Raw genomic sequence first — 122,401 nt, forward strand, 5'->3', positions numbered from 1 at the left:
TAAGATCACCATGCAGAACGTTAAGTATCAGCTGAAGTAAAGAACACTAACATTAGAGTCATGCTATTATCTTGCAGTCTAGTGAATAAATCTGGTTTTGGCAAATGCCAGCATTTTTGCTTGTGCTCAGTTGCACAGAAATGAATTTCAAGCTGCTTTTGGATTCAGAAGAAGGTTCAGACAACTGTACGAGTTCCATAATGTAATAGAAAATCTGGTCTGAAGAAGTGGTTTTTGAAGCAGCAACAAAAGTCTATTTTTATAACTATAATTTTGGAATTATACTCTCTATTATACTGTCTATTCTGATTTTGTTAGACATTTTAAAAATATTATAGAGACCCCAACATCTTACACAGGAGATGTAGTCATGTTTGGGTATAAAAGAATCTAAGGTTGATATAATATTGGTTTAATCTAAGAGTGTTATAATAATTCAATAACTACAATAACTGTAATCAAAAAGAAATATAGAAGTACTACAAAAGGATTTGCCTTATGGGGAACCACCAAGAAACCAAATGAAATGTAAATTAACCTTTGTTATGAGAAACATCTCACCCAATGACCCCATCAAACATAAATCGTACATCTGGTACTGAAATGTAAATAATCCTTTCATAAACAGTTTGTCTGAATGTCTGAATTTCAAAGCCTCAAATTAGACTTTTCAAAGCTAATTTAGTGGAAAAAATTACAAGGTGTTGAAATAATATTCGTTTTGTATTTGTTGTTTTAACTTATAAGCCTGACGTGACAGGTGGTGTCTAAGATGCATAGGAAGTGGCTTTTAGGGCAGAGACTGTCAGACAGGAAGTGGGCTCATACTAAGCCCGCTACATGACTACACATGAGAGATAATCTTGCAACTTGAGCCTTCGCCATTTTATCCATGAGCGTGATTAAGTATGTAGACTGTAGACCTGATCAGTTAAATGTAATGGATATGCATTCTGCATGATGAGCAGTAAGGCTGCACTGCAGACAGGAAGTGATGCAAGTGATAACGCTGCATTACGGTACACGGTTCCTGGGAGATCACCTCACTATGTCACTGCTGGGCAGAAACATTAAGTCTTTTTCCTGTTAACACTAACGTTTAGATGTTAAAGGCTGAAGCAAGATAATTACGTGGAAACGTATTTTTATAAGCACTTCAGTCTGAATGCACAAGAACTGGTCTGACAGTCTAAAATAAAATCAACCATGTAAATGATCTGAATTGTAAAGTGCATTATAAAGCAGACATGAGTTTGCTTATTCATGATAACTGTACACGTATGGCTGTCTAGGCTAAGCTTAACCAGGGTTCAAATTAAATTAAAAGGTCATGATATTCTGCACCAAAGACTGAGCACATTTACATGCATAGTCTAGCTGAATAATTTAGCAATCTGTATAATAATAAAACAACTCTAAATTTAATTAGTTGTCTAATATCTGATACAGGTAGTAAGAAAAGTCAGATTCACAGTGGACATCGTCTCAAAGCAACTTTACAGATTCCAAGGCCAAAACCCCCTGATGAGCAAACCTAGGGCAATGATATAGTTCCTTACTTCCCATAAAAGAATTATTTATTTTTAATAGCATCTCTACATTTTTTAAAATCAAATAGCTCATAATATTCGTAATGATGAGAACCATTTTGTTTGACTATAATATTCTGCATTATATACCTGTTAGGTATTTAAATGATAATCTGATAATGTCGCTATCATTGATATATAAATAATTTTAGGTCTTATCTGTAATAAAGCTTTGTTTAGTTATATTTTACATCAATATCGATACTGCTACAATTTAGTTTAGTAGTACAAATGAATTAATACTTTTACTTATTTTTAATCCATCACGTCGTGAATTCTACTGTTTGATTGTAAGAGCAAGTATTTACATTTACTATATTAAACGACATTTTTATCCAAAGCAGCTCACAGATTCAGGGGCCCAATAGTGGCAACTTGGCTGTGCTGTTAATTCTTAGACTTTAATTTTTAGGGCAAACAGTTTACATGGCCACTTGAATTATTTTCCCTGTGTATAAATCTTTTTATGATTAGTTACAGAGTACACAAGTGTTGTTAGAGTCTGATTTTATTTTTTATTGAAATGCATTTTGTCAGATTGCACAACTGTTTCTTCTCATAAATCAGAGTATTGTGTCAGTGTAGATCTGAGCTAAATGGAATGCACAGGTATCCACACCCTTAGTTACCCATAAAAGGTGTAAACACTTATTTACATTTTGTTACTTTTTGTTGCTGGGCAAAATGATGATATGTATTACATGACAATGACAATATAAATGCAGCATGTTAAAGAATTTTAGATTTTTAACCACACCCTCTAACATACACTTGGTCCTAAGTCAGATTTCTTTTTTAATACACAATGTGTTCATTATTGAACATTATTATTTGAGAGCCAAGCACATGCATTAATATATTCATCTAAATAAAAGGCTTATAGTATTGAAGTGCCAGCTGTACCTCCATAAAAAAACTGCTCATTTCTGCTAACTGTTTTTACATTTTTAGTATAATCAATTTCCTCTTATTGATCCTCATTAGGACTACACTTCTACAATTCTACACTTGAAAGCTTACAGAAAAAGATTCACTTAAACACTTAAAATGTTATGAACACTCACCTTGTACAGCGTGGATGTAAACCTTCAGGCCTGTCCTGAGCTGTGGGTCCTCGATTCTCTCCACCTGTTTCAGTACCTTGTTGAGTGTTTTCTGCAGGCTTTCATAGCGCTTCACTTCAGCTCGGATTGCACTCGAATTTGTCACCTTAGTTGTGTTAATCATGTTCATTTAGGTGAGTCAGCCTGAAATGGACAAATGTATCCCTGCAACCCATTGGCACATTTAGCCCCCCTCTTCCGTGCTCCTAACATGCACAGATGCAGAAAGCCATTTATCAAAAGCATGCAGGACAGGCAGAGAAGTATTTCAGCGTGCATGAATTTCCTTTACGCACATCTGAGTTCACTTCCTGATTTCAAAAAGCTTTGCCTTCTTATGTACTGCTCACTCACAAACAGGACTTTGCGGTGTTTAACTGAAAGGAAAAAGGCCTCGAGGGTTTTTCAAAACAGTTGCCCCAGGCAAGCAAATTTACCCAGGTCTGATCACGTATAGTTCATTAAATTACAGACCTTATTTTGAGGAGATTGGGAAAATAATACAAATTCAAAATGCAACCTCCCAAAATGTGTAATTTGTCCTAAATTATATTAACATTTTGTGATTCTACAGGGGTTCTGGGATAAAAAAAAGATAGCTATATACTTTGCAGTCTATGTATGATGATCCTTATAAATCCTTCAGTATAAAAAAATACTCAAACCAAAAGCAGATGATAAGAACATCTTCCTACATCCTCCACTAATCTAAACAACATGGCAAAAAGTATGAACTGAGTTTAGGTGTCTGGGTCACACCTATTCCTAATGTGTATAAAAAGGGGTCAGGAAAGGCCAAAATCATCTCCTTTTATATCATTACTGTGCCCATGTGCACAAAATGGGGTCCATAAAGACATGATTTAATGAGTTTGTTGTGGAGGAACTTCACTGTCCTGACCTCAACGCCACCACACTGAACACCATTTGTATGAATTGGAATGATAATTGCAAGCCAGTCTTAAATCAGTGCTTAAACTTACAAACGCTGTTATTACTGAAGAGGCATACTTTTGTAAAGACACACTTCGAAATCTTGTAGAAAGCCATTTCAGTTGTGTGGATGCTATTATAGCAGAAACTTATGTTTGTGTGTGAGAGGGATTCATATTAATTTCATATTATTTAATTCAAATTAATATTTATTAACTCATATTAGATCAGAATCTCCCAGTAATCCTAGTCCCAGTTGATCTACACTGTATAACAATATCAAATAATGTAATTTTTATTTTTTTAAGAGTTTCTAAGCTTGTGCAAACTTTATCCCCTCCATAAAAAGTGGAATTTTAATGCATCTGGCATATGTTTAAAAAAGCTTGTTTATAATAACTTTAGCATCATGAACTAGCCTATTATTCCTAAAATGTGAATGAAGAAAATTAGGGTAGAAAAGATGTGTGGATGTACAGTATATGTAGAGAGTTTAAAATGGTACCTCAGTTTTCAGCACTTCTCCAGGTTGTTATAAAATTAGTAAAATACTTTTGACTTTCCGGAAAAGTAATACTATGACTTTGATATTGTAAAATTACAGTGTACTAGTTTTTACTCAAATATTACAACTTAATTTTTCTATAATAATTTCTATAATTATTTTCACCAATTGCTTCATCAAACTTCATCAAAAGTCACTGTGTGGTTATCCTTTTTCTTGCTTCAAGGAGGAGGGAAAAAACCCTAAAAGAAAACCACACAGTCACTAGGAGAACATGCAAATGGATTGAATGGGTATTACTAGTATTGTACTAGTGGTGGAGCATTCACAAAGTTCATTGTGTGTCTCACCATGCATGATACAATTCTCTGGAGGGGTTCTCGGTGTAAACAAGAAAATTAAAACAGGGAAATTGTCAGTGATTTGACTTAGTCTAGTTCAAGTAGACAACAGTTTAAGAACACAAATCTGCTGAAACCCTGTTAGAACCAAAGGTGTTTGTTTTGTTTTTTTTGCAGGAAATGAAAAAGAGTGTTAGTTAGTAAGTACATGTCAGCTTAAGTGCTTAGTAAAGAGGTGATGAGGGTTTTTAATCGTCTTTTGAAGACAGCGAGAGACTCAGATGTTCGGACAGACAGGAAGTTCGTTCCACCACTTGGGTGCCAGTACAGAGAAGAACCTTGATGCTTGTCTTCCTCGAGTCCTGGGTGGAGGATCAAGTCGAGCGAGACTAGTGGCTCGGAGGTTGCGCGGTACAGAGCGGGCTTTGATTAGACCTTAAAGGTAACTTGGGGCTGGTCCATTTTTGGCTTTGTAGGTGAGCATCAGTGTTTTAAACTACAGGAAGCCAGTGAAGAGAACGCAGCAGTGGGGTGATGTTTAGGTTGGTTAAAAACCAGGTGAGCAGCTTCATTTTGAATGAGCTGCAAGGGTTTGATAGTGGACATAGGAGCACCTGCCAGGAGGGAGTTGCAGTAGTCCAGCCATGAGATTACAAGTGACTGCACAAGAATCTGAATGGCTTCCATGGAAAGAAATGGGCAAATCTTCCTGATGTAGATGAGGAATCGGCACGCTCTCGTCATGCTGGCTACATAAGGAGAGAAGGTCAGTTGGTCATCCAGGACAACACCAAGGCTCCTTACGTTATCAGACGGCCTGATTTGGGAGTCATCGAGAGAGATGACCAGGTCCTGGGTTGGAAATTGATCTCCAGGAATAAGTAACAGCTCAGTCTTACTGGGATTAAGTTTTAGATGATGAGCTGACACTAAGGAATTCTAACTTTCAACTTTTCACTAAGATTGTTATTCTGGTTTCATGATTTGTAACAAAATACGGTCAATTTTGAGAGAACTGCAAAACAAGCATGTTCACTAGTAGTCTTTGGCTTCCACTGAATGTCTTTTTGATAGAAAACAGCGATTCCAAATGCAATTCTAACACATTTGCACAACTGCGTAAGCAAAATTCATAAACTATCACACCTGAAAACCAATATTTGTGGTTTATTATTTTTATTTTATTTTACTTTTGTTTTCCACACACGCAGCTTTAAGTTTACCCACAATGCTTTGTGGCGGATGGGCGCTAGTAAGAGTGGACTATCTCGGTAGTCGGATGTGTGTCGATGATCTGTGGCTTCGCTCCTCCGCAGGATTGACTGAGCTCCGTTAGCCTGGTGACTGCTGCTGATAATTGGCACAGATTCGCCTACAGTCGGTTGGTAGCAGCGGGCAGAAGAACACTTTCAAGCGGGTGGTTCAACATGGTGTGTGGAGGATTTACCTGCTCGAAAAATGCCCTCTGTTCTCTCAACGTTGTTTACATGGTGAGTCATGAGCGCCTGGCTAACCTGATTAGCTCACAGACTTTGGCCTAGCTAATATTATTCTAGCTTTGTTTATCGGTTATTTTTTATTATAGAAAGGAGTTTAAATGTGAGTTTATAAAGGAAATGAAATGTTTAGTTTTTTTAACGAGAAACAACAACAAAACAGCGAGGGCGCTAGTTAGCATGAGCTTTATATTAGCATTGTGGGTTTAGATAAACTGAGCACCACCAAGTCCATGAGATGAACCCGGCTGCTTCTTGTGTGGGTCCTCAGTGGTGTAGGTCCTCAGTGGTGTAGGTCCTCAGTGGTGTAGGTGCTCAGTGGTGTAGGTCCTCAGTGGTGTAGGTGCTCAGTGGTGTGACTATATTTGCTATATTTCTGTTTTCACCCATAAATCTCATTTTTGATTGGTCAGACTCCGTTCGCCTACTAATCAGCCAGGCCAATCTAGCTCTGACTGCTACGCAATAAATATTCAACGTGGCTACACAAAGGGTTTCAACAAACACTCACTGCTCATGTCACCAGCTGTCAACAGTACGTGGACACTCCTTCTAATGATTCATTCCAGGTGTTAAAGTTACACCTTACACCCACAATATATTAGATTCATCATATGCTGAGACAGCAAGCCAAACTGTCTTGAACCCTGACCTCCCCAAGCTGCTATTTAAAGCACAGATCACTTTAAATTCTATAGATAGATAGATTAGAGAGATAGATAGAATAGATAGATAGATAGATAGATAGATAGAGAGAGAGAGAGAGAGAGAGAGAGAGAGAGAGAGAGAGAGAGAGAGAGATAAGATAGAGGTATGATTAGATAGATAGATAGATAGATAGATAGATAGATAGATAGATAGATAGATAGATAGATAGATAGGTGAGAGAGGGTGAGAGAGAGAGAGATAGATAGATAAGATAGAGGTATGATTAGATAGATAGATAGATAGATTAGAGAGAGAGTGAGAGAGAGAGAGAGAGAGAGAGTGAGAGTGAGAGTGAGAGAGAGAGAGAGAGAGAGAGAGATAGAGATAGATAGATAGATAGATAGATAGATAGATAGAATATAGATAGATAGATAGATAGATAGAAGAGAGAGATAGAGAGATAGATAGATAGATAGATTAGATAGATTAGAGATAGATAGATAGATAGATAGATAGATAGATAGATAGATAGATTAGATAGAGAGATAGAATAGATAGATAGAGAGATAGAATAGATAGATAGATAGATTAGATAGAGAGATTAGAGATAGATAGATAGATAGATAGATAGATTAGATAGAGATAGATAGATTAGATAGAGATAGAATAGATAGATAGATAGAATAGATAGAATAGATAGATAGATAGAGAGATAGAATAGATAGATAGAGAGATAGAATAGATAGATAGATAGATTAGATAGAGAGATTAGAGATAGATAGATAGATAGATAGATAGATAGATAGATAGATAGATTAGATAGAGATAGATAGATTAGATAGAGATAGAATAGATAGATAGATAGATTAGATAGAGAGATTATAGATAGATAGATAGATAGATAGAGAGATAGAGAGATAGATAGATAGATAGATAGATAGATAGATAGATTAGATAGAGAGATTATAGATAGAGAGAGAGAGAGAGAGAGAGAGAGAGAGAGAGAGAGAGAGAGATAGATTAGAGAGAGAGATAGATAGATAGACTGATTGATTCAACTTTGTCATTGCTCAGTGCAGGTACAAGGCAACGAAATGTAGTTAGCATCTACCAGAAGTGCAAATAGTAGCATTGTGCAAAAAACAGAGAATATCAGTAACATATATCTATGATTAATATGAATATAAAGTTATAACTATAGCTATTTACATATATGGAATTATATCTATGTACATAGTATGATTACATAATAGCAATAATAACAATGAGCATACGAATAAAAATGGGTATGTGTTATAATAAAACAGTAATAATAATAAAGGATTAGTTAGGTATACATTATAATAGTAATAATAATAAAGATTAGTTAGGTATACATTATAATAATAACAGTAATAATAATAAAAGATGTGTAAATAATAACTATAACTATGTAAGGATAGTGAAAAATAACTAGAACTATACATATGACAGTTTTGTAAAGCGCAGGTGCAATTGATAAATAATAATTATAACAGTCCAGTGTGCAGTCCAGGGTGATGGTAAAGTGCAGGAATACATAAATATATTAATGTGCAATAATATTAATAATGATAATTAGAGATGCATGAGTACCGATACTGGTATCGGGTATTTGCCCGATACCGCGCTCATTAACTTACTCGTACTCGCAAACGAGGCTCCGATACTAAACATCCGATACCGTGTACCTAGTGCACGTTGCTGCGTTATGCCTGGTTCACACTACACGATTTTTGCCCTGATTTGCGCTCGGCGACCGGATCAAGTTTTCTAGCATGTCAGATATCTGATCCAATAGGTATTGGTATCGGTATCGGCAAGTACAAAAATACATGTACTTGTACTCGGTTGGGAAAAAATTGTATTGATGCATCCCTAATACGTTACTATGTTAATACTCATTTCTCATATTTCTTGTAATTTTTAGCTTTTGTGCTGTACCGAGTTTTTATATTTTTTGTACTTTTAAAAATATATTTTAATGTTTTATCCTATGTTTATTTTATTATTGCTGCTGAGCTCACTGTGATCTACCAAACAAAGTCTCGTTGTATAACTACAAGGACAATAAAGTCTATCTTATCTTATGCTTCCAACTTTGTGGCATTGTTTGGTGAAGACATTTTCCAGTTCCAGCATGATTGTGTACCTGTGCTCAAAATAAAGTCCATGAAGACATGGTTTGATGAGTTTGATGTGTAGAAAATTAAGTGGTCTGCCTACATTTACACTTACATTTTCAGCATTTAGCACATGACTTTATCCACATTTTGTACACATTGCTCAAGGGCCCAACAGTGGCACCCTGACAGATGTGGGTCTTGAACCAGGGACCTTCCAGTTACTAGTCCTGTACTTTAACCGCTGACCTACCACTGCCCTCACCTCAGAACCCTGACCTCAACCCTTTAACACTGTTGTGATGAATCGGAACATTGATTGCAACATAGGTGCCTGCCTTTACGAATACTGTATTGCCCAAATGGGCACAAATTCCCACAGACACAGTTTAAACAATTTCTGTAAAGCCTGTCTAGAGGAGTGGAGGCCTTAATGGATCCAAAGAGGGTGTTTTGGACTCGTGGTTTTGTACTAGGTTGTCCAACAAGCTTATGGTCTTATGTCCACATACTTTTGACCATGTATTGTAAGAGCACTTTTTGAATACTGACTGTAGCCTCTCTATAGTTTTAAGCACCACCCATGTCCAGTATTTAATTTTATTGATGTTGTATTATATTATGTTGAATCTTTTCTTATTAAAAACTATTTCTGTGTACAGTGTTGTAAGACATACAGGCCTATTTAAAAAAAAAAACAGATCTCACCTCAGCAATACCATTTCACTACCACCCCAGTGTTCACCCAGAACAGTGCCTTCCAATGTTGCCCCTTTACCATTGAATGATTCCTTGCAGAACAGTACAGTGCACATCCAGTACTATTTGTACCATACCCAGCATGCTGTTGTCCATTTCCAATTGCACAAGTGTACTTGTAAGAGGGTAAAGTTTGCTGTGATGGCATGCTCCACCAGATGCTGAGAGCTAATAGACCGTGCTAACTGTAAACAATACCTATAGCCCCACTTTAGCTGTTGTTGTACTGAGGTTGTTTTTCTAGTCCTGCTTTTTGCAAACAATCGCATTTAGGTGTTAAGTATTGTGTTTGTATTGTCTTACTCCTGTGGTGATTCTGTTTGACCAATCAACGTCTTCAACCCTGTATGTCATAATTAAGACTGATAGTTGACAAAATATGAAAAATATGAAATATTTATCATAATGTGTCATGTTAGTATGTCAAGTGTATGTGTGTGTAACAAGTTTTTATACTATTTCTGTGTCCCTCTCTTTGACTGTCTTGCCTCGTCTCTATCAGCTGGTTGGGCTGCTGCTGATTGCTGTAGCAGCATGGGGAAAGGGCTTTGGGATTGTGTCCAGCATCCACATCATCGGAGGCGTGATCGCCGTGGGCTTCTTCCTGCTGCTGATTGCCATTGTGGGCCTCATCGGCGCTGTGCATCATCATCAAGTCATGCTTTTCTTTGTATCCTTATGAACATCTGTTCAGCATGGTTTCCACAACCTTTTGTTAGTACTGCATACACATGACTGGAGTTCTGTCTGTGTACATAGTAAGAGGAGACTTATACTGGATTTTGCATATGAACTGATCATCTTTTTAGAAATTATACAGTTTTTTATACCTATCGACACCCTTGAGCTGTTATGCAAAATAATGAAGGTTGCTGAGAATTTTGAAGCAGCTCAGCCAAATTTACTGGGCAAAGCTTTTTCAGGTGGTACAGTGTGCTTTCAGTTCTCCCTTCCTACTTTATCCCCAAACTGGTCTTTAAACTGGAATTATTTGCTGGAGGCATATCTGCAGCCCATTTCACATATACAGGTCACTCTACTGCCTCTATTTTTTACTTCTTTTCTTTTGGCTGCTCCCAGATATTTTTAGGGATCACCTAAGCAGATTTTCTGGTCTGTATACTGGATTTGGCTCACTTTTTTTTACACCAGATGCCCCCCCCCCCCCTCCTAATGCAGTTCTCTTTATTTTATCCAGGCTTGGGACAAATGCATCTTCCAATAGCTAGACAGTTTGGCAAAACCTCTTTTTGCTGAGCTAGAGATTAATGATTGTGGGTTAGTGGACATTTAACATGTTCACCCTTGGGAAGAAATACTAACCAGTTTTACTGCAGTAAAAAACTACTGTGTAATACATAAGTAAAAGGTACAACTATAAGAATACTGTACAGATTTACTATTTGCTGTTTTTTGCAGTAATGCCGGGGTTTGAAAAAAACGCCTTCTCCTAAACAAGCCCAGAACTGATCCTGGGTACCGACCTGAGTATTTGAACCAAGTGTAATTTTCCTTGACTTATATTTGCTCTAGTACATGGTCATCCTGATCATCGTGTTCCTCTTTCAGTTTGGTGTGTCCTGCTCATGCTTGGCAATGAACCAGGGCCAGCAGGTAGGTTTTCTTGGTAACGGCTCGTAGCTTAACATTAAAAATGTATGAGAAATAGTTTATATATGAACAATGTCGTTGCTGGTGCTTTACAGCAAGCATTGCTGAATTCCTCCTGGAGGATTATGAGCAATGACACCAAGATGGATTTAGAGAACAAGCTGGACTGCTGTGGCCTGTTTAACACCACTATGAACCACAAAGACTTCGACGAAGACTTTGCTATCTGTCGTGCTGTAAGATTTTTCTCTCTCACTATACATACACTATATGGACACAATTATTGGGACACTTTTTATTTTTTTCTCCAGTTAATATCAAATAGATTAAGTATAAAAATGATCATGGTGAATAAATGTAAGACATATATTTGTGATTAGGGTAAAAAAAAAAGCTTATAATTAAGAATGTCTTTGTTGTGTGGGAGGGGGTCTGGCTTTGACGACCAATAGTGTTCAAAAGAATGCGTCCTACCTAGCAACAGGGACAGTCCCGCCTTTTTTTTCACTGAGAGCGCACTGACCCCCCAGTGGCCAGGCTGTTCGGCTCATAGCACCACTCAGATTCGAACCTTACATCTTCATCAGCAGTAAGTGGGCTAGCTTAATTTACCACTCCACCACCCGAGTGTCACAACACCGAATTAAAGATTAGGTTTCAGAAATTTGTATTTCTAATAAAGTTTTTTTTTCTTTTATGGAAAATTAATTTAACTAAATACAAATAATAATAAATCATATTCAAAAACCTGCCAGTAATGCTGCCAGTGAGACCAGTTTGCTGGCAGGCAACCATTACAAACTTGTAAAGTGCTGATGGTTTTCTCCTGTCCAACCACAGCCTTGTACCAAGCACAACGGGTGCACAACGTGTGGTGACAAGATGCTACAGCATGCCTCCGAGGCCCTGAGGATTCTGGGTGGTGTGGGTCTTTTCTTCAGTTTTACTGAGGTAAGTTATTCTGCACTGCAGAGCTGCTGCTAATGTGTTTTCATTATTTTATTAATAGTGTGTTTAGATTAATAACTCATTAACGCTGTAACATACATACATGAGTCGTATGTCATATATACATTATCTGTCTATTGATAGATGGATGGTTGTATTTGAGTGCAGTATTTTTGCTTTCAAAATGCGAAGCTCAAAGGCTGCTGCTCAAAATGGGTCACTTGTGAGGAAGATTCACACGTCACCATAGAAAGAATCTTATTTAGTTTATGAATATTTTCCAAATGTGACACAATACTGATAATTCTGAAAAGATTTTGATGACTAAATATACATATACATTTAACAATCGGGCGGCACGGTGGCTAAGTGGGTAGCACTGTTGCCTCACAGCAAGAGGGTCCTGGGTTCAATCCCCAGGTGGGGCGGTCCAGGTCCTTTCTGTGTGGAGTTTGCATGTTTGTGTGGGTTTCCTCCGGGTTCTTCAGTTTCCTCCCACAGTCCAAAGACATGCAAGTGAGGTAAATTGGAGACACTAAATTGTCCATGACTGTGTTCGATATGTGAACTGATGAATCTTGTGTAATGAGTAACTACCGTTCCTGTCATGAATGTAACCAAAAATGTCAAACATGACGTTAAAATCCTAATAAACAAACAGACAAACAAGTAAAAATTTTAAGATACAAATAATAATTAAAATCAATAATTGTGGTTTGTGACGCTCCACATTAGAAATAGCACTTATAGACTAATATCTAGACTAAAGCTCTGAGGGTTCCTGTTTCAGATCCGCTTACTAAGTGTTCTATTCTGTTTTCACTTCGTTTAATCTGTTTTTTTTAGCTAACACACAAAGCTAAACACAGATATTTTAATGCACTAGAAATAGAAATCTCTGTAAGATTTCACCATGAACGTCTTGTGATGAGTGTTTGTCATTTTTCTTCAGTTTGGCTCGTTCCTGACCCCTTGTGGTTGTATTCCCTAATTGCAATAACATTTAATAGGGTCAAAAATTAAATTGCTAATGAGAGGACATTTTTCGTGATTGGCTTAAGGTAAAAAAAAAAATCATCATTAAAGATCAAATGTGTGATGTGTGAAGTCAAACGTGGTGTAAAGTATTTGCTGATTTTTTTCTGTTTTTGCCTGTCTCTGATTTATGTCAGATCTCCTAAAATGTAATACAACTAAGTTTAAAACTAAGTTTCATTTGTTATATAAAAAAAATCTAGCACCAATGGTAATAAAAGTAAATTCTTCCCTTCTTAATTACTGCAGAAGACTCCACTGAACCAGTGTGAGACGTTGTCTTCAAATATAGATCATAGCCAGATATTGAACTTTGAAAGAAGTGTGTCACATTATATCTTGCATAAAGCTCAGAAGCATCCTACAATAAGACCATCATACCGAAAGTTAAACATGGTGGTGGCGGTGTGATGATTCATAGGTGCCTAAATAGACGCCATAAATAACTGAATCATGATTTCTGCTTTCTCCCAGAAAATGATAAAGAAGAATGTCTGATCATCAGTCATTGATCTAAGGTTGAAGTTTAATTGGATATGGCAACAAGACTGATCTGAAGCAAGTCTTATCTCTGTCTGACTTATAAAAGCTGCTAAATTCAGGCTACTTTTTCAGTCTAATAGGATTGTTTAGCATGAGTAACATCAAAAAATTTAAATAAATGTTTGCTTGTCTGAAATTATGTAATGGTATTTACACCCTTAACAAATACAGATACTGCTTATTGCTAGTAGCTACATATTTAATTACCCACATTGACTGTGCACAAAAAGATAGCATTAGATAGCATTTTTCCTGAGATGTGCAAAGGTCAAATTAAAAAAAACCTAGACTAATAAGAACAAACTCTGCCTTAGTTCCTGAAAGTGTTATGTAACCAGTAACAAACTATTAAAAAAAATAACATGTTTTTGTTGATATTTTTTCGTAAATATTTTTTTCATGTCACTACAAGGGTCACATGCTTTTAATGATTGATTGTCTCTTTTTTTTTTGCAGATTTTGGGAGTTTTGCTGGCCATGCGCTACAGGAACCAGAAAGACCCGCGAGCAAATCCCAGTGCATTCTTATAGTCTTAAACCCCTCAGTGCAGCAGCGTAGACAAACGAGTCCAATTTGAACAGAATACACCTAGAGACACTCAGGCATCAACTGCTTGGAATATGAGGTTTCACACATCATTACAGAGCCTGAGAGCTGCAGAATTACATAAATAAACACATCCCCAGTGTAGAATCAGTTCATTTTTAGTCTGCCTAGCATAGGGTTTAAATTCAGACGTGCAGAGCCTGGACGTCTCATGGATGATAGGATGAAGCTTGATATTTAGAATTTGATTGCCAATTTCAGGTCACAACCTACAACAAACCCCATCCTTGATTTGAGAAACACGTCCTGGAATGTGTGCGCTGATACCTGCATGCTCAGTTGTGTAGCGCCCTGCACTTTCACAGTATAGCTGCAGTCTTTATGTGCTCCCTATAGTTTCTCTAGTACTCTGTAAATGACTACACGTACTATCTCGGCGTTTAGTGTCGATAAAGCAGGCAGTTTATGGATTTTGTTATAAATGAGTTAGTCTAGGTCGGCCTCAAGGAATAGTGTTTTGTAGTACAACATCCATGCAGATGTTATAGCTGTGGTGATCTGTTCTGATAGGGATGTGCTAATGTACCCTGCGTTCACAACAGCAGCCGTTTCTCATCTCGATTCACCCAAAATTTAATAGCAAGCCAGCATAGACATTCTGAGGAAAGAAAAGGTTTTGATTATTGAGGGCACTCTCCTGATTCGTTTTCATGGATGACTGCCTCACACAAAACTAAAGCCAGTTCATAGTAATTATATTTCTTTAAACAATCAGTGTGAGATTAGATCTGTGCTGGTTTAAAGATCAAGTACTCTTTCATAAATTTCCACTTGTTTTGGTTTGTAGGCCGGTGTGCTCCTAAACCCCCTGAAGCACTTGAGAATAAGGCAGCACTGGTTAATCACAGTTCTTCTGTTTGTTTGGTAAACGCTTGCTCTTGGTTAAGTAACATTTTACAGTTGCAGAATTGTGGAAAAGCAAATGCGTTGGATCGTGTCTGTTCCTGACTCCAGTTCACAGCTGATTATGTGACTTTTATAAGTGCCACCTTGTGCATGATCTCTCTTACCATAGATGTTTTTTGTGTTCATTGTGTTTGCAAATTGATATGCTTATTTGTACTAGATAAGCCAGTTTTGATTGCCAGAAAGCAAAATATCTGGTCATTGCAGACAAATTACGACATTGTATAGTAGTTGGGTTACTCTGCAAAAAATTCCCAAATAAATACCACCTACTACTGAACCATTAGTGGTGCACTAATTTGTAATTTTCCACTAACCAAGTTATATCCTGGTCAGATTCGTAGCAAGTCTGATTTTACTGATACACCATCAAAGATAATTTCCAACCAGTTTTTTTTTTTATGCAAGTATTTGAAGCAGTAAATTACAGCAAACTGTCTCTGTCACCTAGACAAATACCAGATATGAACCAATCTTGTCTTGCCAAAAAGACACGTCTCACAATAGGAAAAATAAGGCCACCATATTCAGATCCAGTTTTTTAAAACTACTCATCTCTTCTCCTGATGTTGCTGGAAATCGGCAGCTGTAATTAAAAATGGCTCTTGGCTTCTTTTTCACACCTTGCTGCTGTTTGTGTGAACACAGGGTTGCAACTACGACTTCATTTTTATGGTCACGCAACTGAGCCATGCGATACCAGCAAACTGCAGCCCTCATGTTGTATATATGTTTCATTGACGGGTTGCTTTGCTTGTAGCTTTTACTAGTTTATTTCCGAGAATTGTCCCTGGCTGAGGTACAACCCGCACTGGAACTAACACTTATTTTTTATTTAATTTTATTTTTTTACTAGTCGCTAATATTGTGTTTTTGCAATGTGATTACCATGCTTGTTTTCTCGTGCTACGACTTCTACATTCTAGTTCTTTCCGTGCCATGGCTTAAATATGTAAATTTCAATATAATTATTCAGTCGTCTCCTTTTATTTTTGTCTGTGAATCTTGTCTTGCCAAACTGTATTTACCAGATCGCACTGCTTCTTACGCCTTGCTTTCTTTGTACATGCAGAAAAAGTGCAATGCAAGTTACATGCAAGTATTAATATTAAGCTCATGTTTGGCTTTGTATTGTTTATGGTTAGAAAAGGCTGTGTAATGGCAGATATATTAAATGCATTATTGTTCCTTAAAATCATTTATAATCAATGTGGCTTTGCAAATTTGTAGTGAGGGGTGACAGAGGGTAGCACTACACCCCTCACCTCACAGCAAGAAGATCCAGGGTTTGATTCCCAGGTGGAGCGATCCAGGTTCTTTTCTGTTTGAGTTTGCCTGTTCTCCTCGGTCTGTATGGGTTTCCTCCAGAAGCTCCAGTTTCCTCCCACAGTCCAAACACATGTTAGATATATTGGAAATTCAAAATAGTCTGTGACTCTGTTTGACACTGAACTTGAACTGATGAATCTTGTTTAACCTGTAGCTACCTGTTCTGTCATGTTAAAATCCTAAGCAATAAATACATTTTTATCAGTAGGAAATCAGTTGGGTAATATAGTACAGTTGTTTAATTATCTGATATATGCACAGTGATGTTACTGGTCTAGATTTCCCTGGACATGGTTTTGAGGAAGAATAATGCATTGTTTCCTAGCTCTGGCTTTATATACTTTTCCATTATTTAAATAGCCAAATGTGATTTTTTTTTTTTTTTTTTTCTATTTTAGTAAACATTTGTATATACTGTATACTAGATAATCATGTCATTGTTTAGTTTTAATGTTAACAGATTCAGTCCAGGTGAACTTAATTTCCGAGCATGTACAGATTTGCTTGTCTGGATTCAACACATTTATTTACAGTAACTAGGATGCACTGAATTCTTGCCCTGCGTATTGATCTGTGTATATGTGCGTGCTGAAGCTCCATATAGTGCTAGTACCATAGAGACTTTCTGATGAGATATTGTAGACGTTCGTCTTTATTCCAAACGTTGCCGTGGCCAATTCCTATATTTATTTATTGACATTATAAGCTGGCCGCACCATCATTTTTAAAACCTGTATGCACCTGTGCCTCGTTTTCCTGGACCCCTTCTGTATTTTTAACCTAATTTTTCCAATTAAAACATCTTGGAGCAAATTGAATGTGTGCTTGTTTTAATGCTTGTATACAAGTGAATCTGACTTCTAAATTCAGATCAGTTACAGATTGGCTCTGCTGTGTGCTTTGCTTTAACTCTACATTCCAAACACTTGGAAATAAAATTTTACTCTAAATGGCCTGTAATAAATTAGAAGAAATAGAACGGAACAGGTTTGCTATGAATTAGTAGGTACTAGAGCCCATGTGTAACTGTCCACAACTGTAAATAAGGCTTTTACCACGGGCCTGGAGGTTGCCAAGTAATGAAGAAACCCCTGCTCCTGCTTTTTCTTTTTCCAGGTTCACTTGTGTGGCAGCCTTTAAACCCATGTTGAAAAAAAGCTCACTTTACTGTACACCTTACTGTAGTGTCCCATGTTTTATGATTGAAATCCCAAGACTGTCAACACATTCATGTCTTTTATATGTGTATGTAAACTGATTTCAGCTCTGTTAGGTTCTAATAATGTTACTGAGGCCCTCAGGTGCAGTTCTTTTCCTCTGTGATGACTGTACCTGATGAAGCAGGCTGAGGTCATATAAAACACAGAGATGCAGCTGTTTAAGATTCTGCATGCAGAGTGAGTTTCACAAACAGGAAGAGCGATTTCTCTCGCTGCTGCAACTGGATAAGCCAACCTCACTAAAGGTGTAAGTAATTAGATGAACCGGTATTGTGTGTCGCTTGGGTAAATGAAGATGGAGCGGTTCGGTTGTGTGATTGTTGCTGCCTGTGTGTCTGTGGGTTTTTTTCAGGTGCTGTGTGTGTGCGCGTGTATATAAAGTATTATACCATTAATGACAAGGATTGGTACAAACCTTATAAAGTACAGAATTAATGATCACAACTGCACTATTGAAACAGGACAGCACAGGACAACCTGGAGGGCCAAAACAGGAGAACTGGAAATTTAGAATAATCTTTTCATGTGCAAAATTAAACAAGTCCAAGATTTCTACCTGCAAAAAATCAGAAACAAAACCCAGTATTTTTTCACCTTCCACAAAATGGAAACATGAAGATTTTACTGGGGACAAATAGAGAGACAGTAGAGTTAGCAGCCCAGTTTCTTTGTCACTGCTATCAATAAGACAGAAGATCTGAACTTGTAGCTTTTCCTATCCAGTGTTAGATTTGTTTTTGTAGATTTTTATGATCGTATTTGATTTACATGTAAAGCTGGACTAAATACCCAATGTAAATGTATTACAGGGTGGTCAGGTGGCACCACTGTAAATTATGCTAGGCCATTAATGCTGGATTCCAGGCTCTGAATCCCCAGTGGTGCTATCGGTCGGCCGGGTGTCTGTGTACAGGAATGATTGGTGTTACTGCATGAAATTCAATTCAAAGTGACAATAAAATTAAATGAAAATGCTTTGACAGTTTAGGTTTCTCCTGTCATTCCAATAAAGCTTTTTGAATTTAAAGGGAGGTGGGAACTACAAAACCAGCTGTTGCAAAATGTGCAGAATGTGGATTGATGCTGTCTTGCTGAAAAGCAGAATTGCCTCTAAACAATATGTGGTATAGATGAGAAGGCCTGACATTGCAATTCACTCAAAACGTGTTTAGTGGGATTTAGTTTAGGGCTCGTCGCAGGTCAAAGGAATTCCTCCACACCAAATTCATTAAACCATGTCTTTATGAACCTCACGTCATTCACCAGAACAGAGTCATGCTGAATATTAAACAGCCTTTCCTAAAAATGTTCCCACAATGTTAAAAACAGTCATTTATTTTGTAGAATTGATTTTATACACTTATATAACACATCCTAAAATTATTCTGACTTCTTTGACACGATGAGAACCATCCTGGCACAATTTACATTCAGTGGTCGCAGTTAGTGAGGATGAAAATCAATGTGGCTCGATGTGTTAGGGTCAGTTTTATGTATCTGGGACCTGAAATTACTGGGTGTCAATAATTAGTGTTTCTGCTCTTGCTGATTACACTGACCTTATGACCCAACTCAGCGTACCTCATTATAGCATAAATGGATCAATTGAATGATCTGCAGTGTTTCATTTACTGTTTTATTTCTCTTTAGTACATCCATATGTGAACATCTTAAAGTCCAAACTGAGATTCAAGTGTCAGGATAATCTTTAAAATAGAATTTAGTTGTTCAGTATTCTGAATAAAATAACTTTGCATGAAGTTATGTCTAAAACATTTGAAATAATTAGCTTTAAAATATAAAGTAAAATTATTTTGGACCAAACAAAAATACCTTTATTCTGGAATGCTTAAATGAAAAGTGTGGGCAGGATATTTTAGCATAAAGAAAATGTAAAGTTGTATTTGTGGTGCAGTGACAATACCAAGCTCAGGATCATTTTGAGTAATTCATTTCATTTATTTTTATTAACAGCTTTATCCTGGTCAGGGTTGTGGCAGGTTTGGTTCCAAGAGGTGGTGCAAGGTGAGTAATGAGCTGGACAGGGAACCAATCTATTGCATTATTTCTTATAAGTAGAATAATGTAGACATGCATTTTGTGGTATATAAATTACTTTTACTTACTCACTCACTTTCTTAACCACTTATCCAATCAAGGTCTCGGGGGGTGCTGGAGCCTATCCCAGCTTATTAATGGGTGCAAGGCACACAGTAACACCATGGACGGGTGACCCTGGACCTGACTGCATGTTTTTGGACTGCGGGAGAACACCAGAGCTGATACGAGGAGAACATGCAAACTCCACACAGAAAGGACCCGGACCGCCCCCACCTGGGGATCGAACCAAGGATCTTTTTGCTGTGAGGCGACAGTGCTACCCACCGAGCAGCCCCCTAAATTACTTTTAGTTTTATAAAAAAAAAAAAGGTGGTAGTGTAGCGGATAAGGTACAAGGTCCCTGACCAAGGCCCTTAACCCTTACTTGCTTGGATTGTACATGGTCAGAATGGTACAAGATAAAAGCATCTGCTAAATGTAAAAATACAATTGTGAGTTACATTAAGATTACTGTAAATTTGGATTGTTATCACTTCAAAAGTTTTCTCCTACAGAATGGAATGCAGCAAAGCATCCCAAACTACTGCTCTATAACACTAAACATAATGCCTTTACTGTAAAATGCTGTGCATGCTTCTTAGTGATTTATTAATCAGTTTTAACATTTAACATCATTGCAAATGAAGCTTTGCTTGCTGATTTCCTCTTTTTTACCCTCCAGTGACACTCATTTTGCTTAGTCTCTTTCATATAGCTGAGTCATGAACGCTGCTTTTAGCTTAACTGCTAAAGACGTCAGCATTTCTTTAGATGTTTTTTTTTTTTTAATGTGTAATTTCCTGCATTAGCTGACCCCCAGGCTATTAAGAAATTTCAACAGGATGAGCATTCCTTGTTAGATTCACAATTGTTCATTTGCAGGTCTAGATGTTTACATATATCTTTGTAAACTGCCAAAGTTTTTTTTGGATCAGGGTACAGGCTTTCTGTGGGAACATTAGGTTGACTAGCTGTGTTAAGTCTAGCTGCGTTTAAATCGAAGCATTTAGGTAAATTGGTTGTTTTGATGTGATGTGAAGGACTTGGCTCCCTAAATGAATGGGTGGGGTGCTTGGGAGGTGCAGCGGTAAACTACGCTAGCCCACTACCACAGGGTTCAAATCCCCAACAGTGCTATCGGTTACAGACAATACTGGCTATGTCTGGGGAAGGTGCTGTAAAATATTTCACTTATGTTCACTTTGTAAAATATGTTTTGTTCAGTGATACAGAATCAATTATTATGTCAAATGGGCGGCACGGTGGGTGGCACTGTCGCAGGAAGGTCCTGGGTGCAATTCCCAGGTGGGTCCAGGTCCTTTCAGTGTGGAGTTTGCATGTTCTCCCCGTGTCTGCGTGGGTTTCCTATGGGAACTCTGGTTTTGTCCCACTGTCCAAGACATGCAAGTGAGGTGAACTGGAGATACAGAATTGTCCATGACTGTGATTGACATAAAGATTTGAACTGATGAATCTTGTCATGAATGTAACCAAAGACTGTAAAACATGACGTTCAAATCCTAATAAATAAACAAATAAATGATGGATGGATGGATGGATGGATGGATGGATGGATGGATGGATGGATGGATGGATGGATGGATGGATGGATGGATGGATGGATAAGATAGATAGATAGATAGATAGATAGATAGATAGATAGATAGATAGATAGATAGATAGATAGATAGATAGATAGATAGATAGATAGATAGATAGATAGATAGATAGATAGATAGATAGATAGATAGATAGATAGATAGATAGATAGATAGATAGATAGATAGATAGATAGATAGATAGATAGATAGATAGATAGATAGATAGATAGATAGATAGATAGATAGATAGATAGATAGATACTTTATTCATCCCGACGGAAATTAAGGCCTCAGTAGCAAGTTACATAAATCAAAAAGTCAAAAGTAATAGTACACACTACAGAGATTCACATTATACAAACAAGTATCTGTATAACCACAACAACACTCAGACAACACACTACACCAAACAGGACCTGAGGATGCAGATGGAAATGTTATTTCGGTTAACACTACAAGGCTGGTATATATTATAAGTTACAATGGCTGTAAAATATAAATTATAAAGTAAAGTAAATTATAAAATGAATTATAAAGTAAATTGTCAAGTGGAATTATAAAGTGAGCCACAGTGCAGATATAGGAAAATGTAAGAACATATACGAAAATGTGCCGAATAATGTAATGTACAAAAGGTGCAGATGTGCCTGTCTGTGCAAGTGCACACACGAGTGCCCACCCACATACATAGATTGATTGTACATGTACATGTGCCACAATTCTGTTACATTCAGTCCTCAGTTCCCCCCCCCCCCCCCCCCCCTGTAGTCTGTTACTAAACACACTTCTCTGTCTCAGAAATGTTGTGTGCAGTGGATGGTTTTGGTTGTCCATGAGTCAGAGTCCTTTTCTCTGTTACAGTGCTTTCCATCATGGACAACCAAAACCATATCATGTCAAATATGTATTAACAGATAAAAATGGGTGCAAATACTTCTACACACTGCTTCATGCCTGTCCAGACAATTCTTAACCCCTATTTGTTTGTTTGTTTGTTAGGGTTTTAACGTCATGTTTTACACTTTTGGTTACATTCATGACAGGAACGGTTGTTACTCATTACACAAGGTTCATTACTTCACACAAGGTTATACTGAACACAGTCATGGACAATTGAGTGTCTCCAGTTCACCTCACTTGCACGTCTTTGGACTGTGGGAGGAAACCGGCGCACCCGGAGGAAACCCACGCAGACACGGGGAGAACATGCAAACTCCACACAGAAAGGACCCGGACCGCCCCACCTGGGGATCGAACCCAGGACCTTCTTGCTGTGAGGCGTGCTGCCCTAACCCCTATTTTAATTTCAAGTTGTATTTCCCGCTTTTGATCATCACGTGACTGTGGCGTCAGGAGGAAAGATCAGCACCTCGGACAGCAGCGCCTGTCCAAAAGCCCGCACCGAAATCAGCGCCATTAGTCCGTCAGGACGTGACTCCAACATGTGAATGAATGAATGAATTTCTTGGGCTCGGCTGGCAGCACACCTTGTCCTACTGGACTGACTCGTTTTATGCAAAGCCGTCCATTTCTAAAAGGAGAGCGGAAGGAGAAGCGGGCTGTCATGATCCTCTGCTGAACAAATAGGCGGCCTGGACCAACCATCACATCACAGCTCGGATCTGCTCTGCCCTGCCAGGAAGAAAAACACCACCCGCCTGATGCTGGGGCTTCATGTTTGGGCTCCATCTTGCTTTGTAGGAATCGTGGAGCACTGTCGGTTGGGGTGCTGATGGATATGGACATCAAAACGGAAGCGAAGGGTTTGGATTTTTTGCTTTTGTTGCAGGATCGGGTCATTTTTAAAATGCCAACTGGATGCTTCCTGTGTGTTGTGGTGGTCGGATGGGAGGTGGCGTCAAAACATGTCCACAAGCATCGATGAGAAGAAAAAGCTGAAGGAATTGTTATGATCAAGTAACAGCGATGCCAGGGATGAACAATAAAAAGAGACGTGAATGATAGGGATCGAGCTGTGTCCACTTCTGTCCACGTCTGTACTACACGCACTGTTTATTGTAGTAGGCTGATTGTACAGTGACTGTGCCAACCAGACGTGCGCTTTTTGTTTTTGTTGAAAATCCATTTTTTACGGCTTTGATATCATCTCTTTTGACGCTTGTTTTTAGCTGGACAGACGCTTTTGGAGACACCTGAATGGATGTTGTGCTGGGACGTGGCTACGCCGCCTGTGTTATTCAGACATAAACATTTAAAATTGAGCGTCGGCCGCGTCGGGCAGAAAATCGCTCATCAGACCGCAAATAAAAGCTTCTGACGGGTTGTTTTTGGGAGACCTGCTGTGATCCTGCACGGCTGGGATTGCAAAAGCTTTATTTATTTGTATACCCTGAGTAACATGTAGGCTAATTGCAATAAAAGGCCTGCAAGGGACGACAAGACCCGACCATCACCTCCTCTAGCACCAATACCAGTAACAGCCTAATTATAGCAGCCTATCGGTAGTGGGCTTATAATAAAATAAACAGTCAATTATAATAATATACAGTAAACAATATAAACCATAATAATAATAATAATAATAAACGGTGCGTTCCGTTTCACTTTTGCCTTCCAGTACGCGCATGTAGTGAAAGATGTTCAAGAACCGGATCCGCATGTTTTTCAACGAGCTGAAGCTCCTGGTGTTCATGCGGTCCGGTCCTCGGCAGCCCGGCGCAGATACAAGCACAGGCAGCATGAGAGGCCTGGGTGCGATGGGCGGCTGCGGCTGGCGAGCTTTCTCCCACTGCTCCGGACACACAGACCCGGACGCCGAGGAATACTACGGCAGCGAGGCGGGGGCCAGGCGGAGCACGGCCGCGGCTCTGGAGGAACGAGATGTGCGGCTACAGGCGGCGGACACGATTTCGCTCAGCAGCGGGTCCCGCACCCCCCAGTGTCGCATCTGCTTCCAGGGACCCGAGCAGGTAGGAACGCACAGAACACCCACCAAACCATACAGCTGGATATAATGTTATATTGCTGTTAGACTGCTGTAGATTGCTTTTGAGATGGTTACTTTATAAAGCACATGTAAACAGGTTATTAACGTTTGTTAAATGTAAACATCCTCTTAGGCAGAAGACAAGGACTAAATACTTGTTTGTGCCCAGTATTGCCATATTGTTTTGGCAATATTAAAACCATACTGGTTAACCATTAACTTGATGTGGCATTATTTTTATCAAATGATTTAAAAGTTATTGTACTTATTGTTGTTTACTAAAACGTTTAATCACTAAACACTTGAACGCTAAGACTAGGACTACCTAATTCTTGTACAATATTGTATCGAAAAGTGGTTCAAGTCCCATCAGCACCACTACTATACAAGAGTCTAAGTATAGTGATATGCCAAATATTGTGACATTTCTGGCAAAATATTACAACCACTTGTGAGTTTCTAATGTGAGATCTTATCCATTGATATAGTGCAGGCATCTTAACCAGACAGCAGAGTACTTCATCAATCCCCTTTTCCCTTCAATAAAGGGTACCCGAACAGCCAGTAGCTCAGATTTGAACTTGGATCTCATTGGTAGAGAGCTAGGTAACCTGAGTATTTGGAGGAAATCCAGACAGACAGACAGAAAATACACAAAAAAATCAAAGGTGAGGCTCAAACCCTGATCCCCAGGATACATGTTGCTGTGTGGCACCCACTCTACCAGTTTTACCACTGTACCACCACTGTGTAATTTGTTGATTCAACTAAAAGGCTAATTGTCTTTGTTTTGCCTTCATGTTGCAATAAATATTTTGATGTCATATTCCGGAACCCTTTTTAACCGTAAATGTTGGTAATGGATCATTAGTAATAGGTTAACAATGGCTCTGTACCATTTTAAAAACAATACTGTGATAGTAAGATTCATTGCTACCAAAGGACATGAAGGCTACAGTGTCTGATACAGACCAACGAATGAGCTAATGTGGCTCAAATTGCAAATCTGTATAATCCTGATGATGAGGTGAATGTACCACAATGCATAGTGCATCAAACCCTTCTGTCTATGAGGCACTGATACCCTGTACACCCAGCAGTGATACCCTGTATACCCAGCCGTGATACCCTGTACACCCAGCCGTGATACCCTGTACACCCAGCCGTGATACCCTGTATACCCAGCCGTGATACCATGTATGTGGACCCCTGTTTGTAAACTAGTTGGGCCTCCCATTTCAAAACACAAAAATCATTAGTATGAAGTTACACCACCTCCAATTTTATGGCTTTAACAGCCCCCTCTTCTGGTAAGGCTTTTCACAAGATTTTGAAACATGTACAGGAATTTGTGCCCATTCAGTCGAAAAAACAACTCTGACATTAGACAATGATGTTGGATGAGAATGCTTGACAATCAATGTTCAAATTAGTTCTCTGTGCAGGCCACTGAAGTTCCTCCACACCAAACTTGTCTAATCATATCTTTATGGCCTTCTTTTATGGCCACTTTTGGCCTTCCCTAAACTGTTGCTACAAATTAGATATAGATGTTTTAAAGACCTCTAATATAAAGAATTTTGCTAGTTTTTGGTGGTCGCAGTGTATTTCAATATATCTAGTATAATAAGATATTTCATGTGAGGTGACTGAAGATAAGCCTGCATTATCTTGGCCAAAAGCAATTTCACATCATGTGAACGCCATGATTCATCAAAACACACAGAAACATACAGCATAAGCGCCTCTGGTTGGCCAGCACGCTCGCAGGCAATACACCGATTGGCCGAAGGACTTTTTACATAATCAACCCTCTGTTATATCAATATTTCAGACCCCGGTGTTGTTGGTCAGATTCATTCTGTAAAGCTTGGAGCCTATTACATTTGAAATCATTTAAAAAACAGCATGTGATCTGGCAGCTCAGGTTGTTTTTCTTCTTCACTCTTGCTGGCATGGTGAGTCAGACAAAGGCTGGACTGACAGGACTGCATGCAACAGTAAAGGCTCTTTTGTTTGTATGTAAGGACAGCAGCCTGTCTGAGTTTGGCGTCTGCCCAGACTGGAGCACAACATCCCTAGGGCTGAATTAACATCTACAGTGATGAATTAACACCAGTCGTGCTGAGTGGGGACATGAACACTGCAGGGCTGCAGGAGTGAATTCACCCTAATTTGTCGTGGCTGTAACCTTTTAATCCCAGCTGTCTGTAACAGGATTAGCAGATTGGATTGGCTGATTCTGTGCAGTTCAGGGTTTTAAAGATGCCCAGTAGCAAATAAACAAATCTAAACTGTAAATTCCTATCCATCTTAAGTCAATTTGTGAAAAATAGTGAAACGTGTGGGAAATGTTCAAATCTTTTTCAATCTGGCAAAGCCAGTGAACATTACAACCTTGTTTTTGTGGATGACTCAATCATGTTTGTGTTACAGTCACAGATTTGTCACAGTGATTAGATTCTTATAATTAGATTTTAGCAACCCTGTAAGCTGAAAGTTTGAATATCTTTTGATCACAGCCTTTGTATTTTTGATCTGATCCAGCAGTACAATCTTACCAGATTCACACGCAGTCAAGCATTTAAAAATTAATCAGTCAGTTTTATCACTGCTTTATTCTTTTCAGGGTTGCGGTAGGTACGATTCACTGGGCAAAAGGTAGAAAATGTCCTGGACTGGTCGCCAGTTCGTCGCAGGGCAAACACACATACACACACACACACACACACACACACACACACACACACACACACACACACACACACACATTCCCACCTAAGGGCATTTTTAGTAGCTCTAATTAGCCTGACTTCATGTCTTTGGACCCAGAGGAAACCCACACAGGCATGAGGTCTTCTCTCTGTAAGGTTACAGTGCCTGACCACTCATAATAACTATTATTATCATTATTATTATTGTAGTAGTAGTAGTAGTAGTAGTAGTAGTAGTAGTAGCTTAGCTTGGCATCTAAAAGCTTGGCATCTATCACATAACATTTACCAGGGGTGCAGGCCTTCCAAACTTGAGCTTATACAACCATATTGGGCAGATCAATCTGTTCCAATGAGGGAGCCAACCTCACCCTTTAATACAAATAATGTCACAGATGCCAATATTGGCTAGTGTCAGCCTGACTGATGGGGTGACAGGAACGCCTCCCCTCCCACCTAGATTGCAGAGCCTTTTATACAATCTGCCCAGAAACAGCTATGATATTGACAAGGCATAAACTTGTTTTTTTAAATATCATTTCGATTTAAAAAAAAGTTAAGCTAAAAATCCATCTTGTTTACTTCCCCAGCAGCATTTTTAAATCCATCGCTTATCTCAACAAACATGTGCTGGATCTGGTTAAATAACTCAGACTCTACCAGAGTTCAGAGGAATTCTAGAACGTGAGAGTGACTTAACAAGAAAAGCAATAAATATGTGGTTCATCCCAAATCTTTAACAGTTTGATCTTTTATTTTTGCATTTTCTCCTTTTTTCTCTCGATTTAGTGTAGCCAGTTAGTCTACCGCGCATGGGGATCACGATTGCATTTGAGGAGGGCAATCACCTGCTCCATGCCCCTTCTGATGCGTGCGCACTCCCTCAACCCCTTTTCCCACCCAGCAGGCTCGAGGGACAATTTTGTCTGCTGCAGGCACTGCCAATTGTGCCCACTTGATGGCACCCAGCTGACAAGTAGCAGAGCTGAAATTTGAACCGGGGTGTTCAGAATCTCAGCGCTGGTGTGCTAGTGGAATATCCCGCTGTGCCACCTGGTCACCTTTAATATTTTTTATCTTTTATTTTGCATATGCACATGTATTCAAGTTTAATTTTCTTTATTCAGTTCATCACTAAATCTGTACTATATGCTTCTGTACTTGTGGTGGGTAATAAGACCCTGCATGACCTATTGGTGTTCCAGTTCATCCTGATAGTGTTGGATGGGGTTGAGGTTAGCCCAGTCAAGGCCAGGCCAGCCAAGATCTTACATACCAAAAGAGCCAAACAAATTCTTTCAGCACAGCAGCAATGCTATCCTGGAGCAGGACAAGCCAAGCTGCTGCCACAAATTGTTCTCCAGGATGACAGTGTATGCTGTAATATCATTAATATCCTTTTGTTGAAACAACACCATTTAAGAAGCTGCAGACTATCATTTGTACTGTTTAATTAGCACTGTGTATTTATAGGTAGTGTTCTTGTTTACATGGGACAAACCATGATTCATTTGCCATACATTATGCATTTTCTAAAACACACATTACTCTGGAATTAAACAATATGTTTTTTTTATTATTTAAGGCATAAACTTCGGGGTTTTGGAGTCCATTTCACTAATTCCACGCAAAAATATGTGCACACATGAGTGATTCAGCTTTATTTGTCTGGCAAATGCCTCCCTCCACACCACCTCCTGTATTGTTTAATTGTAAAAGCACCAATTATGCATCAGTTTACGAGTAACACATTTTAACATGATGAGTCTTACAATTACAAACATTTGTACATTAATTATTGGTGGATTAAAAAACAAAGTAAATAGGAGAACCTAATAAATAGCCAGGGGTCTGTTTATCATGTGACTTTTTTCTATTGTAACAAAATCTCATCAAAATCTCAAAATCTAATTTCAGCCGTCTGATGTCTCTAAAGTCTATAAAGCTTTATAAAACAGGTCCTGCATCCATAATCTTCACTAAATCACAACTGAATTATCTAGCTATGTCACAGCAGGTGAAAGTCTGGTCCCTGCTGTGTGTCAAATTATCTCTGCAAACATGATTATCTGATGAATGGGACTGTTTGGAATATCAGTCCCCATTAGCTAACTGTCAGACACGTCAAAGTCCATAGAAGAAAAGCCCCAGAGTAATAACAGATTCATTTTAATTTACTTACACACATAAAATGCTGCTTCTCATCAATTAAAACTGAAAATTGTGACTGGTATTATTAAAGGTGCATGGACTAGGATTTATTTAGCAGTTATGAACTAAAGCAAAAGCTACACAGACATTCAGCTTTCTCCTGTTGGCAGATAGAAGGTTTCTCCAATTTTGACGGGTAGCGCCCATTTTGTTTACATTTGTTTTATTCAGTTCATTTCCATTTATCTCCAAACATAAAATACATAAGTCGTACTGATCTGCAATGATTGTGTTTTATCATATTTAATGGGTGGTAGGGCCGTACCTAATGGTACCCTAATGTACCCTAATGGTCTAGTAGTGGATAAAACCCATGGTATGACACTGCGTGATCTTAAGAAAGCGGGTGGCTGAGATATGCAGAGTTTTGCATTTTATTATCTTATTATAGTTCTATAAACAGGTACAAAACACATGCAGATTTTAATGGTTCTCGGGCGGCACGGTGGCTCAGTGGGTAGCACTGTCGCCTCACATCAAGTAGGTCCTGGGTTCGATCCCAAGGTGGGGTGGTCCAGGTCCTTTCTGTGGGGAGTTTGCATGTTTTTCCCGTGTCTGTGTGGGTTTCCTCCAGGAGCTCCGATTTCCTCCCACAGTCCCACAGTCCAAAGACGTGCAAGTGAGGTGAATTGGAGATACAACTTGTCCATGACTGTGTTTGACATTAAAACTTGTGTAATGATGAGCCCTGTGTAATGAGTAACTACCCGTCCTGTCATGAATGTAACCAAAGTGTAAAAAATGACGTTAAAATTCCAATATAGCAAACAAACAAACAATGGTTTTCATTGTCATGGTATTTGTCCCCTTTTTTTGTCATTTTCTGTGCACCTAAGGTAAAACAAGTTCTTACCCGCTCATTCTCTTTGCCCACCTTTACTCTAAAAGCCAGTGCCAGACCACATCCCAGCTGCCATGACACATTTCTCGAGAATGTCACTGTCTGCTGTGACATTAACACATCACTCATAATTTTTTTTGGCCATGTACTGAAGAACTGGATGGTACATATTGTCACTTACTGTGAATTTTACATGCTGTTCCATTTCTAATAATCACTCTATGTATTTTAGTCTCATCAGCTCTTGTTGAGGACTGTGTGGGCTTTTTATTTCTCTGATATCTGGCAGTGGTTACTCACTCCATTTGGAAAATGAAATCTGACCTCAGGGCTTGAGCATAACCTAGTCACGCTAAAAGCCAGAACAGAGTAAATCTGAAAGGGAGGATGATTCAGCGCACTTGTAAACAACTGATAGGGAATGAATACAGATGAGCAGAGAGACTGGGAGAACTGACTAGACTGTTTTACTCTTTATAACAGTCATGCAGATTTCTCAGAGTTATTCTAGAATCTTCCTTGATGCTAAAAGATTCTTAATGTTCTGTTGTGATTTAAACCAGGCAGGAGCTTGTTTGTCTAAGGAACGTTTAAGGTTTTCAATGACATTTAATGGTCAGAGTCAACAGAACTAGAGCAGGATCACAACTAAGATACTAGGAAAGCATTCGAGTAGTTTCAGTTTAACTGCTGCTAATTCTGTGTAATGATACTTCTAAAATCCACACTGAAATAAAATCATGTTTATTACTATTAAAAGAGAATAGAGCTGTTTGTCATCAAGACTTAGAAATGCATGTTTGAGATTGGCTGTTAGAGAATACACTATATAGCCAAACATATTTGGACACCTGACCATGAGCTTGTTGGACATCCCATTTTAAAAACCTCTGACCTCTGTGTGATCTTTTTAGCTATAACAACAGCTGGCCTCTCACAAGATTTTAAAGTATTTCTGTTGGAATTTGTGCCCATTTAGTCAAAAGAGCGTTTGTATGGCTGGGCCCTGATGTTGGTTAAGAAAGTCACAGTTGATGTTCCAGTTCAGGGCTTTGTGTGGCCACAGGAGTTTTTTTTAAAACCAAGCTTTTTTAATGTCTTTATAGAGCTTGTTTTTACAAGTCACAGTAATGCTTGTTGTGACTGAAACACATTAATTTAGTAATTAAAAGGGGTGTCCCAATACTTTTATCCATATAGTGTGGATAAAAATAAATAGAAATAACAGGCAGGAGAACATAATAAGTAATTATGCATGTGCATATACATATACCTAATAGTAATCTATACCAATAAAATGAAATACTCCAGTGTGATGTGGAGGAACCTCAGTGGCCTGCAGACCCCTGACCTGAACTTCATTGAACGCTACATATATGAAACCAAAATTGCCAGCCAGCACCTCTCATCTAGTATCAGTGCCTGGTTTCAGAAATGCACTTTTGACCAAATAGGTGCAAATTCCCACAGACTCTCTTGTGGAAAGCAGGTGACATTCCTAATTTTTGAGAATCCATGATCCGTACTGTAATGACTGTGACTCCATCTGATTGGTGCAGTCAAACTAGCTTCATATATCAGAACAGAGAAAATTTACCAGCTGGGGTCAATCATCATATATAATAAGAAATTAGGAGGTTACAAAGTTAATTACTTACAGAACTTACTAATTGTGCTGTATGTGTATTCTGTTACTACCTGAACCTGATTACGTTTCTTCTTCCCTGTGTTCTCACTAAGCTGGAAACACAAATAAATCTGTAGCTCAGGCTAAAAATTTAGCAGCGATTGTTTAAGCATTTTACATTCTCGTCACATCTCAAATTTCCTCACGCGCCGGGGTTCGGCACAGTGCCGCACAGTTAACAGATCAATGATTTTAATGCCCACAAATTGCTTTCTCTTGCACTCTTGTGCTTGTCAGTAGTGGGAGTTTGTTTTCTACACGGCCATATGTCCTCCACCTATAGTCTTTTCTTAACTTTATGATCCTTATATAAAAAATAAAAATAATAATCTGTCACTCCATATTCATATTTATTTCATGTACAATACATGGCCAAAGGTATGTGGACACTCCCTGTACTGATTGAGTTTAGGGGTTCCAGCCACACATTGTGCTTACAGGTGTAAAAATCAATGATATAAAACAATTAACATGCTTTTCAACTTTGTGGCGACAGTTTTAATTATAAATGAAAATGGCATGACTTCAAACCCACTGAACACTGAATTGGAACATTGATTACAGGCCAGGACTTCCTCATCCAGCATCAGTGTTTGACCTCATAAATGCTTGTTTGACTTGAATGGACCCACATTCCCACAGTAACACTAGTGTCTATTCACACAGAAATCATTTGGGAAGTCTTTCTAGAAGAGTAAATGTTGTCATTGCTTCAAGGCCAGGATTCCAATGAAAGCCTGAAGCTTTAAACCTGAGTGTGAGTCCTAGGCCATTCTTGAGTAACCACATGTTACTCTTTGTGCTTTATATCCAACTAGAACACAGCACTGGCACACCCACATTTCAGGATAAAAAACTGTTGAGTGCATGTCACCAAATCTGTGTGACTGGGCTGACAAACATAATGAAACTCTGGGAAATTTGGGAACTAGCAGATAAAATAAATGGACATTCAGTATAAAACATACCCACTTGTGAGTTACTACTTATATGCCTAACTTGAGTCAGGGACCCGTCCATGTCACTGGAATTCATTTACATCTACATTTTTGGCATTTAGCAGGCACTTTTATCTAAAGTGACTTACACTTTATATGTGACATTATATGTTGTCTAAGCATTGAAGGTTAAGGGCCTTGCTCAAGGGCCCAACAGTGGCAACCTGGCAGTGACCTTTTGATTACTATTCCAGTACCTTAACTACTAGGCTACAGCTGCCTTGGAATTCGTCCACACCAAACTCTTCAAATCATGAGTTTACGGACATTCATCCTGAAACATCAATGTCAGCCTGAAGAAGGAAGATTTTCACAAAATTGTAGACATAGAATGTATTTATTAAATAAGGAATATGTGTACCTGAAACATTAAAGCTTCTTAATGGCTTTGTTCCTTAAATTATGATCATTAATACAGTTGGCTTTTTCCTGGTGCTACCTTCATTTTTGGAAGGGTTTCACCAGCTTATCTTAACAGTGTTAGAATGAAGCTGTGTGCCCCCCTGCTTAAAACCTGAGCAGTTTTTGGTCCTATACATGTTCATTTAGCAATAATATCACCTACACCCAACTGGAGCTGATCTGTTAGGGCTGACATCTGATTAACTTATTGTAAAATGATGTGATCATATAAAAAGTACCATACTGAAAGCCACTGAGCTCTAAAGCATGAACTGCCTGTATTTTTCTCTGGAGAATGCATGACTGTTTGCTTTATTTTGTGCAACTGTTTGCAATGGATGTGACCAAAATAGCTCAATACACTAGTTAAACATGTCCATGTACTTTGGGTCATGTAGTGTACACAGGGCGGCTATTTATCTTGTACACAGTCAAATAATATAAAGAAAAGATATATCTCTGAAACACAGCGTGTAAGTCGGGGCCTGGAGGGATGTTGTGTCTGTCTCTCTGCGGGTGCTTGAGCCCTGTATTGATTGGTTGACTTGGTGGGGAGCGGAAGATGGGCTAGTTCACTTCTTATTAACCTGCATGCTTTTCACATCGCTTTCCCCTCTGCAAACGGACGCGGCCCTGCGGCCAGAGCTGCACATCAACGGCGCTCCATGCTTGGAGCGTTCATCGATTTAGTGCTCTGCCTGAACGCTTGCATGAGTAATATCTCATTAATGCAGGTCCATTTACTTAGATGACCCAAACTGCTTATTATGGTTCTTCCAAAAAAAAAAAAGTCAGTCAGGGAAATGTAAGATAGCGCTTTAAATCTTAAAAAGGATTCAAACTTACTGCGATCATCATGTTCTGAGTTGGACGTACAGATCTGTATTCATAGTTGTTGGCTTAAGATCAAACCTATGTCACTACAAAGTTATTTGTATCCAGATGTGCACTACAAGATTACATGAATAAATTTTCTAAATGGCCTGTTCAGATCGTGGAAATGACCTGCATGCAGTTTATTTCTCTGAGGTTGCCAGGTTTCTCCAGAGTAAAGCTCGCCATGATTAGTTTCTGCAAACAGGTTTTGTTGTAAATTCTCGACTTATTGACTTTTTCCGGGTTATTAATGCCTTATAATGCTTTAATTTGTACTTCCTTTTATTTAACACTACATATTTTATTTTATTTCAGATATTTTTTATAAAGCAATGTGTTGTGTCTGGACATATTGCCTTTTAATATAAAAGTCCCAGGAAAAACATTAGTCGCATCCACAAACAGCTCCATCTTTTGTTGTTTTCATATTACGCCTGATCTAACTGAGCAGGAGAAAATGTGAACTGATAAGACTGCCGGCAGGTTTGTGTATGAGAGACTGAGAGTCAATTTCCAGTAAACCTGCAGTACAATTATGGTGGAGTGATAGTGAACGTGCAGGGAAAGCATGAATGTTTCATAAGCTTTCTTACTGTCTTATTCTCTTATTTATATAAGAGACGCAATTAGTTCTTTACTTCTTACTTTCTATTTCTGTCAGTGAACAAATGACTTTACATCACTGAAGAATTCCTGATAGTGCGATCGTTCCTACCATCACTTAAATTCATCCTGGTTCAGACACAGTAAAGCATCCATCACCCATCCCCCACCATCACACTTCAATTCTAGACTCGTGCTATGATGTTCTCATGAGGTGTGCTGTTTGCTTTTCACCAGTGAGACCCCTTGTTGTAAACAAATATTCATATTTAAATGTGTCTGTCCAGAGGACTATGATTACTTATTTTTTGCAAGTCTCTCATGATTGGCAGTGTTTTTATTTGTATGAATTACATTTATTTATAGTCTGTTTAGTGTTGTAGAGCTATCACCTTAGCTGACTAAAGTTTAATGTATGAGATTTTTCACTGAGCTCTCAAAGAAATATAACAAAGCAGCCCAGCCTGGGCAGAATCACCACTGTTTCAGGTTTTCTTCTTTTGTCACAGACTCTCACTGTGGTTCAACTGTGTCCTAGGTCCTTAAACATATCTGTGCAAACCTCTGTTGATGATTGTGTAATGGTGCTGTACAAATTTTTAAGGTGGTTGGGTGTGGTCACTTAGTTAAGCTGGCTTATTTATTAAACTGTGTTACACTAAGAGTGAACTGTGTTGAATAACTTTGTTACTTAATAATATTAGGTTTTATAAAATGGGTTTGTGAACTCCCTTTGCATTCCCTGAAATATGAAATATGATAACAGAGGTAATTTGAAAGAGGTTAATTACTTTCCTTAACACCATATATTATATTATAATAAACTGTGTCTTATTCTGTCCTGAAATAGCATAATATAGTCCAGAGATACACCGATCAACCATAACATTAAAACCACCTCCTTGTTTCTACACCCACTGTCCATGTTATCAGCTCCACTTACCATATAGAAGCACTTTGAAGTTCTACAATTACTGACTGCAGTCCATCTGTTTCTCTGCATGCTTTGTTAGGCCCCTTTCATGCTGTTCCATAATGGTCAGGACCCCCACAGGACCACCACAGAGCAGGTATTATTTAGGTGGTGGATCATTCTCAGCACAGCAGTGACACTGACATGGTGGTGGTGTGTTAGTGTGTGTTGTGCTGGTATGAGTGATAAAACACAGCAGCGCTGCTGGAGGTTTTAAACACCCGTGGGCAGCGTCCTGTGACCACTGATGAAGGTCTAGAAGATGACCAACTCAAACAGCAGCAACAGATGAGCGATCATCTCTGCCTTTACATCTACAAGGTGGACCAACTAGGTAGGAGTGTCTAAAAGAGTGGACAGTTAGTGGACACGGTAATTAAAAACTCCAGCAGTGCTGCTGTGTCTGATCCACTCATACCAGCACAACACACACTAACACACCACCACCATGTCAGTGTCACTGCTGTGCTGAGAATGATCCACCACCTAAATAATACCTGCTCTGTGGTGGTCCTGTGGGGGTCCTGTGGGGGTCCTGACCATTGAAGAACAGGGTGAAAGCAGGCTACAAAAGTATGTAGAGAAATAGATGGACTACAGGCAGTAATTGTAGAACTACAAAGTGCTTCTATATGGTAAGTGGAGCTGATAAAATGGACAGTGAGTGTAGAAACAAGGAGGTGGTTTTAATGTTATGGCTGATCAGTGTATGTCAGTAATCAGTAGATTACAAACCCTACATACATGTAACACAGCTCTGAATGTGACCCTAATGCACTGTATTGGGTGTAAGAACCCTTTTTTATTGCTTGATTGAGCCATCTTGATTTTTTCACTGCTGGTCAAATCAGCTACAGGCTCCAATCCATACAGCTTCCTTTTAAACATAGAGTGCGATTTAGAGCTGATTTAGAGCTTTACCACCGGGAGTAGGAGGCAGTTTGGGATTCAGACGTTTTCTTGCTATCAGATAACAGATGCCTCACAGTTGGGTGTGAATCTTATGGTTGATACTAGCATGCCCGTGGCAGAGAGAGCGTAGCAGGACAGACACTTATATGGGTGCATCTGAATAAAGCAGATGTGCCCGGCCCCGGGCTTATACATGAAAAAACCCCATATACGATTAAAACGAACAGTACAATACAGCTAGTTTTAGAAATACTGACACCCTTGATAAAGATAACTTAACATAATATGTATGTAGTCCAGTCTTAATCTCACACTATCATTACACATTTAACATATAAAAATAATGTATAAATAAAAATAAAACAAAAATAAATAAAAAACATTCATATCTATATGTATATTTTGAATAGCATCCTTAGATATTTATATTAAAGCAAATGTAACAGAATCATGTTCCGATTAATATTTTACTTGTTCATTAGGCCCTTGTACGTGGTCATCTATGATATCTAGTGTCCCTTGGATATAAATATGTTTACTCTCTTTACTCATTCATCTACAAAAAAAGATGAGAAAAACAAATTAAATAGCTATAAATAAACAACTACATGCCTGAAAAGGCCCACGTCCACGGCACTAATTAACATGTGTAAATCAACCAGCGCTGTAATGAACCTGAGGCCTGGAGTAGGATGCGAGTGTATTTTGCCCCCAGATACAGCTAGAGTGAACCGAATGAAAAAGAGACATAAATCGTAACATATCAGGTTTTTGAAAAAATGTAAGATACCTTAGTGGTAAATGTAGCTGTAACACATTTGTTATCTTGTTCTGTTTCCATCAGGGGGAACTGTTGAGTCCGTGCCGCTGTGATGGGTCAGTACGCTGTACCCATCAGCCCTGTCTCATCCGCTGGATCAGTGAGAGAGGCTCCTGGAGCTGTGAGCTGTGCTACTTCAAGTATCAAGTGCTGGCCATTAGCACCAAGAACCCACTGCAGGTAAAAGAGCACTACAGTTCAAATATCCCTACATTCATTTTCAGATAATTACTAAAGCAATCTGGACATGTGTAAAAATGTATGAGTCACTCAATCAATCTATAAACCAAATGTAATTGATAATTGATTCAGTTAGACTAGACACACCAGGGTTAATTCCTCAAAAGCCTCATTAAGCAGCAAGAATGTCTCTAAACGTAGCACACTCTACAAGGAACAAAAATAAAACAAATCCCTAAAGTTAGAGGAATTAAAGTTTTGTAAATAATGGCCTGAACGAGCTTACAAAGTAATTTCAGACTGTGGGACTCCAGTGAACAACATCGAAAGCCATTACATATAAATAAGAAAGATTTTAGTTTTGTAGTGAAAGGTCTTATTTGAACCGCTATTAAGATGCTGAGGCAGGGCCTTAAACTGAAAGTTTATGCTTGAAAGCACTTAAATGAGGCTAATTCAAAGCAATTCCCCAATGAATAGTGGACCAAAATACCTCTACGCTGATGTGAAAGACTGTAGAGTCTGTAGGCTGTGAAAGACAATCTGTTGTTATTAGAAGTGTTTGGGTGCAGTTTTGGCTAATGGTGGCTCAATTAGTTATTATGTTTATGGGAACAAATACTTTTTCACATGGGTGTTATAGGTGTTGCTCAACCTTTAAGTCAGGGATGTCCAAACTACAAGCCACGAGCCATTTGTGGCCCTTAACCATTTTTAAAACAGATTATGAAGTATTTTAGAAATAGAATTAAAGTTGTGCCACTATTAAGCAGGTTTAAAAAAACAAACTTGAACTCTGGGTGTCACTATCGCATAAAACAAATTGGAAATGCTCCTCGTCATCTTTCCCCCGACTTAAAACATTATCGTTACACCTACATTTACGTTCCTAAGTTTTTGGATAAACATGGTGGCTCCAAAAAATGAATACTAGACAGTGAATGAAGAAAACTTCAGGTGCGCTGGGAAAATGAATATTTTTTCACTGAGTTCAGAGGGAAGTGGGTATTTTTGATTTAAATAAGTATAATAATCTTCCTATTAGGATTATAAACTGGTGAGTAAAATCGGCAAAATCTTAGTTTACACAACACTGTCAAAGATGGATCATTAGTGACTCTGGTCTGTGAAGTAGGTCTGTTATATTTTTATTTGTTTTATTACAAAAGAATCTGTGGCCTGTATTTGCATATTTTTTACTCTATCTGGAAAAGTGTGGACCCCCCTGCTTCAAGTAAATTAAATGATTATTCAAAATGTTTCCTCATGTTCTTCTTGTGTTGTGTTTTGTACGATGGTCCTTTTTCCATTGCACTGTCCTCATCTGATTGATTGATATGTGAATGTTTTGTCATTGAAGTGAAACTGAATCGTGTTGTTGTGTGGTGTGTGTTTCAGTGGCAGGCTATCTCCCTGACTGTGATTGAGAAGGTACAGATAGCTGCAATCATCCTCGGCTCGCTCTTTCTTATTGCTAGCATCTCTTGGCTGGTTTGGTCTTCTCTCAGCCCATCTGCCAAGTGGCAGCGACAGGACCTGCTCTTCCAGATCTGCTATGGGATGTATGGCTTCATGGACATCGTTTGCATAGGTGAGTTGTATTGTTTATTGTAAAATTTAGACTAATATAACAGCAGGATGATCGGATAAGCACTGGATGAAGTGTTAAACTGTAGTGTGGCTACAGGTCATGAATAAATATACCAAAAACTTCAGCACTGAGGTGGCAGCATTGAAGACTATTTTTGTAAAGTTTTCAGAGACTATTTTGGTCAACCACATTTTAGTAGCTCTCTAACACTGAGACAGTGTGTTCATATCTCATTTAGAAAACTACAAAATCTTTATCTTCAGTGATGATTTTGTTTAAAGAGAACAACAAATCTAATCTACCCTAGTTTGATGGACAGCTAACTCTCTTACTCTTCTGGGAAAATAAAAGCATTTTAGGGCAATAACCAGAGTTTAGATGAGGGATAATTAAACACACACCAACCCAGCTGCTGACCTTTACTTTTGTAATTACCCTAGGCATTATCCATTTACATGCAGATTAGCATTTGGGTGCTGCAGCACAAGGTAAACTGAAGAGGTGATGATTCACTGCAAATCATCACAGTGCATGATACAATAATATACTGGGATTCAACTAAATATATCAAATAAAACAACTAAATATAAGTAGTCACCTAGCGCCTAGTCACACTATTCTGATGTTCTACAAACATGAAAATAGAACTGAAGTGAACAACAGATAAAAACTTACAGTTAATACAGTGGAGGTTAAAAGTCTGACACTACGAGTAACAATTATTCTGTTTGTTGAAATCAAAACAATATTTTAATTACAAATCATATAATCAGCAAAACATTCATTCATTTTAATTTATAGATTTCATTTAATTAAAAAATTCGTATTATTTGGCACGACTAAAATCAACTAACACAATTGTGAAATTGATCGTGTTAATCATTTCCATTGAAGCACATGTTCAGACAACTTTGAGCCAGTTTAAAGGAAGTCTAAAGAAGTCTATTTCAGCAAGACAATGCCCGGCTGATTCTACAGCAGAATGGGAGTGCATGTGCTTGACTGGTTTGCCTGAAGTCAAGTCTGTCTTCTATTGAAAATGTTTGGCACATCACAAATAAGAGAATCATGCAACAGCTACCACGGACTATTGAGCAGCTGAAGTCTTGTATTAAAAAAGAATGGGCAAAAATCCCACTTCCCACAAAACAACAATTCGTGTCTTCAGTTGCCAAATGAACAGGAAAGCTTATGTAACTCAACATGCCTCTGTCCCAACTTTTTTGAGTATGTTTCAGGCATCAAATTCTAAATCTGTGTATATTTACATAAGACATTTAAGATAAAAAAATATTTTCTATGTAAAATGTCCCAACTTTTCTGGAAATGGGATTTGTAAATGACTTCTATCCCAAATTTTGGAACATGTTGCATCATCATTTTCAGAATGAGCAGGTTTCAGGTTCAAACCACCAACTATGTTTAGCTTACTTCTCCTTTAAACTATTATTAGTTGTTATTAGAATAAAATAGAATGGAATAGAATCGAAACTTTGTCATTGTACATAGTACAAAGAAAAACTGTGCAGTACTTCTCGACATAAAAAAAAAACATGATATAAAAGAAAAACAACACACAACAACACACAGACACACATAAAACATGCAGTCAGTAATAGCAGCCACAGACCCCATATAAAATCTCACATGTATGATGTTAGAAATCAGTATAAATCTCATATGTATCTCACATGTATGATGTTAGAAATCAGTATAAATGAATCTTTAAACTTTGGAGTCCTGAACACTGGTATGGAGTCTGTATCACTAATCCATATTTTCCCACAGGCCTCATCATCCACGAGGGTTCATCTGTCTACCGGATCTTTAAGCGCTGGCAGGCTGTCAATCAGCAGTGGAAAGTATTGAACTATGAAAAGGCCAAGGACTTAGGGGAGCCGATTAGCTCGAGCAGTAAGTGTGCCGCCCGTGGTTCACGCTCCAACCCACATGGCCTGGGCAGCAGTGGCAGCAGGAGGACCCAGCGTGTGCGGAGGCTCAGGACTATCCTCAACCACCACTGCGGCTACACCATCCTGCACATCCTGAGTCAGATCAGACCCAGCGACACGCGCCTCGCCTCGGCTTCAAACCGCGAGGTCGTCATGAGGGTCACAACTGTATGAGGCCGGTGGTGCACCCTTTGAGATTGGCTGGATTATACGGAGAGACTTGGTGACGTTTCCTCATGCAGGAGCAAAGACTTCAGAGCAGCTCGACTCCTCAGCTAACGTCTCGCTCATGTTTCACGAGCAGAGCAAAACACATTCTGTCAAAAATGAGAATGCTGAAAATAAGAAAACACTGGAATTACATGGTTCATAAAGGAGAAAAAGACCGAGACCTGTCCTCTCGTGATCTGGCACACAACCACATTTTTATTTCATCCCCTCTCTGGTGTCGTTTTATACCGCTATGGTTTGTACTATGTTTCGTTTTCTAAGGAAGTGTGGTTTTGTGAATGGACACTGCTGCACTTCATACATGGCTTAGAAAGGACAGAATGATATTTACAGATGTGTTAAAGAAACCTGAATTACACCAAACAGTGACAAAGGCACACCAACCAGTGAGCAAAGAATTCTTTATAATACACCAATAAATCCATTTAATGAGAATATTACTAAGGGTAATAAGGTTCGGGTGCAATAAGATTTAAAAAAGGATTATCCAGAGTGTTAGCATAATATTTAAAGCATTGGATCTTCTCTGCAATAAAGAAACCTGTACATGTTGCAGTGAACTTTGCATGAGGGTAAAAGTTTTGTGCCTCCTCGATGTGAGGATATGATGACTTTGTTTTATTCTGAATGGTGCTTGTTTTAATAAACACAACTATTCATCAGATGTCTGTGAGATACCTAACCTGACCAATGCAGACATATTAAAGGGTGAGTCAGTCATTTTAGCTGGATATTTTTAAATTCAGCCAAGTTCTTCACTCATTCCAGGAAAACAGCTACGAACAGCTCAGATTTTCATCATTTCTACAAAATAAATAGATAAAATGAGAAAATTCAGTTTAAAATAAATAATAAACACTTTCAATAAGAGAACATTCACCCAACATGTTTTTGGGTTTATCACAACGAACACTTGCATTTTTTACACTTTATTCTCAAACAAAATGACATTAATTGAAGTAGCACAATGTCCTGTCCACTGGGACCCTGATCATATTACTAACACTAAATAAATGACAAGCTTTCACACACACACACACACACACACACACGGGTTAACGTACACGGAAAATGTTTATTGTACAAATACAATATGTACATTAATAAGAGAAGCTATTGGTCTGCTTTACATTCTATATTCTGACAGAATAGCAGAAACAACAATAATCACGACCTGCAAACTGCAAAAGCAAAAGCTGTTCATATATAAACACACACTCTCTAATGAGCACTTTATCAGGTACACCCAGCTAGTGCTTACAGTTTTCAGTATTTCATAAGCCATGTTTATCATACAGATAAACTTTAAGGGTATACATTTACTGTGCCATATCTGTGTCTTGATACTCACTGTACCCCACTTATCACCATCCAAACAAAATCTGGTCAGGGAATCCTTTTGATTGATAAATGGGGTAGTAGGTGGAGCTTATAAAATAATTACTGAGTACATACTAGATAGTTATACCTAATAAAGTGCTCGGTGAGTGTATATAACTGGCCAGTGTGAACAGGTCTTAATCTGTGACTGTTGCCAATAAACACAAACAAACAAACAAACCCCAACTCACATTCAGTGTAACACACTGGAACATCACACTAGGCACATATCAGCACAACAATTACATTAATGGTTCTTTATAAGTGCTAAATGGGGTACTGGATGTATCACCACCGGCTTCACACATCATCACCACCTACTATCAGCCTTAAAATGGCTCAGTATAAAATCAGAATGTTATTAAACAGATTAGTAATGCATCTCTCTTCTTGTATCATTGTATCATACACTGACAGACTGAACAGTGTATGTAGCATCTAGGACTCCACATAAACCTGCAACTGTCAGCAAAACATCTAGTAACAAACACAAGACTGCTACTGAAGCACCATGTCTTACACACTTAAATACAATAAAACAGAAGTGCTAACATAGTCAAAGGCACTGTAAAGAAATAAAATGTTAAAACAAAACAAGCATTTCTATTAAATAATAATTCCATTCAAAGTCATAGTATTAAATTCATAAACATAGTACAACTGTTAAACAGAAACATGATGGAAATGAACGTATGTCTTCGTTTTACAACACATGTTAAAAACATGACGCTTCCTGACCAAGATCAATGTTCGTAATTACCATGCATCTTCTCATGCTCAGGCATCTCCGGTGCGCACCAGTTTTTACTATCGTTCCAATTTTAAAATATCAGTTTTTATATTATTTTTAGCAAATTACTGATATTTAGATTTAGTGTCAAAGTTGGTTCTGGGTTTTTTTTCATTCATTCAATTGCTTCATCTTGATTAGAATCATGGTGAGTCCAGCACCAATTCACACACTTGGCAGAAGACTGGGAAACACCCTGGACAGTTCCAAAAATCCATCCCGGGTCAACATGCACTCACACCTAAAGGCAATCTGAAGCAGCTAATTTACCTTCAGTAGCAGTTGCACCATTTTGCCCCCCTCTGCAGTTTTAGATATTTTAACCTTTAATTTTAGCCATTATATTCATTTATTTTTAGTAACTTCATCCTGATCTGGGTCTCGGAAAAACCAGTGTCACATAAAAACACCAGTATTCACTATGTAAAAGGGGCGAATACAACCTGGATGGCCCGCCGTCTATTGTAGGTCATGGCAGATTTACTAACTTCTCTGAACTCAGGCCAACCTACCTTTTGCATGTTTTTGAGAGTTTGAATTGAATTGATTTGAAACTCTTTACTAACAGGAACCAACGTGTCTAACCAGGTAATCTTTTGTACTTTCCATTAAAAGCATTAAAATATTGTGTGCTGCCACATCATTTGAATATGTGTACTGAGCAAATTCTCTTCACAATAATGAGAAACGTTTTATACAGTCACAACTTCTGTTAAAATTTAGAAACTAATGTAAACAGTCTGAACAGCTATAAATCACATGTAGATATTAATTCCACACTGGACTTAACCAAGATTTAAAATAAAAAAATACCACTTAAAACTAACATTAAAATCATACAGGAAATGTAAGTATTCATTTTCATAATCGTTTGATTTTGATGCCCAGACTTGCCATCATCTCTCACAGATAGGGGTACTGGCTGAGTTTCCTCTGGCTGAGGGGGTACGGCTGCCCGGGCAGCTGCTGCTGTTGGCAGTGCGAGGCTGATTGACTCATCAGGTCCATGGCACTGCTTTTCTGTAGGAGACTCAGAGAGGCGGAGTAAGGACCTGCAGCGCGGGTGTGCCTGATGGAGGAGGAGGAAGAGCCGGCCGCGTGGTGCATCTGATCCACAGCCTGAGAGACCGAGGCCAGAGCTGCTGAGGCCGGGTAGGCGTACAGGTTAGGGGCGGAGCTAAAGAGGGAGGCCTCATGCAGCCTGTAGGAGCGTGATGGACCGACAGGAGGATAGGTGGGCTGACGTCTCAGGGATACGCCCCCTGATCTGTCGTGTGATGACATTGCAGGCTGCTGGACCTGCAGTGTGATGAAGCAAAAAGAGCCCAATATATTAGATGATACTCTTACTTCATGTAAGTTTACATACATATATGTTTTTGGCAGCGGAGAGACAGACTAGCACTTGCCCCTAACAACACATGTGCAGTTCATTCGGCTTCTTTACACCAGCCAGCAGTAAATTCTCACAGAGAGATATACAGCAAACAGAGAGTCATACTACGTGTATCCTCAAATAGTCTTGACGGCACCTCAACCAGACTGCAGAGGTCACATTTGCATTGGCAATAAGGAGAGAACTCTATCGACCTTCCCAGACACGCTCACTGCTGAGTGTCTGACTGATTTTAGGATTGTGTTATTTGTAATAATTTATTTATATCTAAACGACAGAATAGCAAACTTTCAATTCAAACACATACAATAGGAATTTGACAATCCTTGTGTATGATAGCACCAACATAATGCTAACATTAGCATGTCATCTTACCTAGTAAACAAAATATGATTTCACAATTAAGAAATTAACCTAAACCTAAGAGTGAGTGGGATAGTGGTAGCCTAGTGGGTAGAGCTTTGGGCTATCAACCCGAAGATTGGCGGTTCAAATCCAGGCTCTGCTATGCAGCCACTGTTGGGTCCTTGAGCAAGGCCCTTAACCCTGTCCGCTCCAGGGGCGCCGTAAGGTGGCTGACCCTGCGCTCTGATATGCGAAGAAAGAATTTCATTGTACTGTACACCTGTATATGTATATATGACAAATAAAGTATATCTTCTTCTAAACCTAAAATGGTTAATATTTTCGCGTCGATCATCGGAGTGTTAAGCACTGAAGTACTTTAATTAGTCGTACACAAGTATTTTCCAATGAGAAGTAAAAAGACTTCTTACCAAACAAAATAAAAAAGCAGTGAGGCATGCTGGATTTATTTTGTTAAGCACTTTCACTGATCAATAAAGCAGACAGTGGACTATTGTATAAGCGCTTTGAAGCTTATACAGCCGGTTCAATCAGCTTGGCTCAATATTGGAGGCTTAAATGTGAAATATTTTGATTGTTTTATTACCTCAGAGACATGCTGTCCAAATAATGCACCAATAGCAAAAAACAACAGTGGAACTGCTCTCTGATTGACATGGGGTTTGAGGAATACAACATCTATTCTGATATTAGAGTGAAAACATCAGAGACCAGTGATTTATTTAAAATCTGCCCTAGAATATTACTGTTCTCTTTTCCGAATATACAAAAATATACTTAATATAAAACCAGCTCACAGACTATTCTAGAACTTCTTTGACTTAAAGACATTTTCTAGTGGAACAGTTTGTCTGAGCTGAACTCACCACTGGCCCACTTTGATTTCAATCTGTCATGTTCACTTACCAAACAGACTTGATATAGGAACCAAGAGCTCAAATTGGGCAGTGTATACAGTGTGTTCAAAAAGTATTCAGACCCCTTAACTTTCTGCACACTTTACTTTGTTGTGGGTTTAATTCTGAATGTATACAACTGCCATTTTTATTGATCAACCTACAATTAATCATCCATGATGACAAAGTAAAAACAAGTGAAAACAATAAATTCTATTGGTAGTTGCTGAAGTTGGCTGTTCCTCTCCTTGGTCATGTCTGGATATATTTTCAGTTTGTCCCAAAAGTATTACATCTATTAGACTGTTTAGAGCCAGAAAAAACAACTGGTTTCCCAAATAACTTAGTTGTATGACCAAATACAAACCACTGGGTAACAATGCGAATAAAGTTGTCCATACAAACAACGTCACAGTGTATCAAGAAGCTACGCTAGAAAAAACGGTATTGATAATGGTACTGAACATTAACCAACACTTGTTAATACTTGTTAACACTTGAATGTGATATTGGTATCGTAAGGAAAAAATTTATCAGTGCATCCCTAATAAATAAAGAAAATGACTAAAGTTCAAAGTTTGTAACTCAGTTTTTGAATGTTATACTTGTTAGCATTTATATTTTATATTTAAAGTTTATATTTATATCCGTTCCATCTTTTTCAAATAATCTAGATTTATTGGCTATTGTTTGTCAATTCTTCCAGACACACAATTCTGTTCTGTTAAATGTAGACTAGCCTCTTTCAAATACTGTCAGAAGATCAACAGTTTCACAGTAAAACATTTCAACTCTAAATCTGTTAAATATGCCTTTCTATTGTTGTCAGGTTGCCAGAAACTCCCACATTTCATTATAGCTTTTTGACATTTCATTGTCTGCTGTAGATGCATAGTGAAATCTCTGTAGATTTTTCATTTTCTATCCAAAACCAAACAGGATTAAAAACTTGTGTACAGTAAATTGGTCTGGCATTAATTCAGATGAAGTATGAGGGTTGGTGTACCTGGCTCAGGTTGAGGGGCTGAGATTTGGTGGTCACTGTTCTTTGATGCCGCTCAGCACTCCACACTCCTAACCTGGAAGACTGCACCGCCGAACTCTTCTTTGATTTCCCAGAGGCTGAGCTGTTTTGCTCTAAACAACACCAACACACGAAACTATGAGAACCTTCACAAACTGAACAGTGAGACAGTCCTGGTCTCATAAGGGTTTTAGGGGGGGTGAGTGTGGACCAGGTGACTCACCCTGGGTTGCTCCTTCCCAGGGCTGAGATTTCAGAGTGGGCATCACAACAGCCAGAGACTTGGAGCCACTGGTCTCTGTGAAGTTGGGCGGACGTTTGGGACTGAGGGGACTGCAGTTGGACGAGTCCGAGTCCTGAGAGTCATGCACCGTCACACAGCTGATGACGTTCGCTCGCTGGTTCACACTAATTTAAAGATATAAAATAGTTACTAATGCAGTAAATAGCCAAAGGTAAAGAAGCATGTATTATTATTGATTTCAGATATTCTTCAGCTTTGGGGCAACAGTTTATGTAAGGTCTTTTTCTGTTCCAGCAGACATGGGCTGCGTTCAAAATCACATACTACAACAGTACGTACTAAATTTGAAGCCAGTAAAGCAGTAAGCTCTTTCAGTATGCAATTGTGTGCATTTGACGTGCACAATTTTACCAACGTCACATCGCCACAGTTAAAGCCTCACTGAATTATGGGGTAGATTATCAGACAACAGTGTGCTGTGTTTGCATACTCAAAAATGACTGCCCATGCAGTAGGTCATCCGGGTACTTTTTAATAGATACTGTTTAATGAATACTACATATTCAAACACACTACCCGTGCTCACATACTGCTTTTGTGTACTGTTCAGTATGGAAGTATGCAATTTTGGATGTAGAGTCGGTTTGTCGAGTTTGATTTTGAGGAACTCCAGTGTCCTGCCCGGTGCCCTGACCACAACCTATATTACTGTTTATAATTTTGGAATGTAATGTCAAACAAGCTCATGGTCAGGTGTCCACATACTTTCGAACATAGTGTGTAAGTAGCAGTGGAGAAATAAAAGGTCTGTACTCCACACAATAGCAACTTTTGTGACTAGGACAACCTGATTTTTATAGTAAAGTGTTAGAACTTAAAATGACTGCAGTATGACTGAGTATGAAGCAGTGAGGTGGAAATGTCACCTGGTGGGCGGGACTTTGGTGTCATCTTCATCCTCTGTGTCACTGGGAATAGTGATGATGCTGACAACCGGGCTGGGTGTGTCGGAAATGACAATTGGCTGAGATGGGTCACCAATATTCTGCAGCCCAGAGCAGACAGGCCTGGGGACGGGAACGTGAAGGACAACTTAGCACACATTATACCAAACTGCCTCAGCATACACAGTAGAATGAGGTGGTTTGTGCTTCTAGATCTTACAAATTAGGGATGGGCATTTAAATCACCATTATGTTAAAGAAATAATACTGAAATAACCTAATAAGTAAACAGTATGAGAAATGAATGATCAAAAACACTGAAGTCTGAGTTCAGAGATCTGAGTTTAATGCCACTTTAGAAGGCATTAAAGATGCAATTGTAAAGATGCAATAATCAAATAGCATTGCTCTTTTCAAATGTGCCCATTACAATCCCCATTACAACAGTTGAAATATCTGATTAGCATAAATGCATTTTAACAAACAGCAAAATAACACAGAGGAAATACCTGGCTTTGTTCTCTGCATAGCGACCTTTTGACCTCTTCACACCGCTCTGCTGTGCGCGGCTGTTGGTTCCAACTATGTTAAGAGACTGTGAGGTCACATGGCATCCCGTCTGTGAGGTCTCATGCTGCATGCCGTCACACTGACCGCCATGTCGTCCCCTAATAACACACAAATGCAGTGTCAAACACAGCAGTAGAACCACAACTTTTACGCAAATGGTACAAATCTGGCAGCACCTTTGCATCTCTCTGCCTGAGGTTTCTATAGCTAAAGTATACTGGTTAAAAATAGTCATACAGCAAGGATAAAAATGATAATCCTGATGCAGATTAGTGTTGCACAGACCTCCAGTTGGTGTTGGACTGGCCAGAGCTGTCGGCCAGCAGCGACCCCATAGGAGAGTCTGTAAGAACAGATTGGCCTGTACCATGGATGGCCATGCCGGGCATCTGCTGCCAGGTGGACGGAATAAGGATTTGCTGAGCACCTGCAGGCCAGCCCTGCTAAAAAACACAGAAGACAGACGGGATATTAAACACGACATTTTCAATACAATTCAAATGTATGCATGTTGCACATGTGTGAATGTTGACTGACAGATGCATGCAAGCACATGCAACATGGATGAAGCATTTGGGTGAGTCAGGCTATGCTCTCATAAAGGAAAAGTGTATGTAAAAACTTTCACAAAACCATGCACCTCCTTACAGTCACAAAAAAGAGATCAAGAGAGCTGTGGAAAAAAATGTTCCCAGCATGAATCATCTGCATGTGTTCTGCTCATTAGGCAGCTGAAATAAATCATAAAAAGTTACTGATAAGGAAATCACTTTACTCATTAACCCCAATCAGTTCAGGGTAAACTCACACAACAAAAAGTCACTTTAGCTTTGAAGTCTGATTCATGTTTACCACTAATAATCATCAATAATATATTTATAATCAGTTTTAAATTTCATTTTTTAAATTAAATATATTCATTCCTCCTTCCAAGATAAATGAGTCCTTCTGCAGACCCAGAAGGTCATTGGTTGCTAATGGAAAAAGAAAGCAAAAGAACATTATATAGCAACAGGACAAAGTCTCTATAGACATATATAAGAGATGAACTGTGTAGTAATCAAAGGTGCTGTGAGGAAGCCAGATGAGATTAACTACTTTTAATAAAGGAAATAAAGATCAATGTGTTCAAAGGAAAGAGAAAAAAACATACAATTATTTCCTTTTTGTTTTGTTTTGCACCCTGGTTCTGTACCCACATATATTTCAGATCTGTTAAAAATTGTTTTAACTAGGTGTGGGAGCTGGGGTGGACACTGGAAGCTTGAAGCTGGAAGCAGTAGCGCAGGCTTGGTAAAGCCACATGCGTCCCATCATGCTCAGAGACAGCCCTAGAGCAAGCTGGGGGTAAAGTAGGAAAGGAAAAGGGGACTGAAGGACAGGAGAACAGGTTTAGGAAGGACATTGCGTGAGCCGTGGCATGGCTTTACCAGCATGGCTGTGCTTGCCTCCAGATGCCCGGCTATTGCTGATGAACAGCCCAGTGCCAGGGCCACTGGGTAAAGGGGGGGCACTCCTGCTGCAGGGGGGTGTGGGGCAGCGAACATCAGTGGTGTGCAGGTGCCCTGCAGTGGGAGGAGCAAGGCAGGGGTAAGGGGGTTAGAGAAATAGAAAACATTGTACGGGGCAAAGAAGTGTCAAATTCGTCACTTCCTTTTAATAAAATAGAAACCACTAATAATCCAATTAATTTGAGGTTCTAGCAGTAATCTCATTATTTAAATGATCATGTAGACAGCATACTCTTTTAATACAATTAATACAAATGATATAATCTTAATATAACTACACCTAAATTAGAATTATCTGTCATCTAAATGAATTAGCTGGATATTTGCCCAGCAATCTGTTTATTACTGGCTTCACCAGGCTGCATAAAAAAGTCTGTTACAGTCAACAGGTCTAAACATTTTTTAAATCTACTAAATGAATGGCCAGCACGGTGGCTTGGTGGGTAGCACTGTCACCTCACAGCAAGAAGGTTCGGTTTTTGTAATCAGATGATTTTTTGGCACTTATCTGATTACCATGTGCCCTCAAGGTAAACTCATCCACCGTATGATTCTGGCAGCTAGAATAGTTATTCTGTATGTGTTTGTATCATTTTTCACATCTGCAAAAAACATAACCAGATTAACATTTTAGGTAGAAACAGCATAATGAGGCGCTCAGGTGGCACAGCGTTAAACGACGCTAACCCAATAATGCTGGGACTCAGGGTTCAATTCATTATCGGCCAGTTGGGGTTCTACATACAGACATGACTGACCGAGGCCCCATGATAAATTGGTGTCCTGATAATGCAGTAGCAAAAACAGGAAAATGAAACAGCATGATGTGCAATTACCAAATATGTATCTACATGCAGCAGAAAGTGTCAAGTTTTTATGGCTTTATTTGCAGGTATAAAAGCAACTGTAAAGCTCCACATTGGATCTGCAGTTGTCCCATGATCTGGATTTTTCAGCAATCATCACATTGTGCTGTACATGATAAAACTCACTGTGCTAAAAGAGGAAGTGAGCTGGTACAGGAAAAATGATGTTAAATGTTAAACAAATAAATATTGTTCTATAAATCAACACAGATGCCTAATCCAAATAAAAATCTACAAGCACAATACAGTTCATGTATAACAACAGATTAATGCTACTTCTAAAGCTCCTACATCAAAGCATTGTCAAACACTACAGAAAAAGCAATGGTGCAGGACATGCAGGACAGAACAAAACACAACCAATTACATACACACACACACCAGTGTTACCTGGGTCAGCATGCCAGGCTGGATGTGCAAGGACTGGGTGGACTGGTTTTGGGGGACCATTGGAACAGAGTTGTCCATCCTCACTGGATACCCAGACTGTTTGCTAGAAGGCTGAAGCCCTGATGAAAAAGAAATGAAACTGACAAATGATTCTGTATTTCTTTAAAAAATACAGATTTTATAGCAGTTAACACTTCTTGTATAGCTGATTACGATAGTTTAGATTGGATTTGGGTCAAACTAGTCAATGCATAGCAACAGTGACATTTTCTAATAAAGACACATACTTTGTGACGACTACTTTTGAAAGAGAAATCACATTCTATATTAAAAATATTAGACAAAGACATTCGTCCACAGAAACTTTGTTAGGTGGCCTGCTACTTACTGTTAGACTATCTGCTATGTGCCAATATGAGCTAAAAATAATTGAAGTTTAATGATACACAGTGGATTCGGAAAGTATTCAGACCCATTTTTGCATCCTTTGTGTGTTTTTTTGTGTAGAGTCCTGTGAACAAAGAAAGCTAGTACATGCTCTGTACTACATAGTAGTAGTGCACTGTGCACTAATTCGACCATACTATTTAGTTAAGTTTGTGCAGTTTAGGACACAGCCAAAACTGAGTTTGCTCTGGTTTTCTATGGACATTAATGGCAAGTACCATGAATGTGAAATGTAGGGTTGTACTGCCACTGTTATTAGGAATGGCTGGAGGATTCCAAACATTCCTATTAATTAATATTTTCATGTCCTGCGCAGTTTATATTTTTACCTAATGAGAATGCATGAACCTATATTGTCATCTCTACATATGTTAAAACCAACATGAGATGAGTTATAGTTTTAATGAAAGAGTGCTATGAAACCTTGTATGGTGGGTGGACAGACTATTAGTGTCTGCTGAAAGGGTTCAGTCTGTGTGCACAGCTGTGTGTGTCTGGTCTGCAGTGGCACACTCTGCTGCGTCAGACCCGGGATGTTGATGGTGGCTTGCTGGTACAGACCAGGCTGGTAGTTCAGCAGAGGAACATTGCTGCTCAAAGACAGGGATGGACCACCAGAGGGAGCCATCTGCTAGGAGAGAATGATAAAAATGGTTTGAAAATTCACTCACGTTACATTGTTAAGCACTCTTGAATGGTAAAACCTCCATGCCAGTGTAATTACAGCAAAAACAGAACTATCTGATCTCCTCAGAAACTCCTTGTGGTTCTGCAAGGTTATGGCTATCATTACTAGTACTTTCTTATTGGTTTTTTTATTGTTTGTATTTTAAGGCCATGTTTTACATATATACCATGTGCACTTAGATATTCAGAGTAAGTCCTTTATCTATCTTCAATTCACTTTTGTAACAAGATGTTATAAAAACTGTAAACACACTATTCTTCTGTTTGTAATGCTGGATGTCAGAGGCTTGTAGGAACAGGGTCCTTTACCAGTTTAACGAGATTAGCATATTTTAGATGGCAGAAATGTTTGTTTGTCTTTAACTTAAGACTTAACTTTTAGACATTTTCCCATTTAGTTTGTTGACTAAATCTGATGACAGTGACACATAATTACAGGACAATTAGTACTTTTTTAAGACCCTGCATATGTTAATTTTAATTATGACTATAATAAATATGACAAATCCAACATGGTGATGAACAACATGCTCATACGAATGTTTAATTAAACCCTGTAGCTTCCACAGATTATCCATGCTGGGGAGCTTGTGTACTGGGTTTCCTACCTGACTGTGCTGACTCAGCTGGCTGCTGAAGGTGACAGTAAGGTTAGCGGCCGCACTCGGCCCACTGCTGCTGCTAAACAGGTTTTTGTTGTTGTCGAAGGCGGTGCAGCGGCGTTTGCAGATCTCCATGTTCTGAAAGCAGGACTTCACGCTGTGCAAAAATACAAAAACACTTCAAGTCATTACACTTTAAAATCATTTAACATTTAAAGAATGAGGTAATACGGCCAGCTTACTGTGCACTATGAGGAAAGTGCAGCAGCTGGGTCATGGTCACGAACGGATGGTTGAGGGTCTTCATCGGCGTGATCCTTTTGTCTGCATCGAGTGCAAGCATTTTCTTCAGCAAGTCAATAAACTCCCGCCTGTCAGCCTTTTCAGCCAAAACGTCTGTGCCATCCAGACTAGTCATATTAACCTGCAGGAGAAATACACATGTGAAAATGACACACCACGAACAACACTGCAGCTTTCTTAGATCAGAACAAACATGTCAACATAAAAAAAGTTATTAGATGCAAAAGTAATCCTTTGCAAGTCACTCTGGATAAAAACATCTACTAAATGCTATAGAAATAGTAAATTTAATAAAAACCTGCATCATGTCATCCAGACAATTGAAGATATATTTTCGAGCTTCTTTGGACTTGATACCAAGTTCTGCCTCGTGCTCTGCAGGTGTCTGGAAGAAATGAGTGGAAATAGATGCATTAAATTTTACAGTTTACTTTTAGAACACCATATTAAAACAGATGGTAGTTTGGTGCTGCCAGCTAAAGTACCTTAAGCCTCCACAGTGGGTAGCTAGCATCTGGACCTCTGTGGAAGAAGCGGTTGGTCTTGGTGCCTGCACTCAGGAGGTATTCTGCTGGTAAACCCTGTGTCTGTGAGATGTAACGGATCTGTAGACACAAAGTTTGATATATTTAATGACAAATATTTTTTTCTTTCGGCTGCAATCAAGGCAAAACATGTCAAGCCATTTCCATCCACTGTACGTGCTGACCTGATCATATTCTGAAGCTCCAGGATAGAGTGGCCATCCAAGAAAGAGTTCAGCAATGACACAGCCCAGAGACCACATATCGATGGCCTCACAGAATGGCAGACCCAAAATGATCTCAGGAGCTCTGGATCAAAAAAGAAAGAAGTTCTTTTATCAGTTAGTGATTCAGTAAACAGCTATGCTAATAAAATGTAGTATTTTCATTGGGTTAATACAAAATGATTTATAGTAGCAAATAATGACCAGGACTGGACTTTTTAAATTAACTTTAGCCACAAAATAATGGGAAATTTCCCAGCACTTATATATGTGTAAGTTTATTTATATGATAGGGAAATTACATAGCCACAATAAACAATCCTAATTTTAAGAAAAGTTGGGACATTTTGTTTTGCTCATTATTGCCTCTTTGCTCATGATTCTCCTCTTCATGATGCATCATACAGAGAAAGATTTGGACTGCAGACACACACTCACACATGCACCACAATGCCATGACAGAAGTTGGCTCTTGCACTTTTTGCTGATAAATATCTAATTGCTCCTTTATGTCGTTGTTTTGGTGAACCCATCGTTCGTTTTTTCTTAAAAACACAGTAAAACATGGACTCATCTGATCACAGCACATTTCCACTGTTTTTTGGTCCATCTGAGATAAGCCTTGACCCAGAGAACTCAGCTGCATTTCTGCATAGAACTAATGAATGTCTTCCTCTTTGCATTAAGTTTGCATTGAGTTTTGGGCTGAATTTCTTTCAGTGTCAGACTGTGTTAAGTGAAATAACAGTTTTCCAAAGTACTTCTAAACCCATGTGGCAGGCCACTAAAGTTTTTTCACACGAAAATTGTCATTTTCAGCCTCGCAGGAAAAAGGGTGTCCACATAATTTTTGACCATATACTGTAGTGTAGCACAAATGTTTCCTATACTTGAAATGAAAATTTTTTTATTATGTGTATTAATAAAGCAATGCCACAGTTTGTTTTGTACTACAGAATAATTAAACACTTTGTAAACATTGTGAACTTTCACGGCCTGTCTTACCTGTAGTATCTGGATTGCAGGTAGGTAGAACACACCACCTTTGAGACGTGACTGGCTGAACCAAAATCTATCACCTTGACCCTGTACGGCTGTCTGATGGGATCCACCAGCATGATATTTTCAGGCTTGAGATCAGCATGGATTAAACCCAAGCTTTTGAGCTTCATCAGAGCAGTGGCCACCTGCTGCAGGACAGGCCGAATGCACTTTAGCATCAGTGGGCTGAACTTGCTGTGCTTTAGGAAGTCGTAGAGGTTCTGCTCCAGCATCTCAAAAACTAGGCAGGTGTGACTTTTGTGCTGAAAACACTCATACGAGCGGACAAAGTTGAATTCGTCAGCGTTCTCTGTACTCAGCCGGCTTAGGATGCTCACCTATAAAAGAAGATTTAATCATTTTTGTCAAATTTACACACAATATTATACTGACTTTATACTTATAAATCCAACAAAAACTACTATAAGCTTATACAAAGATTTTTTTTTTTTAATTAAACATAAAAAGGGCAAATTGCCTTTAACAGCCCAATGTTTTAGGCGTTTGCTATGCCCAGGTCCACTATGGCCTACACAACCCTCACAAGTGTAAGTGAACTTCAAAAGTTCATGCACCACCAAAGCAGCAATCAGTTCCCTACCTCGATCTGACCCTGTCGAGCATAGGATGGATGATTTTTCAGGATCTTGATGGCCACAATCTCATTGGTGCCACGTTTCCAGCACTTGGCAACCTGGCCAAAGGTTCCACGGCCGAGGAACTCCAGCACCTCGTAGCTGTTGGAGACAGAGCATAGGATCTCATGCTGCACCAGCTGGTAATCACCCTCGCTGTGCGAGTTGCTGCTCTTAGCTGTGGAGGTGGAGTGAGCAATGGACTGTGCCGTGGTGGTTCCTCCTCCACCTCCAGCACGGTTGGACAGCACAGGGGCCGAGAGCTCCTCCAGGATCTGCACACTGTCGCTGCTCTCTGCCTCCTCGCTCTTTCTCTTCATGCCACTCTGCTTCTGGTACACATTTTTTCGACAAGATGATGAGGATGACAAAGAGGAGGATGAGGAAGGTCCAGGGACACTGCCGGTGCTGTCTGGAGCTCTTACCACTGTTTGCGAACGGGGGCCATTGGATGGGGCATAACCAAGGCTGCTGGAGCCATAGTTGGCATTAAAATCTGAAGCTGAAGGTGATGATGCACTGGGTTGGCCGGGGCTTTGCAAGCCATAGCCACTCTCGACATCCCATGTTGGTTTTTCCAGCTTGAGCTTCTTGGAGTGCGAGAGGCCACTGGAGGAAATCGACGGAGAGGAGAAAGCCTGGAGCTGGGAGGCCATAGCTAAGAAACAAAAGGAAGAAGAACACAAGAATTACTTGAAATGCATATGTTGTCATGATGCACAGGGCTATTTTTTGTCTTTTAATTGTTTTTCCCTATTCCAGCATAATTAAAATAAAAATAAAAATAATAATAATACCTGAGAAGTATTATTAAATGTCTGTACTTTTCCAACAAACCAGTTCATGTGATTTCTTTACTGCTACTGTAATGTAAAAACAACATTCTTTGTTTCTTGTTTTTCTTCTTCCAATCCTCAGGCCAAACATGTCTGTGTGAACAGCTAACCGGCCAGTAGCACTGCTGAGATTCAAACCAAGGATCTCAGCAACAGGAGGCACTGTTATTAATTTGTTGTTCTTTGTATAATTAATATTTTGTTATTATTACTGTTGTTATTTTTATTATTTGTATAATAGTAGTAAAACAACTTGAGTCATCAAATATACAGTGACACTGCAATATTTTTCTACATGTTTATTGTAATTACAACAAAATACAACTCAAAAATAAAGTAAACAGTAACAGTGCATCATTTTGGGGGAGGAAACATTCCCGTTTTAGCATGGTAATACAAAAAAAAAAAGAAAAAGGTAAAAAATGTGGGTACTGGTTCACACAAAACCCTGACTTTAACTGCATCCAGTAAATTTGGGATGAATTGGAATGCTAAGTAAATCTGGCCTTAATTCCAGCATCAGTACCTAACCTGGGCAGCGCGGTGGCTCAGTGGGTAGCACTGTTGCCTCACAGCAAGAAGTTCCTGAGTTCGATCTCCAGGTGGGGTGGTCTGGGTCCTTTCTGTATGAAGTTTGCATGTTCTCCCCCTGTCTGTGTGGGTTTCCTCCAGGTGCTCCGGTTTCCTCCCACAGTCCAAAGACGTGCAAGTGAGGTGAATCAGAGATACAAAATTGTCCATGACTGTGTTTGACATTAAACTTGTAAACTGATGAATCTTGTGTAACCAGTAACTACAGTTTCTGTCATGAATGTAACCATGGTGTGTAAAATATGACATTAAAATCCTAATAAATAAATAAGTGTCTAGGCTGAGGCTCTTGTGGCTGAACAGAAATCAGTCCCTGAAGTTATGAGTGAGGACTGTCACAGCAGCAAAGAGGAACCAAAGTTCGTCCCAGTGCCCATGGTTTGAGATGTTTGGGTGTCAGGTGTCCACAAACTGAACTTGAATTTAACAAGAAATGTAAGAACTGTAGATATCAGGGACGTATACGTGTGTTCGCTACTGTTAACCTGTACTGTTCTAAAGACCTAAATGTTTACATGGTTAGCGGTTAGCTGGTGGAGCTAACGTTTTACATTATTTTTTCTAAAAAAAACTAAATTTACCTTTACTACCGAGTATTTGGAAATATAAATTATATGAAATGTAAAGTGTCTTGAGGTAACATACAAATTAGTACAATAAACATTAGCACAGCGTCACCAGGCAACAATGCAAAAATATTAACGTCAGTGCTAGCAACAGTTAGCAATGTTACCAAGGCTGCGTCCCAAACGCATACTAGCGTACTAAATAGTGTGCACCAGTACATTAACGACGATCCTGTACTATACTACAAAGTATACTAGTGTTCCAAAAATAGTGTTCACACAAAGTGTTCCAGGTCTTTTAAATCATACAAATTGACTCGGCACAAAAAAGAGTCGACTCTTTTGGCTCCCAAACGGCACTTTGTTCAGTAGAAAGGTTTGCACTGTTATGACATTTCATTTGGGTTAATAACGTGCATCTTACTTAGAATAGCTCAAAATAACTATTTTTTTAAATACAACGTATTGTTAGAGATTTTATTATATCAATGAAGCTAGTTTCACCACAAGCAACAACAGGAGATTCTTCTTGGTGCCACTTTACAACCAAATAGAATTAAAGAGTTAGAAAAATTATTTTAATCCAGACACTACAAACACTTGTTCCTTAGACGTGTATGTAAACTCTTAACTTCAAGTGTAAAAAAATTAAATGCAGTTTTTAGTACTAGTACAAAGTCTCGGGACACAATTCCTGGACTCATCAAGAATCGGCTCCAATCGTTCAAAGAGTCGACTCGCTCTCAAATGGAACATCACTACTATGCGGTTTGAGACGATGCTAGCTTGCAAGCTAGCCAAAAGACAGATACAATCACGCACCGCACAGACTTACAAAATCTGTTTAAAAATGACATAAAAATATCACAGTAAGCTATAATGATAACAGGTAATGAGCTATTTACGTTAGCGTATTTGCAAATAAATACGGTAGTAAATGGTTACCTGTTAGCACTGAATTCCTTTAGTGCAATTTTTAGACTTCAGTCTCAGGCCTCATAGTTTTTATTCCAGAAAGGTTCCAAATTATCCATAAAATGCATCCAGGTTTGTTGTTATTGATGCGCAGCATAGTGAAGCTGCATTATAGGAGCTGAAACATGGCTGAAGCAGCAACATCATTTCAACAGCTAAACAACTGGAGTGTAAAGTGAAAGCAAAGAGGAGAGAGAGAGAGAGAGGACTGGGCATGCCCATTCTCATCTGTGTCTGAAAAGGCATTATTCAAAACCTAAGGAAACAGCAGCCGCTGAATATATATATTAATCAAAATTAATATTTTATTTAAAAAAAAAGGGGGGTGGGGTAAAGTATTCAGACACCACAAATTACTAGCAATGATTTATTGTAAAGCCATTGTTTGTCATTACAGCTTTCTACAAAAAGATCATTATTGAGGGTTAATTTGTCCCAAATTGTCTTTGATTTCCAAGGATTACAATAATCGCTTAGTTTCAAAAATCTCCATATATTTTCAATAGAATTTAAGTCAGCAGACTGTGCAAACACACCTACCAAAACCAGTTTTTAGTTATTGGGTGTGTTTGGGTTGTCGTGTTGTTGAAACATCCAGATTGTTTTTAATCTCTGTGCTTTTTTAGTTAATATGTTGTGGTGCATTGCTCCATTCCTTTTTTTTAATAACAGCTCCAGTGCCATGTGCAGAGAAATCCCATATAATGATGCTCTCATATCCATACTGTCCTGTGTTTTTGGTGTTTTTATTTTTGTGTTGTATGCCATGCTGCAAAACAAATTTCCCTTCGGGGACAATAAAGACTAAACTGAACTGTGGGTATCCCCTTTTCTCCGAATCAAGTTAATTTCCCTATTGCTCTCACGACCTACATCACATGCATAACACCCACTCTGGCTGAGAAGGACCAAGGGTTAGGACTTACCTCCCTTACCAGGAGTGAATCCTACATGCACATCTTATCACAGATGAATTCTCTCATAGAGCGTCAACACATACAAAGGTTTACACCTGGCTCTCTTTATTCTTACAGCAGCAAAGAGGTGAACCCCATTTTTTCTCAAACCATAGTGCAAACCAGATCACCTGGCAACCTTACTTCTTACCATAAACCATTTTTTTTTATTTAAGCAAAGAAATACATTTAAATACGCAGCTTCAATTGGCTGGCTACCCAAATCTCGGAAGACATGTGCTAGCCTCACCCAGCGGGGTAAAAGATCAAGGAAGATAAAAAACATACATATATTACAAGAATAATTTATTGTCAGTCTATTTACAGGCAACTACTTTCATCTGTTGGATTTTCTAAAACAACGATGAACCCAAGTTGGCTTCCCAAACACAAACCCTGATATGTAAAAGGTCTATACCATAAAACATATTTAACACAGTATCTCCTAACATGTAAAAATCTTCTATGCATTGGATGTACCGTTTCAATGCTTTACTGTTTAGTCAATTCATAAGGTTCATTTCAACATTGTGCAATTCATTTTGTCCAGTCTAACATTGGACAAAACAAAATAAACCCCTCTTAAGATTAGGTCTAATTCCTTTTTTATTGTGCCATTCACTGTTTTATGTTTCTGTTTATTCCTGGGCGATGCTCCGTAACACATACTTGACCGTGTATGCGAAAGCAGCGAACCCAACGATGACAAACAGGTTAGCAAGAGCTCCTCCAAGGAGCCCTTGGTTGCGGTTGCCCTGGTGAGGTTCAGGAGCCTGGCCATTCCCTGCGGCCACATGTCCATTCAGAGCTGGGTGTCCATTTTGGGCTTCGCTGTTGGGCACCACGTCAGGCAGTGGTAGAGCCTGGGAGCGGGAATTCAACTCTTGTAGTTGCTGTTTTTGCTTGATCTCCTGTTATAGAGAATAATGAATCACACACTGTTCTTCACAGTGGCACATATGCACTTATGCATTTACTCTTAGCCTATGTTAACGCTAGGATAGTTAGCAGTGTTTACTTCTCAACCACTGCTCACATTTAGAAAAAATGCTATCCTAATGTTTTTTGGTCAGAGTATATATTTTGTAAATATTATGATATAAAATTACTCATCTGTACTAACACATAAGGCAGCTTACTTGAACAGCTTGATAATTCCTAAATCAGTTGCATAATGCAGATTTACTTGAATATCTGTGGGCTTCAGTCTGGCTGCAATACTTACTCCGACAACATCTGGAAACAGCTCACTGAACACCTTGTCCTTAATGTTGAAGGCCAGGCTCTGAGTGGCTAGCTGTCTTTTCTGGGGACAATGTAGTTCAATGATTATGAGCATATGATACAAAATCTCATCATTGTGTAATTCATTACAGGTTTGGTGCAAGTGTCTTTAGAACAAGTACTGTTTTACAAATAATTAATAAACAACAGTTTGAATGTATACTTTATTTATTTATTTATAGTCAAAACTCACAGTAAAATCGGACGTCTCGATGCTGCCCAGAGTGGGACCTTTTTCAACCATAAAGCTCAAAAGCCCAGTCAGAATAGTGGACACTGACCATGCAGGGTTCCAGGTGTCAGGGTGGAAATCAGTAATGGACAGACACAATCTAAAAGAAAACATATGTTTTTATTACACATCCGCTTTTGCATATGGGCAGTTTACACTCATTCAAATTTTCTGGATGGAATTCATATTTGCCTTTCCATGTTTCAGTAAACTTCTATGTCAGACTGATGTATTTCAATAAATATTTTTTTTGAATTGTGGCATAATGTTCCTGTAGTAACTTTAAGGCCTAAGATAAGTTAGTTGTATTCTACAGGGCTGGTTAAAATCATGCCTGACAGTGTATAATGTGTTAACTTGACTTATTAATAAAATGTAAATAATTAAGAGATGGCTAACATGTTGAACTTTTAATTAAACAATTTTTTTATCAGTGTAAGATCAAGTTTAGTTCAATAAATTGCTTAGTGTGACAAACAATCAGTAAAGTTTATATCCACCGATGTCAGAGTGAAAATCTGCAGTTTAATCAAACTAAGCTTTACTCAACAGCAAACACATTCTGGTAATTTTATTACTGTCCAAACTGCTGCTAACATTTTTACAGCACCATTTAACAGTGATGAATAAATGTCATACCTTGTATTACATTTAAATCTACCGTTGGGTGTGATCATGTAAATGCTTGGTGGCTTGAAAGGAAATTCTCTGGGGAATATCAGCTTGCCATGGTAATATCCACCTGCAGCCAAATACAAATAAATAAATGACACAATCACAAATATAAACTCTTATTGTAAAGAATCTCTTTTCTACCTTCATATGGAGTTTTCTCAGGACCGCGGACAAGGTAGTGCCTGAAATAAAAACACCAGTAAAATTGTCATTTTGCCAAATACTTGTGAGATTAGGAGGGTGATAACGGGCAATAAGACAAATGTTTTACCATTCCAAGATGTTTGAAGGGAGAGGTTCTGCACAAATGTACGGTACAGGATCTTTTTTTATTCGAAGATAGTCCTGTTTTAATCTCTGTGTCGCTGTTGTGGGTGCCCTCTTGTTTATGTTGCTGCTCATCTGAAAAAAAGAAAAACACTCATCATTTTAAAAGGATCATCAGTAGGACTGTTGTAATTAATACAATAATCCAAGACCAGAACTCTTTTTGAATTTGGTCACTGGTACGGTTACGGCAGGTTCGAAGATAAAAAACTTGGAGTGGACTGGTTAAGCCTCATGTGGAAAAGAAAATCAAACTATTGAACAATATTATTGATTTTTGTTGTTGTTTACAGAGAGGAAATTACACCGATTTAATCAAATCTACTGTAATTTTTCTTGCAGTCACTGAGCGTACGATCATGTTTTTAATGTTTGACATTTCTTACTGACAGAGAGCAAATGTCTGTGAGGGATCAGTATATATCTTTGGTTCCTGAGCATCTTAAATGTGTATAATCATTTAAAAATAAACTAATTTTATCATTATATTGCTATCACTGTTTAAGTCATGGCTACTTATTTATTTATTATGATTTAACGTCATGTTTTACACTTTGGTTACATTTATGACAGAAACGGTAGTTACTCATTACACAAGATTCATCAGTTCACAAGTTTAATATCAAACACAGTCATGGACAATTTTGTATCTCCAGTTCACCTCACTTGCATGTCTTTGGACTGTGGGAGGAAACCCACGCAGACACCGGGAGAACATGCAAACTCCACACAGAAAGGACCCTGACTGCCCCAAATGGGGATCGAACCCAGGACCTTCCTGCTTCTAATGATGACTGATGCACCACAGGTAGTGTGGGTGCCGCACAGCTCCAGGATCAAGGGAACAAGCCTGGTCTGTGGTCACTTCCAGTCCATCTATTATCCACGTTGGTTGGCGTCAGACACTCTAGTTTTCCTCCCACCGCCCAAAACATGCCAGTAGGTGGATTGGCTACTCTAAATCGCACTTTGGTGAGTGCTCGAGTAAGTGATGCCCTGCGATGTACTGGTGTCCTGTCCATGTCCCGCTTTGCGCGCAGTGTTTCCATATAGGGTCCGGAGCCACCACGACCCTGATCAAGATAAATCGGTTTAAGATCATGAATATAGTTTGATTTGTCTGTGACAAGCTAAAGTTAATAACTTGCACAGCTGAAACGTTTAAACCAAAACCACGTAGTAATAATGAATACATGAATGTAAATGATTCTGCTCAGCGACATGAGCAGAGTAAATAATCCTCCCACAGCTGTTAGCATGTATTAGCAACAACAATCAGTTACACAACCTACAGAACATAATTCCTACCTCTAACCTCCTCTACACACTCGCACTGCGGTCTGACAGCAAAAACAACAGTGGTGCAGAGTTAATTCCGAATAAAACACAAATATTAACCAATAATGGAAACATAAAGGCAGTTTATGGCTAATCGAGATTAGCATATGTGCACCATTCTAATATTTCTCCTACAACATAAGGCAGTGCTAATGCTAACCGAAAATAAAAGCCCAAGCAGTTTCACTCCAAAATAAAAGCTGTTAAACTAGTTCAGCAGGATTGTAGAATTAGTTTGATTACGACATGATGTACTTTTACATAACACTAAGAGGTGTTATGAATAACAAATTGTCTGGGTTTGAATGTTCTTTACCTTTTTAGACCAGTGACACTATTTCAGTAACCGCCAGTCGCCAGAACCCACTTCCTAGCTTGCTGCCTAATGTTTAGCACTTTTTTTTAATAAGTGCATATTATTTATAATTATTATTTGCATGAAATTTTGTCGGTTAAAGATTTCTACTAAGCTTATAGTACTGTTCATATAGCTGATATACCGTCTGTATGACACTGACAGCTCTAAATCATTGTTTCTTTTTGAATCACATATTTACCATAACAACTTACATCAACAAATTACATCAAATTCATGTTCTCACACCTTGAGAACCTGTAAAGTCTTGTATATGTAATAGTCACCAAATCTAATTTAAACCCATTTAATCATTTTAATTCAGGGCTAGGAAAGATTCAATAAGTCATGTTTAGCTTTTCGGTCATCGACACAGAATCCATTAAGCTGTCAGTAAGCACTTTATCTGATTTCATTGCTTCCAGAAGCAGGTTCAAACCCAGCAGTGAGTGTCACCACCAAAGACAGATACATTTCCACCTGCTGACCATGTTCTGCAAGCTTATGTGACCTGGCACTCATTGGCTGAGCTGTTGCTGCTTCTAGACATTTTTACTCAAAATAACAGCAAGTACAATTGACCAGGATATCTTTAGCAGCAGAAAAATAAAAAGAGGTTTTTTAATGAGGGCTGGATACTTTGTAAACATGTTGGAGCAGGCTTATTATCTAAAGTTAGAGGTCGTAGGGCAACTAGCTTTCACCTTGTATACCCAAAAAAGTTAAACATTCTTACTTCCACAAAAAGACACAGAGGCACACTCTATGTAACAATTATATTTTGTTACAAAATACCACTATTTCAGGATATATTACAATTTGCATGAAGTAATGTACATGTACAATATCTGCATTTAACCGTACAGATAAAAGAGCATGATGAATGTAAGACTACACCAGCATAGTCATCACTATGACACAATTTTTCTCACACAGACTGAAAGAGAGCAAGAATCTAAGTACCAGTGGCGTGCACCAGAGGGTGAGCTCTGTCAAAGGGCATTGGGTGCAATTCTGGAAGAACTCATAGCATATGACAAACAATTAGGTTACAGGGATGTCATTTATTTCTACATGGAGGTAGTGGGCCAAACCACCAAATCATGTTGTACTTTAAATAAGGAGCTCTGTTCATTTTTAGGTAAATAGGGAAGAAGCTCACCTCACCTCGTGGACACTATTGCATAAAACTTTACAGTCAGAATTCCTCAATCCAAATATAGAACTGCCATCATTACATGCACTTCAAAATAATCCACGATAAATAACAATAATACAAAAAAGCATTGAAACAAAAGCTAAAATGATTTTTGTTGTATATTAGTTTACAGACATGCAGTCATAAACTACTAGATGATGTTTGTTTAGAAACTACAGTACTAATTTGGTTTTTAAAAGTGGCTAAATTTGAAAAAAAATATATAATACAAAAAGATAAAATACATATGTAGAGACTCAGTCCAGCTGATCCCCAAAAAGTTTACAATACAAACATAACTGTACAATTTTACATATTTCAAACATTCAAAAGCAAAGCATGTTTGTGTTTGTGATTCACAAAGACATTTTCTGTCATTTATATTTATTACTCTGATATTTAAAAACTCTGCTTCTATAATCTCTTCTGTGAACCCTTATGCTCTGTTCAGAGAACAAAGATACTGTTTCATACAAGTCATGGTTGCAGTGAGTCTGGATTCTACCACGGAAAAGGTGGTCAAAAGGCACCACACACTCACGTCTACAGGCATTTGCAATTAATAGCCAATTCACCTGGCGTGTGTTTGGGATGTGATCGAGGAAATCACAGGAAACAAACAGAATTGGCAAACACAGAGAGAACTCTATAAGCAAGTATTGAACCTGGGTTAGTAAAGCTAATAAGGCTTCCATTAATAGGGCTTTCATTGTGAAGCAGTGAACAGAACATAAAGGATAAAGGGTGGGTATAATGGCACAGTATGATGGCACACTGCACCGCTATCATGTGTTGTGTTGGACAGGTTTGATGAGAAGTCGACTGTAAATCATTTAAATTTTGCAGGTCGTTTGCAGGTCCACAGAAGATCATCTGTCAAACTCTGAATGAAAAGAAACAAAAGCCAGTATTAGTTATGAATGGTGAGTGGGTTCAGTCAGAAATTATGCAAAAAAGAGCAGGGCATCATGGGAATTACCTGAAGGAGTGGCGAAAGTGAATGCTCCTCCGTTTCAGCTTTTCTGGGTTGTGAGATGCCATGTGGGAAAACTCACGGAAGATGTCTAGATAAGTTGTGTCACCTGGAATACAGAGGAACATGAATACATGTTGAGTCAGTAGACAGTGTTTCTGAAATGTGCAGCTTAAATCTGGGCAGTGTTGTGATTTTAGTTGTTTGTGATTATGATTGAACACTACTGGTGACTTCTCATGACTTCTATGGCTGACCAATTGCTTAGTGCTCCTTGGAATACATTTGGATATTTGGACATTTCCCCTCATCATAAAGTGACAGTTTGGGTTTTTTATCTGGGCTTGGGCAGGATAAGTCTAATAAGTGATGTTTCTATGGGGACAGAAAAATCACCAGCAACAGTAAATCCTATACATAATGAGGAATTAAGACGATGTGCAAATAAACATAAATATTCAAAAATGTACTCTCTAATAAATTGAAAATATACATAAAGCTTTTTCATTTTTAAATGACACAATAAACTTCCTTTTGGACAGAGAAGCAGGTGTTCCAATCATCAAAAGTGAGTAACAATGCACCTACAGTAATATTCTTATCTTCTTGCTCTGACAGACCCAATTATTTACAAATTGTTTTTAAAATCCTATATAATGCTGTACTTGCTATATATTATGATATTCAGATATGCCATTTTTAGATAATTAGAATGAAGTGTATGCAAACTTCACAACATGTATTTTCTGTGTGTGTTCTTAAAAAGGAAACATGGCATCATTATAACATCACACTTGACAGTCAGTTGTATGAAACACTGTGTTCCAGATTTGCAGAATCTGACACTGCTGTTAGCTTTCTCAGTGCACCTGACCATGTTCACTTTAATAAAGCTGTTCATCATGCAGTATGTGTCTGATACTCACTAACTGCTGCCTGCTTGAGGAGCAAAGTAAGAAAAACACAATGTATATATGTATGTAAGCTTTGGAAATACTTTAAGCACTAGAACAAGTAAACAGTGGGAGGAAATTGATACTCTGATAAGCTATTTCATGCAGGTAACTGGTTTTATCTGAATAAACTGTAATGCAAAATCTGTCATATACAAAATGTGGAATAAAACCTTTCTCTTCATTTTGTGGTTATTTTGTCTTTTGGGTTTTTTGTACATAAAGAGCTAATGGTTTATCAGAAGGAGTAAAGTTAATAAAGTTAGTCCTTTACATGTATGTAGGAGGTAAAAGTGAGTGAGTGAGAACAGTGGGAAACAAAAAACAGCCAAAGAAGTGGTTAGTTTACATTGTTTTATTTTCATGGTATTTTTTAGTTTAGACAAACAACAGAATGACAGATAAAGTAGAGCAGAACAGACAGTAGTGGTTTAGTTCACAGAGGAATAAGTAAACAGCTATGAGTTTTTACATAAGTACGTTTTTTGAGATTTCAGTAAGTAAGACAAACTGAACAGACAAAAAATGAAGCTGGAGTCTTGTAAGCAAGCACGAGTGTTAACAGCAGAAGTTAGTATATATGTACAGAATGCTAAATGCTAAATACATCATAGTTCATACTGTTGAGCTGCATTAATCGCTACACCTCGCTCTCTAACACAGGTACAATTTATTGTCTGGCAACATTTGCTAATCCTGGTTCTGGGTTTTGTCTTCTCACTGGCAGGTGAACGTGCTGCTGGAATATCTAATGTTTAACTTTCAAAAAGTGCTTTTTTCTTTCACTCACCAGAGACACAAAATCAGGCCACCGACCAACTTTTTCAACTACACAATGCTACAAAGCTGCTGAAAGTCTGCACCAGTCTAACTACACAAATACTTTACCATCCAAGTTTCAGTGTAACTGATCAGAGGTTACAGATCAGAGAACTCTGCGTATGTAAACATGTCTGTGGATCTTTTAGTGCCTCGGCTGAAGATTTCATCAGATTTTTGACCTGATCACGATCTACCACATCTGCAGTGTAAGTATTTACATTGTACTAATCTGAAAGATCTGGGTTAAACATAGGTATACTGTAGAAATCACTGTATTTATGATATAAATAATAACCACCCAAACACTGCCAGAGCAGAACATAGATCAAGGGAAAATGTTTGGATGAATAATGTTTCATCCCTCCAGTACAGTTCCAGAAACTTGTAGGTTTTTGGTAGGTTGTGGTGGCCTTCTAAATAAAGTGTTGATTTGATCAACTTGAATCTGTATTTAAACAAAAACAGTATAAAGACAAGACCTTTAATGTCAAATCTTTCTAGAACTGAGGTTTCTACATAAACACTTACAAGCGAATCAATAAAGAAAAGCTACATTTCTGTAGGGTTTTTAGTAGTGAAGCTCGGAAACCATCGTTTTTATGTTTAAAGACCACAGATCTTCTTACCTAAATTTACATTTCTAATATTTTGCTGATTTTGGCGTTTCATGATGTGTGGAAAACCTTACAACACTTTTACAACTTTGCTACAACATTATATTTATACAGCACAAGAATTCAGGGTGACAGCAACCCATGCACTGTATTACTATAAAAAGTAAGGTTCTTATCTGAGCACCAGATATACACAACATAAAAAAATACACAAATAATACACTATATGGCCAAAAGTATTTGGACACCTGACTATGAGCTTGTTGGACATTCCTCTATGTGATCTTTTCAGCTATAACAGCCACTCTTCTGACAGGGCTTCTTTTGTGCATAATCAGTCAAAGGAGCAATTTTTCTTCATGTATTTACAGAGCTTGTTTTGTGCACAGGGGCAGAGTAATACTAGAAAATGCTGGAAGAGGCCTTCCTTAAACTATAGCTGCACAGTTGGTTTATTACACCTGTTAGAAATTGTTGTGGCTGTAACACATGAATTCAAATTAAAAGGGGTGTCCCAATACTTTTGTCCATGTGGTTGTATGTGAACATACACTGCACAGTTTTAAAATCACTGCTTTAGTCAATTTCCTTGCAAACTGCCTATTTTGTCTCTGTATGTGGTAACTGCTTTGCACATTTAATGCTGCTAATATGTGCTAAGCAGAATGTCCGGATGAGTTTGGCATTTTTACTGACATCATTTAACCATGTAGGTCAAGTTAAAAAAAATACTATCTTCATGGTTCCAGTAAAACAATACAAAAAATACAGATTATCTGTATGCAAACCAACATTGCACTGCATTTGGTCAATATTAAGAATGAAAGCTTTTCCAGTCTTAAGCTAGCATTCTAAATTAACAAACAACTTACAAAAAAGTGCATAATAATTCCCTTTAGGTCTACATAATTACTATTTCCTTTAAATACTTCATAGGTTTTCTTTTTTAACAAAGACATATTAGTTTAAATATATCATACATCACAGTTATTCATATTACCCCATTTCCTCATGCTGTTAATATCAGATACTGGAGTTGCTTTTTATATAACGTATAAACCCGACCACAATATCACCAGAGAATAACACAAGCAAATAAACAGCTGCCTTAATTGTAATGCTGTGTTCAAAATAATGTGTGGAGCATCTGTGCTAAATACACTAATGCCACTGATCATGGCCGTACACACCGATGCAGGACTTTATGTAACAATTGTGCACTATAATATGTTTATACTTACTAGGGCTAAATTTTTACAGAATCTAGTCTGGCTGTCAAATTTTACTCACAAACAACTGTTGTTTGTACTGATTATATTGGGACCTGAGGTTGCTTAAAATTACTGTATACTCTATAGCCTGTTATCTGGGATGTGTCTAAAAGGTGCTATAGTTATCATAATCACTTACAAGAAATTAACTCAAATGTATTTAAGTTGAGTCACACACGCCTGGTGATGAATTAATACTGACATTGTGCATAAATATATTCAGAATGCAGACGTGTTAATTATGTGCAGTCAAAAAAGTAATCTGTAACAATAATATGTGTCTGACAAAAGTCTGTGCAAAATTAGTTATAAACTGCAATGAAATTTAGAGCAGTTACGCCCACAGGATTTCTAAAAGGCTAAAAACTGTGTTCCAACTCACATTTAAGCTGAAATTTTCTTAAATTTTTGACCGATTTGCACTTGTTATGAGATTACTCAGATTTTTTCAGTACCCAAACATCATCTGCTCAGTGATCCTATAATGGTCCCATTTTATTGACAGAATAAGAGGTTTATTTATATGAATCCCACTTTGTACAGCCTGTAATTATATTTATACGAAGTGCACCTGTAGTGAATTATCTGGCAACTCGGTGTATATTCAGCTAAATAGCAGAAAGTCAGAATGAATCTGAGAGTCACAAAGAATGACAAACTGGTCCCAGTGGCCATGAGCCACCAGACCTAAAAGCACCAGAAATAATCATATAAATTATAGGGCCTGTTCACACCAAATATGTTTTAAACAAGTTTAAATCCTGTCTGTCTGTCTGTCTTCAAACCAGGAAAATACAAATAATTCTGATTTGAATGCAGTTTTGCAAACGTGTCCGTCATTTTTACAAATGCTGATCATCCATTGTATGTTGAGGGCAATGCAGCATTGATGCCCTGAGCCCTGTTTTAACCATCATTCCAATTTTATCTGCCATTGCAGCAGTTTAGCAAGCTTTGTAATAAATATGCACACAGAGTGTCTTTAAAATCAAATAGAATAGAACAGACAGAACTGTGTGTGTATAGGCCTTTAGGTGGTGCAGCAAATTAATGAGCTTCATCATAGCCTTGACTGTGCTGCCAGCCTGGCTGGGCACCCAACAGGTACAATTAGCTGTGTCTGAGAGAGAAATGTCCTGATGAAGAATGACCTCCCTGCCCATGCAACAGTGACTAATACAGCCTGAGTGGGTGCCGGCATTAAGAACGGAGGAATATAGAGAAAATAGCACATTAGTTGTGTAGAGAGCCACACCACATTGTACATATATAAAATGAAGTACATTATTTAAACTCTGGCAGCCGTTTTGGAGAGATCCTGTACACTTGCCCTTGCATTAAGGATTCTAAGTGAGTCCCACAGACATTTCTGGAAAGTCAAGAGAGTGATGACTAACACTACATTTGTGTTATTAAGAGACATCATGTTTTTATTGTGTTGTTGGTGTGAACAGGCCTGAACTGACATCATTTGTAGCTTAAGTTAAAGATTGTCATGTCTGCTCCAATTCTGTCACCTTCACTGTTCACTCTGTGCACTTTCTGCATAACTCTCCTTATATGGTCATCATTTCCTGTTTTTGTTACTGGTTGCCATGGCAGTTAATTAGTCACACCTGTTTTTAATTACAGCTTGTAAAGCTGAGCAATTCAATGTAAACAATCACCTTTATTGTTATTATTATTATTGTTTTCCGGTGGAAACGGACTAGCTGTGACCCTGAACTGGATAAAACATTTAATTATAATGGAAAAAGTAAAGCTTGTTTAATACCAGTACTTTCAAAAATCATTTTTAAACATTTTTGTTTGACTCCCGACACCCTAGAATGAATGTCTTGGTATAAACTGAGAGATTTAAGTTTTATCAGTGATGAGGTCTGGGAAATTTGGTTTCTATCTGAGAACAGATTCTACCCTGCCTGACAGAGACAAAATAAAGTGACTGGGCCAGATTTTTCTTGCAAATCTTGTGAATTTTCTTCAAATCTCGGCCAGGCACCAATACGATTCTTCAACTGCCCCCTATAATCATGCTTCAGGTATGCCCTTGTGTCCTGCCCCTATCACGCCATTGATAAACACCATAGAAAAGAAACAGCTTTCAGCAGAACCCCGTTCAAAACCAGTGTGAGCTCATGTTGGATTAGTACAGGTCAGACTGCGGTTTAAAATAGGATGCAGTAGAACATGTTAGGCAGGGGTTAGTAATAGTTAAAGATGCTACACTGGACATCTAACACTCAGCTATGTTGAGGCATATGAACTCCTGAATGCATTTCTTGTACTGCTGTTCTGTAGGGCTGCTGCTAGGGTATTGACCTGGCTGTCCGAACGGTCCCTCTGATTCCCTCATCTCTTCGTTCATCCGAGCCAGACGCAGTCTGCAGAAAAAAAGCAGGAAAAAGACTAAGGATTATTGTAAAACACTACTAGTCTTTAGTAACAATAGAAATGTAAACATTAAATTTGTAAAACTGCAAGTCCATACATTGTAACCTTTAGCACACATCGTAGATAGAGGGAGAGAAACAGTCGGAAACTCTGAATTTGACACTCACAATGTGACGATGTCAGCGTTAGCCGTCTGCACCGCTATGCTGAGAGGATCCTGTCCCTCATCATCACCGTCGTTCTGCGTTGCTCCACGTTTCAGAAACAAACACACCTGTCTGAAAAATGCAAAGCCAAGCGCACAGTCAGCTGGGAAATTTGTGCCCATTCAGTCAAAAGAGCATTTGTTAGGTCAGGCAGAGATGTTGGACCAAAAGGCGTGACTCACACTTAAAATTCCAATTCATTCTAAAGGTTCTAAATAGGGTCAACATGTCTTTTTGAAGATCAAACCCCAAATTACACCCTTACGCTAAGAAGCATAGTGTCTTCTGTCAATTTAGTCAATTTCAATCACCAACAAGGACAAATTAGAAACATGCAACAATGCTAAATTCTCCTGATTTTGGCTCAATGTCAATGGCACATTTAAAACGAATAAGCAATATAGAAAAATAAGAAAACAGAGGTGAATTATGACTGTCTGAGTGTGGTGTTTATTTACCCTGTGTGTCCTAAATATGTGGCATGGTGCAGGGGGCCTCTTCCTCTTACATCTCTTTGGTTGACGTCAGCACCATTTTGCAGCAGAAACTCACAGGCTATCAAAGAACCCTTTAAAAAACAGTAATGCTTAGATTCCTACAGATTCATAAACTATCAAATAAAACATCCAGTGTACATTTTTATTTAGTTTTAGAGTGTTCTCAAAAATACACAAAAGTTTAAAACATACACACGTACTTGCGGTACTCGTCTAAGAAAAGAAATTTGTTTATATAGAAGGCATTTCGTAAACTCACCCCGATCACAGCCTGTATGAGCGGACTCTTGCCCTCGTCCTCCTCGTTGCCAGAGTTGACGTCAGCTCCATGTGCAAGTGCTTTAGCCATGACGGGTAGATTACGAGCCTGGGAGGCTTTATAGAGCAGTGCGCCGGGGTGCAGCTCACGTACATCCTCCGGGTCCGACACCTCCGGCTCCAGCTCTGCTTCACCACTCGAGTCCTCTGACACTTCACACTCTGCACAAACACACAATACGTTTGGCTGATTTAAAGATCCCACAGGGTGAATGTTTGGACCTGTTTTTCAATCATTCTTAATATGTTTCAGGATCATTTCTGAGAACTTCATGTACAGTTAAAACAGGTCAACATGCACAATTGTTAGGTCATGAACCTTTATTAGTGCCCAGCCATACAAATGCTCTTTTGACCGAACTGGCACAGACTTTAAAGTCTTGTGAGAAGCCTTCTCAGAAGAGTGACTGTTGTTCTAGCTGAAAAGATCACAAAGAAGTCACTCAATTTTAATACAATTTGTTTTGGTCCAACAAGCTCATGGTCAGATGTCCAAATACTTTTGGCTATACATCCCTTACATGTGTGTGTAAACTCCACTGTTAATGTGTTTTAGTGATGTGAGTGACAGAACTGCAAAACAGCAACTTTGAGCTCACCTTCCTCAGTGACGCTGTCCACCACAGAGCCTAAGTGAAGAACATCAGTGCTGCCATCACTGCTGCCACCCAGACCGCTATCACTGCTGAGGCCTACAGGACCAAAGAGCGCCAAACCAGGGACATGTTACACACCTTACTGGCACACACTCACAGTGGTAGCCTCCTATTTAAAATCTGCATCTGAACATTAGTCTTAATTTAAGTCCTGAAGCTGAAACAACTGTTTCGTATTGTAAAATTATTTCACATTTAAAAACATTTTGTCATAGTGGCTTCTGGTGCAGCATTAGTATATCAATACAGCCAACCATGGGTGGATACCAGGAATGGATTGGCCCTGCTGTCAGGGTGAGAGGAATGGCATAAAATAAGGATTTGGAATACAAGAAACCCCCAAAACTGGTTTGCCACAAATCTATGATAGATCTATGATCTAAGATGCATGAACATGGATGACATTGTCCACAGTCAATTAAGCTTTGCATCACCATGGGCTTAGAGGCTATTGTGTGACAAATAAGCCACTGCTATACATTAGGTAGCCTACAGTTTGGAAAACTAAAGGTTTCTGCTCATTACATTAACCAAAAATGATTCATTTGATTAATTAATTTAGGAGAAGCCTTTACACTTTTCACACGTTGGCCCTTGTCAAAGTCACTGAGATCTTGCTCATTTTCTTTGCTTCCAACACATCATATAAATTACAGGTTTGTACAGAGGGAGATGTGCTGTAGTAATGGACGATAATTTAGTTACTGCACTTAAGATACAGACTACTTTAAAATCCTATACTGTCTGAGGATTATATTTCTAAGGAGTCTTGCTGTAACTGGCGGGTGTATAAAACTTACTGCGAGGTCCTGAACCCGTGTCAAAGTAAGAGAAGAGCGAGTCCAGCTCATCAGGACAGAAAAGTGACTCTCGCTTGAACTTTCTCTCCAAAGCAGCAGCGGCTGAAAGGGAAAACAGAAGTGTGAGCTCTGTACTCTGTCTACTCAGTTTGAAAGCACTCAAACTAAAAAATAATCACATCTTGGATGTTGCACCAGCATTGTTATGGGCAGACCACTGTACTAGCCCACCACCGCTGAGAAGTTTGAGTCATAGCTCTGCCACCGACCAGGTCTAAGTGTATAGCTCCTACAGTCTGGTCAAGATGCCAGCTTGGGTGGTGGAGGAATACTAGAGTATAAAATGTTTTTGGATTAATGTCGCAGTCTGCCGCAGGCTGGCGAAAGTGTGTACCAGTATGGGTATTTTCATGAGTTGGCGGTTGACAATGCAAGTGAACCCTGGACAGGGAGCCAATCCAGCGGGCACTTCAAAAAACCTCCCCTTCCCTCGTTCTGTTACAAACATACATACCCAATCATGTCTGTGTATAAGCCCGGACAGAGGTTGTAGGATAACCTAATGAACCGCTGCACCCCTAAGTGCATTTAAACATCATCACCTGAGCAAAGAGAAGCAGAGCCAGGGTCCTTTCTGTACTTCGGCCGATGTTTGGGGATGGTCGTAGCACTGTTGTGGCGTCGACACTTCTTTGCTGCCCAGCGTCGCTCTGATTTCCTCTCACCGTTCACCAGTGTGCCCACAGTTACCAATTTCTTTAAGAATTTCTTCTCCACGTATTTGGCTCGAATCCATGTCTCCTTCTCCTGCCTGCATTAAGTTCGGAAATAAATAAAACAACAGGAATGATTATAGAGTTAAAGCATAACCTATACTTACAGTACTCACACTGTTACTGTTGTGTAGGATGTTGCTCCAAATTCCTGGAAAACACTAATTTGTTCTACTGTAAACACCAGTAAACACCAGACTGAAATGTCAATAAAATTCTAATTGACGTGCATTTTTTGCATGAATATTCAAAAGTACCAGCGTCCTGCACAATCGACTCTCTGTTTTTTGCATATGTAAACCAGATAATAAAAGAGGGGCTTCTGGCTGGTGTAGCAATAAATTAAGCTAGCCTACTAGTACAGAAGTCCAGGGATTAAATCTCAGCAGTGCTGTCAGCCAGTTGAGCGTCTCAAAAGACACAATTGGCTAATGTCCAAGAGGGTTGCGATCGGCTGAAAAAAGCCTGTGCTTTGGGAGGTGCACTTGTCGATGTGCTGTCAGTGCTGCTCTCAAGCCTGGATGGAAATAGTAGGGCTGCATCAGGTAGGGCATCTGGCGAATAAACCATTGTGCAACCCCTAAATACGGGAGCAGCCGAAAAAAACTTAACAAAACTAGAACGATTCAGTTGTCTGTGCTTACCTCGCGCTGCCTGGTCCTGGTTTCTTCATGCCCTGCTCCTCACATGTGCCCTCATATATGTGGTTAATAACACTGTTCCCCAGCTCACACATCAACTGCATCCAAAAGAACAAAAGAAATAGTTTTAACCTCTATTGGAGCTGTTTTAATACTGTATCATAGCAGAGGTACAAATAGTGGGCAAATCAGACAGACAGTTGTAAGGCAACTATTTAATATTAATTGTGTTAATCACAAACCTTAATTAACAAAACTGGTGTGGGCTATCATGACTGTTATTTGTTGACTGGAACTGGGTTGTCACAGATGCTCTGAGCAGCCTTCCATATTGTGACAACCAGTTTTCATTTTTGCGCTATCCCTTTTCTATCCTCTCTCTCCGTTTGGGGCTGCCAATGTTTCTGTTATTTTTGGCCACTGCTTAAATTTTTGGTAACGGTCCTGCAAATTTAATTCATTTTTTATTCTTGCTGATGCAGAGCTAAAGCTTGTGCCTCAATGACATTTTCTTTATTTAAATAATTCCAGTACTTGTTTTTCCAGTATTTTCAGCAGAAGAATATTATTCATGATATAGAACTAAATTTATAAAGCAGAGTGAGAGAGCATGAACCAAACAGCAGAGGGAATGAAAGAGGATGACACACGTCAAGATAAAAAAATGATTGAATAAATCCCACACCTTCACTAGCTCCGGTTCCCAGGAGTCCAAGGTGAGGGAGCGGACTTTGGAACAATGCACCCCTAAACTCCTGTATGAAGAATAGACACAAATACACACCAGAACAGCTGAGCAAATAAAACCTTGGTAGAAAATCAGCAACAGGCATAAAGGAAACTCTCATGAACCTACAATGCTTATACTAGTGAACATGTTCTTTCTTTTCCTGAATAACATTTTTCAGTAGCCTTTAAATCTTTACCCTTAGTTTAAGAAGAACGAAAGTGCTTCAATTTCTTTTTGGAACTATTCATGTCAGATTAATTTCTGTGCACCTTTTCAAAGACAGAATTTAAGTTTGAAGGTTGAAATGACAGAGCTGTATGCTTTTCTGAGAACCTAAGAGCTGCCCATTTTCTCATCAGTGTGTGATCTGCCCACAATCCCGCTGTGTATCCGAGCAACGCAGTTACAATTAGAACAGAGAAAAAGATGACTGAACAACAGCCTCGGTGGAGCTCGGTGCGAAAAAACAGTGGCCTCCAAAGAGTACATTAATATTCAGGAGACATTCTGAACTGAGGACGAGACACACACTATGTCTGGAAAAAATACAATAGAATGAAGAAAGTAATAAATATTATATATAAAATATATTTACTTTATGAAATTGATGTTATACATCTGTTAGCAATGGGTTTGTCAAACACCTGAATTTGGTGTCCCGTATGGTGAACATACATGTAAAACTACCAGATTTACAAACAGAATAAACATTATATAGAGTATATTGAGTTTTTTCAGTATACAGTGTACAGTGTAACTATTGTGTTTAAAACATGTTACCGATGGATGCCTGAGCACTCAATGCAGAGAAGTATGCCCAGGTTAATGCTGGCCCAGCGCGGGTCAGTCTGCCCACAGTCACAGCACACATCGTTGCCAGGTACACACTGCACCCTCTGCAGCACGTTCTCCACCCTCACAGTGCGCTCGCGTGGCTCGCTGGCCGAGTCGATGCTGCTGGTGGAGGGGGAGGACGTTCGGTCAAAACGCTAAAGAAAAACAGAGCAAGGGTCACAAAAATCCTGCAGGTTGTAAAGCTAGATGATCAAACGATAAACTGCAACAAGCCCCACAGAAAATTTATTCATTCATTTATTTTTGCATTTTATTATCATTGCATTTTTAGCTCAGAGACTGATGCCACTGGACCTCCTCCACACCGAACTCATCAAACCACGTCTTTATAGAGCTTGTTTTGTACACAGGGCCACATGCATGATAAAAAAGCAAACTGTCAACAGATGTTTGTAAGCATGTAATTTATTTGATATAACAGGTGAGGCTGAAATACCTGTTAGTGGGAGTGTCCACATACTTTTGGCCATATACTCTAAGTGGACTAAGTATTCAGAAGTTATCCGGTAGCACTAACCTCAGTGTAGTAGTTATCTGGACTCTCTCTGTAGGCCGAGGCGATGCTGGCCTGCACCGCTTGGATCCAGGCCTGTCGGAGCTTTTCTGACTCAGCCTGCAGCATGCAGCTTCTGCAGCGCAACACACATCATCATCAGAGCGTGAGATCATAAAAAAATGCACAGTGACCCTAACATGTCAGGAACAATATTTGGTAGGACTTACTTGGAAGGAGACACTACTTCAAAACAAAACCTCCTCTCAATGTCCTCACAGGGTTTGACAGAACACAGCCTCAGGTCCTCGACCACTACGGTCAGTGAATCCTACAGCAAAAATATAACAAATATAAACAGGCAGTATCAGTAAAACAAGGTGAGAAACAAAACACACAAAAAAACAAAACAAACAATAAATGTGCATGAGGCATTTAGAGAATAACAATGGTCCGAATTCCACTGCCCTTCCTGTGGATCCATAAAAATACTGTAGTATTAATACAACACAACTTTTCAGCCATGTCCACCTTACACCAGCTCCAAAAGGCTGTTTGTAGGGTGGGAGTGAAGCACTTAACCTCAGTGCACATGCTTGAACGAGGATGATGAGAAATACTTGCCTTCAGCTTCTTCTGATACACCAGCTGGCTGTTCTGGATGGAGAACCACCGCCTGAGGGGAGACATGAATAATGGACGTGAGTTGGATGTTTTCTGGATGGAATGAGTGGACTGATTGAGATGAAAAGCTGTTCATTGGGTGCTATTTTATAGATCTGTATTTGAGTAAAATGCTGGTGTAAAGAAATGATTTCCTACAGATTTGTGGATGTCTGTAGACATGATGGAAGCTATCATTTTGTTCTAGTAAAATAATGTCAATTCATTTACATGTTTTAACATGCTTTATCTTAGTCAGGGTCATGGTCCTGTTTCCCTGAAATCACTGGGCGCAATGCTGTAACACAGCCCAGACAGGATGCTACTATGTAGCCCCCATGTAGATGTTACTAACCTGTTCCATGTTTTAAATGCATTGCTGGCTCTTTTAAACAGGTAGCCTTCCATCACCACTCCATTAGGGGCATCCACGTTAAACTCCACCTTTGGGTCATCATAGGCAAAGTCCTGTCCAAAATAAAAGGCAGAGGACATGAATAAGATCTGACACAAACCATCTATGGAACACCATCTTCATAAACCTTCACTTTCGAAGAACCTTCACAAACAATTATTTGAGGAAACTCTTTATAAATGATTCATTTTCTGTTACGCCACTGTTTTAGTGTTTAAATGGGGCAATGAATAACCCAATATTTACTCTAAGTATCAACAGCCTCACACTCATTCACAAAAAAAGCAAGCAGTTGATATACAACAGTGAATTATCCAACACCTGTTCCATATCCAGCCTATTTTCAATAACCATAATAACTCCAAACTCTGCATTTAACATTTTGACTTCAATGCCCCCAATTACTCTCTCCAGGCTCCAGGACTGAGGGATGAAGACCAACTAATCCTTAGCACTTGAATTAGATCTCAGGAATCAATAAAAATAAATAAAAAAATAATATAAAAAGATTTTTATAATAATAAAGTAGCTTATGTAAATCAACATTTGGTTCATCTCATAAGTTACCTTATGCAAAAAGACAATGTAACTGTAGTTCTTGGATATACTGTCCTCAATGGTTTGATTACTCTGATTCAGATAACTTCTTCCAGATGTTTTTTATATATCCAACATATCTATTTCACATACCTATAGGCATTAATGAAGTCAAACTTACGTAAGACTGTAGCAAAGACTCAAACCAGGATCTTAGCACTGGTGAGCTAGCGTAAAAGACCACTGAACCACCCGAGTGCCTATTTTGTATCAAATCATCCAAAATAACTCAAAACAAGTTAAATGTAAAGTGATTTACCCCCACTGATGATGAAACATACAGTAAAGATCAAGTGTCCTTAGTGAAAGTAATGGAGGTCATTTCTTTTCTTTTACACTCAGTAAAATAACGTTAGCAATATTCAATCAAACAAAAATGTTACCTGAATATAATGATGTTTACAGTTACAGAAATGAATAATGAATAATTAAAATAAATAAATAAAAAGATTTTCAAGGCTTCCATCATCTCCACTAATGAAATACCTCAGTACCCATTCAGACTGATATCTCTTCTCTAAAAATCCACCTACAGACTTGTTATCCAGATCTACGCTCAAACAGTAATGATAACAGATGTATGCTTCAGTAGAGCGCTCACAGTGCTTTGTAATGAACTGCTATTCTGAGAGAGAATCAACAAGCAATCAATGATGCCTTCACAAGCTGAGAGAACATTCATTATCCACCACACACAACATGAAGAAACCACTGAGCAGAAGTAATGTGAGCATAAGCTTGTCTTCTGAGATGAGTTCAGGCTCAGTGAACTCAGCAGCGTTTTTGCATAGAACTGATGTAAGGCTTTTACTTTGTTTAACAGAGATTCAGGTTGCATTTCTTGATTTAAAGTATTCCCAAGCTCATGTGACTATATTTATCACAGAAGCATTGTGGTTTATTATGCAATAATGTCAATGTAGAAGTTAAAGGTAAAGCACATTCACCTAGACTGAATGAGATTTCTCCAGATTTCCCAAATCTTTTCACAATATTATGTACGGTAGATGATGACTTCTTTTTTTCTTGCATCGAAAATGTTATTTTTCAACTGTTTGACAATTGTCTCATGCAGTTTGACACACATTGGGGAGCCACAACTAATCTTTGGTGGATTCCCCTTTTATATCCAATCATCATAGTCTTACCTGTTATAATTCATCTCTATTTTGCCCTGTCCCAATGTTTTTAGCAAATTGTACACATCAAATTCAAAATTAATATATATTTACAAAATACGATTAAGTTGGTAAGTGAAAAAATAAAAATATATTTTGGTACTTTTCAGATAGACTAGAGTTCAGAAGAATTAACAAATCACAGAACCTGTACTAACCAAAATGTCCCAATTTATAGACTATTAAAAAAAAAACTCTTACCTGTAGTAGAGTCTGCAAAATAAAGTCCATTTCAAGATTGTCCAATGTGGGAAGAGAAAAATAAAGCATATATTAGACAGTACAGTTAAAAGTATTGGATTTATAGCAAAGAATATTTATGTTATTTCATGTCGAAGGATATGATACCCAAGGTACCCAGTTGCAGAATAAGTAATCAAGGTAGAACAGTACTGTGTTTAAACAGCCACAAACTAAAAGGATAAAAGAACCAGTGACTAAAAACAAAAGAAATCAAATTTGCAGTGTAAATCAAACAAACAAATAAATGAGAGCATTAGTCAGAGTACAGGATATTATTCTCCACACGCTCACCCAGAAAAGAAAAGAAATGTAGGGACATAAGTGTACACTGCCCCAGCAAACATCAGAAAACTCAGGTGTCCCTACAGTGGACTCAGCTATAAGCCCCCAGCAAAACCTACAACCACACAGGGCTGTAGGAAAATATTGCTAAAAAAAAAAAGGTAAACTGAGTTACTGCCATGTCAGCTACTCCGTCCACCAGTCAAGACAACCAGAGTTCTCAAAAAAAGGACTCAGTAAAAAATGAAAGTGGCAGTAATAAGAGCAAAACAGCCACTCCACCAACAGATGCTGCTCATGCCCAGTGTGGATTCATCTGTGTCGCTGCAACACCAAACACTGGCTTAAGACATATTTAATATAAACCTAGAGACAGCTTAGGCACTAAGGATTCAGGAACAGCCATTATTACCTGCTACATGGGGAATTCTATCTAAAAATACCAGGTACAAGCAGTTTACACAAGCTACTTATCTATCTATAAAATAAAAGTATCTGAAAGTAAAAGTATCTAAAAGAATATACATGTAGTCCATACCCGCTGTTGTATTGTTGCATGTTTGTGCTCCATATCTCTCTTCTCCATGGCTGAATCAATCACCAGCTGATCCAGCTGCACATTAAATTCAGCAAGTTATATTAACAAGGATCATTTTTTAAAATATTGTTATATAAAGTGACTTGAGAAGTATTTTGGCTTGCATTTATTGCTGTAAGAAATGTAATTTAATTAAAGGTTAGATTTTGTTCATGCTGTCAGTATAAGAAAAAAGTTTATTAACCACAAATGTTCACAAACATTTTTTCCATCTTGGGTGCCAGTAGTTCTGGAGCTGACTGTATTTAAGCCCTGAAGTACAGAAGAAAACATGTAATTAAGATGTTAACAATATTTACCTCAGCAGCAAGCTTCTTCATATATGGATCGATCTCATCCAGCAAGTGATATCCCTGCTGAAAGAGTGAGTACTGGGCACGCATAAACGACAGCATCTGCACAGAAGGACACAGAAGAACCCTGCTTCAAAAACATCAGTTTGGACCAGTTACCAGCATGGCCAGACAAACCAGCACCAGCTTGGACCAGTATATAATTCATAATGGGTTATTGGATGTGTTTTTCTAGCAGGATACACAAGATAATATGTTTTGAAGCACTTACTGCATCTAAGATCTCAAATTTCTTCTTGGCCTGAAGGACGTTGATCTAAGGAGAAGAGAGGGAGAAAAGATCAAGCTGAAAGCTGTTCATTAAAGGTAAAGTCAAAAGTCAATTTTACACAAGTCTTGGAATTTTATGAATTTTAAGAACTTTATGCTGCAAATGTTCAAACAATAGTTCATAAGTACAAAGTATATGAAACAGCGGTGTCTTTCTTAGATTCAGAAAAAAACTAAAGCAGATTGAAAGAAACCAAATATACACAGGTGAACATATAGTGACCAGAGGCATGAAGAAAGGATCACCCTAGAAGAATACATTTCATGGCTGTACTTAGCTGAATGACTGAATTAGAAATTGCTGGATCTATAAAGAACAGTATCTGACAGATTTTAAAACATCTGTATGTGTAACTATGCAGTCGTGCTACCTGCAGTATGTAGTCGAGGGCCAGATGGCGGTAACACTTGCGGGTAATGCTAAGGGTGCCGGTGGCCTCCTCCACTTCGTGCGGTTTGTTTCTGGGTGCCTGAGCGTTCTTCACCTGAGCGATCTCCAGGTCCTCCCTTACTTTATCAAAGTGCTTCTTCGTCTCTTTAAATTTCCGCACATCCCTACCACGACCAACACACGTATAAAATTCAGTTGTTAAAGACAAATATATGCACTGAATATTTAAAAAATAAACAGGATAGAAAATATATTATAGACCCAGAGCAGCAGTGTTACCTTGTAGAAAGTCTAGTGAATAATGATATGTACTGTGTGTAAATGTGTGTATATGTAGACGTGTGTATGTTTCAATTTTGGAACTGTACACTAACTACAGCATGTCCCTAGTACAGCAGGTCTCTCCCTGTTCCTAAGCTAAAGGTCAGAGGCCTTATTGTACGAATGTTGAAGGAATGTTTCTAACATATTCTGAAACTTATATCCAGTATTAGTATAGTGTTCCTAATAAAGTGTCCAGTGTGTGACTGTTTAGGTGCCATAGATGTTTTTTTCACTCATTAGAAGTACTATATTACAAATGTGTTCATAATAAAAGCTGTATTTTTACTTAATAAAATGTGTTAAAGATGTGTGGTGTGAAACAGTGCCTCTAGGTGTCTGGTTGTAGCGACCTGGTCAGAGGGGCTCCATATGACCAATTAAGTATGTATGGCTTGGCAGATTGAAGGAGATCATCTGACCTTGAGCTCCACCTCATTTCTGAGTAATATTGGGATTAAGTAGAAGGACAATAGATTTAGGTTCAATACTAATTGTGAACAGCAGAGGGCTCAGGATGCATCCCTGTCTCGAAGATCAGAAAGACTAAAATATTTAGATTAAATATTATTTGTCCTGACTGAGGCTTGTGGAGAGTAATAGAGTAGTTTTATCCAAGAAATAAAACCATTACTAAAGTCGAATGTCGGTCGGGACGCAGACACAGCTGCTTTGAGTTCACAGCTGCTTCAAAGACTGTTCAGAGACCAGTGACTGGTCTCTCTAGCTCTGCAGCAATAGACAAAACAATAGTGGGAATATCCAAAGTGTCAAAGAATGAATCAAAAACAGGAGTAAGAGTTTGATCAGAGCAGTTAAGAGATGCATAAAAATCCCCAAATATTTTACTAATTTCCATAGTCAGTAGTTTTACCTGAGCTGGTTTGAATTTAGAAAAAATTGATGGGAGGAAGACCTTTGTCATAATTGTCGTAATATTTCCATGTTCATAAAATTGAGATTTTGTTTGATGGTGTGATGTGTCATAAGGACATCAAACTCAGCTTGCATCCCTTGCAAACCCTTTTATATTGCAGGAAATCGGGATGAAATCAGGATGAAGCATATGTACCGTCAAGCTGAGCGTTATGCTGCATTAACTTGTTCAATTAATCTCTAGATTTTCTTTTGTGACGTGTATAAAATGATCACCCCCCCCCCCAATATACGTCTTCAAAGCACGTCCTACATCTTCCTTGCAACTATTTATTACGTCAATACTTTCAATAGTTTAGTACAGTGTATGTGGTTTAAGACACACGTTTCCAAGTGATGTTGGTACATAAACTTCTGTCAAATGCCATTTATGTTCATGCGAACGCAACCTAAGAAATCAGTTCATACAGCTATTTAGCTAACATTAGCTATCAGTTGAATGCAGAGTGAACATATCTATAGCTAGAGGTACCGCATGGTTGTACTTACTCTTTGACAAAATTATACAGCTGCTGCTTTACAGATCTCTGCGCCTGGTCGAACAGGATCTGAAACACACAGAACAGTAAAACACTGTACAGTAGTGTGAAAAATTAACTGCATCCTTTCCTATTGCCCTTAAATTTGTCATGCAAAATGATTTTCAAAAAAATAAACAAAATTTGACATTACACAATGAAAACCCATGTAAAACATTTATTATTATTCATTTATTAAAAGTTTTATATGCATAGCATCCTTTTATGAAAAGGCTTTCCAATTTTTTGCCAATGTAGCTAATTAAACACAGCCCAGGCTTCAACTCAACCAAACCCGTAGAATAAAAATCTTACTCATCCTAATATTAAAATATGAAATGTTATATAAAGTTCATCCTAAACTGGTTTCACATCTGCAAATTTGCTATCACCGACAGATGGTGATCCTGTACAGCTTTTATTATCACACTTTTATATTTATCACATAATGACTGTCCCCTAAATCACCTGACCACCCTCTCTTCCCTCCAGTCTGGCTACAATTTGGTGATTGTCTGCTTCCTCTTTTATTTAAATTCAGTAGCACACAGGCTGCAGAAAGCAGTGTGATAAAGGCCTGTGCCACGCTGCAGTGATTGCAGCTAAATTAGGTCAGTTGGACTGGGAGGGTGGGCGAGCGAGAGCCAGAGAGGGTGAGAAAAGTACGAATGGTGGAAACAAAGACTGATGATGAATGAGCAGAGGGAGAGAATATAGAAACAAATCCATTAGTCAGAAAGCTCAGTTTGTACTACAGGCTGCCTCCTGCTGTAGTCAGGAAAAGCTGCCTAGGGCTTCAGTGAACAAAGGACTCCACGAAAGCACAAACCGGAACAAACAAAAGCAGGTCTGAATTAAAAGCTACTGAAACACAGGTGGCAGTGTCCACAGTCAAGTGAGTCTTACAACACCATGGGCTTAGAAGTATTCATATGGGGCAAAAAGGCTGTTCCGGTTTTTTCTTTACCCATGTGTTCAGCAACAAACTTCAGTCAAGCTTTACGGTGCCACACTGGGAACAGGGGCTTCTTTCTTGCACACCAGCCTTAATACATTGCTGATTCTAAACATTTAAGCACAGTATAAATGTGCCCAAAATGCTATAAATTTGATTTACAGATGTTTACAAACACAAAGCAGATGTAAATCTGGTCTTTACCTTCATAGTGGTTGTAAAAATAGTCTAAAGCTGTGTGTGATGTTGCTCCCCAGGTGGGCATTTCAGTCTAAATCTCTTTAATGTTTTATTTCCCTGTAAATTCTAACAGGACCCTTACAAGTCAAGCAGGGCATAAAACCAGTAACTCAAAATGTTTTTCCTCTTTCATCAAGTCAAGGCTGATTAGCCGCTGTTTAGCATCAAAGCCAAAGAGTTTGGTACTTTCCTCGCTCAAAAACACCTGTTACACCCACAGACTGGTTACAGTATTGAGTCAAGATTACGATCTAATTGCGCATTGGTGTTAATTAAAAAGGTTAAAGGAACTGTGTTAGAAGTAAATAAAAGTACTCTTTTTGGTTGATGGTGATGTACAGTGCTGTCTAACATTAAACCAAAACACCCCATCACAGTGCAACTGCATTAATAACTGTAAACTGTAAATACCATACAAATGATTTCCATCCTTCATAATTATGTTTTTGTGGATGTGAGAAACTACAACCTTCAGTCACTTCCCTGTGGATAATCCCTGGATTGTGAGCGAATCATTTTTTAGGAAATGTTTCATAACTTAAATCCCTGGAAAAAATCCTGAGTGAACCTTCTTCTCGACCTTCACTGGTTAATCTGTCCCCTGCTACATCATTCTCAAGCCTTCCCTCTGTCCTTCCTTCCTGTCTTTCTATATCCAAAATCAGGGTATTTCATTTTTTTACTGGGACTGGACTGGGAATAACAGAACAGTCAGCACAGCAGCGCAGTGGGAAGTGCTGTCACCTCACAGCAAGAGAGGCCTGGGTTCGTTTCCTCAGCTGGGGACGTGTCACTGATACAAAGCACAAAACTAGTAACTAGTGACATACTAAAAAAGGGACAGGCGTGGGTTGCCAGTACTTAAAATTAGACAAAAATTGTGTTTTTGTATTAAATGTGCAGAAGTTTAGAGGGTAAGTCAACTGACGTATTTTCAGTTAGAAAACTGAAAAACATGGAAAATTAACAGGACTTTTCAAACTTAACCATAAGGCGGTACGTTTTTGCTCCATTGCCTGACTGTATATTGACTTTAGGTACCATTTTTCTCCCTCTCACCCACTCTATCTAGTGTAATGGCATGGCTGAAGTAGGGTCAAACAGGGTCGCTGCGCTTCTCTTCCTGTGTCGACCTCAGCCATTAACCTCATTTGTGTTACTGTGCAGTGAAAGAACATCTGATTCTATCAAAACATCAGCAGCAGCACAGAGCAGAACCCTTCAAATCAGTGGATTACAGAAAGCACGAGTACAGAATCAGGCTGCATCAGGAACGCAAAACAATTTAGCACACCAAATATTAACCTGTCCTCTTTAGCCATGATGTAAAGCTGCCATTTAGATGGCTATGACTTTTCTCCTCGGCCAATAACCATGATCGACATGTTTAATCTCAGAGCAAAGTGGCATTTACAGCTCAGACAGGGCATGCTAAATTATTCATCAACCACCCCAGATCTGCTCTGTGTGGAATAGCAGAACAGCGAGCGCAGCAAAGTGGAGCTGGTTGAGTATGTCAGTGACATTTATTAAGGGGGAAACAAGTATTCAACCAATTCTGGTTTTGTTACTTAGTTTACTTTACAAAAAAGCCTTGCTTGTCAGTGCACTCTCAGTGCTGGTCCCAAACCTGAATAGAAATAGTAGGGTTGTGCCAGGAAGTCTCAAAAGCAGACCAGATCCACTGTAACGACCCCTAAATACAGGAGCAGTCAAAACGGAAAAAAACTATATTTGTTTATGCCTATAAATACATACTATTTATTTATATTTATACATACAAAGTCAAAAGACATAATGTGTGTAAATTTTAAACTCTCTGTGCACTGGAGGAACATTAAACATCATGTGGACTAATCCTCGTTTCCTTGACCTTTATAATGTGATGACATGGGAGGAAAAAGACGTTGACGTACCATGTGGTAGTTCACTATTTCCTGCAGACTCTCTCCACACTTCTCCAGACATTCCTGTAGGCAAACAGTGAAATGGGTAACCACCATTTAAAAACAAGTTAATTTAAGCCTAGTGCATACTGCACAACTTCACGTCGCTTTAGTCATTTAAGGATCCCAAAATAGTGCTCACTATGTAATCAGAACAGCTTTAGTGTATCTACAACTGTATTGATGAAACAGTACACCATTCCTCCAAACAAAAAGCACAGTCAAACAGATAGATTCCCAAAAATTCTGAAACATTCCCATACATCCATAGTTGCATTCAGATCTGATAATGGCTAAAGCCAATTCAACATTGTACATCCTTTTATACACATCAAACATTTCAGTGGCCCAAGTGCCCTGTGGAGAGAGACACTGTCATGTTGAAAACAACCACCGCAATTAGGATAGTGATATTTTATTATAGCATTCAGTTGATCTGTCGAAATAATAATAATAATAATGTTACACTTATATAGCGCCTTTCACAAACCCAAGGTCACTTTACATTCAAAATAAACAATCACACAGAAAATGAACAGAAAACAAACAGAAAATAAACAATCACACAGAAAATGAACAGAAAATAAACAATCACACAGAAATAACTTGATTGTATTGGTTGGAAGTGACCTTTTGGGGACAAGTGGATCCAAACTATGCCAGCAAAATGTCCTTTGCAGCATCAGGGCATGTTATGTTTTTCTTCTGATATATTAGATTTAGATTTAGATCTCATTTAGTTTGGGTGTCTAGATTAAAACAGTCATTGATAATTAAAGTTAATAATATTGTAGTATCATTACAGATAATATTTAAAACATGATTATTAGTAACCTTATCCTTAATTAGATTAAAGTTCTCTCGCAGTTTCAGTTCATTCGGGGGCAGTGGCACCTCAGCATTGATGGAGAATAAACATTTACTTGATCAGTAATTGATGGTCCAAAGGAAAAAAAAAAAAAATTTCTTTAATTGCACTGAATTTATTTGATTTTTATTTTCCTTTAAACTCTAATATTTAGTATGAATAGACTTGACATCACTCTGAAGCTTTACACACATACAGACACACACTTACCGAAATCATTTCATCCTTCTTGCACTGTTGAGACAGGTCTCGAATGCCAGTGACAAAAAGCTTGTTGGCGTTGACATACGCCTTCCCCGCTTCAATCATCCCACTGCATAACTTCACCAGCTAGAGAGAGAGAAAGTTTTAATAAACTCTATTTAAATAGACATCTCAGCAAGAGTCACTTTTCTTATTTATTAACAGAATATTATCGTCCACTTTTATATTCTGCCTTTTCTGTCAGCTAGTTCATTCTTCTTTCATTAAAATGAAAAGTGAACCATTAAACAAAGTAAAATGATGCAGTGATAGCTCAGTGGTTAAGGTACTGGACTAGTAAACAGAAGGTTGCCGGTTCAAGCCCCGCCACCACCAAGTTGCCACTGTTGGGTCCCTGAGCAAGGCCCTTGGTTAAGGCCCTTGGTTAATTGCTCATTGTGTTCCACTCACTGTGTAAGTCGCTTTGGATAAAAGCATCTGCTAAATGCTGAAAATCACTGGAGCAGAAACACTCCATGGAAAGCACATGGACAAAATCTGAAGAAACAAAAGAGCCCTTGAGTGACCAAACCCAACAGTGACCAAAAACCAGACAGGAGAATCCAGCAGGAAGAAACTTTAAGAAACTACAACACAGAACAAAAAACAGGTGCAGAGGACACAGTTCATTAAGCCTGGCAGGTAGTCAAAGCTGATCATCAGCCAAGCATGTCAGACAGACAGAAAAACAAAGAATTAACAAGCAGAGGACTGACAAACCGGTCTCTAACTGAGTCCCAGGTAGGCTATTAAATACATAGCACTCCCAGTTGTAGCGAGTAACACTGGACTAGACACAGACGATGCTTTGAAGTACAGTTCAAAAAGAGCAACTGCCTAGATTTCATATTCACATATCCAGCTGTGCCCGCACACACACTTCACTTTACATTTGCACGTATTTCTCATTAGTTTCTCACAATGACAAAACACTGCAACAATTTTACACTTTACCCACATGCCACTAATCCCCGGTCTCTGCTGTCTATGTGGTCACATGTTTGTTTTGTCCCTTAATTATCACTCAGGCTCAAGTCTTTATGTTTGTGAGCGTGTGTGTGTGTGTGTGCGTGTGTGTGTGCGTGTGTGTGTGTGAGAGAGAGAGAGAGAGAGAGAGCGAGAGAGAGATCAGGGCATTCCCAGCTGGCCTCCATGTGTGAGACTGGACTAGAAGGCAGTCGACAGGATCTGGAGTCGTGCTGTGGCTGCGCTGTGAGCTCCTCTAAATCAAACCAGAACTCAAAGGTTTTGATCTGTTTTGCTTATTTTATAGTTTTTACTTTTTTTCAACTCACTGATCTTTGCTCAGCCTCTCTGTACTTTATTCTTTCTTTAATCATGTTGAGTCCCACCATGGTACAGGGCACGAATACTGCAGTGTGTGGGAAAAAGAGGTGAAGCCTTAGTCTTAGGAAATGTCTACACCCCTCTCACCCTGCTTCCACACAAGAAAGCGACAAAGCTACGAAGCGTCTACTTATTTCATGAAGTAGAATCACAGTCAGATTTAGTCATAAATAAAAAATAAAAAAAAATTCCATTTATTCTATCATTTAATTTACACCAATCAGGCATAACATGACCATTATGACCACCTCCTTGTTGGTCCCCCTTTTGCCAAAACAGCCCTGCAACAGCGATGCACTGTGTATTCTGACACCTTTCTATCAGAACCAGCATTAACCTCTTCAGCATTTTGAGCTACAGTAGCTCGTCTGTTGGATCGGACCACACGGGCCAGCCTTCCCTCCCCACGTGCATCGATGAGCCACTTTTAATAGATACTGACCACTGCAGACCGGGAACACCCCCACAAGAGCTGCAGTTTTGGAGATGCTCTGACCCAGTCATCTAGCCATCACAATTTGGTTCTTGTCAAACTCGATCAAATCCTTACGCTCACCCATTTTTCCTGCTTCTAACACATTAACTTTGAGGATAAAATGTTCACTCGTTGCCTAATATACCCCACCCACTAACAGGTGCTGTGATGAAGAGATAATCTGTGTTATTCACTTCACCTGTCAGTGGTCATAATGTTATGCCTAGTCGGTGTATAAGTGTTATTTAATGACAGCCTTGAAATGTGGCACAATCCGTGAAATCTGTGATGTTTGAGAAACAAGGTCCGTGAAATTAAGAACATTTTCCTGTGAATTTAGTAGGACCCCAGAACCTCCACTAGCAACTACCATCTTTATATGAAACAGTAGTGAGTCCACAGAGACTACATGTATTATTAAATGAATCACAACACAAACAGATTAGTGAACATTAGTATTCTGTACCCTGATAATGACCCACACTGGAATAAGAAGAAGAGGTTAATGGAAATTGACAGCTGTCACTCAGGGTCATTAGGGACAGAAGGGTCAGTGACATCAGAGGCATTAGTAAGGCAACTGCTGTGGATATTTCAGCCTAACCAAGCATTCAGATCCCAAAGAACCACCCACTTCGCTCTAATGGACACTTTCTGATCTCTGTAATGAACATAATCATTTCCAAAACCACACACACAGCAAACAGAACTACAGCAATGAAACATCTGTATGGTCTGAAGAAACCACAGCTATGCGTCTCAAAGTACAATCTAACAGCAGTGTCCACTAGCTAATGAAATGAATAATTAATGGACCCATATTGTAGTGAACACTCAGAAACAGCAGGGGTGCTCACAGGCAGCTGTGGTTAGTACCCACTGACAGCGGTCGGGGACAGACTAGCCACAAACCGGCCGGCCAAGACTTATTGATGAAGTCTGTGGAATCTGGTACAGACCAACAGAAGAGCTACTGTGGCTCAAAATGCAGATCATTTTAATCCCTGTGATGCCCTGGTGATTGTGTGATAACATACAGTGCATCAAACTCGCTGTGTATGGGGCTGCATACTAGTTGCAGGCCAGTCAAAGTGCCCACACCACAGGACTCCTTCAGGTTTTGGCGTCCATGTATGGCAGACCAGAGATGTTTTAACTTATAGCAGGTGTTTCTAATGTTTTGGCTTATCAGTGTAATTTCATATTTTCTAAGGTGACACAAATTCCACCTTTAATGCTGCATAATGAAACATAAACAGATTAAATTTCATTGGCATGTCCTACCTTGTCTAGCTTTGCTTCAATCTCCACCACTTCTGTCTCCACTTCATCAATGTTCGCCCTGGAAAACATGAAACATTACGATTACAGTCTGTTCCAGTTAACAATGAATGAGATCAATTTTTCATAATGGTAGCACAAGTTGGTGCTGGCTATGCATGAAGGGCACCACAGCGTCACCAATTATGGACGGGGACTCCGGACACAGGGACGTCGCGCCACCTCTAGGTGCCATTTGCTTTCCCAGGGCAGTACTGTCTTGGGTAAGTTCCCAACAACAAAAAGACTTCCACCTCAATCAAAAGGGACCGACACATTAACCATCCCCTCTGCCAGCCAAAAAATGGCAACAACTCTTAATGTGGCTCTCTGTGGAACTATTTCAGCAGCTGGGCCACATTACAATCTCACTGTAATTATGAATATATGGCATGTTTTATGTTATTTCTATTTCTGCTATTCTGAGGATGAAGGTGTCAGCTATAGCTGAAGACATCTGAGAACAAAGTTACACTGACCTTGTGATCATAACTCCATCCTAAATATAGACAGTGAGGACAGTGACATGATGTTCTTGTGAAAAAGAAAACTGGTTATTAGAGTTCTGAAAAACTTAAATGTGTTGATGTGTTGCTAAGTGATGAAGCTGCCTTGTGATTGTTCATTACACTTACTTTTGTCTACAGTTATTGAATTTAGTTACAATAAGACACGAATAAAGCTTTCCCCTTTTCCCCTTTCTTTTGAGATTTTTTTTTTTTTTTTACTGTTCACTCTGTTTAATTTTTTTTGAGTGATTTATAGATGTCATTTATGTGTATGTATTCAAATGTGTATATATTTTATTTTATTTCTTTTTATAATAATAATAACAATAATAATAATTATTATTACTGTTATTATTATAAGAAAAATGATAATAGTTCTTATAATTACTATTATTATTGTTGTTGTTGTTGTTGTTATTTCAGTATTATTATTATTATTATTATTACAAAAAAAAATCTTAAATCTTGTAGATAATTGTATATTTCTAACGAAGTCTTTTTAGTCCTCCACAGAGGAGTTGTGGTGATGGAGCGATTATAACAAAAGGAGAAAGCAATTACATAAATTCCTTTTTTAATTGAACTGATGTTGTATGAAGGGCTTTTTAGTTGGCAATTAAAAACCATTTAAATATTTTTTTTTATTAAAAAAAATGGTCAGTAAAGAGAACACAAAACTAAAATAAAAATCCAATAAAATAGAAAAAAAACAGGAAGATAAAAAAAAATGAAAGAAAATAAAACAGACTCAGGGGAAAGGAGGGAGATTCCAAAGAGCCAAATAATGTTGTAATACACATTTCTAGAACTGTGTTGGCTGGTATAAGTATGTAATGATGAAATCCTGTTTGATAAATAATGGAATAAAAACAGTTCCTGGTGTTGGACTTAGACTGTGGGACTGTTGGAGATGAATGTTTGGGCTGAATCTGGCAGTGAATAGAGTTGAATACAGCCCAGACACACACACACCCACTGAGAAACCCATTAATAACACACTACTTGCCAGCTAAGTGTGTGTGTGTGGAGGGGGGACCATCACAAAAGGTGTGTACTTCTCAATAGGAGGATGAAGAGTGAGAGGGATGCAGACCGGCCAGCAGTTTCACAGAATTGACAGGAGGCCAGTATTGCCTGACTGAGTGTGTGGAATATTTCCATGTGTGTCTGGAGCCATTTTTGCCCAATGTTATTGTGTGGGTCCTGTCCTGAAACAGACTGGCGGCTCGTCCTGTCCTGCACACAACAGTCTGGACTGCCAGGATGAAGCAGTAATTTAAAATGATTTAATGAACTGATCTCAAGAAAAATCTCAGTCTTTGTAAAACAATGGGCATCCAGAACTGAAGGTGAGACCCACTGTCTAGTCCTGAAGACTAATGTTGAGATTAAACACATTATCCTGGTCAGGGTCATGGTGGACCTGGTTACAACAGAAAACACTGGGTGCAAAGCAGGAACACTTTGAACAGGACACCTAACCTTCATTGGGCTTCAACCACCCTTGTAATCATGTCTGTGTAGACACCCAGCTGCCCAATAGCACTGCTGAGATTGGAACCCAGGTCTGGTGGCCTAGTGTGTGTGTGTGTGTGTGTGTGTGTGTGTGTGTGTGTGTGTGTAATGGGCTTTCTGAGTGGACTAGTACAAGCTTAGAGGAGAGTTGTTCTCTCTGACCCTCAGACTCTCTCTCTCTCGCTCTCTCTCTCAGACTCTCTGTCTCTCTCACTCTCTGTCTCTCTCTCTCTCGCTCTCTCTCTCAGACTCTCTGTCTCTCTCACTCTCTGTCTCTCTCTCTCTCTCTTTCTCTCGTTCTCTCTCACTCTCTGTCTCTCTCTCTCGTTCTCTCTCACTCTCGCTCTCTCTCTCTGTCCTAGTTCGTTACACATGGTGCTCACAGAATGGATGTAACCATGGTAACCAATGCTTGAGGCCAGGCGTGTCTACTCACTGGATGCTGCTACATTATTGACACACAGACCCTGTTCACACTCGTGTTCACACTCCATCGTTTCATGTTTATTAGGATCATATCCGTATAGATATAAGCTACATTGACATGTACGTGTAACTGCAAAAAATTATTTAAATCTGCCACTTTAATAAAATTGTGACATGTATGTTCCGAATTTGTGTAACTACCAATTTTTGGTGTTTTAAATCAACAACAGCACCCAAGTTGAGAAGGGCTGAATAGATTATATGCTTTCAACTTTGTAGATAGATAGATAGATGTGTGTTTCTAGTTTTAAGTTTAAGAATGTTCCACAGGCAGCTATATTAGTATGAATTTGAATATACCACAAAAAATGTATTCAGTAAATCATTAAGTATCTTTTCTTTAAATTGTTTGTTTAAACTCAAGAGGTCAACAAGAATATGTTGAATTTTATTTTTACCCACACTTCCGACCTTTCTCAAATTAGGGTTTGTAAAAACATTACACACAAAAAAAAGGTAACAATGGCATCAGAGAGGGGTGGAGTTTTTTTAGGCTTTCCCTTCCCTCACTGAGTCAGACACATCTTGGATGAGACATGACGCCATCGGGCTGATTATTGATTGCTTTATTGGCCTAATTGAGTCTTTAGTTCTTTCTCTGTCTGAACAGGAGGATAAATGTGCTTGGGGGGGGGGTTCCTTCCCTGTACTCTCACTTATTCTTACTCATTTGTGGTTGGTGTACATGTCATTATAACAAGAAACAGTTATGTATACAGCATTTCTTATTTACAACCTATTTTTAATCATTTAAAAAATAATAAACCCGAAAATGCACCGAGTCAGCAGCACGCCCAAATTGTACCCCATATTTTTATATAACGGAACATTTTAAAAACATTGGGTTACATATAGACACTCGGGGTAAAATCTCTACAGTTCAACCATCTCAGACATTCAGGCTCTTCAGTTTTATTGGTATGAAAGATATTTTTGAATAAATGTTATATTTGTGTAAATATTCCTGTTTTCTATTAAGTCATGTTTAAGTTGACGTAAACATATACCTCACATGGACTGATTATCAGGATGCACTGTCTAATATGCCAGCTCACCACTACAGAGGGTTCAAGCTTTTGAGTTCAAAACTCAGTTGTGCTTCTATGCTCCACAAACACAATTAGTGTGTCTGAGGGAGGGACGGTCAGATAGTGTTTCTCTTGCTGTCTGGCCAAGGAACCAAAGTAAGTAGAGGAGGAACACATGGTCACATGAACCTCTGTTCAGTACGGCTCTCTGAAAATCCAGTGCAGACTGGTGTAGCAGTGACGTTACGTCAGATGGGGCAAATGAAAAAATACATACATATACGGTAATATATATGCAAAAACAAAACAATACACTCAACATGGCTCTGCTATGATCATTCAAATAGTTAAAAGTAATTTTAGGCAAGTTAAATTAAAAAACTAGTGATTACTCTCTACATTACATTGGAAATAAACAACAGTTTTAAGTCATATAGAGCAATTACTGCACGTCAATGTCTTACAATGTCTTGGCATTTTAATAATCATAGGCACTCGGGTGACGCAGCAGTAAAATACGGCAGCGCAGTACCACTAAGATAATGGATTTGAATATCAACAGCCTATTGGGCATCTAGAAAGACATGATTGGCTATGTCTGAGGCTTGAAGCAAACAGACTAGCCATTGGAAGTTGCACTTGTCAGTGTTCTATCAGTGCCAGTCCCAAGCCTGGATAAAAATATGGAAGGCTGCATCAACAAGGACAGACCAGGTATGCAGGTCAAAATGATCCACTTTAGCGATCCCTAAAATATAAAATCAGGTAAAAAATATTAAAAATAAAATGTAAACAGCTTTAGTACAGGTAATTACACTGAGAAATCAGATTACTGCCTAAATCATGTAAACTCAAGAGGTTTCTCATATTAACACTACTGAGGTGCAAAAGTTATTCAGCCATAATCAGAATTCTGCCATTATCTGATTATTCTGTGCATGTAAACGCAGAAACCCCTATTAAACACACCATCCAATGATGCATCAGTGCTTTCTTCATAAAAGCGAAACAACAGCTCTCATGTGCAGACAGATTTTGTATGAAAAAGAAAAAACTTCACATACTCCATTCCCACGGGTTGTTATTAGGAAATTGCTGGCATGCAAACGCCAGCTGGACTCACTTAGACTCACGATTAAACACACGTAAGTCACCACGCCTCAGCTGTCTGGTGTAGAATGCAGAGCATCAACAGTGAGACTATAGGAATGAATTTAGGGAGGGAGGTCCTGTCATCCTTATTATATGGCTCATGATGCATTTTCCACACTTGACTGCGCACTGATCCCTCCAAAATCAACTTCACTTTCACCCCAGTGTGTCCACTTTATTGCTCAAGCTTTCTGAGAGGGATCAAACTTTGCCTGTCTGACTCTGTGTTCTTCTCTGTTACATTTTCCTCAACACAAAACACGATTAAAGCAGAAGAGAGACTGACAGATACAACGAGTTCAGGTTTAAGGAAAGTGTATTTTAATGGCAATCAATGTAAACAATTGCCCTCATTTTCTCTGTAAGTGAATGATTGGGAAAAAATTTTACTTCTTTGTTAAAAAAAAACTAACAAATACAGTACATACATACAGCAACTTAGCTTGCTTTGGTGGTGTTGTCTAAAAATTCCTGTTGCAATGTTCACTTTACACCTGGTCCTTTTTTTGTGGCCATATAAACAGGGTTAGTTAGACTGTACTCATCAAAAACTACATGGAACACTAGTCTCTTGTCAAGGTTGATAATAAACCCAAACTGTCACCTTACGCTGATTGAAAATGTTTCCAGGTGTTCAGATCCAAGAACCATGATAAAACAGGACTGCGAATAATTAAAATTGCTAGAACACATGTGATGATGTTTTAATGTGATAATGTAGGTGATAATAAAAATGTATTCTCAAACGAGACTAAAGGTGCTTTATCCTAGTCAGGGTCACAGTGGGTCCATTTTACTAGGCAAAAGGTAGAAAACACCCCGGACAGGTCGCCAGTCCATCACAGGACGAACACACACGTACACATCAATTCACCTTACCTACATATGCCACTGTGCCACTCTGTTTATTCCATCTGTATTAAAATGTTTAATTTTCATAACTTCGCATTTACAGTAGACTACAGAATGGGTTGTGAAGCCCCGTCATGTGTACGATTGATCAAAGTGAAGGTGAATGTGAATGTCAAGGCTAACATAAGTGATGACATGTCAAGTGCAGCTCAAGCAGAATGCATTGGTCACCAAGCGAACGCTCAAATCGATCACACAGTTCGTGTGGTTTTACAGATTGCTTTACCTCTTATATTGATTAGCTGTGTGCTGCTGAGAGCTTTGGCAGAGAGTCAGAACTCAGTTCCTAGACAGATTAGGACAGCTGAGAATGCTTCCAGTAGGAATTCGCTGGGTTCAAATGAAAACAAAGAGGTACGTATGCACACTGTGAGTGGGAAGCGATGTCTTCAGACACCTGGTGGAATACTTTAAATACTGGTTACACACTTCTTCCCGCCAACAACCGGACTGGATGAGCATGTCTGTTATACTGTACTACTGAAACACACACCTGAACTAAAGCCCCATAATAAACACAGCAGCAAAAATCATACATTTTATGAAAAATTATTATTTTAAAATTGGCTGATTGGACAACAGTTGGTGAGTACTCAACACGGCTGCCTGCTAGGTGTTCTGCACACAGCCCTGACCTCAACCGCACTTAACAACTTTAAGATCATCTGGCAGATTTATAGTTAAACAGGCCTTTCAGTGTCTGACCTCACAAATGCTCTTTTGACTGAATAGGCACAAATTACTCACAGGCACACTCCAAAAACATACGAAAAGCCTACTTCATTTAACTGCCTATTGTTGGGATGTCCAGGGATGGAATGGGATGTCCAGCCAGCTCATGGTCAGGAGTACATAAAATTTTGGCCATATAGAGAGATCAGGGCATTTATAGATAGATCAGGGCAGATCACAGACATATTATAAGGGCCAGTAAATTCAGACTAACTGGACTAATAATGGACATCAGTGAATGTCTCGTTGAATGGAAGATGTGTACATGAGAGACAGATGCAGTATTCCGAGTACACTTGTGCACACTTAATGGAAATGATAGTTTGGAGCTGTGGGTCGTTTAATGCATGCAAGTGTGTGGAATGAATGGCTATCCATTCCTGCTGTCCTCTTTGAGATATTAATTTCAACTGAGCGGTCTAATTTAGCTTTTTCTCTTTAGTCTCAAGTGTGCTAAGGGACTTTAAGAAGCACTAAATTGTGATTGCATTGCAGGTTTAAAACATTACATTTAGATTAGAATGATTCCAGTGGCATTCATGTGTATTTATGTAACGACCCACAGCCAAACATTACATCATACAATTATATTAGCTTACACATGTTTAAATGTGATCTGAAGGGAAAACGATGATGTCAATAAAGACAAAACCTCTGCAAAAGCAGAAAGTGTGAATATGACTTCCTTCCTCTGGTATCAAGGCAAGCCATCCTGGTGCAGCTGATAAAGCTACGAGCTGGCTGATATGGAATAATCCTTGCAGTGTGTGCAGTGTTCATTGTCTGATACACAGCTGGAGGGAAATAAAAACCAGGGAAGGTCAGGGAGACTGTACGGGTCCTGGAAATTCTCACAGCTCCAGTGATTTGTGAGAAAACAAAAAGCTAAGGAAAAAATATGGCTCTTGGCGGACCTCGCATTGGCAAGAATGTGAAAATGATATTGTCTTGGCATTATTTCCACTTGTGGTATGCTTATTACTAGATACGGTAAAAAAAAGGCTTTAAAATGTTTGGCAGCATTAGAAACTGTGCAATAATTTATTTAAATTCGGGCACTGACAAAAATAGTTAAACTTTATTTTAGAAGACAGTTACCCAACACCACTGGAATACAATTCATCAGTAAGAGTGCTGTTTCATTACTGATGAGTAAAAGTAGTCTGAATAAGTAGTCGTTTTTTTTTATTCCAGTGTGCTGGACTCAACTTTAATCCTGGTTAATCTTCTCTCTCCACATAAACATTTCATTTTTAAATCCTTTCCTTCTTCTCATCAGCACTCCTTTTGGTCAAATTTATCAAATGTTCTCAGTATCTAATGGTTTTAAAGCATACCAGTGCATTGAAACAGGGCAGTGGTACCTCACTGGCTATAGTACTGGACACCAACAACAAGTTGCCACTGTTGCCATCCCTGAGCAAGGTCCTAAACCCTGAATTGCTAGACTGTAATTAGCTACAACTGTAAGTAGGACAACTGTAAGTAGGACAGTGGTAGCGTAGTGGGTAGAGCTTTGGGCTATTAATTCAAAGGTTGAGAGTTTGAATCCCGGCTCTGCCATGCAGCCACTGTTGGGTCCTTGAGCGAGGCCGTACAACGGCTGACCCTGCGCTCTGACCCTAAAGGCGCCTCTCTAAAGGCGTTCTTCTTCTAAAAAGTAGCTTTGGATAAAAGCATCTGTCAAATGCCATAAATGTAACTGAAACACATCTGATAGAACTGAGTCAAACTGTAAACCTACTTCTAAGCCTGATATTTATTTAATAGATTGTGTGGTAAAGTTTAAAACTGTGTTTTGCTTGATTTATGAATTAATCTCTTCCAGCAATAAAACATTTGCAAGCCTTAAAACGTCTGTGGTTAAATTAGTTTACTTTTGCAATCCCTCAGATATCTCTTTGGTCAAGATTATGGTCATGGCCGGGCTCTCAAAAGTACACACAGGTTAGACTATTTTAAATATCAAGCAATAGCTCTCTTTCTTGTTATCTGAAATGTTCTAGTACTTCACAATATCATTTCTCCAAATGTCTGTGTTGTTTACATGCTGTACCAAAGTAGTATCACTTCTGTACTTTATGCTAATGCTAATTACGCTCTGTAATCCATCACAATCACAAACATGTTCCACAGAAAATGCACCCAGTCCCCACTCGGCCATTAATGAACCGATTATTCACCCTCAATTTGGCTGTGACCAATGAAGCTTTAAGCTTGGGCATGACCCTTTCAGAGCTGACCTCTGAACCCTGCAGAGAGAGCAGCTGCCCCTGCCCTGTCTTATCCTGATCAGGATTAAACTACACAGGAGCTGTGAGAAACACACAAAGAGCAGCACACACAGACACATTCTTAGCACATTCTAGGTTCTCCCGCCCTTTTTCCAGACATTTAGCAGACATAACAAACTCACATGTTCATCAATAAAGAAAGTCATTAAAGAAAGCATCATACTCAGGGTGTGAAAACTCCTTTTAGATGCATTTTAAGCATTCCTCCACATCAGTTTGTAATGTACTGTATAGATGGAACATTTGAGGTTTCTCCTCGGGTAGAAATGTCAATGCAGGCAACATTTTCAATTGTAAACCCCTTTTTCCTGACCAGAATTAATCTAAGGTCACGCCAGACTAAACAATCTTCAAAATAGTAATCACTTAAGGGCAGCTTAGAAAACAAGATTGTTTACATGTAAGCTTTGACCTACTGTCCGGTTTTACTGGTATCACTGGGTGCAACGCAGTTTATATTATCTGTTATGAAATTTGTTCGTGAAATTTGTTCCCTCCTATATATTCCACAATCAACTGAGTGGTATTATCAAGAAGTGGAAGTGTTTAGGATCCACAACAACTTAGTCAGGTGTCATTAAATAAATTGATTTTTATCCAGCTGAATCAACGTACAGTTCCAATCCAATGGCGTGACACTGCATTACTAAGCAAGCTATTATAATTCCTGTTCTAAGGGTGCAGATGCCCCCCTCCGCACTACTTTCACTTACAATCTGGCAAACCTGTTACTATTTCTGGGAATCTGAACTAGACATTTCCAGCAAAGGCTTGTATTACACCCAAAACTTCCAAGCCGTTTTATTTTTAGTCCATGGTTTAGCATTACACTTCTCATTCCTCTCTTCATTTTTCTGTTATTTTATTGTTTGTGTTTCAAATGTCTTTGATTTGATTTTGTTCAGTTGTGGTTAGTGCTGCAGAATTGCCAGACATTCTTTGGTATAATCAGCCACAGTCTGACTGTAATACTGAACAGTCCGTATTACACTAAGCCCTACAGATATTTATAAAACGTGGTCGTCCTGGCATCAGATTTGATGGAAGAATCGTGAGAGATGTAAGAGAGTAACAAAAACCATATCCTGTTCTTTATTTAAAGCTGCACTGGGTTGAAGAACTGTCTAGTTTAAAATATTCTTTGTATTTTTTGTACAATTATTTACTTAGTTCTAATTATTTTACTTCCTGACCATACAAGGGTGGTTTAGCATAGAAGTCCACCATGTTTGTGTCTGCCAGACCCCTGATGGTTTATCTATAACATTGTAAACACCTTAAACGTCCGGCTTGGACCCGAGTATGATACAAAACATGAGTTTCTGGTGTGAAACATCTCATTTACTCATTTGAGATGGAGGACAAACTGATTATTTTGACTTGCTGCTTTGAATGTTTAGGTAGCTACAATAGTGTTTTAATCCAAATGCTACTGATTTAATGCAGCATAAAGAGCTAGTAAATGGATGTAAAGCAAATTACTAAAGTCCAATATTTATATACACTTGTAAGGGACATGTATTTAATTGTGGAGATTTCAGTTTCTGCAAATGTTCTTTTTTCTGACTGAGACAGGGCTTGTAGAAGAACCCGTTTTAAATCACCTCAAAGCTCAAATGAAGTTTGCTGCTGATAACCTGAACAAAGAAAATGCTTGAACAGGGACTTCCTTCTTGCATAGCAGCTCCTAGGCTCATTGGAATGTGAAAACTTGCTTGACTACGGACAGTGTCACCCGTGATGGAAAGTTTGGGTTTCCAACCTAGTCAAGGCATCACTGTTCCATGTACTGTAATATTTAAAATGTATGTAGATAAATGACATTAAAGAACTTTGGAAGACACATGGTGGACATTATTTGTCTAATATACTAATGTCATATACTAATCAAATCTTCCACTGCATGACTCTCTTTTTGAAGTTGTTACAACAAGCAAAGATAAGCAGTTAGTGGAAGACCAAGCGTGGGACATGGCTCATTCCCCAGGGACTGGTATCACTCAGCGGAGATAACCCGTCAGCAAGTGATCACTCAATGGAACCTTGTAATAGCAATGACTTACATGTAATAGTAAATGACTTATAGTAAGAGTGAACATTATTATCTAGCAAGTTAACTGTACAAATGTAATAGCACAAATTAAGGCTCAGCAAATGAACAAAAAATCTCCTCAGAGTTTTCACCAGACGACAGAGCAGCTTGGTATTCTCTAGCAGATGCTTCATTAGTGTAGTGTTGTCCTCATTAGCCCAGGCTAGGTTCTGTAAATACAGATGGATGCATCTGAGGAAAGATGGGTTGGAAACCTGGCAGACGGCATTGGTTTGACTTTCCATTGCTCTATGTTCTGTTAACTCGCATACTTCATACATGGTCCATTATAACGTACAACTAAAGAATAAGATTTAATCAACATCAACTCATTTTGCACTTGATAATTTCTTAACCACTGGATAATCTTAAATAGCAGTACAAAATATGTGTTTTCAATGCAAAAGCTGCATGGCTTTCGGGTTAATTTACTTAAAGACTGAACAGACTTGCTTTATTGTTGAGTCTCTGTAATGAGTCCACATTCCCAAAGGAACAGACACTTCACACAAACACAGAGCATCAGGGTCCAACAAAAGCTGGCATGAGCAGGATGTGGTTGGTGAGATTAACCCTTTCAGTTCACTCAGACAGCACTGTGCTTTCATGCATTCAGTCCCAGCTATTGAGCAGCTCCATGGAGAGGGTAGTTAGCACACGTCCCCTGCATAACAATGACATGATTAATAATACACAGCTTTTAGCAGGGCTCTATACTATCCAGCATTTTTTATTTGCAATACACCAGTGTTTAATCTTTCAAAATTTGTAGACAAAGTACCAAGTTTTATTTTTTTACAGGAACCACAGTAACACGTCTTCACCACAGACATGCACTTATCCACAGAAGCCTGTATGTGTAATTAGCACTTCAGTGACAGAGGTGAGCTTATTTATTATTCTGCTCCTCATATGAGTAAATCCCAAAAATAAATCACTTGCCGACAGTAGCAGTGCTGAATATTTTTCATTTCAATTCTTTGTCATCGACCGCTTTATCCTGATCAAGGCTGTGGTAGGTCTGGTTTTATCCAGAATGGTTCCATCCAGTCATGACTGCAATCCTATCCAAGACTTTAGAGGTGAACTTGAATGCCAGGAGAGAACCAGTTCAGTGAGCCCAAAATCAGTGCCTGAACTCTAGTAGCTAAATGGAAACGAATCCCCACAGTCATTTGGATAAGCAGAAACAGCAAATGCTCAATCTGTACTATACCCATAGTTTTAAAAGAGATGTTTGGGTGTCGTGTCTGCAGACCTTTTGCTGTATATTGTTCCCTCGCATTCCTGTAAAACGTATACAATTTATCTGCGTCAGAGAAACATCCCACTGATAACAAGTGATGAGAACACAGACAGAAATGTAGCATTCTTAATCGAATGTAGGAAGTGGAAGGGTGTTATCAACCTATATAAGCAAAGAAAGGAAGAGCAGAAGAGTGTACAGTATGCAGGACGACTTGGCTAGCTCTTAGTACTGGGTGGTCCATCATGACTGCAGCACGCAAAAATGTCAGTGAAGAAATGAGGAGGCTGTGAGAAAGACCCCACACAATGCCCCATTTCTCCAAGCTAAATATAATTACCATGCTATGATGTATGCAGTGTGAGGAAAAAGTAATTGCCCCCTTCTTTTAATGCACATCCGTCAACCTGAATCATTTCGGATCAATAAACAAAACATGACGATAGAATTATCATACAAAAAATTAAATAGTAAAAACACAATTTTGTTTAATCTTAGGAGCAAAGTTCTTCAACACTCATATGATCAATGTAAAAACATAATCAGTCCCTTAGCCAAACAACTGGCAGCAACATCTTTATGACTGCAACCATCCATAAACCATTTAGGAAAATTCAGTTCGCCATTCAGTGCTTCAAATCAGACACCAAACAGCTCTTACAATACAGTTCTTATCTTAACATCACTACTGGGTTTGAGTCACCACTTCAAAATTTACTCTTGATTCTGTGCTTGCATATCTTGCTTAATTCCTCAATATTTCCCAGATCCAGGCTTAGTTTTAATGTTAAAACGTAGGTAAATGCTGGACTGTCAGTAAAGTTTAAGATGAGTAAGATTTCTATTTTACAGTGATGGCTAAAATTAAGCCTGACTGGGTTCAATTAGCAAAACTGGCAGACAGGAAATGACTTTTTTACAGCACTGTAGGGTAGATTTAGTTTTATTCCTTTGATATTTTGGTATTACTGTTAAGTGGGAAATGGAAATACAAGCACTGCTGTAAGTTCCAAAAGAACAACAATGTGGAGTGTTAGCATTTTTGTGGTCTACACTCACTTGTAGGTTAGATGGCTAAGCCAAAAACATAGCAGGGAGCTTTATTATGCTTACTTATGCACAACTGTCAAAAGAAAAAGTCCTATAGGAGCAATATGTCTGTGCAATTGATCCACCAGTTTCTACTGCAATATTGAAACATGTGCATTTGTTGAAATGGAACATACTCAGCATTGGGCAGTTTCTTACTACACGTAGTAAAACTAACCCTACATTTATACTCACAATGAAAGGATGTGTGTTTAACATTAATCGACAGGACATTGTTATAGTACAGTAGTAGTCTAGTTTGGGTTATCGCTCAAAAGAATATCGGTTCACATCCAGCCTCTGTTATACAGCCACTTTTAGGCCCTTGAGCTCGGCCCTTAACTCTGTCTGCTCCAGGAGCGCTGTACAATGGCTGACCATGCGCTCTGACCCCAGCTTTCAAGAAAGATTGGATATGCAGAAAAAGCAATTCATTATACTGTACATGTATAAATGTACATTTGACAAATGGCATTCTTCTTAAAGATACAGTATTTGCTGTATGTATGTTTTGCGATGTATGAAAAAAAATATTTTTAATTATTTTATATCATTGATTTTATACATCTGTTAGCAAAGAATGCGACTGAAACTTCTGAACTCAGAAATTACAAAGAATGTTTACATAGTTTTGGCCATATAGGTTAATTATTAAATTCTTATATTATATTAAATAATGTAACCTTGTGTTTGTTTGTTTTTTACTATTAAGCATTGTTTCTTATGTTTTTGGGAAATAAAATATTAATCTGGGCAAGCTATATAGCACAGCTATATAGCTGTATAGCAATTTGTAGCTTAGTTAGCTACAGTTTAAGGTATCCTGTCTAAAACTGCACGTTCACCAAATACAGATATGTGACCCTTTCATCATCACAGACCTCCAAGAATGAAAGACAACAATGGGTGGCCAAAATAAACACAAAGATACCAGAAGAGAGGGAGGAGAAACACGGAAAGACTGTAGGTCATATACATTAGAGCTTTCTTTCCCAGGTGTTTCCGTAAGCTGCTTTTCACTGTTGCTCTTTGACGTCATCAGTTCAATTCATGCCAGGATGCTGATAAAGTCACTCTAATGACCTTAGTAAAGTCCGAGGAGATGAGCAGATATTTGAGTGTGAAAAGGAAATTGCCCAGGATTTGATGGAAAATGACTTTTTACAGAGTCAAACTAATGCATTTAGTGCAGAGAAATTCAACTTTCAGTTTTAATATTTCATATATGTTTAGTGCATAGATCTACTTCATACTTCAGGGCAAGACCTCAGCTATATTTACCAGACTTTAGGTAGCATAGTTCACTCCAAATGTATGATGACCTGTCCTAAATTTGTTCTAAATTACAACCTTGTGGTCTTGTGCAGTTAGACTTAACTTTTCAGACATATAACATTTGCTCCATTATGTGAAAGCTCGCGTTTGTTGGTTACATTCAGCTTTTATGATTAAAAACCACCCAATGTCACTGATGTGAAGCACCAGTATGAGTCCAGACACTGTGAGTAGGTAGGAGAGAGAGAGAAAGAGAGTGAGAGAGTTACAAGCCAGGTTTATTAGGTGCTTTGCATCTAATGATCCGAAGGAAAAGACTGGGGTGAAAACATTGCTGCTAATACAAGCTTTGTAGAACCTTCAATCCAGCAGCACCCCAAATCCACGCCTCCGTTAATGTAAGAATATGTTTGGTCTAGCTTTTATATGCTACAGGCTGTTTGGCTTTTTATTATTCAACTGAACTACTGGTTTTGGCTCTGACATAGCCCACATGTGTAGGCTGTCTGAATCTCCTTTACTGATTTGACTTATTTAAAGTGGTAAAAAATAATCTGGTTATGATCAAGACATCCTATCTGTGCATGTGTCTTGGAAAGAATGCTGTTTGAATAATGAATAACTGGGAGAAAATGGCCTTCATAGCTGTGTACGGGCCAAGGCACACCAAACAGACCACCATAATGTCTAAGGAACTTTATTCATGCATCGTTGAGCACCAATGCAAACCACAGAGTCTCCTGAGACCACAGCAATAACAACACTGTAACTACAGGATGCCACCGACAGTGAGGAAAGCTGGCACAGAACCTGGGGATGTCTTGTGCGCATGGGGCGTTATAAAGTGATTGATGGTTAATTTGTGTCCAGACCACCACCACACTTTTCCAACCAGAGGTCTGGAAAAAATAAACTTGGCATCTTCATTTGCAGTGTTACACCACCATTCATTAATCATCAGGTGAAAGTGGCTGTCGGATCACTACTAATGCTGTGTTTATCATTGCTTACCGTTATTTACGTATAAGATCTGATTCACTTAGATACCATTCAATATAAACACAGTGAAGTCTGATTCAGTCCATATTGTCATGAGGTCAGTTCTTACAGTCCAAACACATCTATGTACACACCCTCCCTTCTGGCGACAGCATTAGGCCCATGTTAATATTTCAGTCAGCACAAATGCTCAGTGAAGCAGAGGGCCGCCCCGGAGCCTGCTGGGAGATGGAAAAAGAGAAAGCGCAGGTTGGGCCAAATCAGAACCAGATGCTTCTGCACATGTGAATCAGCAAACATCACCAGCACCAGAGGCACAGTTAATGACTGAACTATATGATTCAGATTCACAATTCTGCTAAAGGAGGAACAAAATGTGGAAGAAGAACTACTGAACAAAGATGCGGATGTGATAATAAAACCAGATTTGTCTGCTTCCCATTCTGTCGAAAATATGAATTCAATTAAATGTGTTTTGATTGCGTGATGAGGAAGCTCAGTCTGAGTGCTGGAAAATGAATTTGACCTTTCCCGTTGATTCAGAGAAAGATCTAAAGCTGGGGTTTATGATCTCCAGATCATCAGGGACTTCTCCAGTTCAGATCCAAGAGGGAATCTGCATGACAGTGAATTTGGGGAATGTGATGTGTGGATGTTTACACACCTGTACTCCCAATGGCAAGCATACATCTGACTTTGGTCATGGTGACTAAAGAGAAGGATTTCACTATGTTACATTAGACAGCTGTGGTACAAATCTCAAGTTTACCAGTTACGTTCTTTCTGCCTGAATCATAAAATAAATTTTTCTTTAAATGTAAACCAGATGCATAAAGCTTCACAAGAAATCCTGCTAAGAAAACATTCGTAGTGTAGCACTTATGGCGAGTAACCCATCAAAAACTTGGCAAAGGTGATTCTGTATGTTATCGATATAAAATCTTGAAGTAAAGGCCAATATCAAACCTTCAATATCAGAAACAGACATTGTCACAGTAATTACACTGAATGTGTGCTAGAGAGTTATGTAAACTATTAAAAACGTGCTGATGGCTTTGTTCACCTACGTAGATCAAAATCTTACCTTAACCCCCCACACTGTTCCAATATCAATCATGTGCTTTAGACTAGTATCCCCCTTATTACAGATATTGTAGGATCAGTACATCCTACCCAAAAGTATTGTATATTTTAAATGCCTATTTGGGTGGTTCCAATGGCATTCTGTCTCTATAGTATCAGCAATTTCAGTAAGTCCTAACAAGCCTGACACCTCTCTGAAATCTTTGGCCATTCTTCTCCAGCTCATTGAGATTTGATGTCTTTCCTGCTGTAGCAGTTTTCTTAAAAAACCAAATAAATTTGATATGATCTATTTAGATATGATCTATTTAGCAAGGACCTAAAGGAGGCATCATCTGAAGTCATTCAAGCAATTTATTTCTGCAAGGCTTTAGTTTATACGAGAAATGTATATAAAGGAAAATAGTACACAATGAATAAAAGCTTTGGGAACAACCAGATGTTCCTCCAATTGTCACGGGAACTGCTGCTAAACATCACACACACTTTGTCCTTCAACAACAAGCGAGTTATTATGCATTAGAGACAGGTAATACACATTTTTGCATTGTCACCAAAATAGAAACAAAAAAACATTGTCACCTAGCATTTAAAGTCATGTAGAGTAAAACTACTGGGTGACATTGTGACACAAATGGTGTTTTTTCAGACTTCCAGGTTGTTGTTTTTTTCAGAAATAAAAAACAATTGTGATACTCATTAACAAGACATAAGGCTCCACAGACAAAAAGAAAGACTTTTGATGTAGTTCAACAAAAAGCTACAGCAGATTTATCGAAGCTGGCAGATGGCTGTTTCTGATTTAGAACAGGGGTAAAATTAGATTTAATTCTAGCAGCCAGAGTAATCCAATAGCTTAATAAAACTGAGATCAGATGGCAAGTCCATTACTCTAAACTAACCTAGCTCTACAAACAAAACAAAACCAAAGAACAAAAAGATGTAAATTGTTTAAACATGGGTGGTAAAAAGCTGCAAGACTTCCATGGTAAAAGCAGATGCTCGGTAATCCTCCTAATGCGACTTTTCAATGCAAATGAATAATAATCTGGAGAAAACTGTATGAGTCACATGTCCTACATTTAAATAAATGAACCACTTCACTGACCAATTGGCCCTATAAAATGTCCTGGCTGTTCCTGAGGGACCCTTTATCAGGATGCAACAGGTTCTATGATGATGAATTAGCAGGCTGCTCAGAATATGGCTTTGTGTGAATGGATCGGCTGTTGAGCAGCAAAGAAACAGGAAAGACAGCCAAGCCACCTCAACAAAAGGCAAAATGACATCATTGCCAGGGTTTTTGGAGTCACTTAAAGATTCTGACATCTCTCACTGGGCTTTGCAATGGTGTAAAGATTACTTTAACACCATCCCAGCCATGTACATAAAAATATATTAAAACACAAAAAATAAGAGTTAAGAGTAGACCTTTACTGACAATGTCCTGGATTTGTGTCCTTCACATGTGCAGCCTTTTAATGAGACACAACCTAAGATTTCCATGTAACATCTTGTTTTTCAAGCGATGTAATGTACAGGTGGTGAATAAAAACAGATAAAAACAGAAACACCACATAAAAACTTGAATGATTAAATCCTACTGACAAAGATACACTATATAGCCAAAGTATTTGGGCTATATGACTTCTGTGTGATTTTTTCTCTTTTGTCAATGCTTCTCACAAGACTTTGGAGTATGTCTGTGGGAATTTAGTAGAAAGCATCAATTAATTAATGTTCAAATTAATTCCAAAGCTGTTAGGTGATGTTAAGGTCAGGGCTCTGTGCAGGCCATTGAAGTTTCCTTAAACCCAGCTTTTCTTCATGTCTTTGTTTTTACCTTGCTTTGTGCAAAGGGGCACATTTATGCTGGAACAGTAAAGGGCCTTCTCTAAACTGCAGAATTTGATTTATTACACCTGTTACCAATAGTTGTGACTGAAACACAATAATTATAATGTGGGTCTTTGTACTTTGTTCTTTATAGTGAAGCTATACATAAAAAGATTCTACTGGGTGCATCGTTAATTTACAACATGTATTAGCTTCACAAGAGCTCTGATAATTAGTCATTTTACGTGAGATATGAGTTCCACAGAGGCCAAAATGTAAGTGGCAATAATAAAAAAGGTAAAAGTTTTTTTATGTTTGAAAGGGGAGAGCCTCCAGGTAATCCAGGTAATACATAAGCAAAAGGTACAAGCAAAGAGGAACAGTGATCACAAATGACATTAGCAAAGAGGAACTTTGGTCACATGGATAGAAAGCACTTCAAAGTAAAGTTGCAAAACACCCCTAAATGCAACCACACAATAAACCACAAAAACGAATAAGCACTTCAATGGACCCCTGAGCAGTGGCAAAAACATTTAATATGGTCTAATCAACTTTCACCATGTTTCCTATATCTGGACTGATTCATGTATTAATGAAGTCAAACATGCTTTCTACTCACAATGTTTGCTACCAGCTGTTAAGCATGGTGGTAAATCAATAATAGTATGAGCTTCAAGTGTTAAGTAATATATGTGTAATACACCAATCAGGCATAACATTATGACCACTTTCCTAATATTGCCCCCCTTTTGCTGTCCCATACGCAAAAAACTGTGATGCACTGTGTTTTCTGGCACCTTTCTATCATTACCAGCATTAACTTCTTTAGCAATTTGAGCTACAGTAGCTCGTCCGTTGGATCAGACCAGCCTTCGCTCCCCACAAGCATCAATGAGCCTTGGCCGCCCATGACCCTGTCGCCGGTTTACCACTGTTCCTTCCTTGGACCACTTTTGATAGATACTGACCACTGCAGACTGGGACACACCCCACAAGAGCTGCAGTTTTCTAGCCATCACAATTTGGCCCTTGTCAAATTCGCTCAAATCCTTACGCTTGTCCATTTTTCCTGCTTCTAACATCAACTCTGAGGATAAAATGTTCACTTGCTGCCTAATATATCCCCCCCACTAACAGGTGCCGTGATGAAGAGATAATCAGTGTTATTCACTTCACCTATCAGTGGTCATGTTACGCCTCATCGGTGTATATAAGTAATATATTTGAGACTATTGCACAGTCTACTGTCACCTTCTTCATGCCAAAGAAAACTAGAGGATTTTCTTTTTGAAATATGCATCAACATTTTACCACAAACCTGTGATGACTTGTATCAGCATTTCTAGACCATTTAATTTCTGAAAGTGTTAAAAACTGAATTGGGTTTAACAACCAGACCATACAGCTTCAAATAATATCTTTTTCCACATTTAAGTGGAATTTCATATCAAAGAGAAAACTGATAAGATGATTTTCTCAGATCCTGAGCAATACAGCTGAGCCTACACTTTAATCCTCCTGGCCTGCTCAGCCTCTCTGAAGTAGACTCTGCTTCTTGCAAAGCAGTTTCTTTTAAATCTGGGTCAAATCGTCTGATGCACTGGACTGCAAAGAAAGAAACCTGGCCATCAGTACCAACTGGCAAAGGAGCAATTTCTTGACTTCCAAAGAAGTTTTGCCTAACTGTACTGTTTCCACTCCTAATGCAAACACATCCAGGATTATTACGTACAAACATAATAGACTTTATCTCCAAAAATCCACATCCATAAAAGAACATGAAATTTGAATGAAAGTGAATGTCGCTGTGTGGGTCCACACTACCTGCTGTGCCACTGTGCCTCATAGATTACGTACAGTATCCTAAATGAATGTCTCCTGAATGTCATAATTAGTCTTAAATACATACTACTGTACTAAACATTCCATTCTTTTAACCATGCTGTGATCGTGTTACTGGAATTGTGTTAAGTTTACTTTCACCTTCCTTTAAGACCAGGAGATCATGAAAATTAAACATTGCTTTGAGAAACAACAGTCAGTCAGAGTCTGTGTCACATTGAGATTGTCACAGATTGACAGCCTGGTCACTGGCTCTCTTCACACAAAGTGCAACTTCAAGGAAACCTCATTTACAAAGATGAACAGGCACAATAACACAAATCCACAAAGAGGAAGTAGGTCAGTTTGAAATACAGCAGAAGCAACAAGATGGACCACATACAAAGTGAGCTCTGGCTGCATTCAGTTCAGATTTTATTTGTTATGCAGTGTGCTAAGAACCAATTTAATTTACTGGGTTGCTTATTTCTGCCATTATTGCCTGTATCCTGACAGCAGCCCAGATTTTTCAAACTTACAGTGTCAATGAAAGCAAAACTTCAGTGGGGCAACAGTGGTAGGGTTTAGGACAATGACAAAATCACACACGTCACAGCATAAAACACAGCGGTAGACTGGATCTACAAAAAATTGATCTAAAACAAATAGCGAGTATTGACCATGATATTAATGCTCAGCCGATACAAGTACTGGATTAGTCATCTGATGATCCAAGCCTCACCACCAAATTGTCACTTTTGGGCCCCTGAGGCTATTAGCCTTTGATTTCTTGCATTGTATTCAGTCCCAAATGTAAGTCACTTTGGATAAAGGCATCAACTAAATGCTATAAATGTAAGTGTAAACTAGACTAGGGGTGTGCAACTAGTCATTGAGTACAGATGTGTGATGCTGTCACATACATGCACATCATTAGATTTGTCCATTAATTATTAGGTGTAGTAGAAGTGTAAAGTCAAAGAAATTAGCAAACAAGATCAGGTCTCTCTTTCATTTTCATTTAGAGCTGAGGAATTACTTAAGGAAAAAATCCCAAGCAAATCAATCAAATGAGTAAAGACATTCAAAAAGACATTTTATAAAGTCAGCATCTCCAAAGAGTGTCCTTCATAATATCTTGTGTCCTCCATCTCAGAGTATCATGACCATGAGTCAGTGAGGAGCCCTGCGGCAAGGAGGCCTCCACACATCCGGCAGCTGCACAAAAAGAAGCGGGAAGCCACTCAGTTCCAGTGAAAAGAGCAAGTATGACAGCTTAGCCATGACGCATCGCAACAATGGGTATGTTCTGCCAGAGAAGATTTAGGACAGTCACACGTGGGAAACACCCTCAAAGCAACTGGCAATGGATACTTGACAGTTAGGACCTGTTATAATGTCCATGTCCAAGTCTTATACTTGTAAAAAAAATTTCTATTTATGACTAAGCAAGCTAATGTGGATCAAATTCACAAGGACGCAGTCAGCAGAAATAACTGCATTATAGAATTACCAGCAAAATAAACAAGACAGACTTCAGCTTGATAGATTTAACTTCTGCAAAAACATATTACACCAGGCTCATATTTAATTTTCCACCACAAGTAGCCTATTTTAACTGCATGCTGTCACCAAGAGTCTTTTGGTTCTGCAAAAATAGCCACAATTTAAGAGCACCATCATATGACTAGAAATAGCTCAGACAAGGCCACAGGCTGGTGCACGTGGCACAGTGGACATTTCTTTTGGAAACTGTCAGTACAACTCCAGCTCATGTCTTGTTACTTTATGATTGATTTCTTTATTACTGAAAGAGCAGGCATCAGACAGAAACAATGGAATGGGTGGTCAGGTGGCTTCAACAGACTTCAAATTCTTTACCTGCCATAAATGAATGCCTCAAAAATTTATTAATAAATGGTGTTGTAACCTTTACGCTGAACATGCTTGGCAGGTACCTTTCTTTCTGTCTATTCAGAACACTGCTGCTTTTCCTTCTGTTTGCTGCTAATAAAGTTATATTTACAGTGGCATAAAACAGCAAGATGATTATTTTCCTTTTTAAACTGGCTGCATAAGGATTTTTAGAGTTAAAATACTAATTAAGACGGTACGACTAATTAAAACAGAACATTCTGATTAAACTGTCACCTCACTGTAATTATTTCCCAAATGTTTCAGTAGGTACCAATAATAATTTCCAAGCTGTGTTTAAATCTACAATTCAACAATAAAATAAAATGACTTTGTTCTTGTTCAAACCAGAGACCCACATACAGTATATGGATAATATAAAAATGTTTTCATTTAAACACTTTTAGTAGTTAATGCACGTTTGGGAGTTTTATTTCAATAAAATAGAAAGGTATCTATATTTTCAGTCATGTCTGTAAATCCCTGATAAGTACTCCTGATTCCCTGACAAGACAGTGAACCGAATTTAGGTAGGTAAAATAAAACTTAAAAGCAAAACAATCACAGCTTTAAGAAATATATCACTGCCTGGTGATAAAGCAGCAATAGTCAGCTCTTACCGTGCTCAAATATCAAATAGCAAAGAGCACTAGGTGAAAATAGTTTAACGGACAATAAGGACATTTCCCTCTATTTTAAAGGTCCTTTTTACATATAAACAAGAGAGGTCTTCTGTAAATACCTTTCACTCAGTATTTAGACACAAAGCCAGATGGTAGCCATTAGGCCTAGCAAGTCTGGAAGTCTTTGATTTGGAGCAGAGATCATATCTGCTTGCTCGTATACATTCTCACGACATTCACTCTCACTGTATCTTTTCACACACACACGCAGAGCGTACTGGGAGTTAAACTGGCTGTGTGGAGGGGATGTGGCTGCAAAGGAATGCATCCTTTATTTATCTAACCTCTGTAGCAAGATGTGTGCAGCACCGACAGAGACAGTCCGTGGGACTCCCAGCGTTCCTTCCATCCATGTTTTTTTTTTTACCTCCTGTAAGTAGTCCTCCCTCTGTGTCACTGGAGCACTAGAGAAGGGGGTCATTTAGGTTTTGCTGGCTATTCAGGCATTCTGTTTCTAATAAACATCTATAGATACCAGCCATTCTTCCACATATTTAGGTTTTTTCCATTAACAATGTAAAAATCTATACAGAAATGTGCTGAGGCTGGACTCAGTCAGCTACAACGTTGAACAATTCTTCTTCAAGTGACATGCTGTTGCACAAATCACAGTCCAGCATGTCCAAGCATTCAGTGAATAGGATTCCCACAGACTCTGCATGCCATTTGTGCCAAATGTTTTAAACATTTATTTACTGTCTTTATCTGGAATTCAGCCAACAGTATGTCAAAGTCTAAGACTGTAAACAACCAAATAAAATGTATATTCACAATAACATCTAACAAAATCTGTAATATTATAAAAAACTGAAGTAGCCTATTTTCTAAAACAATCTATAAAGTACTGGCATCCCCACAGTGCTGACGACTCTCTGCACAGCAAAACGTTTACAGCATTATCATGGTATACTTTAAATTTAAATCCTATGTTTACATGGTTAATGTGTGTTCTGTCAGCTCCATTACAGGGTTTTAGGCAAGTACATGTACTGATTGCAATACACTATATTGGCTTGGTATATACTTAATATAAACCATACCCAGAACCAGCAGAGATTACGTAGGTTCGCAACCGCATCATCACTGCTTGACCATCAGGTAATACCCAATACGGATAAAAACTTAACTTTTCTCGTTTAAAGTGTTTGGTTTGAAATATTCCACACATAACATTAAAACAATGTCAGTGACCCAGCCTCACAATGAAAAGTTTCAGGTGTTTAAACATAACTACTCACCTTTATACTGTGCTATTATAAAATAGCATAGTTTTACCTCTGGAACCCTATTTTTGTCCTTATTCAAGGGCAGGGAGTTAAAGTACCCAAATGTCCACTCAAAAGTTGGAAGTCTAGCAACCCTGACTGCTATAATGGCCATAGTAATATCAATATTCTACCTGCAATATAATGATCTTTAAGCATTGAGATAACTGATCACGTGGTTGCTCTTTTTAAGTTAAGTGAGTGAAGAAAATGTAATTTCTTATATTCTTTCTTATGTTCTTCAGTTTCCTGTCTATATGAAATTTGTTCATCCATATTTTCCTGTCATACAGCCACCTGCTGTGAACTGGCACGAACTGCAGCATTAGCCTTGGCTGCCAAATACACTAAAATGCCAGTGTGTTAGCTCTGCCAACAACCACCATGGTCTTACCGTTATACCAAACAGGTTTTTTTCTGGTAGCCGAACATTTAATATGTAATACAGTTAATAAACGGCTGCTATAGCAAACAGTATTACAAAAAATACGAGTTTTTACAGATTTTCTTCTTTAGTTTCTTTGTAAGAGTAGTTGCAAGATTTCAGTCAGAATTTTCAGTTTCCGTTAGAAACCGTTAAAATTCAAAATTCAAAAGTAATATTAATGGTGCGTTCAAATGCGCGTAAATCAAAGATAATGTGTCATTGTATTAAACAGGGGACTACAGGTTGTTGAAGTACAGCACTCATAACAGACTTAATAAGACTAGTAGATTGGATTAGTACAGCACTTAGCCAAGACTTAATTAATTAATCCCATTCCGAATTTAAATGTAAATTTACTGTTACATGTGCCGCATTTTGTTACTTAAGAATGCACCGAACTGGTCTGTAGCATGAAAGTATTTGCTCGTGTACCCTATGAAACCGTGAATGTTCGTCACACTGAACATCCCTCCAAAATGTATCCAACGCGGCTGATAGATTTAAGGGGGTGAAGCGAAATACAAGGACACAGTAAAACAGACAATGGAAATCAGATATAAAATGGCAGTTTGCACAGATGCTGTTAACATATGATTTTTTTTTTTTTTTGCCTAATCACCAAGGAAACTGCTTAAACCGCTATGTAATGTCACCCTGATAGATAAACGGGATCACCAGCAACACAGCTGAAGCGAAACTGAATAAATCTGTGCATACCTAAACCGGGGTGAATCTTTCAGGCAGTCTTCAAAATCCACCGTCATTTTGGGGCGAATCTGGTCCGTCGGTTTTAAAGCAAAAATCTCATTTCAGGCAGATATAATAAAAATACCCAGGAACAATCCAACGTCCTGCTGTAAGCGCTCGTCCACTGTAGGAGAGAGTGTCACCGTGGGCAGGACCACTTAACGGATAGGGATCAGTGAATGAGTTAGGGAACGTCGTTAAAGTGCTGCTTCTACACGAAAACGTGTCCCCGACAAACACGACCTTCACACGCTGTGTTTAAATTGTGATTCTTTTGCTACCAGCAATACATAATATCCACTTATTTATAACGTTCCAAACATGTTACATTCTGGTTGGTAACACCAGTGCTATCTACTTCGTATCTACTCTTGGTAGCTACTTTCTGGCAGGATTTTTACATTCTATTTTTACTTTTAACCCACCCAGTGTACCCAAAACTTGTTACTATTGATTACATTAACGTCAGGGATAAGATACAAAACTTAATGAGCAACAAATAAAGTTATTATATTTTTGAACAGGTGTGCAAAAAGAATTCTACAGATTTTAGTAGAATTTAAACGGTTTAAATGTCTCCAGAGTTTAAATTCAAAAAATTGTGCAATAATATAAACATGACCCACTGATTTTTTTTCTTTTGCATTTTTTTCTATTGATCTAGTCATATCCAATATCCTACCGTGTGCATAATGTGAAACTTGTGTTAGAGCTCAATGTAGGGAGGGCTGGAAAAGGTATGTGCTAAGCTGAGACCCTGCTTAGGCAGCATCTGGATAGAGGAATTGCAATGTAGAAATACAAATTACTTAGTAGGAAGTAAAAAAAAAAATGCCAAAGATTATTAAAAAATACCTGCCAATAGATGAAGTGGTTACTTTAGTATGAATGAATGGGAGAGTGGGTGTGTTCTAGCAACATGTCCAGGTTGTATTCCAGCGTTGTGCCAGGTGTTTCCTAGAAATGCTCCAAACCTATTGCAATTCTGACCAGGTTAATGCATTTAAAAACAGTGATAACACTTTTAGCATTCCTGTGTACAGTGGAAGGTTTGGTATTGCATTACTTATTGATTTGATAGAACAGAAATGTTTAGTGAAGCAGGTAGAAATTCTCACTCTGGTCTGAAAGCTGAAATAAATCTCACTTATCCTTTTTGACAGGTTGTACCAACAATACCAGAACCACTTTTACACAAATGACATATAGCTGACCAAAATAACTTCTGGTCAGCTCCAGAACTACTGACATCCTGCATTTAGTACTTTGTACAACGTTTCTTTGCCAACATGTCAGCAATGAGTCTTAGTGGATAATGCTTAATTTTGATACAGGGTTAAAATATGATGTACTCAGTGGACTGGGACATGTGATTCTGTGGTCATTGAACCTATGTTTTTATGATTGTCTTGCATGAAAGTACAAACCGCAATCCAATTTGAGCTTTTTAGCAAAGATTGCCATCTGGTTTTAATGCAGGTAGATTGATTAAACTGGCACTGCTTTACGCCTCACTTTGAATGATAAGGACTAATCAGAATTATTTCGAGTCCCCATGTTTTGTAGGCGAGGCCAGAAATAGAAAATGTTATTAATTCACAGGAAGTTGAGCAGCCCGGGGGAGGGCAGCATAGCACTTCACTACATTCTGTCAGTGTTCTATTGTTCAGAGGAACCGAGCGAAGGGGGCCTGGACTACTGATTAGCAGGGATTTTATTCCACCGCTCTGTGGGATAGGGGAGTGTCCAGACTGGCATTCGAGTGGGGTTATAGAGTAAGTTCACAAAAAAGAAAACCCTTTACACAGGAAGTTGGAACAGAAGGGGAGGGGTTCTGAATTGCTGCTAAATTGTATTATTTAAGCAAATTGCTTCTCCCTATGGCACTGTTCTTTCTTTAGTAAATTTGATTAGAATGAAGGAGTTCATGAATACAAAGAAATAACTATGAGACATAGCAGGTGGTGGTGTAACTGTCTTTATAACATTTGGCCTTGTTTGGTTGGTGGCACAGATGGAACTCAAACTCAAGAATCAAATCCTGACTAAGTTTTACTGTATGTTATAAACATCCCTAAGTGTATGTACACTTTTGACTTTTTGCCACTGATCGTATAGTAGCTTCCTACTTGAGTTTAATATAGTAAGGTACCACCCATGAATAAATGGTTTCCATACCGCTGCGTGACTGCACTTGACTTTGTTTTGGAGCATGCTGATGGATCCAGTGGTTCTGCTGGCTCTGGCAACACTCAGCCATTCAAGTGCTGCTAGACAATTATTTCTCAATTTTTGTTTTTTCTCACACTCTAGCATTTCTTATGTAAACCTCCTCCGCTGGGACTAAAATTAGCTTTGCTAAATTCAGACAGATTTTTCATGCTTCCTACCTCACATTCCTCACTTCCTTTTTCTCTCACTTGGATCATAAGAATTTATTTTCCTTCTCATTCTCTCATTCCTTTGTAGCTGATGAATCAGCAGCTAAAACTGAAATTAAAAGATTTTGGTGCAGAATGTTTTAAGGTTGATTAGAAACTCAATTTTGGATTCACAGCTTTGATTTTCTTTTTTCTTTTTTTTAATTTTGCATATTTTCCCAAATAAATGTGATACTATTCATACGTATTCTTTTTTTCGGGAATGTAATCATGAAAAATTGAAATCTTTGTGGAACCTGGGTGATTCCAGTAATGACCTTACTTTTTTTGGACAAAGAACTTGTGTTTCAGTCATTTAGTCATTCAGTCCAATTAACTGATCTGTCAGAAAATGACCAGTTACAAAATTAATTAAGTAACCCCAATGTTGCCATAACATTTATATTATACACTCAAAAGTATGTGAACACCATACCATGAGCTTCTTGGAAAAAACATTCCCAAACCATGACCATGATATGGAATTGCTCCCCTCCCCTGCAGCTATAACACCCTCCACAGGCTTTTACAAGATTTTAGAGTATTTCAGTGTGTCCATTTAGTAAAAGGAACATTTGTAAGGTCAGGCACTGATGTTGTCTGAGAAGGGCTGGTTCCCCCCCCCCCCCCCCCCCCCCCCTCCAACTTCCCCAGACTTGCTCTTTATGGTCTGCTGGAGGAAGCAAACTCATGCATCTCTGAACTTTGCATGTAAAATTATTCTAACATTAATCAGACTGCATGTGAGCTACCAAAAACCTTGGAGTTAATCCAGCAGTTCTTTGCACTGTTTTACAGGGAAATCTGCTCTTTCTGAATCACCCTAACTGATTCATTATTTATGTTCTGTGGGAAATCAATTTTTTCAATCAAATTTTTTTTTTTTTTTTGCACTGGCACCACCTTTTATAATGCACCCTTCCACAGAAAAGCCTAAACTGCATATTTAAAAAGCAATATCTACAAGATGCAATGAAGTATTTTTGTCAAAGCTTTTAAAAGACACATTTATGTGATTCATGTTTAATTCGGTTTTTGCAGTTTTTTGTAGGTATCATCAGTTTTGCTACACAAATCTTTAATAGTTCAGAGACCTGCAGTAGTGACATTTTAATATGGTAAATTTATGTTTCACTTTATACAGATTTAGCATCTAATAATCATCAAATGATTGTTGATCATGGCATTCTCTATTGAAGCCATTACATTGAGATATAATTGTTTATTTTACAGTCTCAGTTTCCTCCTAACACTGCAATGTCTCACGCTGCATCAATCCCACAATCACATTTCAATAGACTGAAAAATGAGTGGTAATAATAAGTGAGAGACGGCACAGACAGATAAGGTTTCAAGTGGACTGTCAGTAGACTTATGTGCATTATCCTTTAGATAATAATATTAACAGTTTCATATATTCACTTTCACTCTTGCTTTTTCTGGTTAAGGCTGGTATGGGTTAGGCACCACCCAGAATCACTAAACTAGGGGCAAAAACACTCTGGACAGGATGCCAATGCATTTCAGAACCCATTCACTCATTTGCTCATCATCACTGTCTGCATGTTAGAAAGTGGGAGAAAACTGTAGTACCATGACCTCTTCATGCTGCATGTTGCTGTCAAAAAAGGGAGTACATAGGCAGACCACACTTCTTACTTCTAGAATTCACTGTTGCAGCGTTAAGAAGGTAAATTCCCATTTGCCTTCCCCCCCCCTCAGTCAATGACCAGTTGTGCCTGTTGAATGCACAAACCTTGGCCACTTTATTGAGCCAGTTTGGCTTAATACTTTAGATCAGTTGTTTAGATTAGTAGTCACTGTCTATGAAAAGTTTGGCATGTTCTACCTGTGCAGGATTCCTTCAGGCAATATACGTACCGCATGCGCCCCTAGTGTCTGGTTTTCTGTTACAGATTTTATATCTTTCTATTTCTGGTTGAGCTTATTGTTTCTGGCTGGTGGACCCACCAAACCCTGATCAGGATAAAGCGGTTACTAAAAGGAAAAAAAAATCTATTAATTAACAATAGTTTTTAGGATTTTTTTATTGTGATTCAAAGAAACAGATTGGTCCCTGGAATAGTTGCTCTTGCTTGTTTGATAAAAAGACAAAATTAGAAAATGGACACTACAAATTATTCTCCAAACTGAACGGCAGCTGAAGCCACACAGGAAGTGTGGGATGTCAC

The 122,401-nt window shown here is 38.6% G+C and overlaps 5 protein-coding genes across 7 annotated transcripts; 2 read left to right on the top strand and 3 right to left on the bottom strand.

Moving 5' to 3' along the window:
- Window positions 1–5,718: 5,718 nt before the first annotated feature.
- tspan31 (tetraspanin 31) lies at window positions 5,719–17,307 on the top strand. Its single transcript, XM_063015625.1, has 6 exons — window positions 5,719–5,961; window positions 10,018–10,185; window positions 11,049–11,129; window positions 11,222–11,362; window positions 11,967–12,077; window positions 14,109–17,307. The coding sequence occupies exons 1-6, from the start codon at window positions 5,899–5,901 to the stop codon at window positions 14,181–14,183; spliced, it is 639 nt and encodes a 212-aa protein (XP_062871695.1). The 5' UTR covers window positions 5,719–5,898; the 3' UTR covers window positions 14,184–17,307.
- Window positions 17,308–24,012: 6,705 nt separating this feature from the next.
- Window positions 24,013–42,015, top strand: marchf9 (membrane-associated ring finger (C3HC4) 9). The gene is made up of 4 exons (XM_063015735.1): window positions 24,013–24,345; window positions 37,424–37,579; window positions 38,978–39,170; window positions 40,959–42,015. The coding sequence occupies exons 1-4, from the start codon at window positions 24,013–24,015 to the stop codon at window positions 41,294–41,296; spliced, it is 1,020 nt and encodes a 339-aa protein (XP_062871805.1). The 3' UTR covers window positions 41,297–42,015.
- A 2,270-nt stretch (window positions 42,016–44,285) lies between these two features.
- On the bottom strand, window positions 44,286–59,270 carry hipk1a (homeodomain interacting protein kinase 1a). Of its 2 annotated transcripts, XM_063015131.1 has the most exons (17): window positions 59,132–59,270; window positions 56,160–56,851; window positions 55,523–55,896; window positions 54,479–54,602; window positions 54,255–54,374; window positions 54,068–54,154; window positions 53,709–53,890; window positions 53,473–53,623; window positions 52,601–52,805; window positions 51,731–51,849; window positions 50,394–50,528; window positions 49,249–49,406; window positions 48,903–49,061; window positions 48,376–48,516; window positions 47,429–47,613; window positions 47,188–47,318; window positions 44,286–44,822 (listed from the first exon to the last, which is right to left on the bottom strand). In XM_063015131.1, the coding sequence occupies exons 2-17, from the start codon at window positions 56,847–56,849 to the stop codon at window positions 44,427–44,429; spliced, it is 3,357 nt and encodes a 1,118-aa protein (XP_062871201.1). In that variant the 5' UTR covers window positions 56,850–56,851; window positions 59,132–59,270; the 3' UTR covers window positions 44,286–44,426. The 2 variants fall into 2 exon arrangements, with proteins under 2 accessions (XP_062871201.1, XP_062871202.1); XM_063015132.1 differs by lacking the exon at window positions 50,394–50,528.
- A 1,435-nt stretch (window positions 59,271–60,705) lies between these two features.
- Window positions 60,706–64,453, bottom strand: ube2j2 (ubiquitin-conjugating enzyme E2, J2 (UBC6 homolog, yeast)). 2 transcript variants are annotated; one of them, XM_063015259.1, is made up of 7 exons: window positions 64,290–64,453; window positions 62,580–62,710; window positions 62,450–62,490; window positions 62,273–62,375; window positions 61,595–61,733; window positions 61,343–61,423; window positions 60,706–61,028 (listed from the first exon to the last, which is right to left on the bottom strand). In XM_063015259.1, exons 2-7 carry the CDS (start codon window positions 62,708–62,710, stop codon window positions 60,756–60,758), a joined length of 768 nt encoding a protein of 255 aa, XP_062871329.1. In that variant the 5' UTR covers window positions 64,290–64,453; the 3' UTR covers window positions 60,706–60,755. The 2 variants fall into 2 exon arrangements, with proteins under 2 accessions (XP_062871329.1, XP_062871330.1); XM_063015260.1 differs by lacking the exon at window positions 64,290–64,453 and adding an exon at window positions 63,944–64,037.
- A 2,048-nt stretch (window positions 64,454–66,501) lies between these two features.
- Window positions 66,502–117,902, bottom strand: acap3a (ArfGAP with coiled-coil, ankyrin repeat and PH domains 3a). The gene is made up of 25 exons (XM_063016177.1): window positions 117,760–117,902; window positions 92,646–92,703; window positions 89,507–89,626; window positions 88,399–88,452; window positions 85,259–85,317; window positions 83,493–83,676; window positions 83,063–83,107; window positions 82,798–82,893; window positions 82,439–82,513; window positions 81,577–81,588; window positions 79,541–79,653; window positions 79,147–79,198; window positions 78,753–78,853; window positions 78,547–78,658; window positions 77,955–78,163; window positions 77,130–77,199; window positions 76,448–76,542; window positions 75,633–75,841; window positions 75,031–75,132; window positions 74,174–74,266; window positions 73,516–73,736; window positions 73,218–73,327; window positions 72,721–72,831; window positions 72,482–72,543; window positions 66,502–66,608 (listed from the first exon to the last, which is right to left on the bottom strand). The coding sequence occupies exons 1-25, from the start codon at window positions 117,804–117,806 to the stop codon at window positions 66,502–66,504; spliced, it is 2,517 nt and encodes an 838-aa protein (XP_062872247.1). The 5' UTR covers window positions 117,807–117,902.
- Window positions 117,903–122,401: the final 4,499 nt, after the last annotated feature.

The sequence above is a fragment of the Trichomycterus rosablanca genome, chromosome 19 (genome assembly GCF_030014385.1).
Source record: "Trichomycterus rosablanca isolate fTriRos1 chromosome 19, fTriRos1.hap1, whole genome shotgun sequence".
NCBI classification, from domain to species: domain Eukaryota; kingdom Metazoa; phylum Chordata; class Actinopteri; order Siluriformes; family Trichomycteridae; genus Trichomycterus; species Trichomycterus rosablanca.

Bases quoted from the DNA above. Each gene is read 5' to 3' on its own strand.
- tspan31 (XM_063015625.1), top strand. From the start codon at position 5,899: ATGGTGTGTGGAGGATTTACCTGCTCGAAAAATGCCCTCTGTTCTCTC. The intron at 10,186-11,048 runs GTATCCTTATGA...TATTTGCTCTAG, and splicing joins ATCAAGTCATGCTTTTCTTT to TACATGGTCATCCTGATCAT. The intron at 12,078-14,108 runs GTAAGTTATTCT...TTTTTTTTGCAG, and splicing joins TTTTCTTCAGTTTTACTGAG to ATTTTGGGAGTTTTGCTGGC.
- ube2j2 (XM_063015259.1), bottom strand. From the start codon at position 62,710: ATGAGCAGCAACATAAACAAGAGGGCACCCACAACAGCGACACAGAGA. The intron at 62,376-62,449 runs GTAGAAAAGAGA...ATTTGGCTGCAG, and splicing joins TGAGAAAACTCCATATGAAG to GTGGATATTACCATGGCAAG. The intron at 61,424-61,594 runs GTGAGTTTTGAC...CATTGTCCCCAG, and splicing joins TCGAGACGTCCGATTTTACT to AAAAGACAGCTAGCCACTCA.
- marchf9 (XM_063015735.1), top strand. From the start codon at position 24,013: ATGTTCAAGAACCGGATCCGCATGTTTTTCAACGAGCTGAAGCTCCTG. The intron at 24,346-37,423 runs GTAGGAACGCAC...TGTTTCCATCAG, and splicing joins GCTTCCAGGGACCCGAGCAG to GGGGAACTGTTGAGTCCGTG. The intron at 39,171-40,958 runs GTGAGTTGTATT...ATTTTCCCACAG, and splicing joins CATGGACATCGTTTGCATAG to GCCTCATCATCCACGAGGGT.
- acap3a (XM_063016177.1), bottom strand. From the start codon at position 117,806: ATGACGGTGGATTTTGAAGACTGCCTGAAAGATTCACCCCGGTTTAG. The intron at 79,199-79,540 runs GTTAGTAACATC...GTCTCCCCTCAG, and splicing joins GCATTTAAAACATGGAACAG to GCGGTGGTTCTCCATCCAGA. The intron at 75,842-76,447 runs GTAAGCACAGAC...AACTTAATGCAG, and splicing joins CCAGGACCAGGCAGCGCGAG to GCAGGAGAAGGAGACATGGA.
- hipk1a (XM_063015131.1), bottom strand. From the start codon at position 56,849: ATGGCCTCCCAGCTCCAGGCTTTCTCCTCTCCGTCGATTTCCTCCAGT. The intron at 51,850-52,600 runs GTTTCATAGCAC...CTTTTTCATCAG, and splicing joins CTGTCCACCCACCATACAAG to GGCTTCAGCCTTCTAGCAAA. The intron at 49,062-49,248 runs GTCTGTGCAACA...GTGTGTTATTAG, and splicing joins CAGTCCAACACCAACTGGAG to GGGACGACATGGCGGTCAGT.